Source organism: Eubalaena glacialis, chromosome 3 (assembly GCF_028564815.1).
Source record: "Eubalaena glacialis isolate mEubGla1 chromosome 3, mEubGla1.1.hap2.+ XY, whole genome shotgun sequence".
In the NCBI taxonomy this organism is placed as follows: domain Eukaryota; kingdom Metazoa; phylum Chordata; class Mammalia; order Artiodactyla; family Balaenidae; genus Eubalaena; species Eubalaena glacialis.
In genome coordinates, this window is record NC_083718.1 from 22,695,744 (window position 1) to 22,797,878 (window position 102,135).

Here is a 102,135-nt window from a genome sequence, read left to right on the forward strand (position 1 = left end):
TGCTGCTTCTTTTTAAGGATGTGACCAGAAGCTGCACTCATCACCTGAGTTCATATTACACTAGCCAGAACTTAATCACTCTCCTACTAAAAGGAAGAAGGGATGAATGGATATTATGGGACAATCAGCTATTTTTGCTAACAAATTAGGCAGAAACTAGGCAACAAACTAGGCCAAATTAGGCAATAAGTTCTGAGTTTGTTCACCATTATGTTATCAGTGCTCAGCACAAAGCATTTAATGAAATTGCCTCATCTTTCAGGATGCTAGAACAGAGGATACAACTCCAGATGTTTCTCAACACAGGACTGGACGTTGTTCACAAGAGAAAGAAAAGCTGGACAGCTGTAGACCAGAATTCAGACTCTTCTTATGCATGTATATACACAGGTGACTTTGAACAAGCTCTGAACCTTATTCTTTTTAATAGGGATGCCATCCGATCCCCATTGTATGGGGAATAAGAGTTGGGAGGATTAAAGAGAACATATGACAGTGTCTAGCACACAGATGGTACTTAGAACATGTTACCTTTCCTTCCTTATGGAGAAGGGCTGGCAATATCCACTGTGACATTAGCTGATTAGCTTTCTGCCCAATAACTGCCTGCTGTCCAACCTACATAGCAGCTGATTTGCAAAGCTGATGGACATGCAGCCTATTTGATCTCTGATGCGGTCGACATTTTATGTTTAGGCTAAGCTAAACTACCAGAAAGTTCGGTACGTAGACCTAATTGTCTAGAAATTGTCAAGAAAATTCAATCGTCAAGAAAATCTTTGCTTTCCCTCATAACCTACATATATGATATACCAGGCTGTGTCTCTCTTTTTTGACCATGTGGCTTGCGGGATCTCAGTTCCCTAACCAGGGACTGAACCCGAGCCATGGCAGTGAAAGCCCAGAATCCTAACCACGAGGCCACCAAGGAACTCCCTGTGTTTCTCTTTTGATTTGGCTGATATCAAGCACAATCAAATCTACTACTCAAATTTAATAACTGTTTAAGACCTTCTGGCCCACACTTCTAATTTAACTTTCATTCCTAATCATCTATGCCTAGGACATGATCCTGATTTGCTTTTTCTTTCGGTCTTCCTTCCTCTGGGGTCCTACAAGCACCCTCCTTTCTATGCCCCTTCCTTGGGCATTGTGATATTCTGTTTAGATGTCTGTATCCATCTATGAACTCCTTGAAAAAAAGGACTGTGTCTTACTTACCTGACTTGCTTTGATCTATTAATATTTTCTCCATCTTATCAATTACATTCTTAAAAGTAGCATAAACATTTCTATAGACTGAGGTGGAGTAGAAATTTTGGAAGGAAAAAAAGTAGGTAACCAAAGCCATCTATACAACCTAAGAATACACCGTGAGCAGCACTGTAAATGAGGAATGAGATGAAACACGACACAAATTAAACCCTCCCGAAAGTATCAGCTAGAGACTTGTGAAAGGCGCACAGAGGACAGTGTGAAGGGGCTCCCAACTGGCTGAATCTGGGACAATCTGAACATCATATAATGAGAGTAACGGATAACACACTGCAGAAATAGTAATACCTGAGTTTGACGAGGAATGGGTTATTTACATAGTTTCCAAGTACCTCCACACAACACACGTATGAATTACAAAGGAAAAGAGTAACTTCACAGTGTAAGAAGCTTGGCAGAACCACCTTAATTAAGTGACCAAAGTGAACATCACCAGTATTGGGGCAAAACGAAACTGCACATCACCTGACACGATGCAGTGAGAGGAGCATCGCCTCATGATATTCCTGCCAAAGATGCACAACCTGTGTCTAATCACGAGGAAACATCAGGCAAATCCAGATTGAGGGCATTTTACAAAGTAACTGGGCTGTAACCTTCAAAAGTGTCAAAAGTCAAGACAGGAGCTGTTCCAGACTTTAAGGAAACTAAAGAGAAACGGCAACCGGTTGCAATAGCTAATTCTAAACTAGATCCCTTTGTTATAAAGGACATTATTGGGACAACTGGAGAAACCTGAATGGAGCCTGAGGATTACATGGTAGCAAAGTATCACAGCTGATGTCCTGATGTTGATGGCTGGTTATGTAGGGAAATATCCTGGTGTGTAGGAAGTGTACATTAAAGTATTTGGGGGTGATGGGGCATCAGGTTGGCAAATACTCCCAGACGGTTCGGGGGGCGGGGGAGTTCTTTCTATTGTGACTGCAACTTTCCTGTGGTACAGTCAAGGTTGTTTCAAAATAAACATTCTATTTAAAAAAGGGATCTGTTATTTTATTTTGACAGTTAAAAATTTTTTTCTTTTTCTTAAACAGGAGGTATAGGGTGTTTCCGTACAAGGTTGGCCAGATGGGAAGAATCTTTAGCTCTGACTTGGCCTCATTAATTTGAGGATAAAATGCTTATGTGAGACCACATCTGTGTCAAGTTGAAAGTGGACAGCTCAGAGCACGTGGGTATCTCTGGCAGCTCGATGCACTGGACTCCTTGAAGGCCTGCTGCTGGAGAAGTCACCGGCTGAGGGACCACTGCAGAGCTTCATACATCGCTTGATCCTGAGAGGAGAGGACAGAATATAGAGCTGGTCACTGTTTGACATGGGTTTACCTGTGTTTCCCAAAATTCAGATGTTGAAGTCCTCACCCCCAGTACCTCAGAGTGTGACTGGATTTGGAGACAGGGTCTTAAAAGTGGTGATTAAGTTAAAATGAAGTCATTAGGGTGGGCTCTACTACATCCAATACAACTTGGTGCCCTTATAAGAAGAGATGATTAAGGACTTCCCTGGTGGTGCAGTGGTTAAGAATCCTCCTGCCAATGCAGGGGACATGGGTTCAAGCCCTGGTCCAGGAAGATCCCACATGCCGCGGACCAACTAAGCCCGTGCGCCACAACTACTGAGCCTGAGCTCTAGAGCCCACGAGCCACAACTATGAGCCTGCGTGCCACAACTACTGAAGGCTGCGCGCCTAGAGCCCGTGCTCCACAACAAGAGAAGCCACCGCAATGAGAAGTCGCGTGCGGCAACGAAGAATAGCCCCCGCTCGCCACAACCAGAGAAAGGCCACACGCAGCAACGAAGACCCAACAGAGCCAAAAATAAATAAATAAATAAATTTTTAAAAAAAAAAGAAGAGATGATTAAGACACAGACACGCACAGAGGGAAGACCATGTAAAGACACAGGGAGAAGACTGTCATCTCCAAACAGGGCCCAGAAGAAACCAACCCTGCCAATACCTTGATCTTGGACTTCTAATTTCCAGATCTGTGAGAAAATAAATTTCTGTTGTTTAAGCCACCCAGTTGGTGGTACTTTGTTATAGCAACTGGAGCAAAGAAAGAGAGGTGGCCTTACCTCCCTGATTTAAATTCCATACACACTCCTTTTTACAGGGAATGCCCATGACTCTTATAATTGTTGACTAAAGTTTGCTGTAAAAATCAGATTGAAAGATTCTTATGTCTATATCTATTTAATGAAGAAAGCAAAATTCTAAACTGTACTGGGTCCAGATGAGAATGGGAGGCAGAAGCAGAGGCTTCTTATACTACATTAACATTTGTTAGAAACTGCCAGAGCATTTTCCAATTGGTGGTATCATCTTACATTTTCAGTAACAATGTATGAGAGTGCTAGTTGCTTCACATCCCTGCCACCATTTGGTGCTGTCAGTCTTTTATTTATTTATGTATATATTTTTGGCTGTGTTGGGTCTTCGTTGCTGCGTGCGGGCTTTCTCTAGTTGCGGCGAGCAGGGGCTACTCTTTGTTGCGGTGCGCGGGCTTCTCATTGCGGTGGCTTCTCTTGTTGCGGAGCACGGGCTCTAGGCATGTGGGTTGCCGTAGTTGTGGCACACGGGCTTAGCTGCTCCGCGACATGTGGGATCTTCCTGGACCAGGGCTCGAACCCATGCCCCCTGCATTGGCAGGAGGATTTTTAACCACTGCACCACCAGGGAAGTCCTGTTGTCAGTCTCTTAAATTTTAGTCATTCTGGTAGATGTGTAGCGGATTCTCACTGTGGTCACACTAACTTTTTTTTTTTGGTGAGGCTGTGGAGCAACAAGAATTCTCATCTATTGCTGGTGGGAATGTAAAATGGTACAGCCATTCTGGAAGACAGTTTGGCAATTTCTTACAAAACTAAACATGCTCTTACTAGAAAATCCAGAAATCATGCTCCATGGTATTTAACCAATTGAGTTGAAAATGTATGTCCACACAAAAACGTGCACACAAATGTTTATAGCAGCTTTATTCATAATTGCCAAAACCTGAAAGCAACCAAGATGGCCTTCAGTATGTGAATGGATAAATTCTGGCACATCCAGACAATGGAATATTTAGTGCTAGAAAGAAGTGGACTGTCAAGCCATGAAGGACAGAGAGGAACCTTAAATGCGTATCACCGTGAAAGAAGTCAATCTGAAAACACTAATGTATGATTCCAACTGTATGACATCCTGGAAAAGGCAAAGCTACAGAGACAGTAAAAATATCAGGGGTTGGGGGAGGGAGTGTTGAGCACAGAGCAGTGAAACTATACTGTAAGACACTATGGTGGTAGATTTATGTCATTACATATTTGTCAAATCCCATAGAACAGGGGTCCCCAACCCCTGGTACTGGTCTGTGGCCTGTTAGGAACCGGGCCGCACAGCAAGAGGTGAGCGGCAGGTGAGCGGCAGGTGAGCGAGGGAAGCTTCATCTGTGTTTGCAGCCACTCCCCATCGCTCGCATTACTGCCTGAGCTCCGCCTCCTGTCAGCATTATGGTGAGTTGTATAATGATTTCATTATATATTACAATATAATAATAATAGAAATAAAGTGCACAATAAATGTAATGCACTTGAATCATCCCAAAACCATACCCACCACCCCCCCCACGCCAACCCCAGTCCGTGGAAAAACTGTCTTTTACGAAACCAGTCCCTGGGGCCAAAAAGGTTGGGGACCGCTGCAGTAGAATGTACAACACAAAGAATGAATCCCAATGTAAACTATGGGCTTTGGGTGATAAAGATGTGTCAACATAGGTTCAACAAATGTAAAACTCCTGGTACAGGATGCAGATAGTAGGGGAATTGGGATATGTGTGCCGCGTGCACAGCAATATTTGGGAACTCTGTATTTTCTGCTCAATTTTTCTGAAAGCTTAGAACTGTTAAAAAAAAAAAAAACTTATTAAAACAAAACTGGGCTTCCCTGGTGGCGCAGTGGGCTTCCCTGGTGGCGCAGTGGTTGAGAATCTGCCTGCCAATGCAGGGGACACGGGTTCGGGCCCTGGTCTGGGAGGATCCCACATGCCGTGGAGCAACAGGGCCCGTGAGCCACAACTACTGAGCCTGCACGTCTGGAGCTTGTGCTCCGCAACAAGAGAGGCCGCGATAGTGAGAGGCCAGCGCACCGCGATGAAGAGTGGCCCCCGCTTGCCACAACTAGAGAAAGCCCTTGCACAGAAACGAAGACCCAACACAGCCAAAAATAAATAAATAAAAAATAAAAATAAAGAAATTCCTTTAAAAAAAAAAAAACAAAATTATATTCTATATAGCGAAATACTTGAAGCAGCGGTAGCAGTCACTTTTTGGCAAACCTCAAGTACAGAATCCAGACACTGACATCTGTACTCAAGGCATCAGGCAGCAGTGAGGATGGCTCGAACAAACCAGAGCAGTCATTGGGATGCAAGACAATCTAGCTGTGGACTCTCCACCACTTATTCTTTTTTCTGATTACTAGTAAGAAGGCTATAATGAAAAACCTCCCAAAAATAAAAGTCCAGGACCAGATGGCTTCACTGTTGAATTCTAACGAACATTTTTTTTTTAACTGAGGTAAAACTGGTATATAACATTATATTAGTTGCAGATATACAACATAATACAATATTTGTGTATACTACAAAGTGATTGCCACTCTCTGTGGTCACACTAACATTTTAAGTGTTGGAAGGCAATTCCATTCCTGTACACTTAACCCCAAGAAATGTTTGCAGTATGTTTTTGTTTTTCCAACCCTTTAAAATCTTAAAGAAAACATCTGCTTTTGTTAAATTATTCTTTTGAATAAGTAAAATGTTCATAAGATTCAAAAATATAGAAACAGTTATAAAGTGAAGAATGTCTCTTTCCTACCCTGCCCCGCATCAATGCATCCTCCTGCATATGCAAGCAAACAAGAATAGTCATTATTTTTTCCTTTTTCCTCTTTTTTATATAAACAGCGGCATTTCATCCACATGATTTGTACTCTTTAATATAAACATATTTAACAATATATTTAGGAGATATTCTTCAGTCTTTTTATAATGGTTACATCATAATTTATTATATCATTTAGAGTCAAACTTCAGCTATTACTACACACAATACTCCAACGAGTAACTATATTTCTGAGGAAAGGAGCTGCTGGGTCAAGCTTTGTTGTGATTATAATTCAGGCCATGCAAAAGGGCCATACTGAGCCAACACCTCACCAGCTATGTATAAGCAACTGTTTCCACATATCCTGGACAACAGGGTGTGATCAAGTTTTGAGATTTTTGCCTAATGACAGGTAAAAAGTGGTATCCTAGTTTTCTTTTACTACCAGTAAATGGAGAATTTTTCCATATGTTTAACAAGCTCATTTCCTTTTCTGTGAAGGGCCTGTTCATATTCTTTGCCCATTTTTTAAAAATCTTATCAATTTCTAGTCATCTTCTATGTGTGCAGGAGATTAGCCCTTTGTGATATGAGCTGCAAATATTTTTCCATTTGATCATTTGTCCTCTGAAAACATTTTTTTTAACTAAGAAGTTTTTATTTTTACGTATCAGATTCTTCCACCTTTTCACTTATGGTGGCTGGGTTTTATGTTGAGAGAAAAAAAGGAACTCCTACTTGAGGTTATAGAAAAATCTCCCCGTTTTCTTCTAATATTCTGATGGTTTTAGTTTTTATATTTAAATCGTTGATTTATTTGGAATTTATCCTGGTACAAAGTATGAGTTCAACTTTAATTTTTTGAGATGGCTTCCCCATTGTCCCAATATTAATCACTGAATCGTCTCCTTACTGGTACTGGTGTAAGGAACATTATACATTACATCTTTTTATATAAATTATGTATTATATTAGGATCCGTCCCTGAACTTTATATCCTGCTCCATGTGTCTGTCGATTCATGTGTCACTACTTCAGTGTTTTAATTACTGAGGCTTTTGAAAACACATTAGTGGTTTTTTAGGCCCCACCCCCAGCTTGATCTTTTTGGAGTTTTCCTGGCTCTTCAGTTTTGCTTATTTTTCAATATAAACTTTAGGTTGCCTCTGTCTGGTTTCAAAAACAAAACAAGGAAAATTAAAATAAAAAGACCAAGAGCAGAGCCATTGAAATAATTTTGAATAATACCAAACAGCCGTAGCGCTGATTGTTTCTTCTTTCCCTTCTAGACTGGGGAAAGTCAAATCAACAAGATTGTCTTGTACTGCCAAGGGAACAGCCCACAAGTCTGATCACAGTGTTCTCTCTTCTAGCATGATGCAAGTAAGACTTGAGGGAAGGTATGGAGGAGTGGAGAGTTTAAAAACATTTACAGAAATTGCAAGCTAAATTCACGGAAATTAGCAATAATGTATTCTTTTACATGTATTATGTTTTTGACTTTTTAAAAAATGAGTTTACCACCATTATATTTTATTCTAACGATAATCCCATGACAAAGGCAGAACAGATGTTATCTCTCTCTAACAGATCAGGACACTGAAACAGAGAAAGGGCAAATATACCATTCAAGAAGGAAAACCTTTTCTGGACTGCAGGAAGGTTACCTCTGGTTTGGAAGATGAATTAAAAAAAATAATGTCTATATACTTATTTCAGTGATTTTTCAAGCACCACTCTCTCTCTCTCTTTTTTTTTTGGCTGTACCACATGGCTTCCAGGATCTTAGTTCCCTGACCACCGATCGAACCCAGGCCCTCGGCAGTGAAAGCACCAAGTCCTAACCACTGGACTGACTCCCCTCAAGTACCTCTCAAACCGTGTCAAAGGTGAACAGAAAACAGGTATTAGTGAAATGCTGAATTAACTCTGAAATAGGATAAAAGGGCCTCTGTATTTCAACACCACTGCTAAATAATATATGTATAGTAAAGACATTTTAAGCATGCTTTGCTTATAGCCAGATTAAAGCAATTCCTTTTTTAATAATAAAATAACATTTTAAGTTATAAAACAATATCTTTGTAGAAATATAAAGAAAATACAGATCAGCAAAAAAAAAAAAAATTAATCCTTAATTTCCAGAGATAACTATTATTACTATTTTGGTCTTACAGATCTTTTAAATTATTATTTTTTAAGTATGTAATTTTTAAAGATAGGTAATACATTCACGTGGTTCAAAATTCAAACAGGATGAAAGGTCAACTTTCACACCTCTGTCCTCCAGTTACTCAGTTTATCTTCCCACAAGCAACCACTGTTAGTTTCATAAGTAATAATTTCATAAGGGCCAGTTAATATGCCAAACAAGGAAAGTAGTCTCTTTACCTTAATGTTGTGCCTTATTTTTTTAAAAGATCAAACAAAGTAATAATCAGCTTGGTCATCTGTCTCATTTATCATTTATTCAAAATTCATACCATGTCTACCTCCAAAAGAGAAGTTATACCTTTTATTCACTAGTGTAGTTTCCAGACATCAAATACTTAAAGATTTATGATCACCAAAAATATTAAAGAGAATATACTAGAATCAAGTAGCATCACTAGGACATACATGTAGCCTTCCAAGGGATGTTCCTAAGAGGATAAAAAAAATTCTACCGTGTGTGGAATTACAGGTCCAGTTTTTTAATAAAATCAGTCATATGGCCTTTGTCATACTGTAGTTGATACCTTCGAAGCAAAAGCTGCTTGCAAACAATTTTCTAACATTAACAGAATTGAGTGACCATGTTAATATGTATTCTATGTATACATCTATGGTAGTGCTTACCATACAACTCTTAATTGCTCAAAATGGTTCCTAATCCATGTCTTATGTGATTTTAAATATATCTTGTGAGTCTAGCACAGAGGCTGGCATATGTACAGTAGGTACGTGATGTTTATGGATGGATGGGATCTTAGGCAACTCAATACACAGCTAGAGGCAAGAGGGACTATACTTGGGAAGTTTTTCTCTCATAAATGTCAATGTGACAGACTTTATCACGCAAATGGATGAACCATATAATCCTGAGTGTGAAGAAGAGAATCAATGTGTTCCGGTCAGTGGGTGTGCAAAACACTAAAACAACGAGTTAATAAAACGGGAGAGTTTCTATGGTGTGGCTTTAATAGAGGAGGAAAAAAATAATTATAATTTATGTTTCAGTGAGGTTTCCTTCCTGACATCTGAACAATGCCATAGTAAGCAGAGTGAAAAGGCTATAATTTGAGATAATAGCTGGGAAAATAATCTCAAAGTCTCAACATTTATTAATAGTTAACCTAGCCTCAGGTCTCTGGTGAGCAGTTATTACTGAAAAAACCAAACCAGCAAAATAAGTTATGCTTCATAGGTCTATGAAGTGACACATGTTGGACAAGAGAATTTGACTTCATTGAGGGGAGAGAATTAACAGTGACTGAGAAGCAACTGGCAAAAAGAGTTCAATCTTCTTTGTTGGGATATCTGTCATGACAAATTACCAGTCTATTAAGTCTTCTTAGGACCACAATAGGACATGGCCTCTCACTAGAAACTAGGACAGGGCAGGTATCTTCAGATGGAGCCTAAAAGTTTGGTACCAATGAAGTGGGAATGAATGAGGAATACAGGTAGAGACTCAGAGAAGGAATATTTGCTCATGTGTTCACTTTCCACCCTCAACTGGTTACCAAGGATTTACTGGGTCAGGTGACACGTTTCTGCATTTGGCCTCTAAACTACACCCTACTATCATGTCAGCCAATTGCTGGACACGGAATCCACTTCACATGCCGTTGTTGTCCAACCTCAAATTAACAACCATGTGGCATCAGAGAGCCAACTGCTTCAAGGAAAGAGAAGGCACCAGCTAGTAGGAATGATTTACCTGGCAGGAGAGCATGATGAATATTTCAGAACTGTAAAGACCAGCTCTGTGGACTTTGGGACAGAATGTGCACACCCTTCTTCTTTCAGTTTTCTTTTTCCTTTTTTGACATCTCCTGATCATTTATTTAATGTTAACTCACTTCAAAGCAACTGCTATCTCTGTAAGTATGTCTGAAATGTTAAAATGTAGTTAAGTGTTCCTTTTACATTTAACAAAATCTAGTGATTCTCTTTTAGTGTGAAAAGACTCAAAATCCCAACCCTGCCGCTAACAAGTCAATTAACTTGATGCCAGTGTCTTATCTATAGCTTTTCATTCTAGGGCTTGAAGTCATGACCTTTACAAAACTATGCCCTTTAGAATCTGCCTGGCCAGAGTATCTAATTTCCTAGTGAGTCATAGTGATTGGTTTTGTCATGGGCTCTAACCTGAGTTGGACTAATCACAGGCTCCCTGAAACTCTCCTGCCAGAGCTATCAAGGAATTCTCTTGCTATGGGGGTTAATAAACCCCCTGTATGTCTGGGCCTGCAGGCAGCCATCTTCCCCCATGAGATGAAGCAATGAGGTTTCTGGATCTAGCATGCCTGAAGCCAGCAGTACTCTCAACTTCCTTGTTATGTGGACCAATGAGTTCCTCTTTTTTCCCACTTACATTAGTTTGAGTTGGGTTTGTCATTTACAACTAAAAGAGCCCTAATATTAAAAGTAGAAAGAGGTGGCTGATAAATGAGCTGCTCAACCTTACGTTCAGAAAAACATCTCAACAAATGCCACACCTTTCTTTTGGTTTGATATGTTTTTCTTTTGGTCTGATTTTTGAAATGGATTTTATTTGACCATACAACTCCTCTAATTTCAACTGAATTCTCCTAAATCAGAAGGAAGAAGTTCTTCTAAAAATAGAGTTGCCATATAATCCAGCAATCCCACCCCTGGGCATATATCCAGAAAAAAACTCTAGTTTGAAAAGATATATATACCCCAATGTTCACAGCAGCACTATTTACAACAATCAAGACATGGACGCAACCTAAATGTCCGTCAACAGATGAATGGATAAAGAAGATGTAGTATATATATATAATGGAACACTACTCAGCCATAAAAAAGAATGAAATAATGCCATTTGCAGCAACATGGATACACCTAGAGATTATCGTACTAAGTGAAGTAAGTCAGACAAAGACAAATACCATATGATATTACTTATATAAAGAATCTAAAATATGATACAAATGAACTTATTTACAAAACAGAAACAGACTCACAGACATAGAAAACAAACTTATGGCTACCAAAGGGGCTATAAGGGGGAAGGATAAATTAGGAGTTTGGGATTGCAGATACAAACTACTATATATAAAATAAACAACAAGGTCCTACTGTGTAGCACAGGGAACTATATTTAGTATCTTATAATAAACCATAATGGAAAAGAAAATGAAAAAGAATATATATACATACATATATATATCTGAATCACTTTGCTGAACACCAGAAACTAACATAACATTGTAAATCAACTTTAAAAAAAAAAAAATTAAGGAAGGAAGAAGTTCTTTGGTACAGCTTTGAACTGTGAAGGACCAGAACGAGAACCAGAAAGGAATGAGCCCCCAATAAACATAACGAAACACTGGTTTCAAATTTACCTGCAAAGAGGAAGCAAAGGTGGTAAAATAAAGATTTAATCTTTAATTATTATAGCTGCAAGGATGAAAATGTGGCCAAATTTAAGGACAGGCCAAACAATTTTTAAACTTTGCATGACATTTTTGTAGCCATCTGTAATAAAATTACTTGAACATTAAACATAGAAGCTTTTCAAAATTACAGCAAGCAAATACAAACAAGTTTCTAGAAAACTGAAGTGATCTTTTTAGAGGTAAAGAAAGTAAAAGAGTGACAAATGAGGAGCTATCCCAGGTCAATATATAAAAACCAATTGATGCTGTGACCACCTAGAGGGGTGGGATAGGGAGGGTGGGAGGGAGACGCAAGAGGGAGAAGATATGGGGATATATGTATATGTATAGCTGATTCACTTTGTTATAAAGCAGAAACTATTAAACTACTAGAAAAAAAGCAAAGGAGAACATTTTTGCAAACTTAGAATAGTCAGGATTTCTTATGACAGAAGCACACAAATTATAAAAAAAAGAAAAAAGATAAATTGAACTTCATCTAAATCAAAAACTTCTGCTCTTCAAAAGATGCCTTTAGAAAATAAAAAAGTCAACAACAGGTTAGGAGAAAATATCCTCAATATGCATATCTGATAAAAGGCTTCTATCTAAGATAAACTAAGAATTTGTACAACTTAATAATAAGGAAACAACTCAATTTTTTAAGAGTAAAAGATGAGGACACAAAATAAGGTATCCAAATGACCAATAAGCATATGAAAAAATGCTCAACATTTTAGTCATTAGGGAAACACACATTTAGATCACAAAAGGATACTATTCCACATCCAGTAGAATGGCTAAAATTAAAAGACTGAAAATATTCAAGTGTTGGTGAGACTGTGAGCCAACTAGAACTCTCATAAAATACAAAACGGTATTACAGCCACTTTGGAAAGAAGGTTGGCAGTTCTCTATAAAGTTAAACATAAATTCACCATAAGACCCACCAATTCCTCTCCTGGTTAGTTTTTTCTTTAATATGTATTTATTTATTTATTTGGCTGCATCGGGTCTTAGTTGCGGCATGCAGGATTTTTTAGTTGTGGCATGTGAACTCTTAGTTGCAGCATGTGGGATCTAGTTCCCTGACCAGGGATCGAACTGGGGCCCCCTGCATTGGGAGCATGGTCTTAGCCACTGGACCACCAAGGAAGTCCCCTCTCTTGGTTATTTACTCAAAAGAAATAAAAACACACGTTCCCCAACCCCCCCCCCAAAAAAAAACCCACACACACATTCAGAGCACCATTATCCATAAAAGCCAAAAACTGGAAACAACTGAAGTGTCCATCAACAGGGGAAAGGATAAGCAAATTGTGGTATATTCATATAATGGGAAACTACTCAGCAAGAGGATGGATCAAGCTAGTGAAAAACAGAGCAAAGTGGATGAGTCTCTAAAACAATACACTGAGCAAAAGAAGCCAGACAAATGAGTATATGTTGTATGACTGCATGTATGACTGCATTTACATAAAGTTCTAAAACAGGCAAAGTTAGAGCATGATGACAGAAGTCAGATCAGGGGTTACCTAGAGCAGCATTTAGAAAGGGACTGACAACTACAAAAGAACACAAGGGACTTTCTGAAGTGATTAAAATGTCCTCTATATTGATTGTAGTGCTGGTTACATTTGCCAAAACTTACAGAACTGTACTTGTGCATTACATAGGTAAATTAAATTTCAATTAAAAAAAGTAAGGTTACAGGATGAGAGTGCCAAATGTGGAGCTATGTCAGTATGTCCTAATTCTTGAAAAGCCTCAAAACTTGGCTGTAGCTAAGAAACAATTTCAATTAAAAAAGATTTTTTTTAATGACTAAATCTTTGGGAGGACACTTATATCAGTACTCTCTTGTTGATCAGAATGAAAACTTCCAGTAAGATTAACTGTAAAACTGTTTCTGATTTTAATTAATAAGATTATCTTATTCAAAGATATTCAATAAAATAAAAACATTTCCTCTAGTATACAAAAATGCCTGAGAGGTCAAAGCAGACTTTCATTTCTCCAAATATGGTAGAAGACCCAGTCCAAGTTCAGCAGACTTGACTTTACTCTAGCAGAAAAAGAAGTAAGTCATCGGCCTAAAAGATACCACCACCAGCCCAAACCCCTTAACTGATTATTTTAGTTAAAAGTGATAAGATGGTCAACTAACTTAGAGCATTTACACCAAGACTGGAGGCACTGGAACAAAGCAACCCATCGCATATATTGGGTTGGCCAAAAAAGTTCGTTCGGGTTTTTCTGTAAGATGTTATGGAAAAACCTGAATGAACTTTTTTGGCCAACCCAGTAAGTGTTTGAACTTGGACTTAAGTGTTTTCAATGAGTAATCATAAACACTGAGCCTGGGGTAATAAATGGCAAACGATTTAAAGGAATTTTTAGTATAGTCAATAAACAGGATCTCGTGGCTAAGGCACATTCTAGGAGTTCAGAAACACAAGATATCCAAGTGAACAAAACTTATCACAACAGTTTTCAATTTATGCATTTCTCAGGGTTGGATATTTTGTTGCTCTCTTTGTAAGTGTCATAGTAACCTGACTTCACTTAATAGCAAACATTTAACTTATTACAAACAGAATATCTCAACACAGTAAGAAATAAATATGGGAAAATCTGGTATTTTTTGTAAGGACAAGTCACAGTGATTTTTAACCCTTCTCTGACCTTATGGTGAAGGTATTTTTAGTCTCCTGAAACTACGGGTAAGTCCATAGTGCGTAGTCTGGGCAGCTTAGGTTGAAGAAGATAAGAAATTATTTGTTTAAAAGGGTGAAGCAGGTCCAATAATACTTGAATGAGACTGATTAAAAATTCCGAGCTTGTGGAAACAGACACAAGAGGTCATTTTCTCTTTGTGTTTAGTCTCTAAAAACATTCAACATTACAGTCTCTCAAGAACACTCTCACAGAGGCAACTATTTTGCTTGTTTTCATGAGTTCACATACCTACTACTCTCAATTCTAGTCGCTTTTCTCTTATACCTTTAAGAGCATTGCTTACCTCTTTTGATACAGATGACTTTACTTTCTTGAAAGCTTCTTCAAAGTGCTTCTGACTAATCTTGAGTTCACCTGTGGAGCAAATGCATAAATATACATATCTGGGTACAGTATGCTAATTGTGATTTACAACTTAATTTCTCTTGAGAGACTTCTAAGCATTCAAGGGGAACACTGAGGAAATTAATGATGACACTGGTTCTACTCTTTTTCAGAACAATATTCAAGCCAGATATATTCTGCTCAAGTGTTTTTAGACACTTTTTAATTTTAATTTAACTTACATATACCTGACCACATTTAATTTTACATAAACATGTAATGTTTATAATATCCTATATTAAAAAGTGTAATCTTTTTATTTGTAATCTTTTTTCCCCCAGCAATCAAAACAGTTTATTGTGGAACAAATTATACCAAAAAGTACTTTGTCTAGACTTAATTAGAGAAAGATTCTTATCCTTTAAAGAAAACAGTTCATGTGTTTTGTTACTTTGTTTTTCTCCCCAGCTTTATTGAGATATTGTTGGCATATAACACATTTAAGTTTAAGGAGTACAACGTGATGATATTATGGGTGAATATATTGCAAAATAGTTATCACAGTAGGGTTAGTTAACGCCTCTATCCCTTCATGATAGTTTTTTTATTTTTGTGGTGATAATTTTTAAGAACTACTTTCCAAACAACTTTCAAGTACAGATGACCCTTGAACAATGCCAGGGTTAGGAGTGGTGACCCTCAGTCAAAAATCTGCATATGACGTTAAAGTTGGCCCTCCGAATCTGCGGTTCCATTATCTGCAGATTCAACTGAGTGTGGATTGTGTAGTGTTATGCTACATATTTACTGAAAAGAATCCACGTGTAAGTGGATCTGCACAGTTCAAACCCATGTTGTTCAAGGGTTAACTGTATATAACATAGTATTGCTAATTAGTACACTGGATCCTCAGAACTTATTCATCTTGTAGCAGGAAGTTTGTAACCTTTGACCAGTATCTCCCCATTTTCCCTACCTTCTGCTCCTCAGATTTTAATGCAGTACCACCCAAAGAAAACTATCACTCATAAACAGATAACCCTTTGTTATCTTTGTACTGTTTACTTTAACTTAATGGCAATGTTCATGAAGAAGAACTAGAACTGTTCTCTTTCAGGATAATTCAAATAAATTTAACTAAGAATGGAAAGTAGAATTCCATAGTATTCAAGAGTGCATACACGTAATTAGATGTTATGGAATTATATCATAATACATAATATATATAGGTCATATCACAACACTGGAATAGAAGGGTGTTTTAATTCCTTATAAGGTTATGCCATCACATAGTAAAAGAAATTCAATAACTAAATGTTAAATAAGGCTTGGTTTACAATTTTAGTATGACAACTTAAGTGATGACAATTTATACTTAAAATAGTAAACTTTTATACAGATATTAAGGTAGTGTATTTACCTAAAAGTAAAATACAATGTGTTGCTGAACAGGTCAAATGGAAGTTGAATGGCATTACTGATTTCAGATTCTGTTAAGATATCAATGAAAAGTCCCTGAAGGACAGGCAGCTGCAAATGCAAACTGTAGCAAAGCAGGGATGTCAGAATTTGTTACACATGTTTATAAAGTAACATCCAATCAGAATTATTATTATTAAAAAAAAACACATTTATTTATTTATTTGGCTGTGCCGGGTTTCAGTTGCGGCATGCAGGATCTTCGTTGCCATGTGTGGGATCTTCGTTGTGGCATGCGGGATCTTTAGTTGCGGCATGCGGAATCTAGTTCCCTGATCAGGGATCAAACCTGGGCCCCATGCATTGGGAGCATGGAGTCTTAACCACGGGACCACCAGGGAAGTCCCCAATCAGAATTATTAGTAGCAGCCAATACATATACAGAGGCCTGCTAATTTTTAGTGACAAATCCAAAGATAGTCATCAGATTCAGCTCTCAGGTAGCATACTACCACATAATGATTTCTTATAAGACATACTAATTTTGCTAATTATATCCCACCCACTTCCAAAACGAACTTAAAATAGCTTACAATAAAAGAAGTTCAGATAACTGAATCTTAAATTAAACAACCAAAAAAATGAGGGACTTCACAATCAAGATACGTGTGTTGACAAATCTAAGCTAAGCATATGCTGCTGCAACTGCAAAGAAAAGTTAGCTCCAAGATTCCTGGTAGCCAAAGAAAAAAGGGAAAAGAATAAAACAAATAAATATGAATAAAGAAAGACATCTTCTGGGAAATCTACTGAATAAAAGGAGATCAACCTAGACTTGAACTTCAGATGAAAGTACAGGTTTTGAGGACAAGGCAGGTCTTCTGAAGAAGGTATTCGACAGTACTGTAAGGAAGACGGCCACACACTGCAACTGATCAAACAACTGTCCCAGGAACCAAGCAAAGTAGAGGTTATTTCTGTACTTGGCATGGTCAGCTTGCAGGTCACAAATGAATCATTCTGTAACCCAAATAATACAATCAAAGACACTGTCAAATGCGAAGAACAATGCAAAGCTGTTGACATGGCCCCAATGTAAGTATATGGGAAGTTATTTCAATTTTTACTTCTTGTTTGTGTGTTTTCTAAGCTCTTCAATTTAGGCTACATTTTAACAGGAAAGTAGGTATCACCTTAGAAAAAGAATGAGAAAGTTTTCCAGTATTGATAAATAGACCAAACTCATGATGAAGACAGTAAATGGACCTACTTGCCTAACTCTAAACATTTGTATATGATGATAAGGAAAGATAGAAAACATTTTATTAGGCACCAAATAACTTTGCTATTATTGTAGTTGTCGGCCACAGAGGTTATGTAATATTCCAGAACAGCTGCTAAAGGTCTCATCAGAAAAATGTCAGTTTTAATATCACAGATGATAGATGCTAAGAAATGGACATTTTCCAGGTTAACAGTGATTTTAGGTATCCAGAGTCATAATTAACTAGGACTGAGAGATTCTGTACAGAACTGTACCTTTTTCACTTCCACTCTTCTGTCTTGCCATTTCCTGCCTCAAGGCACAGATAGAAGCCTCCCGTACCAAAGCAGAGAGATCTGCACCCCTGTAATAAAAGAACCGTTCTTATTCATTTATTCTTAGACACTGCAAAAGCCCAGAAAAAATTCTGACAGCAATTTCTTTTTAAGTCACATATTAAACAATCAGGAAAGACACTAACCAATAAAGGTGGGATAAACTGATCATGGTCAGTAGGAAAGAGCTTTTAGTTTTCACCTAAAATATTTCTAACTTTCAGAAGACAGGAAATTATGAAGGAAACAATGCAATGAATCATAAATATTCCCATGCTAATCACTATGGATACCAATGATAATATAAAAAGTCTAAAACAACCAGTCAGTAGAAAGCAACTTATACATTATTTATTGTAAAATTTTCATTCACAAGGCCCTTGCTAAAGTGCTAACTGGCCCATTACCAGTATATACCATTAGTATATTACCTAATTTCTAAACTAAGCTTATATAAAAAATCATTTATGACCCCTAGTTCAAAAAAGGAAAATACAAAGGCTAAAAAGTCTTTCATGCACTTGATTCAAGCTCAACCTGAATGGATACATCATAAATTACTTAAAATATGACAAGAACTAACAAGCCTTCACTTAATGGTTCTGTGTAATATGCTGAGTCAGCATGGCTCTTGCGTTCAATGAAAGACATTGCGGCTGACTGGTGTTTCAATACATTACATCTTTAACAGGATTCTTACAGATGCTTTGAGAAAGATTTTGAATTGGGGGATTAAAAACCTCATTTCTAGACAAACATTTAACATATAATGTGACAATCCACATAACTAATAAAATTAAAGACCCACAGAGTTTAAATTATTAACTGAATCCAATCTTTCTGTTGGTCACGTTAGGTTTGTAACATTATTTAATAATCACACACATTAACCAATAATGTAACAAGTAGCTGAAGACTGCAGTATTATACTGCCTTTCAGACTGTGAAGACAGTGGCATTAAAACTCAAAACATACAACATTCAACTTTAACCCTAACCCATATTAACTGACTCCTTACGTGGTATAATCCAGAAGATTTGGCCCAGGGTAAGTTCTGCCATCAAAACTGCCTCTGCTACCAACTGAAAATCTTTTCAGATTTTAGCACTCAAACATGTAAACTACTCACTTAAGTCTTACTTTCTTTAGCAGTAAGTTCATTAATTATAGACTGGCATGCATTTGATTCCCAATGAGGGGAAGAGAGACATTCTCCTTAAAGGTAAGGTAGGGTTTTTACATACGCCCCTCACCACCACGGCCTGGGGGACCATTTCCCTTTCACTGAGACAGTCACTGCTTTCTTAAGTGAGCCAAGAGTCCTGACCAGAGTGCGGCAAATCTCTCAGGCGCGTTGGGGTTGAGGTGGGAGAAGAAAGATCAAGACTCAGATCCCTAGATGTTCATATATGAAAAAACTGGACATTAAACTTTGGATCCCGGCCACATGCCCTAAAAATGACCAGCATGGTTTCAAGTGGAATCATCTTAATAAGAGACGGTTATGTGGGCTTCCCTGGTGGCACAGTGGTTAAGAATCTGCCTGCCAATGCAGGGGACACGGGTTCGAGCCCTGGTCCAGGAAGATCCCACATGCCACGGAGCAACTGAGCCTGCGCTCTACAGCCCGTGCACCACAACTACTGAGCCCGTGCGCCACAATTACTGAGCCCGCGTGCCTACAGCCCGTGCTCCGCAACAAGAGAAGCCACCGCAATGAGAAGCCCGCGCACCGCAAGGAAGAGCAGCCCCTGCTCCCCACAACTAGAGAAAGCCCGCGCGCAGCAACGAAGACCCAACACAGCCAAAAATGAATGAATGAATAAATAAATAAATAAATTTATTTAAAAAAAAAAAAAAGAGAGAGAGAGACGGTTATGTGAAATTCTTCAACCAGAACTGGAAAGAACCGAGTGCCTATATCAGTACCAGTGGCTATGTTCCTTGGATATAAATTTACACTGCTGAATAATAGACTCCTGAAGACCTCAAAGATTAAAACACTGCTTTCCTTGACTGACTTAGCTTCAGAAAGCACATTATTTGACCTTGACCTAGAGGAATATCATGAACACCCTAGTATATTGTGGACAATCAACAGGGTTTTTTAAATAAGCCAGAGGGAGAGATGTCCCCTGTTAGTCCAATGTTAATTTCATTTTCTTCCCTGTGAACCAAAATTAGGAGAGTTAACAAATTTACTTAAAAACACATGTAGGAAACAACAAAAACAACAACCACCACACACATATGAAAGCTGAAGGCAGAAATATTTGACCTCCTGCTTTTACTACAGGCTGTGTGAATATTAACAGGTGTGCTGTGAAAAATGCATTCTGAGGCTTGAAAAACTTGTAGATTATTTTCTTTTAAATGCTGAAGCACCTCGATAATTTGGCAGCTGGTAATGAAATGTCTGCTTTAATATTCTGGAACGACAGAGACAATTTGTGAAAGGCAGTGATGGTGGTCAGGGTAGCTGAGTACCAAGACTGAACATATGAGAGGATTCCCCTTACTCCTGGGAACTCCTCAGAGCCTCAAAATGGGTAGTACCTTCTCTAAGAAGGAAGAAGGAGGAAAAGCCAGACGCTGGGTGCTTTACAGGATTCCTAATTTAATCCTCCCAACATCATTCTCCCTCATTTTGCACATGAGAAAACTGAGCCTCAGAGAGTTAACTGATTGGAGATGGAGATACTCACGTATAGCAATCACAGCGAAGGTCACCAGCAACTGCTTCCAAATTTACATCTGCATCCAGTGGGGGTTTGGTGCCATTCTGAGTAAGAGAGAAAAATCCACTTTCATTGAGGCTTTAAAGATCTATAATTTCCCACATAATAGGTTCTAAATAAATAGTAATGGCTGCTTGACTAAATGAATATAATTGGCTCCCAGACTAGTGTTACAGATTTTTACAAATTTCAATTTTGAGAAATGAGGTTAAGAAGTAGATCCCAAACTTGGGAAAGCTGAAGGCAAACAATTTATGCTGGTGAAGTCTGAAGAATCTGTAAGTACTATAGCAAAAACAAAACACCAAGAACAAAACCCACCACCCTCAATCTTTCCAAAGGTGAAGAATCACACTTCCTTTCCCTGATATGGCAAGTACATAAGCAGTGATTAGTTTTGATGTGCATACGTGCTTAGTTTTGGTGTGAGGCTGGCTAGGAAGGGAGAAATAGCATTGAACATGGCCAGGAGAGAAAAATCAGCAAACTGCTCTACAAAAAAAAGCCAAAAGCCCTCTGTGCTCAATGTGTTCTTTCCTAACCCTTTATCTAAAACTCAACCCTGACTTTGGTGCCAATTCCCCTTCAGCTCATACTAAGAGATGCTAGAAAGGACAAGTATCAGAACAGCCTTAGAATTCCAACACCACTTAACACGGTACCTTGCATGCATACAGTACATATTTAATAACATTTTTAGTGACTTAAACTGCAGAGGCAAACAAAACAGTTCTTAGTGACTTAAAGTACAGGACATTGTTCAGATGGTAGGTTTGTGAGTATTTGCTTTATTATTCTGATTTATTCTGATTCATAACTTAAATCTACACTGCATATTGTCTTTCCTTGGTAGCAAATATTACATGGAAATAAACAGTTTAAGAAGAAACACACAGGAAAAAAGTAAATAAACATATGTCATTAAGCCTCAAGTGTAAATATTAGCTCGGCAGGTGCTCCAAGCAGAGGGTCAGACGACCCAGCACCTTGAGCTATCACCTGCTTCTGGTCCATGCTCAGAGGGTGTCCTCTCATGTCGTCCCAGCTGGGCATGTTTAAGAATTTAATCAACTGTACATCTGCTAGCTGCTATTATTTGATAAAATGCAAATGTTCATCTAACACAGGTTCAAGAAACAGTTATGTTTCCCATTCAATCCACTTTGACCTGCGAAATAAACATGGGAAAATAAACTTTCTGTGTGACCTTAGGAAACAATCTTTGTGCTTTTTTCTTTTCTCCCTCTGGTTGTGTGTAAAACTAGACGGTCAGACTGCGCGATCCCTAAGTTTCCTTCAATCTCGTCAGTTAACCTTATGCGGGTAGAGGTGGGCAGTGCCTGAAGGAAGCAGGAGGCCAGCTTCTGTGGCTCTGGTAATGTTCTCTCTTTTACTGTGGTAAAATTTATGTAACAAAATTTATCATTTTAACCATTTAAAAATATATAGTTTAGTGGCATTAATTACATTCACGTTACTGTGCAACCATCAATCTCTAAAACATAATCAGCCACCTTCCCAAAATGGAACTTTGTTTGTGTTAAGGGACAACCCTCCCCTCCCCTACTCCCCCCCGCCAGCCCCTGGCAGCCACCATTCTACTTTTTGTCTCCATGAAATTAACTGCTAATATTCTTTCTTGAAGGTTTTGTTTATAAAAACGCATGAAGTTGGACATTTAATGATATGTCTACTTTTCTGTACGTGCATTATACTTTAATAAAAAGGTCTGAAAAGTGGAAATAACACTGAACAAGGAATTTAAAAACTTGAGTTCTGAAGTTCAAATCTGCAACTGAATGGACATTTGGTAAGGCCCCAAATCTTTATCGCGTATTTTCGTAATTAAAAAAACCCAGCATCGGGCTTCCTTGGTGGCGCAGTGGTTGAGAATCTGCCTGCCAATGCAGGGGACACGGGTTCAAGCCCTGGTCTGGGAAGATCCCACATGCCGTGGAGCAACTAGGCCCGTGAGCCACAATTGCTGAGCCTGGGCGTCTGGAGCCTGTGCTCCGCAACAAGAGAGGCCGCGATAGTGAGAGGCCCGCGCACCGCGATGAAGAGTGGCCCCCACTTGCCGCAACTAGAGAAAGCCCTCGCACAGAAACGAAGACCCAACACAGCCATAAATAGATAAATAAATACATAAATAAATAAATAAAATTAAAAAAAAAAACCAAAAGCCAGCATCTTTTTTTTTTAATTTAAAAATTTTTTATTTTTGGACACGCATCTTGTGGGATCTTAGTTCCCCGACCAGGGATTGAATCCGGGTTCACAGCACTGAGTCCTAACCACTGGACCACCAGGGAATTCCCCCCAAAACCCAGAGCCTGGCTTCTCCTAGGCGCACGGGCTTCAGTAGCTGTGGTGCACGGGCTTAGCTGCTCCGCAGCATGTGGGATCTTTCTGGACCAGGGCTCGAACCCATGTCCCCTGCACTGGCAGGTGGATTCTTAACCACTGCGCCACCAGGGAAGTCCTCTTACCATAATTTAAAAAAAAGGGAAGTTATGACCCATTTACACTATTATCCTGATGTTTAATCCTATAATTCTGATTAAGCATTACACGTTATGGAAAACTCAGCTTCAAAAAGTAATTCAAGATGTGCTACAACTTTTATGTTATTTCAATAATTACATCTATATTGAGTCACAGAAATCTATTCTTATAGCACATAATAGAGTCTGGAATCAGCAATGATTTTTATTCATATAGTTGAGTGGAAAACAAATAAAGAGGAAAATTAACATAATCGTACCACCATAACATGGTAACTGTTACTTTGCAATTTCTTGCCAGTCTTTGAACATATACATAGAAACACACATCTCTAAATGCAAATCAAAACTACAATGAGGTACCACCTCACAACGGTCAGAATGGCCATCACTAAAAAGGCTACAAATAACAAATACTGGAGAGGGTGTGGAGAAAAGGGAACCCTCCTACACTGTTGGTGGGAATGTTAAATTGGTGCAGCCACTATGGAAAACAGTATGGAGGTTCCTCAAAAAATTAAAAATGGTGTTGCCATATGATCCAGCAATCCCACTCCTGGGCATATATCCGGATAAAACTCTAATTCAAAAAGATACATGCGTCCCTACCATAGCAGCACTATTCACAATAGCCAAGACATGGAAACAACCTACATGTCCATTGACAAACGAATGGATAAAGAAGATGTGGTACATATATACAACAGAATACTACTCAGCCATAAAAAAGAATGAAGTAATGCCATCTGCAGCAACATGGATGGACCCAGAGATTATCATACTACGTGAAGTCAGAAAAAGAAAGATAAATACATATGATATCACTTGTATGTGGAATCTAAAATATGACACAAATGAACTTATCTACGAAACAGAAACAGACTCACAGACATAGAGAACAGACTTGTGGTTGCCAAGGGGGGTGCGGGAGTGATGGATTGGGAGTTTGGGATTAGCAGATGCAAATTATTATATACAGAATGGATAAACAACAAGGTCCTACTGTATAGCACAGGGAATTATATTCAATATCCTGTGATAAACCATAATAGAAAAGAATATGAAAACAAATACATATATTCTTTTATATATATAAAAAACTGAATCACTTTGCTGTAGAGCAGAAATTAACACAACATTGTAAATCAACTATATTTCTTCAATAAAAAAAGAAAAAAACACACATCTTTGTATCCTGTTTTTGTGAGATAAAGTTTGCTCATCAGTAAAACGGAAATAATATTCATTTGAATATTTAAATATTCAATTCAAACAGTTCAAAAGGCAGTTGCAAGGATTAAGCATATTCATATTTGTAAAGTACCTAGAACACAGTAAGTGCTTAATAAATATCACTTTTTATTATATCAGATATTCTTATCTTAGCTCATGAAAATTTAACGGATATGTTTCTTGGTGAGATGTTATATGTTTTAGTCTTACAGCGCACATTTTAAAAAACATATTGAGAATTTTGGGTCTCTTAGTGGAATTTTTATCACTATTTTAAAGGCTGCATATTACCTCAAAGCACTTGGCAGACATCAAATAACCTTTCTGGCTTTCCGAGATAAGGGTAAGTTTTAATGACATTTATAGGAAGAAACAGAAATTAAGAAAAAAAAAGTTCTACTTGTCCAAGGGGTTTTTAGTGATAAACCTCTTATTACCACATCATTACCAGAAACACCAAATAGAATATATAAAAAAAGTAGTATGTCATTGCTCGTTTTTCTCTTAAGAAACTTAGACTCCAAAAGATACTGAGAAGTTGCTCTGACCCACAGATCTTTAGATTTTTAGGACCAAGACTAAAGAATTTTATTCTAATTTCCCCCAAATATTTCAAGTATTAACTGGAAAAAGAGGAAATAGTATATATAAAACAATCTGGGGAATTTAAGTAAAAAGCCAGCAAACTTTGAAATAGAAAGGTTTATTAAACATTAAAAAGGCCAATTTTTCTCACTTTTGTCTGAGTCTTTATAAAGACTACCATGGGCAGGAGGTCTGCCTTGTGGACTCTGCCCTGAAATTAGAGATTCTGCTTCCTCTCCCTCTACCCTGCTTTAGCTTTAGCCATCAACAAAGATCTTTAAGCAAAAACATTCAAGGCCTCTGGAGGGAAAAAGTAAGATAAGGATGTGAAATGCAGTGCAAGCAGCTCTCCTCAGAGGGCAACAGAAAGTGCACCGTCACTCAGGCCAGTGCAGGTCCTTCCTCTGGAGCGGGCCTGAGAACATGACATGCCCATAACCGCTGCAAAAATACAGTCTAAGAATAAACAGCCAAAAGCCCTCCTTTGCCTTTAGCATAGACAGATGCTGAGAACTGACTATATAACAGTCTAAACCACAATCTCACAAAAGTTGCTTTTAAAGTCAAATAGATTTTTATCAAAATGTCTTTTTCTGGTTTCTTTTCTTTCTATAGTCACAACTTTGTGCATGGAGGCTGCCCAAAGGGCCTTTCTATCTAATTCTAGGCCCTTCCTCCTTAACCTCAACATTTATGCTTTTGTTTAAAAAAAAAAAAACCACAAAACATTCTCCGTACCCCTCCCCCCGCTATATGCATATATGCTCATGATAGAAAATTTGGAAATATAAAGCCACTGAGACAGAGACAAGCAGGCCCTGACATCCAGCAAGTGGGCCTTGGTGTTGCTACGAGCTGGCTGGGCCCTCACAGCTAGGCAGTGGTGCTCTCCTGTGGAACATAAACAATTTCACAGAACATCAACATCAGAGAAGGCCACTTCGTGACCAGGATGGACCAAGAGAAAAACAAGATTCCTGCATAATCATGTCTGAACACAGATAAAACGTGAACACTGTCCAAACCACTGAATGGTCAAACACTGCCTGTCCCGACTAATGTAAAAGACAGCTGCTTCTTTACCAATCACAGCCTTAGCCTTGGTCTAGTCTTCCTTCTTGGTAAGATTTATTAAGACCCTCAATCACAGAATGCCTCGTTTTTGAAAGCAATTCAGAGCAAAGCCCCTTAAACTCTTCCCAAACCTAACACAAACACAAATCACTGAAGCCCTTTCTAACATCCTCTTACTGAGACGCCCCACAGTTCTCTGTGGTGCGGGTCCTCCCTCACTTCAAAGAGAAACAAGCCCTGCTTGTTCAACTCCAAGTGTGTTCCTAGTCTCTGACTGGAGGGCACTGAGAAGGCAGAAGAAGTAACCTGTAAGCCTATCCCCAAGAGGCAAGCACTGTTCATATTTTGCTATGTTTTCTTCTTGACTTTTTTCTATTTCTTTATATAGTTGAAATCTCTAGGTTACTCAGTTGTCTTCATTTTTCTCCCTTTCTCAGGAATGAATTAATATGCCTGTTGTTGTTTTATAAACATTCATATTATCTTTTCATTAGAAGAAAAGCTCCTTATATGTAAGGACTATGTCTTATGTGTCTTAGTCTCCCCATAGTATACACACAACAGGGATATATTTAGTTTACAATAAATACTTGTTGACTGACTAGAAGATCATTCATTTAGTTTAATATTCTAGTATCTTATTTTCCTAATAATTTTATCTTTGAAGTGGGGCCTTTACCCCTGAGTCCAAGAGCTAACAATTTTAGCAAATAGCGCTGAAATTCTAGATGAAGGAAGTGTAAAGTTGTTCCACGGTGCTGAGTACCATACAGTGGATGACATACGTCTGGAAGAATGAGCCAGTCATTCTTCTGGGTCCAAATCTGTAAGGCCCTCAACACCAAATACCTCATGAATTATTACTCCAATCTTTGCCTTTAATTAGTGATCTCCCACAGACAAGTGTGAAAGTATCATCATTATATCATTATAACTATAAGAAATTTACAGAAACAAATTAGGATTGTATAAATGTGCTTGTGTGTGTATACATACATACACACATACGTTAACCAAAGCAATCAAAACAATATGGTACTGGCACAAAAACAGAAATACAGATCCATGAAACAGGACAGAAAGCCCAGAGATAAACCCACGTACCTATGGTCACCTAATCTATGACAAAGGAGGCAAGAATATACAATGGAGAAGACAGTCTCTTCAATAAGTGATCCTGGGAAAACTGGACAGCTACATGTAAAAGAATGAAATCAGAACACTCCCTAACACCATACACAAAAATAAACTCAAAATGGATTAAAGACCTAAATGGAAGGCTGGACACTATAAAACTCTTAGAGGAAAACATAGCCAGAACACTCTTTGACATAAATTGCAGCAAGATCTTTTTTGATCCGCCTCCTAGAGTAATGGAAATAAAAACAAAAATAAACAAATCTAACTAAACATAAAAGCTTTTGCACAGCAAAGGAAACCATAAACAAAACAAAGAGACAACCCTCAGAATGGGAGAAAATATTTGCAAATGAAGCAACCGACAAGGGATTAATCTCCAAAATATACAGACAGCTCATGAAGCTCAATATCAAAAAAACAAACAACCCAAACAAAAAATGGGCGGAAGATCTAAATAGACATTAACCAAAGCAAACAAAATCTCACTATCATAGTCTCTAATGACAGAGCCAAGGAAAGGGAGAGAAATGCCTTGATGCATTCATTATCAAAGTTGATTGATACAAAGAAACAAGTACATACAACTAAAGAAGGGGTTCTTAACTTTGGCATTATTGATATTTTGAGTTGCAAAATTCTTTGTTTTGGGGCTGTTTTGTATGCTGTAGGATGTCCAGTAGCACCATCACTCCCCTGCCTTGGTGATAAACAAATGTCCCAAGACATTGCCCTTGGGGTGAGATGGGTTGTTGGTCATGGTAAAACTGCCCTAGGTTGAGAGCCACTGAACTAAAGCAATGTGTTTTCATGGCTTTGACCACCAGCTATGTGCTGATGACAGGCGAAACCATAACCCAGCCAGAGGACTCCTCTGAACTCCCAACCACAGGACTAACATCCTGCTACACGTCTCCCCTTGGATAGTGCCCAAGCACCTGAAACTCAAATAACATCACCTCCTCATTCCTAAATCTCTTATGTTGACAGACACCACCATCTATTCAGCTGTTCAAGCTGAGAAATCATCTTCCTTTTTCTTTACCCCCCTAACTCTATAGTTAATCCAATGTCCTATTAATTAAAACCTTTAAATAGTCCCCACATCTATGTCCTCTTTGCTATTCCCCTGATACTGCCTTAGTTCCGGCATGCCTCATTTTACAACCTTTACTTTCACCTTCCTCCAAGTTGGCTTCCACACTGCTGTCAGTGGGGTCTTGTTAACCCACAGAGCTGGTTATCCTCCTGTACCCCCTCCTGCGGGAGACAGTTATGAACACTGTTCTATGCACTTATAAGTAAGGGTGGCCCAGTGAAGTAGGAACACAGAATCTTCCTTTGCCAACACAGAAAGAAAATACTAAAAAAAAAAAGTTAAGTTTAAAAATTTACCAGTGGCAACCAAATAAAGAAAGGGGGTAAACCTTATGTTGTAAATGTTGAAAAGTGGGTTCCAAGGAAAGAGATCATTCTGGAGTGGCTAGTAATTAGGCCTCCATTCCTGGGAAGCAGCACTGAGGAAAGAAGCTAACAAAATCTTATGAATGTCCATTAAGATTCCAATCTGGAGAGAAGCAGTTTTTGGAGCAGATATCCCTGGGAAAAGCTAAACACAAACCTTCAGATATACTATCAGGGGATTTCAGCAGAATCAGGAAGAACCGCCAAGGTATGCCATTCCCCAGGAGCTGCGCAGCACTGGGGGCACAAGCACATGGGAATGAGACACGCTCTGCAGGAAGAGAGCAGGTCCAGGCATCAGGCATTTCACAGGGTCTCTTTCAGAAGAGAATAAGTTCAGGCTTCCTTATAATGGTCAAATCAGTACCAGCTTAGCTCTCTTTCCCACCCCCAGGCTATAAAAATGTGGACAGAAAGCAATTAACCAGACCTCAAATTGTAATGTGTGAAGTGTAGGAAAACTAGTTCCACGTAGAGTGAGAGGGTGATGAGAGAACTCATTCACTCTACACTGGGACAAAGAGAAGGTATGGATGAAGTAACCATCAAGCTCATTTCATGAACTTGGGAGTTCCAATGAAAGGAAGGAAAAAAGGAAAAAAAGAGAAGACTTCAAGTTTAATCACAGTGAGTGCAGTAGAAAAAGACAAATTAAAGCAAGTAGACAGGGGCTTCCCTGGTGGCGCAGTGGTTAAGAGTCCGCCTGCCAATGTGGGGGACATGGGTTCGAGCCCTGGTCCGAGAAGATCCCATATGCCGCGGAGCAGCTGAGCCCCTGCGCCACAACTACTGAGCCTGAACTCTAGAGCCCGTGAGCCACAACTACTGAGCCCACGTGCCACAACTACTGAAGCCCACGCACCTGGAGCCCGTGCTCCACGGAGGGAGAGGCCACTGCAATGAGAAGCCTGCGCACCACAACGAAGAGTAGCCCCAGCTCGCCGCAACTGGAGAAAGCCTGTGCGCAGCGGCGAAGACCCAACGCAGCCAATAATAAAATTAAATAAATAAATTAATTAAAAAAGTAAATAAATAAAAAATAAAGCAAGTAGACAAAAGATACGGAAGACAAAGGGTATCTAATATAAGAATAATCAGTGACCTTGAAGAAATAAATCCAACAAATGATACAGAAAAAGTATTCATACATACAACACAGAAACATTTCCCTGGAATGAAGGAAGAATTGCACCTACAAAATAAAAAGGCACACCAGACTTTAGTTCTTCACTACTCAAAATAAAACCCCACTATCACCACCGCCAGCAACAGCAACAACAAAAAACTGACAGGTACATGTCTTATTTCAGTTATTAAACTTCAAAGATAAAGAATTTTTCAGGGATCCAAGCAGAAAAAGCAAGTCACCTACCAAAGAGAAAGCAAAGATCAGACTGACCTCAGACTTTTTACAAACACATTCAATGCCCAAAATCATGCTGCAATTTCTACAAAGACCAGAAAGACTGTGCGACCAGGGAAAAATTATATCATTTAATATATCATTTAAGTATAAAGCTAATATATCATTTAATTATAAAGACAACAGGCAGACGTTCTTAATCGTGAAAAGAACTTGAGGAATACAGTTGAATAAACTATTAATAAATGGAATAAACCTGAGGATGAAATACAGTCAACCAAATGACAAAATGAAATAAACTAGAAAACATAAAAGCTGTGGCAGAAGTGCTGGTTGTGAGTACTGTATCTATTTAAATGTGAAACTAAGAATATGACTCTAGAATCGAACGTAAACTTGATGACACTGGGCAAATAAAAAATATACAGGGAACAAAAACTGGTATGTGGAAAAAGGGAAATACAACAATGCTAATTATCTAACTTTCAGAGCAGAAATTAAACTGATGCCATCTAAAATGAAACGTGTACTTGCAAGTTTAATAATTCCTTTAGTTTTGCTTTCTGTTAAATTTCAAATAAATTTAACTTTATTTAAATAATGTGTTAAATTTATTCCCCTTCCTCCTTCTCATTCACTCAACCATCCACCCATCCAACAACCCATTCTGCATAAAGATGTTTGGAATGATGTCTGCACTAAATGTTAATGCAGATTATTTTGCAGTAGTTCAATTTAGGGTGATCTGCTTTCTTCTTTGTATTCTGTATGCACTGCTTATGATTTTTATAAAAAGAGCAAAGTCAATACTGTACAGGCATCTTAAAAGTTGGCACATACCAACATGGAGGACAGAATTCAACGTTGTGGCTTCAAAACTCAATTTTTCTCTGGATATTTAAAATGGGCCTATATCTATTTACTTTTCATCTCCAAAAGCTTCTATTCCATTTCAAATACGCTCTGAGAACAATTCCTTTAAAGTAACAAAGATCTTACAGGCTGGGCAAATATTTAAAGCTACAGAAAAGACAGTGATTAGGCACCCTAAATGATTAGTTATCTGTATTTAAAATGCAAGAAACATACACAAAAATATACCATTTCCTTTACTCACTTTTGTGATAGTTTTTAAGATGGCGAGACGATCTGCTGGGGGTGGCAAACCCACAAAGAGTGTTTTGTCCAGGCGGCCTGGGCGCAGGATTGCAGGGTCAATGATATCTAGAGACGAAGGGAGGAAAAAGGCTTAAATAAATGAATCAGAATCTTTTACAAAATATAATTAACATGAGAGATAGGAAGAGTACATTTTTAAGAGAAAAAGTTGATAATTTAGACTTTTTTACAGTTAAAAGATTCTGCTCATCCTTAAGAAAGTGAAGTCCACCCGCCTCCTTCCTGCCCCAAACCTGCTTTTCCTTCAGGATTCTCAATCTCAGATGATGACCCCCACCTGCCCCCCCAAATACAAGGCAGGTTTCTCCCTTCCCTCTAACTGGAGATACATTCTATCAATTCTATTGAGTCCGCCTCCCATTACCTAGACCCTAAGTCAAGGCCAAATGTAATGCCCCCCTAACTGGTCCTATTTCTAAACTTCCCCTCTCTGGGACCTCTTAGAATGCTGCCAAGGTTATCTTCCTAAAATACATATTCAATTCTCTCAACTTCTGCTTCCCACTGCAGATTGAAGCCTAACACTTGCACCCTCATGTGTCTGACAAGCCTAAGGGTCACCTGACTCTACAGGGCAAAGGTTCTCAAAATTCTGGTCTCAGGAAACCTTTGCACTTTATCATACAGCATATACTATCGGCTTTCTTTTACTCAACATACTTATTTTGAGATTCACCTAGGTTATTTGTATTAGTACTTAATTCTTTTTTATTGCTGAGCAGCATTCCATTGTATGGGTATGCCACATTTGTTTTTTAGTTCTTCTGTTGACAAACATTTGGTTTGTTTCTAGTTTTGAACTACTACAAATAGAGTTGCTATGAACGCTCAAGTACAAGTCTTTGTATATGCTTTCATCTCTCTTTAGTAAATACCTAAGTGTGGGATGCAAAGCAGTATGGCTACAACACCCTGTAGGTGCACATTTAACTTTTAAAAATCAACAAACTGTTTTCCAAATGAGTTGTACCATTTTACATTCCCAACAGCAGTAGTATATGAGAGTTCAAGATCCTCCATATCCTTGTCAATACTTAGTATAGTCTTTTGTTGTTGTTACTGCATTATGATTTAATCTAATGGCACAAAAATCTGAAATTACACCTCCTCTAGATTTCTAAGAGCAAGGTTATGCATGCCTCCATATTCAATTCTGCACTGTTACATTTGAACCATATAGTGAATTTTACATCATGATGGATCAACTTAGGATTCCCATGAAACACCTCAAATTATATAAAATGGAAGCAATTTTTAAAGTTTTGTGTAAAGCTTTCATGCTAACGATAAAAGCCTTTTTTTTTATGGGAAACTTTGGATTATAATGTATCAGGTGGCTCTACCTTAAAATGTTGATCACTGAATATCATGGACTTTGAACTGGCTTCTACTCCTAAAAATGTATCATCACTTAGGTGGACAACCAAAAACTCCCTTCACTTCAAAAGCCACAACTGTGTTTCTTACAAAATAAGATTTGTGTAACCAACTGCCTTCTATGGGACAAGAACTTTGGTAATGGTGGGTTCAACTATTACACAATTATGCTAATATTTTATTTTCAGAAGTACTTTACAAGAAAATATAAGTATGGCTTCCAATAGGAATGTCATACCTGGACTTGGTACCAAGCTCAAATTTTAGTTTTGCAAGGAAAAACAGGCTTTCAGGTTAAACAACAATTTGTAACCAAAACTTTAATCCCAAGGATTCTCACAAAACATATAACAAATGACAGCATGATAAAAAATCTTGCACAGCAACTCAAAGTTCAGCTCTACAATGTACCCTTAAACTGGCAGGACACTGGTATTTTAATCTCAAATTTCCAAATAAATAATGTTACAAAGAGCTATGTATTCATATACAGCAATCACAGAAGGAACTTCTGACCTAAAGCAAAGGTAAACTAATTTCTTGAAACTTCTTCGATTCTACACCAACTGGACAACCTCTTGTCCAGTGTGAACACTAAGTGGAATTTTTAAACCTCTAATCTAGTTTAAGGGTGCAGCTTTAATTTTTACCTGCTGGCTTGTGCTCACAGCAGGTTATAAAGACTGCTTGCTTAACTACAGCTGCATACCATATCCCAGCTATGGAAAAAGTCTTTTCAATTTTTGCCAGTTTTGTTTCCATAATATTAAACATCATACTTTAGCTGGGCAGGAGTTGGAGATTTATTATCAGTCTATGCAAGACTAAAATTCAAAGCAAATTCAATTTTGCTTAAGGGAACATTGTAAAGTAACAATTCTTGATATTATATGCCTCATATAGTCCATTTCAAACCATAGAGAATTACACCTTTATGCGTCACTGTGCCAACAGACAGACAAATGTGAACAGCTAAAACATCTTAAAAATGCACCAAGCTTGGACTTCCCTGGTGGCGCAGTGTTAAGAATCCACCTGCCAATGCAGGGGACACGGGTTCGAGCCCTGGTCTGGGAAGATCCCACATGCCGCGGAGCAACTAAGCCCGTGTGCCACAACTACTGAGCCTGCGCTCTAGAGCCCGCGAGCCACAACTACTGAGCCTGCGTGCCACAACTACTGAAGCCTGCGCGCCTAGAGCCCGTGCTCTGCAAAACAGAAGCCACCGCAATAAGTCCGCACACCACAACGAAGAGTAGCCCCCACTTGCCGCAGCTAGAGAAAGCCTGTGCGCAGCAACAAAGACCCAATGAAGCCGAAAATAAATAAATAAATTTATTAAAAAAGAAATGCACCAAGTTTATGAATTCTCAAACAAAACTTGAATTTTCTGTACATACTCCTGTCAAATGAAGTTATTTCCTGTACACCACTCCTCCTCTTGCAAACTGGTCTTCTATTTCCTTTCATTTGACCTAGATCGGCTATGAGACCTAGAGAAAGTTCGGGACGGCTTGTGATTTCTCTCCCAGGACGGCAATTTCTCTCTCTTCTCCTATCTCTAGAAAGGGACCTGCTCCAGCTGTAGGAGAAGGTTCTCTGTCTTGGAGATCTGTGGCTCTGCGGCGAGGGAGGCCTCCTCCTTCAATAATCATCTTGAGGGACTTCCCTGGTGGCGCAGTGGTTAAGAATCCACCTGCCAATGCAGGGGACACAGGTTCGATCCTTGGTCCAGGAGGATCCCACATGCCACAGAGCAACTAAGCCCATGCAGCACAACTATTGAGCCTGCACTCTAGAGCCCATGAGCCACAAATACTGAGCCCACGTGCCACAACTACTGAAGCCCTCACGCCTAGAGCCTGTGCTCCACAGCAAGAGACGCTGCCGCAATGAGAAGCCTGCGCACCGCAACAAAGAGTAGTCCCCACTCACCCCAACTAGAGAAAGCCCGCCCGCAGCAACGAAGACCCAATGCAGCCAAAAATAAATAAAATAAATAAATAAATAAATAAATAAAAAAAAATAATAATCATCTTGAGGGTGACGACCCCAAGAAGGAGGTGGGCCAAGATTTCGACTTCTCTTTTCACCATTCAATGGTTCCACTCTTACTCGGCAGCCACATAGTGTTCTCCCATCTAGCTCTGCCTCTCTGGGATCTTCAAATTCAACAAAAGCAAAGCCAGGAGGGTTTCTAGCAACCCACACACTTTGGATGGGTCCACAATAGCCAAAAGCTTGTTCCAGTTCGGTCACTACCATTGTTTCTAAGATTACCTACATAAAGTTTACAGTCTAATGGACAGGAATCACGATGCATTTCGAGATCCTGGGCTAGAAACGCGGAGGCTCAAATCCACACACTCTCAGTTGGGTCTTTCTGGTCCCCTCCCGCCGGGCACCCGCAGATGCTCTTGCAAACCCAGCGTCCATGAAATGGCCTACAGTTAGTCTTTTTCATTTTAGTCAGTCATTCTAAGGTTTGCAGTGATATCTCACTGAGGCTTTAATTTGTATTTCCTTGATGACTAATGATGTTGAGCACCTTTTCGTGTGTTTATTTGCCACCTGTATACTTTCTATGGTGAGGTGTCTGTACAAATCTTTTGCCTATTTTTAATGTCTTTTTTGTTGTTGTTGAGTTTTGAGTTGTGTTGTTGAGTTCATTATATATTCTTTATCAAATAATATACTTTGCAAGTATTTTCTCTCAGTCTGTGGTTTGTCTCTGTATTCTCTTAGTGGCATCTTTTGAAGAGCAGTTCAATTTATCCATCTAAGAAATCTTTGCTTAATCCAAGACAGAAAAAATTTTCTCCTGTGTTTTCTTCCAGCAGTTTTATAGCTTTGGGTTTTCACTGGTCTTTGATTCATTTGGGTTAATTTTTGCATATGGTAAAAGACAGGGATTAAAGTTCATTTTTCTTGCATATGGATATCCAACTGTTCTAGCACTATTGAAAAGGCTATCCTTTTTCCACTGTATTGCCTTTGTGCTCTATAAAAAAAAAAATCAATTGTCCAGATATTTGTGGGAACATTTTTTAATTCTACTATCCAATGATCTATATGTCTATGTCTATGCCAATACCATGCTGTGAAAACATCTTTTATCTTAAATATACAGAGATCTTAAAGCCAGATCTGCTGCCCCAAAATAAAGCTTGATATAAAGAATCCCAATTGTACTTAGAAAGCATTCTTAGTTTAGGACTTTTATAATCATTTTAATTCTCTGACAACATCACATTTAGTATTTTATTGTTTATTATTTTAAGAAATTATTTACTTATTTTATTTACAGTAAAAAGCATCCTGAGTAATCTATACACCATAAAGTATGTGTGTGTATATATGTGTTAGATGATTTAAACTATGCGCCACCAAAAGCTCTTACAAAATTCTATGTATTACATCTTTTCTCAAAGAAAAGCTGGCTCAGACTCGACAATTCTGTTTCACTAACAGGCATCTTAAACATGGCATATTTAAGACTGAGATACAGATCTTTTCCATCACCTCCCCAACCCTACCATTGGGCCCTACCATTGTTCTTCCCATCTTGTTTAATGGCAACTCATCTTTCCAGTTTTTCAGGCCTAAAACTTGGAGTCATGCTTGATTCCATTCTCCCACGTCTATATCCAATCCATTCGCAAATCCTGTCAACCGTACGACACAGTATATTCAGATTCTTTCTACACTCCCAGGAGTCACCTGGTTCGAAGCATCTCGCAGCACTTAGATTATTTTTACAGCTTCCTAAGTGGTTCCCTACCTAATTGTGTCAGAATTTTAGGTGGAAGACTCAAGATATCAATTCTTATCTTTGCAATGAAGAAGTCACCAACAATTCCAAAGATTTAAGGACAAAATCCATTCACTTACAAATGAGACAGATGCCTGAAGAGGAGGAACTCTCCCTCAGATCTGTTGATTAAAAAGCAACTACTATTCTACTAAGTACCAAAAAAACGCTAAAATTTAAGAGCTAATGGTAGCAACTTTCAACTTTAGGAAAACAGTATTTTGTTACAAATGGACCCTCAATTTTCAACAATGGTGCCAAGACAATTCTATGGGGAAAAGATCAGTCTTTGCAACAAAGGACGCTGAGACACGTGACTATCCACACACAAAAGGATGAATGGACACCTTCTTCACAACATATAAAAAATTAACTCAAAGTGGATCAAAGACCTAAATGTGAGCACTAAAAGTTTAAAACTCTTGTAAGAAAACATCAGAGTTAATCTTTGTGACCCTGGGTTACACAGTGATTTCTCAGGTATGACATCAAAAGTACATGTGATTAAAAAAATAAATAAATAAATTGAACTTTATCAATTTAAAACTTTTGTTCTTCAAATGATACCATCAAGAAAGTAAATAGACAACTCACAGATTGGGAGAAAATATATGTGCTAATCACATATCTGATTATGGACTTGTATCTAGAATAAATAAAGAATTCTTACTACTCAATGACAAGAGGGCATTAACCCAATTAAAAACTGGGGGAAGGATTCAAACAGACATTTCTCCAAAGAAGATATATAAACGGCCAACAAGCAAAAGAAAAGATGATCAGCATCATTAATTATCAGGGGAATGCAAATCAAACTACAATGAAATACCTCCTCACATCTACTACATGGCTATAATAAAAAAGACAAACGATAACAGGTGTTGGTGAGGATGTGGAGAAATTGGAAGCCTCATACACTGCCTTGTCACAATTACTAGTGCGAATATAAAACGATTCAGACATTTTGGAAAGAATTTGGCAGTTTCTCAAAATGGTAAACATAGAGTTACCATATGACCCAGCAATTCCACTCTTGGGTATCTGCCTAAGAAAAATTATAACATATATCCAAACAAAAACTTGTACATGAATGTTCATAGCAGCATTATCATAATAGCTAAAAAGTACAAACAACCTAAATGTCCATCAACTGGTGAATAAACAGTATGTGGTATATCCATACACTGGAATATTATCCAGCAATAAAAAGGAATGAAGTATTGATACATTCTATAACATGGATGAAACTTGAAGGCATGTTGAGTGAAAGAAGATAGATACAATAGCCCACATACTGTATGATTCCCACATACTGTATGATTCCATTTACATAAAATATCCAGAATAGGGAAATCTACAGAGACAGAAAGTAGACTAGTTGTTGCCTAGGGTTGGCAGTGGGGGAAGAATAGGGAGTGACTGCTAACAGACACAGATTTTCTTCTTAGGGTGATGGAAATGTTCTAAAATTAGATTATTGGTATGGCTGCACACCTCTGTAAATATATGCAAAACCACTGAATTGTATACTTAAAATGGGGAAAATTTATGGTACACCACATATCTAAATAAAGCTGTTTTTTTTTAAAAATTAGATCCTCAGACTAAAGAGATTATCAATATGTCCAGTGAAATAAAAGTTATTAAAAGATCAGACAGCCTTCATGAATCAGAAGTAGATCTCTTCTTATGATTCATAAACAAATATTTACTGAGTTCTAGGATACACCAGGGTACCTGTATATCAGCAGAAGTAATGCCAGGGCCTATGTTAATTTTATAAGGGCAGTACTTACCAAAGGGAAAGATATACTGGCTTGACCATGGCACCAAGTCATTGTTGAATTGCCTTCAAGAAGCATTCAACCATAACCCAAGGCCATTCAGAATAAATAGGTAAGGGAGCATTGCATTTGACTTGGTACTTAAGTGGCTGAATATCTTACTATAATAAAATCAGTATCTTCTTTTAAGTCACCCACTCTTTCATCTGACAAATAACTGTGGGCTTACAATAGGTAGAAACCCTGAACTTGAAGCTCTCTCTCAAATATAAGGCTGCAGACTTACTCCTTGCCTAGAAGAAGCTTACACATCATAATTTACTTATTTATTTTTTGGACTGCACCATATATGGAGAGCAGAAACTCATTCTAGATACTGAATTGCTACTGGTAAGAAACAGACACCTACTCAATAGAAGAAAAAGTAATAAGCTAGTGTGGCCATTTGGGTTACATAACCTATGCGTGCTGCTCAGGAGTGTTTTTAACCAGCTAGACAGGGGTTAAGTGGGAACTGTTCCTCAAATGAGAACATCCTTTACAGGACTTGGTATCTGAAGAATGGAATGCAAAGATGCGTACAGGAGAGTTAAATTTAGGGCGTCTGTGCTCAAGATGTAATTTGCACCAGGAGCTCCATCTCCTTTGGTTGAGCACAGGGAACTGGTTTATTTCCAGAACAGGGTATGGACTTTGGTACACCACACGCTAGAAGAAGGCTGTCACAGTTCCTCAGGACAACCAGAGGTAGAATGGTGGGAGGATAGGATTTTAATTTACTTCCTAAAAATTAGTACCTCAAAAATTAGGGAAAAAGGATAAAGACAGAGATGGAAAATAGGTGAAAAGAAGAACTCTAGTAGATCAATTCAAGAGGTTTAAAACCCACCAAGTGCGAAGCATACAAGTGAAACAAACAAAAAAGTCCCATAAAAAGGATCAGAATGACATAGAACTTTTAAAAGAAAAAAAGCAATGCCTACAAATTACAAAAAACAAAATTTTCAACTCAAAATTCTATATCCAGCCAGGCTACCAATCAATAATGAGACTAGAATAAAGATATTTTCACATATATAAGAATTCAAAAAAATTTACCTCCTACATGACCTTTCTTAAGAAAGCCACTGAAAGATAAGCTCTAGCAAAATGAAAGAGTAAACCAAGAGACAAACATAAGATCAAAAACAGCGCAAAACAAAGGAAAGCAGGAAAAGGAAGTCCTGAAATGACAGCCATTTATATCACAGACCTAGATGGCACCAGTCCAGATTGGAGCAGGAGGACAGAAAGCTCCAGAAGGGAGGTCTCCAAAAACAAATAAAACGTCAAATGGAATTGATACATTATCTAGATAAATAATACTGACTGATGTATAACACAGTTGATGAAGAATGGGAACACAGAAAACAAAGCAAAAGAAAAAAATGAGGGTTACTAAATCTAAGAATAAAAAGGTTTTATGAGAAGGAAACCTAATCATGGTGTGATTCTTGGGTAAGCGGAGAGAAGTTTTTTCAAAGTCATGGTAATGTAAGTGTTGACTAGTGATTTAACCAAAAGTTGTAATAAATCTATATTATAATATTGGGAGGCTGGAGTGGCAAGAACAGATGGTGTGCATGGTGTGGCAGTGATGGTGGGCTGGGCTATGTGTGTGGAGAAAGGGTGAATGTAAGATAATGAATCTTCATTCATTGAAAAGAAGTTAATGGGTAGTGTGTGAAATTGATAAGACATAGCAGTATGAGCATATTATTTGAAAATATGGAGGAAACACAGCAAAAAAATAATGGCTCAAGGATTTTACCAGTAGAAGTCTCTGGGATGGGGGCTGGGGGACGCAGAGGACCAACAGTTTTTGTTATAAGCTTTTCTGTGTCATATGATGTTTAACTGATATCTCCCTGTGTGGGTTTTTCTTTTTCATGCCATTCACCAACTGGATCCACAACCTCGAGGCTTATTATGGCCATTCTCTTATGGAGTTTGTCAATTTACCAGAACCGTGTCACACAAAACAAACACTGTTCAAAATCTGAGACATAACAAAACAAACTTCAGTATGCAGAGGTGACTATGGTACAGAATGCAGAGGAAATGAACTTGTGCTTTAAAGAAAATATAATTCGGTGGGTGCCTGAGGGTCAAATCTTGGTTTTGCCACTGCTAACTTATCTGGTGGCAAACGAACTAGAATCTACTAATTACTGTGAGCTTTACTGTGAGGATTACCCGACAGAACATGGGAAGCACTCACTGCAGTGGTTGGAATACAAGTGCTCATACGATAATTATGATTATTTGGACTCAGGCAGACTGAGATTCAAATCTCTGCTCCACCCTTGTCAGTTCTACTTGGGCAAATAATTTAACCTAATTTAATTAAATTAAAATAATTTAACTTTTGCAACAGTAAGTATATACATCATAGTACTTTCCTCACAGGGTTGTTGTGAGGTTTAACAAGGTGAACACTTAACACATTACTGACTGGGGGATTTCTGCAGAAACTAATGCCTATGGCCATAATACATCCCTGGTCAAAAATGTGTTAGCAGAGTGCTTAGCATTTATTTAGCAAGGCTCCATGAACTCCAGTTGTTATCACTGATGAGTTTTCTTTTTAATTAAAAATTTTTTTTACTGGAGTATAGTTGATTTGATGAGTTTTAAGCAAAGAAAATGGGACAGATTTATTTTCACCCCCTTTTAGAGATACTTTAGAACTGAAAAGACACCTGTGTACTTCTCTCCAAGTGCTCTCCATCTCAGGAAGTAAAAACTTTTACCTAGTTTTTTAGGCAAAAAAAAAATGTTTATTCTCTTTCTCACATCCACATCTAATTCCAGCACTTTCTATAGGTTTTACCTTCAAAATATATCCCAAAGCGGGGTCAGCTCCCCACTGATCACTTCTTACTTCTCCCACCAAGCCCACATCAATTCTCCCTTGGACCGTGGATCTTCTAACTCCTTTGTGTCAAGTACTCCTTTGGGAATATAGCAAAGTTTATGGACTCCTTGTCAAAAAAAGTGTTTTTAAATGCATAAGGCAAAATGCATAGGATTACAAAGAAATCAATGGTACTAAAAGTTATCAAACTGCTAGAAAAACAAAATTTTGATATTAATAATATATGTACTTCCTTATTTATTTATTTTTTAAAATATTTTTAAAGAAATACTGTAATCTTTTGTTGCCAAAGTCTTGTCTAATGAAGGAAGAACAAATGCTTCTTTGTTTAAACACTCTTTTATTTATTTATTTATTTATTTTTGGCTGTGGTGGGTCTTCGTTTCTGTGCGAGGGCTTTCTCTAGCTGCGGCAAGCGGGGGCTACCCTTCATCACGGTGCGCGGGCCTCTCACTATCGCGGCCTCTCTTGTTGTGGAGCACAGGCTCCAGACGCGCAGGCTCAGTAACTGTGGCTCACGGGCCCATTTGCTCCGCGGCATGTGGGATCTTCCCAGACCAGGGCTCGAACCCGTGTCCCCTGCATTGGCAGGCAGATTCTCAACCACTGCGCCACCAGGGAAGCCCGTACTTCCTTATTAATAACCTTAAGCAGCAGGTCTGATAGAACTGTAATTTTGGAGTAGTATGGGTATAAACAGTATTTTGTGATATCTGCAAAGACTGTAAGGTGATAGAGAAACAGCTATGATTTTACTGGTTAACAGCTGCAGATACTACTTTGGCTCGTTGCCAACATTCATAATTCAAGGAGATGCTAAATTTCAGTTAGGGGTTGGTGAAACTGAGATGAAAGTTTTTCACATTCAGGTTCACAGACCCCCCTAAATTCTAACCACAGATCCCCAAGGTTAAGAACACCATTTTTGGTTAATTTTTGTAAAAGGTGTAAGGTCTGTGTCCAGATTTTTTTTTTTTTTTTTTGCATGTGAGTGTGCAGTTGTTGCAGCACCATTTGTTGAAAAGACTGCCCTTTCTCCATTGTGTTGCCTTTGCTCCTTTGTCAAAGATCAGTCGACTGTATTTGTGTGGGTCTATTTCTGGCCTCTGTTTTGTTCCATTGATTTATTTACCTTATTCTTTCATCAATATTACACTTTTTTTGTTTTTTTAAATAAATCACTCTTTTTCTTTTTTTTTGCCTGCGCCACATGGCTTGTGGGATCTCAGTTCCCCGACCAGGGATTGAACCCAGGCCACAGCAGTGAAAGCCTGGAATGCTAACCACTAGGCCATCAGGGAAGTCCTCTACACTCTCTTGACTACTGTAGCTTTAAGGTAAGTCTTGAAGTTGGGTAGTGTCAGTCCTCCAACTCTATTCTCTCCTTCAATACTGTGGTGGCTCTTCTGGGTCTTTTGCCTTTCCATATAAACTTTAGAATATTTGTCAATATTCACAAAAAAAACCTCACTCGGATTTTGACTAGGATTGTTTTGAATCTATAGAACAAATTGGGAAGACTGACATCTTGACAGTACTGCATTTTCCTATCATATACAAGGAATATCTTTCCATTTATTCAGATCTTTTTTGATTTCTTCCATCAGAGTGTCATGGTTTGCCTCATATAGATCTTGTACATATTTTGTTAGATTTATACCTAAGTCTGTCTGTCTCTGTTTCTTTCTTTCTTTTTGGTGCAGATATAAATGGTATTGTGTTTTTAATTTCAAACTCCAATTGTTCATTGCTAGTATTTACCAATTGATTTTTGAAAGAGGTGCAAAAGTGATTCAATGGAGGAAGGATAGTCTTTTCAGTGAATGATGGTGGAGCAATTGGATACCCATAGGAAAAAAAAAACCCCTCGACCTAAACTGTGCGCCTCACATAAATGTTACCTAAAAATAGATCAGGGGCTTCCCTGGTGGCGCAGTGGTTGAGAATCTGCCTGCCAATGCAGGGGACACGGGTTCGAGCCCTGGTCTGGGAAGATCCCACGTGCCGTGGAGCAACTAGGCCCGTGAGCCACAACTACTGAGCCTGCGCGTCTGGAGCCTGTGCTCCGCAACAAGAGAGGCCGCGATAATGAGAGGCCCGCGCACCGTGATGAAGAGTGGCCCCCACTTGCCGCAACTAGAGAAAGCCCTCGCACAGAAACGAAGACCCAACACAGCCATAAATAAATAAAATAAATAAATAAAGATACATGAAATTGCTAAAATTATTAAAAAAAAAAAATAGATCATAGGTTTAAATGTAAAACATAAAACCATAAAATTTTTAGAAGAAAACAGTGGAGAAAATCTTTGGGACATAGTTTTGAAAACCAGATTTTAGACATGGTCCGCAGAGTGTAATATATAAAAGGAAATATTAATAATTTGGATCTCTGTGATTAAGAAGATGAAAAGACAAGATACAGACTGGGACAAAAAGTTGCAAATTACATATCTGACAAAGGACTCACATCTAGAATATATACAGAACTCTCAAAACTCAACAATAAAAAAAAATACACTTTCCAATTTTAGAAAATGGGCAAAGGACACAAAGAGACAACTCACTGAAGAAGATATAAGGATGGCAAAGAAACACATGAAAAGAAGTTCTTATCAGCCATCAGAGAAATACAAATAAAACCATGATGAGATATCACTACACATCTCTTGGAAAAGATAAAATAAAAAGTGACAATAAAAAATACCAGCAAAGATGCAAAGAAACTGAATCTCCCTTAGCATTACTGATAGAAATTATAGCCACTCAGGAAGACTTTGACAACCTCTTTAAAAAACTGAACATATACTTAACATATGACCCAGCAATCATGCTCCTGGGCATCTATCCCAAAGAAATGAAACCTTATGTCCACATAAGAACCTACATGTAGACGTTCAGAGTAGCTTTATACGAAAAAGTCAAAAACTGGAAACGATCATAATGCCCCCAGAAGAGAATGGTTAAACAAACTAGAACCTCTACACCACAGAATACTACCCAGTACTGAAAAGGAACAATCTATTGATACACACAAGAATTTGAATAGATTTCAAGGGTGTTAGAATAGGTGAATAAAGCCAACCTAAAAGGTCACATTTTGTATGATTACTTTCATATAAAATTCTTAAAGTGACACAATTATAGAGATGGAGAACAGATTAGCGGTTGCCCTGAGTTAGACATGGTGGGAGAGAGGTGGTTGTTACTATAAAGGGAGAGCATGAGGGAGATCTTTGTGGTGATGGAATAGTTCTTGTATTGACTGCAGTGGCGATCACATGAATCTACACATGTGCTAAAATGGCAAAAAAATAGACAAATTACACAAATGTCTATTTCCTGGTTTTGATTTTGTACCATAGTTATGTAAAATGTAACAACTGAGTTAAACTGGGTACATGGAACTTCTGTGCATTATTTTTCTATTTCTTGTGAATTTGTAATTGTTTCAAAAAACAAAGTAAAAAAAAAAGTCACATATTTTATAAAAAGAAAATCAGATCACTTCACTCTCCCACTCAAAAAACGTTCATGGGACTTCCCTGGTGGTACAGTGGTTAAGAATCTGCCTGCCAATGCAGGGGACACAGGTGGTCCGGGAAGATCCCACATGCCGTGGAGCAACTAAGCCCGTGCGCTACAACTTCTGAGCCTGAGCTCTAGAGCCCGCTAGCCACAACTACTGAGCCCACGAGCCACAGCTACTGCAGCCGTGTTATGCCTAGAGCCCGTGCTCCGCAACAAAGAGAAGCCACCACAATGAGAAGCCCGCGCACCACAACAAAGAGTAGCCCCTGCCTGCCGCAACTAGAGAAAGCCCGTGCACAGCAATGAAGACCCAATGCAGCCAATAAATAAATAAATAAATAAATAAATAAATTAAAAAAACCCTTCATGGCAGAATAAAATCCACACCCCTTACTGTGGCCTAAAAGGTCCCTTGCACTTCTCCATCACTGCCCCCCAACTCTTTTCGCTCTAGATGCACTGGCCTTCTTGCTGGTTCTCCAAACTTGTTCTCACTTCAGGGCCTTTATACTTATTGTTTGTTCTCTACCTGGAATGCCTTCTCCCAGATTTTTGCATGGCTTGATACCTCACATTATTTGGGTGCGTGCTGACATTACTTCTGAAGAAGAAGCTCTCCCGGACCATGATATCTAAATTAGCATTCCTCTCCCCAAACACCAGTCATTCTCCATCCTCTTACCCTGTTTTATTTTATTTATTTGATTGTCTATTATTTACCCCCTGTTCCCCAGCCCCAAATCAGAATACAGGCAGGCAAAGAATTTTTCCGAATTGTTAACTTTTGAATTCCCAAAGCTCAGCAGGACCAGGCATATAATAAAAATTCAATAAATATCTGATGAGTGAAGGAGTAAATCTGAGAGACTAAAGAAAATTATACTGATATGACTGACCTACAACACCAAACTGTAAGGCGGAATGTATAACTTGCACCATAAAACAAAGAATGTGATGAAAGAAAAATATACGTAAGAAGGATTAAAGATAACGCCCCTTTTTTTACATTTCTACTTCTCTCCTTTTGAATCTGGCCCTTCCTGTCACTGCCCTGACCAAGAGAATTTGTCTATTCTGGGCCTTGCCTTCAAAGGAATGGCAGCTTCCACCTTTATCTCTTGGAATCCAGCTGTCAAGTAAGAAATGTGAGTACTCAGAGAACCATTCTAATGGAAGCCAAGCCACATGGAGAGGCCTTGGAAGATGACAACTGGTGGTGGGGAGGGGCTGGGGGGAGGGGGTGTGCAGAATGCCGAGGCGCACCAAGCACCAGACATGTGAGTAAAGAAGTGACCTTGAAAGGGGATCCTCTGGCCCAGCCATGCCTGCTGGTGGCATGTGGATCAGAGATGAACCACCTGGACAAGCCCTCCCTGAATTCCTGACCTACAAAATTATGAACAATGCAAAAATGGTGATTTTAAGCCACTAAGTATCGCAGTAGTTCATCACGCAGCAACAGCTGACCAGGACATCGGGCAAGAAGGGGTTTCTTAAAGCTGAGCAGAATCCAAGTTATAAACAATCAAACAAAATGTCACAGGATAGAATACAGTGGAACAGAACTGCCAAACAGGCATCAATACAAGTGAAAAGATCTGAAACATCTATTTTTAAATTTATGTGGATCCTCAATGTAATGGGGTTTGTTATGGGGAGAAAGGGATGGGTGAGGTACAGTGGAGAGGAAGACAATACTCAAGAACCCTGGAAAGAACAAAACAGAGGTACCACATTCATCCTGTCATTCACTGGCTAAACTCAAGAGACTACTGTACTCAGTTCTGGGTTTTACAACTAAGGAGAATCTGGAGAATCCTTAGGAATTCAAAGATGAATAAAGAGATCAGAGGAAAAAAAAAAAACCCATGAGGAAAGGTAATGTACCTGAACCCTTCTGAAGGAAGGGATTTAAGTAAAACCTAGTAGTAACATTGAAGGACCTATTATTTGAGTAACACTGAAGGACCTGTTATTTTCTAATCTACAGAGATTAAACTAAAAGATAAGAGTGTTTACAATAAACAAATATGAAAAATGGTGAGTACAGTTAAAGACAGAATAGGTTATTAGAGCACACCAAAGACTGTCTTCTTAAAATCTGCTAGAAAAGTCTGTAGCTGCTCAGGAAAGGTAGGATGTGATTCTGTCCAAGTTTGACAGACCTTCAAGGTTTCTTCTGGGATGACTCTCTGATTTTACGACCTAATGACTGCCCCTACTGCTAATACCAAAAGTGTTCATGATAATGATAATACTACTAAACAGCTACTTGCCACGCACTATGATAGATACATTACCAATATCACTTAAGCTTTGCGACAATACTGCTTATTAGGTATTATTATCCTCATTTTATAGATGAAGAAGTACTGGTTAGCAAGATGAAGTAATACATGCCCAGGATTAATGTGGTATAATAAAGAATAAATACATTTGGTCTTTGCCCCTGGTTCCTGGCTAGAGCTTTCAGAGTAACAGGAGTGTCTTTGTTGTGCTAATGAGATGACTCAAGGTTGGCCCCGCAGATAACTTCAGGATGGGGCTGGTTACCAGTACGACTCACCATCTGATTAGAGGGTTGGAACTTGGAGCCAGACATCTGGGGAGGTAGGGCGGGGCTGGAGACTGAGTTCAGTCACATGGCCAATGAGTCAATCAATCATGGATACATAACAAAATCCCAATAAAAACTCTGGACATCAAACTTGAGGGAGACTCCTCGCTGATGAACACAGTGATGTGCCAGGAGGGTGATGTGCCCTGACTCCATGGAGAGAGGGCACGGAAGCGCTGCACTCCCCCTGAGACCTAGCCCTAAGTGGACCCTTTATAATAAACTATAATTTTAAGTATGGTGCTTTTCTTCATTTTGTTAGTCTTTCTAGCAAATTACTGAACCTGAAGGGGGTGATGGGAATCCCCAAGTTTGTAGCAGGCTGGTCAGAAGTGCATGTGTCCTGGAGACACCACTTGCATCTGGCATCTGAAGTAGGGCAGTCTTGTAGACAACTGACCCCTTAACCTGCAGGTTCTGACATTAACTCCAGGTGGTTAGTGTCAGACCTGAATTATAATCTACTCAGTTGGTATACACTAGTTAGGGTTGAAAGAGAACAGTTAGTAAGATATGAAGTGCTAGAGCCAGGACTCAAACCCAGTTCTGCCTAACTCAAAGAGAGTATTTCTAATTCAAAGATAAGAGTCTAATTCAAACTTTCGATTTTTCATTTTAAAATGAAATGGTATATAATTCATGAAGGTTTTAGTATCTGTACTAACTTACAAGAAAAATTACATCAGCTTGAAAACTGAAAAATCCATTTAAGCAATTAAAGTCCCAAGTCATTGCCGGTAGACATAGTTAACACAAATATCAATGCAGGAGCAGCTATGATACAGTGGCTTATATGGATGGCAAAGTATTAAACAATATGAAGAGAACTGAGGACCCAAAGTAAAAGCCACCTTCGGTACTTTTGAAGTTTTGAGACTTTTTCTAAATCCCTCACTAGTACTTAGGCTTTTTAACAATTTTAAAAAATTGTTAAGTGCAGGTATATGGACATGCTTCCAGTATGAAACCTTAAAAACCTATCTTTAACCTTCAGAGACAGTGAAAAAGAGACTGGTTCTTGTCTCCTATAAGCTTGAGAGAAACCATAGGACATAAATTCTGATAATACTTTGTGGTCAAAAGTGTATGTTACAAGGGTTCTCTGCTAACAAGACAATTTTCTACGCACCAACACAGAAAAAAATCTTATAGAATCCAAGCAATAATGTTATACTGTTTTTTTGTTTTTTTACTATAGCTTACATAAAAGCTTTCTAATGTTTTATTCCAACTTATGAACCAAAAAGGGATTTCCCAAACTTACTCTTCCTTTACTAGGACGTATATAAATTATATTGTTTGTAAATGCTGTAAGTTTTTAGACTCATCTGTTTTATATTCTTCTTTCTTACCTGGTCTGTTAGTGGCTGCCATAATAAAAACCTGCTGACGTGTTTCCAGACCATCCATCTCTGTAAGTAGTTGATTTACCACCCGGACACTTGCCCCTGTCTAAAAACAAATAAATACAGCTACATCAGCTCCCAATAAAAGAAAAATACATCACCGTTTTTTTTTTCATGCAAAATAATACATTTGCTAACTTGAATGAAAGCTTTTGTCAAAAGATATAACAATTATTTCCTGAGAAGTCACTATATCTAAGCACTGTGCAAAACATGTTCTCATCAATGTGCTTCCCCAGCAATCCTGCTATTATCCACAATTCAGATGAGGAAACTGAGGCTTAGAGAGGCTATTTGTCCAAGGTCTCAAAGCTACATAAGGGTAGAGATGAAATTCAATCTCAGGCTTAGCTGATCCCACAGTCTTATGCCTCTGAGCTATTCAAAGATCTAAGAGCTGAGAATTATATTCAATATCCTGTGATAAACCGTAATGGAAATGAATATGAAAAAGAATATATATGTGTCTAACTGAATCAATTTGCTGTACAGCAGAAATTAACACAACATTGTAAATCAATTATACTTCAATAAAATAAATTTTAAAAAAAAGGTCTAATAGCCACAATGAATTTCCCTTTGGGCAAATCTAGACTCAGCTTTTGAATGCCAGATCAGACTCCCCAGGATACTGGATATTCCAGAGTTTTCAGCTGGGACACTGAGGCCTTTTCTCTTTTCCTTGAAGCATGCAGTACAAAGTTGAACTACCCCAGGGCAATATCTAAGATGTTCAGGGAGTTGGTGAATAGAGGGATGTTTATCCCTTAAATACAGAAATTTTTAAAATGTACAATGTAGGAAATGAGAAAAGTGGTGCTGTGTTTCTTTTTGTCCTTAATTGCCTTTCTTCAACATAAATTTTATGTACAGAAGTGGTAATGAGTTTAACATACTGATTTCTCCAGAAAAAAAATTTGGTGCACCTTATTATCACTCCTTGGAGACACAGTATTAACCGTTAGGAGATTAAAAGAATTATAATCAGGACTCAAAAAAATAAAGAAATACTGGTTTTAAAAAAACAAAAAGACAAAAAAACCCCAAAACACTCTCCTACCTAAGCAAGACAAAAACCTCACAATCAATTCAGGAAAAGGCTGATAGACTTTACTATATATAAAATTTTATATAATAAAAAAAGATAAGTGATAAAACTGGGAAAAATAGTACCAACACACATAATCGGACAATAGACTAATTTCCATGACATATAAAAAGCTCTTATAAATTAACAACAAAAAAAGGGGAAGACAGGACTTCCCTGGCGGTCCAGTGGTTAAGACTTTGCCTTCCAATGCAGGGGGTGTGCGTTCAATCCCTGGTGCGGGAGCTAAGATCCCACATGCCTTGGGGCCAAAAAACCAAAACATGAAACAGAAGCAATACTGTAACAAATTCAATAAATCGAGACTTTAAAAATGGTCATAAAAAAAAAAAAAACTTAAAAAAAGGGGGGGAACATTTCATTTTCAGTGTATGTGCTGCCAAAGTGAGCACAGAAAAACATTTCAACAGCAAAAGGGTCAGAGACATGAATACTAAAATTTAACATCATGTTTTGCCAATAAAATTGAGAAAAGTAAAAAGATGGGTATTACCCATTGTTGACAAAGGTGTAGAAAATGGTTATTTTTAGTTGGTAGGTGTATGTAACTGGTAGTTTTAGCGAAGAATGAGTGTGTTAGCTTTCAAAATATTTGTATACATCTTCTACTCAGAAATTCTACTTCCAAAACTGTCACATATTCCCACATATGCACAAAAATATGTGATAAGAATGTTTAATACAGTTGTGTTTATAAGGGAAACAACTGGAAACAATGTAAATGTCCACAACAGGGGAATTGTTGAATTAATTCTTCCCTATCCAGACTGTGGAATATTTATTCAATAGTTACAAAATAAGTTATTAAGTACATGGGTAAAGTGTCAGATAGAATGACCACATTTATATAAAAAAATAAGTTTAAATCATACATGTTTTTAAGCTTATAGAAAAAGTTCTAGACCACAAATGCAAAACACTAAAAACTGTCAGCAGAAGTAACCTCCAAGAAGAGTAACAGGGAGGAGAATTGGAAGAAAGACTTGACTCTCCTTATACTTGTATTTATTTGCATTTTTCACAAGCACGTATTCATGAATAACTTGCATCATTAAAAAAAGAATACATTTAATTTAAAAATATTTTCAGAATCCTCTTCAGGTGAAAATGTTAAAGCAAAACACATATATCTGATTACAGAGATGTGTGGTAGCAGACAGCCGAGAGAGATAACCTAGAAGTTAGAAATGTGGTTCATAAGAATGCAGACTTCTCTGAGGGCAAGGAGTTGACTGGATATACCTCAATGAACTCCTCCTAATTTAAATTACCACTTGATAACAGAGAGCTGCAAACCAATGAAATGGGCTGTCAATGAACAAAGGGTTTAATTCACAGCAAAAGGGAATAAAAAGGAGTAAAATCCAGAGCATACCATGCCCCCACCAGCTGGATATAGTGTGTAGGATTTTGCTCTGGATCCCACATTAGATTTTGGAACGTGCCGGCCGGCAGGAGAACCCGGGAAGGATCTCTGCCCTGGCCACTGACATCACTATCAGAGATAAGACTGTAATAAGGATTTTCTGTGATATTGCTGACTGCTGGGTGAGAAAACGAAATTGCTATGATATGAAGTACACTTATCCTAGTCAAGGTTTCTTTTGCAACTTCTGAATGCTGGGTATTTTAAGCAAAACGAGGCACCTAATAAATGTTTCATAGCCCAAGAACACACACAGAGTAACTATGTGAAAACAAATCACATAAGAAATATAATCATTTCCTCAATCATCTTGTAATAAATGTACTTACTACACAGTCTTTGCTATCCTCTTCAAAAGGTTATATATATATATTTTAAATATATTCTTTATATTATGCTTCACTATGAGTCAAACAGTATTCCTAATAACTGTTTTCCAGGCAATCAATGTACCAAAATTTCTAAGAATGGTGACTCAGTGTAGTAATGCAAGTGGTCTTTAATGCACACCAATTTATATCTTCCCCAGATAGAAATGGTGCTGCGTCTTAAAGCATATCATCTGACCCTACTTTGAATGCATGATGTCTTAAATTATATTTTCTCCAAGAACTCTGAAGAGAATCATACGATTACAAGGCAGGCTATCCAAAACTAATAATCATTTCCATTCCCCAAAACTCATTTGTGTGAATCAGATATGTGCAACCAAAATAATACACAGAAAGAAAAATGGATACAGAGGCTAATAAAAATACAATTGTTATCCCTAGGCCCTGTTTTCAAATTACTAGGTTTCTTCACTTAAAGAGTCTCAGTGTTCTCAACGAATGACTTTATAAGAACTATTTGAAGTTTACGTAACTTTGGAAGAACTTACAAAAGGTTTATGGTGCTTAAAAAAAAATCTGTAATCACTAAACTATGATACCTACCTCTCGGACTGATCTTCGAGGACATAAGGCATCCACTTCATCAAAGAATATCACGCAGGGTGATGAATTCTTGGCTCGCTGAAAAACCTGTCGCACAGCGCGCTCGCTTTCACCAACATACTAGCCATATACAGAAAAGAAATAAAATGTAGAGATGTTTCAACTTTGGAGTTTGGGCCAAATTATAGTAGTACTAGTTTTAAATGACATTTATATGTCTGAGTCCAAAAAGTATTAGGTCAAAAATAGCCAGTTATATGTGGGTCAACTTAATAAGATTAGCTATTATTTAAGCTTATTATAAATTTCCTCATTTATAAAATGAAGACTAAATAGAATGAAAGGTCTCCTCTAGCTCAAAAAAATTCCACAATTTTATGGTATTTTAGAACGGATCAAAGCTTTATGCATATAAAATACCCAGCAGTAATTTTCATTAATTCAACAGTGTTTTAAATGTGAACAAGACAATTTACTGTTCTACTGTCGTTTCTACACAAGTCATCTTGCTAAAGGAAGAGCTAACAGTCATACAGCATCAGAGGAGGCAAACTGAGCCAGTTAGACATCTACCAGGTTTCATAATGCATAATGTATGGTAAAATAAAAATACAAAGCAATTCACAAGCAGCTGTAACATTAGGACTAATTAATATAAAAAGTTATATGTAAAAATACAGCTTTACTTTCAGCTAAGCACAAGAAATTGTTCTTGTAAAATTTCAAATTAGTTAACTAAGAAAAGCTTTGTTTCTCATAATAATACTGCTACATAAGGCAATCTGAAAATGTCTTTACGGTGCCAATTATATCATAAGGTTATCTTTTATGTTATTTTATGACTATATGGTCATAATAAAGTAATTAAGGCACAGAATACATCACAGATGACAATGATTAAAGTATTTTTATTTTCTATTTGAGTAGAACTTCTTTTCCTCAGATCTGTCCTGTAACTTTTCTTTCTACTTTTGCTTATTCTGCATCTCTCACTTGAACTGCTTCTCCAACTTACCTCTAAAACAGCTCTTGCATTCTAGATCAAGATCACTAAAGATCACTAATCTTTCTTCCCTCCACCCTCTCTTCTTTGCTCTTATAGCACTTCCTACTATTATAACTTCTGAGCTATTCTACCTTCACTGTATTACATCATAAAGTCCTTGGAAAGCAGAAGTCATGACAGTTTCAAATTTTTGTCTGCTCATAACATCCTGCTCAGTGTACAAATACAGCAAACCTATTTAGTTTCCTGAAAAATCTAAATCAGCAAAAATTATATTTGGAATGCTGAAAAGACATTCAGTAGATATTTTTAAAGAAAAGATATCAGTGGGTTGGGACAGAGAGTTTCAAACAGGGATGAAAGAGAAGAATCAATACAGCCGGCAAAGGGACTTTGGATATAGCTAACCAAAATGGCTAAGTAAAAGGAAATTTAATTTAGGGGAAGGTAAACCTAAAGTTTCAAAAGGACAGATTAAAATCAATTCATCTTAAGAAAGGTAACAATGATTAAAATTCCCACTACCTTGGCCTTTAAGAACTATTTCAAGTAAGGATCCTATACTTATTATTTCTAATTCCTTATTTGCCATCAGTTTTCAACCATTATAATCTGGCTTTTGCAAACATAATTGTTGAAAATATTTTCCCTAAAGTCACTAGTGACATTCTAATTGCTAAATCCAGAGTCCTACTTTCAACTTCTTTTCTATTGTTTGGTTATATTGACAGGTGGAAAAAATTATCTTCCCTAGGTTTTCAGGCTTAGAAAGTCTTGGGCGTCCTCCACCTTCGGAACAGTCTCCTTTGCCAGCTTTTCCTTCCCTGGCCTGTAAATGTTGGTGTCTTCCAAGGTTCTGTCAGAGACCACCTTACAATACTACTCACCTTACCCATTCCCTAGGTTTTAGGTGCCATTTAGATGATACTTACTCCCAAATCTCTTCAGAGCTCCAGATTCACATTTCCTATAGTTTGCTGAATCCCTCCAAATGGCTCTTTAAATCTAAAATGTCCTAGAGCAAACTCATTTTCTAACCCCAAGATATCTATCTTCCTCATTAGATCACCTAACCTCTCAGAGTCATTCTGGACTCTTCCACAGACCTCTTCCCACATTTACCTCTAAAAAACAAAGCAGATGACAATGAGATAAAATTTCATACTCATCAGACTGGCAAAAATGTAAGTAACTTTCATTCACTGCTGGTGAAAGTAAAACTCAGTAACAACCACTTTGGGAAAAAAGTGGGCAATACTTAATATTTTTGAAAATGTATATACTGTATAAGATACAGCAATTCTACTGCTGAGTACATACCCTAGGGCGAAAATATCTCACAAATATGCATAAGGATATATGTATATAATGTTCAACCTAAACATGAATCAAGAAAAAAACTTATGTTTTTAAGGGACTTCCCTGGTGGCACAGTGGTTAAGACTCCACGCTCCCAGTGCAGGGGGCCTGGGTTTGATCTCTGGTCAGGGAACTAGATCCCACATGCACGCTGCAACTAAGGATTCACGTAACACAACTAAGGAGCCGGTGAGCAGCAACTAAGGAGCCCGCCTGCCGCAACTAACACCTGGTGCAACCAAATAAATATTTTTTTTTAAAAAAAAGAAAAAAACTGATTTTTTTAAAAGTGTGGTTATACTCATTCAATGGTAATAGTTTAATAAACCCCAGATATACCCATCACCCTGCTTCATTATTATCAGCTCAATTCATGATCAACCTTGCTTCATCTATACTCTTGTCCACTTTTCTTTCTACTTGATATTTTGATGGAAAGCCCAGACATCATAACTTTATTTGTAAATATTTCACTGTCTCTATAATGTCTCTATAAAAGATAATGGTTTTTTAAAAAAATATATTTTAAAAATCCCATCATTTATAAATTTATTTATTTATGGCTGCGTTGGGTCTTCGTTGCTGTGTGCAGGGTTTCTCTAGTTGCGGCGAGTGGGGGCTACTCTTTGTTGTGGTGCGCGGGCTTCTCATTGTGGTGGCTTCTCTTGTTGCGGAGCACGGGCTCTAGGCGCATGGGCTGCAGTAGTTGTGGCACGCGGGCTCAGTAGTTGTGGCTCGCAGGCTCTAGAGCGTAGGCTCAGTAGTTGTGGCACACGGGGCTTAGTTGCTCCGTGGCATGTGGGATCTTCCCAGACCAGGGCTCGCATCTGTGTCCCCTGCACTGGCAGGCGGATTCTTAACCACTGAGCCACCAGGGAAGTCCAAAGATGATGGTTTTAACATAACTACATCATTATCACACTTAAAAGTTATTTTCTTAATATAAAATGTCCAGTAGGTGTTCACATTTCCAATTCTCATAAACTTATTTTTTGAAACATGTAAAATAATACTACATGTTATTTAGGGAAAAATATATAACATACAGTAAATGTAGAAAGAAGTGTACAGAAAGAAGTGTACAGAAAGTGTACAGAAAGAAGTGTACAGAATTAATAAACAAATTCAGGATTATAGTAAATTCTATGGAAAAGAGAATGGAGGACATGATTCGGGAAGGTTTGCAGGGGGCTTCAAATATATATTGGTTTTCTTTTTTAAGGCTGGATGTTAGATACATGGAGGGGTCATTATATTACTCTTTACAACTTCTTATATGCTTGAAATATTTCATAGTAAAATTTAAAAAATATTGGGCTTCCCTGGTGGCGCAGTGGTTGAGAATCTGCCTGCCAATGCAGGGGACACGGGTTCGAGCCCTGGTCTGGGAAGATCCCACATGCCGCGGAGCAGCTGGGCCCGTGAGCCACAATTACTGAGCCTGCGCGTCTGGAGCCTGTGCTCCGCAACAAGAGAGGCCGCGACAGTGAGAGGCCCGCGCACCGCGATGAAGAGTGGCCCCCACTCGCCACAACTAAAGAAAGCCCTCGCACAAAAACGAAGACCCAACACAGCCAAAAATAAATAAATAAATTTAAGAACAGTTTAAAAAAAAAAAAATTAACACTCTTAAAAAAAAAGTTACACTCTGTTAGCTCTCTAATATTCTAAAGGTAACATTTTGACTCTAGCTTGGTATGAAGGCCTTGCACTGCCTGGCTATTACTGTTTTTCCAGCCTCACCCTTCACCCCCCTCATCAATCCCTTCCCCTCAGCGCTTATTTTGAGTACCTCCTCCATGAGAAAGCCAAAATGAAGTGTAAGAAGAGTAAAGATAAAAGTATAAATCCTTATTTTAGGAGCAAAGTAACATATTTAATAGAAAACATAAAAAATTAGAGGGGGGATAAATTGAAATAGCCTTTTAAAACAAATGATACCACTTTCATTTCTTCTTTGTTTGAATATTATGGAATGGCACTTTACTCTTCATAGGCATGAACAAGAAATAAGAAATTCAAAATCTCTTAAATTTAAGACATAAGCTGCTTAAATGCAGAAAGAAGTTATTATATAGTAGTTTAGTGATTTCTTCCCCCCTAAGTACTTTTATTTATTAATCCTTAACTCATTTGAGCTATACAACAACAGGACAAGGAAAGCAGATCAAATGTTAGCTCCACTATCCCCAAGCTGTTGGACATTGGTCAAGTTATACGACCCCTCCAAACTTAAGTTTCCTCATCTGTGAATCAGAGAAAACAACAATTTGTATCTCACAGGGTTGTTGAAGAATAATATATATAAAGGGCTTGACAAATTCAGAGTTAGCACTTTAAATGTTGACTATTTTGATTATTTCCATTTTGCTGGTGAGAAAACTTAGGCTCAGAGGTTAACAGAACTAATTAAGAAAGCATTTATACACAGTAAATAGTACAGCAGAGCAAAGCTCCATCTCTTCACTCCTATTGCAGTGATTTTACCAAAAAACCCCACTGTTTCAATGATCTGAGCACCCTGTAATTTGAATGACCATTACTTTTCCTAATCAAAAATACTGGCAAATGCCACAACAACTTACCATATTTAGTAACTCAGGCCCCTTGACAGATATAAAATTTAACCCAGACTCATTTGCAACAGCCTAGTAAGAGAAAAAAGACACAAGACAAACATATAATAAAATAATAACAATAATTTGTGATAATGCAAGGACTTTTTGTGGTTTATACTCTAGTTCCCCCTTTTTATAGCTGCCTCTTTCTCATTAGAAGGAGAGGAGACAAATGGGAATAAAAAGAAAATCAAAGGAAGTAAATGTGAACCTAAAACTTTCCACAGACTAGAAATCAGATGGAAATGACTTGAAACATTTATGTAATGTTTTGTTTACATAAACATGGTATATGTAAGTATATTTGTAGCCCTAGCTTAGAATCCTAGTGAAATCATAATCTCTGTATAAACAAATGCCATGCCCAATGAAAGCAATCATTCATTCATTCATTTATAAACCAGAAGTCAAAAGCATCGGTATCAGTCTTTACAGTATTTACAGGTTATTTTGTTTAATAAATAAAGATTAAACTGCATGGCTGAAAGCCAAAGAGAATAACAAAGGAGAAATATATGGTTATATGTGTAGAAGAATACAAAAATTACACTGAGAATGTAGAGATGAAACCCGAATAAAATCACTCACAACTTCAAAATGATCAGGAAATAAAGTTCTTTCCTATTCTTAGAACCTGATATCTGAGCTCAAGATTTATGTTCAACACATTCCTCAGCATCTCCCCTTGGATTTTTTTTTTTTCTTTTTTTCTTTTCCCATTTGGATCTCATAGGAATTTCAAATCTATCGTTTCCAAAGCAGGACTCCTGAATTTCTCCCAACTCTCCCCAAATCCCACACCCCAAACTCTTTTTCTCCCTATCCCAGTAAATATATTTTCTAAGCCAAAACCACGGTGTCTCCCCTTGATCTCCTGTCTTGTCAGGTCAGCCAATCCATCTGTAAGTTCTATTAGCTCTAATGCTAAAATGTAGGTGAGTCTGATACTTCCTATTTCTCCACTATACCACAATCCTCATCCAGACCAGCATCACTTATTGTCTGGACATGCAAAAAAACCAAACCAAACCAAACCAAAAAAACCTAACTGGCTTCCTCTCTCTCTTGCTTTCCTCCAATCCATTCTCCACTTAACTCAAAAAATGTAAATGAGCGGGGGAGGGATAAATTGGGAGATTGGGGCTGACATATACACACTACTATATATAAAATAACTAATAAGAACCTGCTGTATAGCACAGGGAACTCTACTCAATACTCTGTAATGGCCTATATGGGAAAAGAATCTAAAAAAAAAAGAGTGGAGATATATATATGTATAACTGATTCACTTTGCTGTACACCTGAAACTAACACAACATTGTAAATCAACTATAATCCAATAAAAGATTTTTTAAAAAATGTAAATGAGATCATATAGTTTTACTATGTTTCTCATTTATTTTCAAGTACAAATTGAAATATTCACCATGGCTTGTAAGCCTATATTTTGCTACATGACAGTTTCTTCTTAGTCCAGCCACTAGATCTTTCTCTGATTCTCGAATTCACCAAGGCCTTGCCCACTTCAGGGATTTTGTAACTGCTGTTCCCTCTATCTGGAACACTCTTCCCCTTCTCTCCCTGCCTCTTCATGTGGCTATCTAGTCCTTCAGGACTCTGTTAAATATCACCATCCCCTGAATACCAAACCTAAAATAGCCACAACAGTTTATTTCCATCATAACTTAGCTGAATCTGCAATTTTATTGTTTTGTTTACTGCCTGCCTCTTCCAGACAGACAATAAATTCCATTAGAGTAGGTGTCACGTTCACTAGTTTATCCCTAGCACCTTGCACAAGTTCTGGCAAAGTGTATGTAGCTCGGCAAATACTGGCTGAACAAATGAATGCATGCAGGCTCTGCCATGCAAAAACTGCTCAATATGTAGCTTATCCACATCTCGAAATCTCTGTCTTTCCGGCTGCCAATTTCTTAGCTTTCCTACCTCTCATGCTCTAAGTAGAGTCAGGATACACATCTAATAAAGCATGACTCATCTACATTAGGTTTTCAACATCCATATGCGAGATAACTAAGATTTCACCCACTAAAACACCCAACAGAGTTCCTGAAATTATCAGAAATCTTCTTTGTCTTCTATTGATAAATGAAATACAGTGAATATAATTTAATTTTTTCATGGATATCATCATGAATCTTGTACTCAGTGTTAGGAGCTGTTTGCTTCCATACTATATATATAGTTGCAGATGACTAAATGATTTTTACTGTTCTCTTTCCAGTTTCCTTCTTATTAGTCACCAATTTTCAGTGTGCTGACCCCCAGCAATCACATGCCTTTACTTGATGCTATTTATATAGTATGTGCTAGCGTTTAGAAAATTTTCATTATGTTATTGTTATCATGAGTAAACAAAACAACCAAGGTCATCCAAAATCTTAATTTTATAACTGATTCTAGGTTGCCAGGTTCTGACTGATAAGTGGTTCCATAACTTTACTCCAGTAACACTTTGCTTCTGCCATTCCAGGACATTTTCTATTACTTCTAGATTCTAGGGCATGTAGTCATGAATCTCTTGAAGAATCTAATGAAAGTAGTGAACTCTCTCCCTGGAAAAAATACATATACTCATAATATATTGCCTGGGCTCATGGATCCAGTGAGCTGCTGAAGTCCATCCATGGAGTCCTAGGTAAGATTCCCTGCTCTAAATGGTCAGATACCAGAAATCTGACTGAACAGAGAGGGACCAAAACGTTGGCAATCTGGGGAGGCGGCAGGTGGGAAGAAGAGGAAAAATTTGATCTATGATGTCTTAACATTATTTAGGGATTTCAAATGATCTAAGCTATCTCCTTTCTGCTGTGAGCAGAACTAGTCAAAGGCAGATATAACTAAAAAACAAACAAACATTACAAGGCACTCAGGCAAGGGAACTGCATCCACCCAGTGAATTCACACATTAGCTTGCAGGACCTTCTTTCTGGCTACGGTTTTCTAAAACTGTTGTGAAAAAAACATAGACCAGCAACTGTGGTGTTCTCCTTTCCCTCCTTTGTTCCCAAACTCCTTTACAGCAATGCCCTGTAAGAGTACTGAAAGCATTAAGCAAGAAAATTTAGTAATATAAGTAAAAATAAGTTTTAAAAAATCTACATGTATATTATATACGTATATATATACATGGGCAAATGGCACTGTGGACATTTGGTATTTACTGAGGAGCCGCAGATTATTCGGCTGCTGTGAAACTTATTAAAAATGCCATTAATTTTGATTTCTTATTTATAAGTAATCCAAATATTTTTAAAAGTTGATAAGGGTTAAGTAAATTATAGATGGACTATTATACAGACATTAAAAATGATGACTAATATAAGATACAGACAAGAAAAATGGTTCTAATAAGCATGATTCCAAAGGAAAAAAATCACAAAAGACTGAGAAATTTGCCCACATAAATATGAAAAAAAAACCCCAAAACAAAAGTGTCAAAACTATGATCAATAAAGTAAGAATGCCAAAAACACTGACAAACTACAAATATAACAGATCTTACTATATGAAGAGTGATTATAAATAAGAAAATCACATGCATGTTAGGAAAACAAAGGATACAGACAATTCGTAAAGAAAAAAGCCAATAAACACATTATTTTTAAAAGCCCACTAGTAGCTTTTAAAACATAACTTAAAAACTGTAAGATAACCATTTTAACCTATTAGATTGTCAAATATTAAAAACAATGTTAATGGCTATTGCTAATTTGGAATGTTGGGGAAATGGATACTCATACCCTATAGGGATGAAACTGGTACAAACTTTTTGGAAGACACTTTGGTAACGGATCAAGTGTAACTGGGTAATGGATCATTTTGATCGAGTGGTAATGGATCAAAAGCTTTAAATACATGCATTCTTTTTATTAAAAAATTATTTAGGAATGCATTCTATTAAAATTACCCATTGAGGTACAAAAATGTAAGCACAGGACTGTTTCATGCAGTGTTGTTTTAATAGGAGAATCATTTCCATAAATTATAGAGCATCTTTATGGTAGAATACTATGCAGGCATTAAAAATACCGATGTGGGGACTTCCCTGGTGGCGCAGTGGTTAAGAATCTGCCTGCCAATGCAGGGGTACACGGGTTCGAGCCCTGCTCCGGGAAGATCCCACATGCCATGGAGCAACTAAGCTTGTGCACCACAACTACTGAGCCTGCGCTCTAGAGCCCGCGAGTGACAACTACTTAAGCCCATGTGCCTAGAGCCTGTGCTCCGCAGCAAGAGAAGCCACCTCAATAAGAAGCCCACGCACCAAAATGAAGAGTAGCCCCCGCTCGCTGCAGCTAGAGAAAACCCACGCACAGCAACGAAGACCCAACACAGCCAAAAATAAATAAATAAAATAAATAAATTAAAAAAAAAAAATACCGATGTGTATCTGTATATACTGACATGGGAAGATGTTCAACAAATATTGATAAGTGAGAAACGCATGTTTAAAAACCTTATAGTTATAAATATATATATAAAAGTTATTCATATTATCTTGATATATATGTACAAAAGAACATCTGGAAGGACTAACAACAAAATGAAACAGTGGTTACTAGTAGGCAATGGTGAGAGGATTATAAGTAATGCTTTTCCCTTTTGCTTATCTATATTTTCTATTGTAAAAAACTAATTTTTCAAAATAATATTTGTAATAAGGAACATAGAGGAAAATACTTATAAATAATAACTCTACCAAAGCAGGAAACAAGGTCAGCTACAAACTACAACTATGCAATAGGAACATAGATGAAAATAAGGAACATAGAGGAAAATACTTAACTTATAAATAATAACTATACCAAAGTAGGAAACTAGGTCAGCTACAAACTACAACTATGCAATAATGTTCACTAAAAACTTAGAATATAATACACAGAAAACATGAAAATTTCTGTATTAAAATCGATGGGGTTATGGTTGATTTAAAATTTTCTTTTCCAAATTTTCAATGATATACCTTGTGTAATTAAAATAAAAGTGGGAAACTTTCCTGAAGAAAACTGTCAGTCTTTCCAAAATGAAATTCTAATAGAAAATATGCAAAAATATCTCACTGTAACATTTAAATTCATGTTATCCTAACTGACAGTAAGAAATAAAATACATGCAGTTGAATTATTCCATACCTTTGCCAGCAGAGTTTTCCCACAGCCAGGGGGACCAGCAAGGAGGACTCCAGCTGGAGTCACCAACCCAAGAGCTTTGAACTGATCTGGGTTACGTACTGGTGCCTGGAAAAAACAATCCCAACAGCAATCTGTTACAAATGTCCACTTTCTACTGCATATTCAAATCATCTCTAGATGCCTATTTTCAACACTGATTGTGAGGCCTGAAGATAAGAACAGTGCCTGGCACAGAGTGCTTACCTCTGTTTCAAGCATGAGGTAAATGGTGATAAATTTAAAATCCCTGCTCTTGAAAAATTCATACTTAAATGTTAAGTTCTGAAAACATTTTAGATACAGTATTTCAACATTTTAAACTCAATTTTTAGAAAATGTATCTAGATTTCTAAGTTATAAAGATTTTAAGCAATGGCCCCCTTTAAGAAATCAGAAGCAGCGGTACTCTATGTAATCAAAAGCAAGAGACACCTGTTCACTATCATCTCCACGTATTTTCTCTTTCACACCTCTAAATGGATCATACATCATTAATGAACCATGAAATGATCAGGGAGGTGGAAAAGTAAGAGTAAATGAAAATCCGAAGTTTCACGGGCATTAGAACTGCTTTGAGGGCTTCCCTGGTGGCGCAGTGGTTGAGAGTCTGCCTGCCAATGCAGGGGACACGGGTTCGAGCCCTGGTCTGGGAAGATCCCACATGCCACGGAGCAGCTGGGCCCGTGAGCCACAATTACTGAGCCTGCGCGTCTGGAGCCTGTGCTCCGCAACAAGAGAGGCCACGATAGTGAAAGGCCCGCGCACCGCGATGAAGAGTGGCCCCCGCTTGCCGCAACTAGAGAAAGCCCTCGCACAGAAACGAAGACCCAACACAAGCCATAAATAAAAAATAAACAAATAAATAAAAATTAAAAAAAAAAAAACTGCTTTGACCCTTATGAGCGTGATCAAGTTCAGAAAGAAGAACCTGCAGTATAAACAAACAAACAAAACAACTAATACTAAACTTTCATTGGGTTATTTGTATGGAAATATGTTAATATAAATGTTTCAGACATTACATGAAATTTCTAAAAATCTTATATGTTCTGGTATAATGTTGTAAGTCATAATCCTAGTTATTACTTTAAAATGTATATCTCAGAAATAACTAATTTTCTTGTCAACTGCATTATTATGAACTTTCATCAAATCTTTAACCATGGTCATTTTTACGTCTTTTTTCATTTACAGACAGTTCTGGGTGTACTCTGATGCTTTTGTAAATATGTTCCTATAAAAGGGTTTCATCTTCAGGAAATTCATGGAAAAGACTGACAAGTACAGGTTTCTGGTACCTGACTGTACTGCTGAACTGAATGAATAAGCATTTTCAGAACTCTAATGAAAAACTGATGAGCTCATAAAAGTGCTAACAAAAGATCAAGATGAAAAAAAAATTAATTACATGGGACTGAGTGAACTGATGAGGATGAGTATAATTTTTGTGACTTTCTGTTTGAATTTAAAAAAAGAAAAAATCCCACAAGGACTCAGAGGCAAAGAATATACAAATCAATTTTCACTGCAAAGTAAAGGAGCTGTTACAGTGGAGGATTACTGGACTCAATGTCAATATTATGACATAGTATGAGTGTGTTTCATGTTTGGTAATTGCAATCATTGTTGCTTTTGTTGTGGTCATCCATGTACAATGCTTGGTGTCAGTCTATTTATCTCTTGTAAAAATAAAATACAGTGAAAAAAAAAAATTAAAAAAAAAAAAAAACTGCTTTGACCCTTATGAGCGTGATCAAGTTCAGAAAGTATTTCTCAAATAATTTATTCTCGGTTAAAACCTAAAATGTTTTCTTTTCTTTTCTTCTTTAAACTCACTGCCATAGAATTCAAGCACAACCAAAAGAAAAAATCTAAAGCAGATCTCAGAAGAATGAAAAACCATCATTGGGGGCTTAATAATAATACAACAGATAAAAGAAAACATATAGTTAAGCCAATTTAGACATACAACCTAGTACACACGCACGGTCATTTACCCATCACACACGCCAACAACAGTTAGCGGCAGAAATACCTACCAATATTGCCATGGTGAGCTCCTCTCTAATGTCTTCCAGGGCACCAATATCTGCCCATGTCACATTAGGGACAGTGACAAAGCCTTCCCTTTTAGCAGAGGGTTGGACAGAGGATAGAGCAACAATGAAATCATTCAACTCAAGGCACAGCCCTTGCAGCTGCTCCTCTGAGAGGGGCTCTCGGTTCCTTAGCAACCCCAAGAGCCTTTGCAATTCATCCTGAAAGGGAACAAATGAGGGGAAAAAATGAAAAACCACAAAGTTTGTTGAAAACGTTATTGTTTGTACTTCAAAAAATTATTACTGCAATATTTCTGTAAACTACACGAACTTCTATGCATTTTAATAATTTTTTCCATTGACATAGGTCATTTATTTTGCTCCAAATGGATCATTTGATTTAGTCAAGCAAAGATACACTGACTATCATCAAATATAGAAGAATGATTTTTATTTACTCTACTAGGGCTAGCTATAGCAAACATAAGCAGTTGGCAAATATTCATTTCAACAATCATGTTATTTCCATTCTTCATTTACAAATATTCATGAAACAGCTGAATTTTGATGAAATTAAAACAAAGTTACTCTGGTGGCAGTTTAATTTCATAATATGGCTCCTTGATAGTTTATCAACTAAATAGAAAGCAGGCAATTTTCCTAGTAGGAATGAACCTTGAACTTCAAAGGCAGATTTCTTGCTTTGCGAGGAATATGAAAGAACAGGTGTAAAAAGTAACTCTGAATAATTCAACTTATAAAAGCCTAATTTATATGCAATATTATAAAAGGAATGAGTTTACTATTATTTTTAACAGATATCATTGTGGTTCCAAATGAGTACGGAACAAACAAATGATTTGAAAACAAAAGACCTGGATCTAAGTTCCTGCTCTGGAAAGTAGAGGCCGTGTGGCCTCGGGCAAGTCACAGTCTCTTAAGCTTAGTTTCTTTGATTATGAAATGGGAAAAGTAATGATATTTACTTAACAAAGTTATATGGAGCAAGTTATATAACATGTAAAAGCGTCCTGTGCCAGCTATAAAATGCTATATAAATGTTATACTGAGTTTTCATGACTCATAAAACTCAAAATTTTAACAGATCTTGGATAATAAATGTCCCTCTCACATTCTCAGCCCTGTCCTCCAGCACCATTTGCAGCTAGGAACAAGGATATGGTTGCATCAGCAGACTATCTTAGTATATCAAACCAAAAGGTAACCTGGAAATATAACAAAATGCCAATGTTCTCATAAGAGCTGGAAAACATTTTCTGTAAAGAATTAGAGAGTAAACACCAAAGGCTTTATGGGCCATGCGGTCTCTGCTGTATGGACGTCTATGCGGATTCTGCTGTAAAGTGTGAAAGTAGAAAAAGACTCCGTGTCAATAAAGGAGCATGGGGACCTCCCTGGTGGCACAGTGGTTAAGACTCTGCGCTCCAATGCAGGGGGCCCGGGTTCGATCCTGGTCAGGGAACTAGATCCCACATGCCTGCCATAACTAAGAGTTCGCATGCCACAACTGAGGAGCCCGCGAGCTGCAACTAAGACCTGGCACAACCAAAAAGAAAAAAAAAAGTATTAAAAAATAAAGGAGCATGGCTGTGCTCCAATATAACTTTCATTTACAAAAACAGGCAGTGAGCAGGTGGGCCATAGTTTGCCAACACCTGCTGTAGATTTCATAATCATTATTGTAAAAGGAATTTATTCAGAATCAACTGAAAAAAATAAAACAACTTGTACTTTTGAAATTATAGACACTCTGGGTATAACTGATAATTACTCTAAAGATACAATGCCAATGAAACAGAAAATCATAAACCTCAACTATATTGACACTTGCCTGCTTGTAAGATAACACATATTAAAAACGTTTAAATGACAGTTTAAGGTACCGGTAGAGAAAGCACCTGTGTTTCAGAAGTGGGTTCAGTTCCAATCCTTTCTTCCTGGCCTCCTTCAGAGGGCAAACCTTCAATCTCAGGATTTTTCTTCTGCTGCTCCTGCAGCTTCATTAAGACCCTGTTGACTGCACACATGGCTGCCTCTCGGCAGAGTGCCATGAGGTCAGCACCAACGAAGCCCGGCGTTAGGTGTGCTAAGTGACGAAAATGAAAAGTTTCGGGAAGTCTTAGTTTTCTGCACAAAGTTTGAAGTATTCTGTAGAAAAGACAAGGAAAAGAAATTCAGATTCCTAACCTACTAGTAAAAACAAGTCACCGAATATATTTATTTGAAGCCCTTCCTCTCTGTCAATGGTATCATAACAGGTAATAAGATCAAATAGCTCACTCATTCAGCAAATGCTAAATCGCTATAATATATCCCACCTTATTCCAATAGGGGTTAATGTATATACATATCTGCTTTTTTAGAAACTATATTAAATTCTGTTTAGAATAAAAAATTGGTTTTAAAAAAATATTCTGCCTTTAAGACTTTTATAATATTACAGAGGAAATAAGACAAATGATTTATGAGGATATAAGGTAAATTCTACTTCTAGAGTAGTTTAAATGGACATCTGCCAGCAAAAAAAGTCTCTAAACTCAAAATCAACCATTAATTTTATTCATCACGAAAAGTTATGCTGATACAAACTTTAATATCCAATTTTATATTAGGACAGTTATTTCTCCAACTTCATCTTTATTTACTGCTCATCCTTTATACTGTGTGAAAAATTTTGCTCAACTGAACTGGCAACATGGTATGTGTCAATGAAATATGGACTCTGGATAATTATTATTATTAAAGGAATACCTTAAACAATTTCTGGTAAGATTTACTGAATAAAACTTAAAAGCAGTAAAGATATTCAGGACAAAAGGTCTGATGCCAGGGACTTCCCTGGTGGTCCAGTGCTTAAGAATCCATCTTGCAATGCAGAGGACGCCAGTTCGATCCCTGGTCAGGGAACTAAGATCCCACATGCCGCGGGGCAACTAAGCCCATGCCCCACAACTACTGAGCCCATGCACCACAACTAGAGAGCCCGCATGCTGCAACTACAGAGCCCACGCGCCACAACCAGAGAGAAGCCTCTGCACCACAACTAAAGAGAAGCCCGCACACTGCAACGAAGAGCCCGCACGTTGCAACGAAAGATCCCACGTGCCACAACTAAGACCCAAGGCAGCCAAAAAAAAAACAGGTCTGACGCCAGACCACCTGAGTCTGAATGCCAGCTCTGCCACTCTCTGTTATTTCATTTTTGTGCTCCAGTTTTTCCATTTGTTAAATATATATTACAGTAGCACTTAATAGTAGGGATGTTAAGTGATTACATGCAAAGCTCCTAGAACAGTGACTGATCCACAATAAGTGCCCAATAAATGTTCGTTATTATTTTTACATATTGTGATATTATAAATTAAATTGGACAAGGAAATATATTTTGAAATTTCCAAATTTGTAGGAGACTAATATTTTCAAATGTCAAGTTACTGGAGAATAAGTTACTATACAAATGTCATTTAGGATCATGTAAATGAATAGAATAGAAGCAGATAAACATTTCTGACAAATGAAAAATAATTCACTTTGATACTGTAAACAATAGTAGCCAAGAAGAAGTCCCATTATAGAACTACTTCCTAAAGATACAGACCTGATTTGCTGCTATGCATAAGAATACTAAGAAATTTAGAATGTTAAGAAAACTAGCTAAGATAAAATAAACATCATCCTTTTTTCAGTTACAGTCTACTCCTGAAAAAATGTAATTTTGCTCATTGTACTATGGAAACTCCACGGGAGGAGAAAATAACCATTAAGAGATTTCCAGTTTCAACATGGTTGAGTAAAAGTGTTTCAGCAATATTTCCTCCCCACCCCACCTCCAAAACAAAAACAAACAAACAAAAAAAGAACAACAAACAGGAACACAAACTCCATGGTCAAAGAACCTAGGAAATTATCTGTACTCTACTCCCTCTCCCCAAACCCTCCCATCCTATCCTGGAAGTACGGCAAAGAATTTGCAACAAGAGGATCAGTCTTTATCTCCATGAGGTCTTTAAAAAGCTATCAACATTTGTCTTAGGCTATAGGCTTCAGTATGGCTCTATAATAAAGACAGGTATCTACACTGATATGAGATATTGAAGGAAACAGATACTTGTGGGGGGGGGGGTGCTGATATATGCATATTTTACTACCAAAGAAGAGAAAGGCCACCCAACATGGGTCTCCCCGTGTCAGCTCTAGCTGGCGCCCTAAGAACTACAAATCCCTATAAAGATTCAAGTATTAGGAATTCCCAGAATAAAAATTCAGGTTTAATAATATATTTGACTGTAAATGGGATGAGTTTTAACTAAGTTTTAAAAAATAAACCTTTTATTTTATAAAGTTTTAGATTTATAGAATTAGTGCAAAGATAGTTCAGAGAACTCTGTACACCTCATACACCTCTCCTGTCGTTAAGGAAAATCTTCAGGATTACTGGCCCAGTATTTTGTAGAATGTCCTTCAGCTGGGATTGGTCTGGTATTTTTGTCACGATTAGACTAGGGTAACGCATTTTTGGGAAGAAGATCACAGAGGTAAAGTGTCATTCTCATCATATCGTTATCAAGGATACATACTGTCAATGCGACTTACTATTGTAGATGTGAACCTTGACTACCAGGTTTGAGACAGTGTTTGAAAGGGTTTTCACTTTGAAGTTACTCTTCCCTCCCTTTCCATACTACACTCTCTGGAAGTAAGTCACTTATGCCTGGCTCACATTTAAGAAATAGGGAGCTATACTCCACCTCCTTAAGGGCAATGCAACCACATAAATTATTTGAAATTCTTTTGCATCAGAGACTTGCCTATTCTCACCCATTTATTTATTCAATCATTTATTTCCATCAGTATAGACTAACAAATACTTGACTATCTGTAATCTTGAACCAAAACTTATGAAGAAACTTGTGGAGAATGGTAAATGACCCTGTAGAGGGCACAAAGTCAAAATTAATGTTTTGCAGAGAGGTGTGCTATTGAGAAGGAAGTATATTTGTCTGGTGGAACCTCAAAAACCGTGAACCAGAGGCACCAAAGTGTTGAACTACAGAAATTAGGGCCACAGCAGGGAGCCAAAACACAGAAATTATCTGAACATCTGCCTAAGAAGTCTGAAGACCCCACATACCCTCCACCCTGTCAACCAGCAGGAGACCAGCAATGTACCCTCTGGTGAAACTGAACCAGGAGAGGGAAGCCCCAGGTTTGTGGACAACAGTAAGATCAACTCCGTCAGAAAAAAAGGTCAAAGTCTGTGTCCAGTCGCTCAACCTCCTGCCCCTGCCCCTGTCAGAAGACCAGCAGCTAGACGGACAGCCCCATGGTGTTGTCTGAAGATCTTCTTCTGAAAAATCGGAATTGGTTCAACAAAAAGAATCTACAGAAATAGACATTTGGAGTTTTCTAGCTCAAAAGTTAGCTGGTCCTATGACTGCCTTACAATGGCACTCACACTTCAACAAAGTAGCCTGTACTGCACACATGCAATTAGCCTCACTCTTAAGCTGCCAGCATGAAATAGTAATAGTAACAGCTCTCAACTGTCAAGACTTACCACATGCCAGGTCCTGTTATTATGACTTTATAAAGATAGCATTTCTCACTGCAGTATAATATACAGACCAAAACAAACACATATACACACATATACATACACAAAGAAAAAAAAAAAAACTTGGAGGAAACAGAGTGCAGAAAAAATTGTAAGAGGGCTAGCAAACGAAAAATATTTGGCAATTACGAATTTCAGAAAAGTTACAAAGGTAAATAAATGAAATGTGATCCTCATATAGGAACAATATTTATAAAGATGAGAAATGAAAATGCTAAATATGGATATAGTCAAACTTCATAATACAACTACATACTACAAATATATGAACACGTTTGGATATCAGATAAATTATTATTTGTTAGGTATATAAAGGCATTGTGTAATGCTAAATAAAAAGTCTTTATTCATTAGATATGGACGTATTTATAGCTGAAATGATATAATGCCAGGGATTTGCATTAAAATACTCCAAGAAAAAAAAAGTGGGGGATAAATAAAATAAGACTGTGAAAATGTTGATAATTATTGAAACTGGGTGATAAAAACATGGGGGTTCATTATTGTGACCGTTCTAAAGCATGTTTGTAAATTCTCAACCCTCCTCTCAGTGGGAGGTGGGGCTATGACTCCTCTTCTCGAATCTGGGCTGACCTGAGTGAGCAATCAACCAATAGAGAAGAGTGGAATTGACGCTATGTGACCTCACTTCCAAGGCTAGAAGATCTGCTGTAGAAAGAGCTTAGACCTCAGTGTCCGAGTCCAGGCCACCCCCTCCGGCATGGCCCCAGGTGGACTGGTGACCAGAGGATGGAGAGCCTTGCTCCCGGGACCTGCCTCTTCCTGGGCCTCCTGGGGGAGAGTCACACACCCAGGTGACAGGGCTGGGGTGTGTTAAGAGTGGATGGTTTTGAATGCTGTTTTTTCCTCCTTTTGATGTAATGTTTTACAAATCCTGAGGTCAAGAACAGCAGTGCTGCCCAAGCTCCCAATGCAGGGGGCCCGGGTTCCATCCCTGGTCAGGGAACTAGATCCCACATGCGTCCTGCAACTAAGAGTCTGCATGCCATGACTAAGGAACCGGTGCGCCGCAACTAAGACCCAGCACAACTATAACATAACGAAACATAACAAAACATAACATAACATAACATAAAATGAACAGCAGTGTCACTTCAGCCTGTTTCCTGCAATCCTCATGCTGCAGCCCTAACCCGCCATGGAAGAACCCTTCCATCCTGAGGCTGCCCGACTCTGAGGAAGCCCACACTATTCTGTAAAGGGTGCCACATGAGAGGCCTTCAGCGGACAAGACGAGAAAGGGGTTGGGGGGGCAGGAGGCAAGGAACAGACAAGATCAAATGATAGGTATACAGATAGCTAAGTAGGCAGACAAGCACAGCCCCGCTGCCCTAATCCCGCACATGTTCTAGCTCCAGCTAGTCTCTGTAGCCACAGGAGACCCTAAGACATAACCAGCTGGCTGAGCCTCTCTTAATTCTTCATCCACAGAAATGGTGAGAAACAATAAAAATAAACTTGGGGGTGCTTTGTTTTGCAAGAATAGAAACTGAGTTCTGGCACCTACTGAAGGCCTCTGCGCCCCCGTCTCACCTGCCTCTGCCCTCTTCTCCACTTCATGGACCGTCATGCCCTGGACCTTATCAGCATCTGGGTCTGTCCCACCTCTGAAATCACTAGCTCAAGCATCTCCTCTTTGCTCAGTCTCCCACACACTTGTTTTCAAACCTCAGTAGGTTCTTGGATTCACCACCACCTCATCAAATAGTCCTGTTTTTACAATTTAAGAGTCCATAGTCTCTTTTTTTCTTTCTTAATCTAAATTCTAAATCTCGTCTTTCTCTGTGCCTGAACCTAGACTGTTGAGCATTGCTATGGGAAAAAAAATCATTAAACCAGCCCTACTGGTACCATTCCATGCCCCAATCCTAAACACTGCCTGAAAATCCTGTTATCCTAGCCAGTTCATCTCAAATTAGCCAAGAAAGTAATTTCAGACCTTCATCCTCCTCAAACCTCTAACCTATCCATCATGAGCCTCACTTTCATCAGAAGATCTCGCTTTTTAATTCATAGAGACAACGCCCTCAATTTTCCAGTACCAAAATGATAATCCTTCTTGCCTGCATATCCGTTCTTTCTCCCTTTACTATCACATCAACAAATTAGCCCTCATTCTAAGGCCAGCATCTATGCATAAGCTCTGACTCCCTGCTCCTCCCATTTCTCCTTCCCATCAACCCTTAAAGACACTACTCAAGTTTCTCCCACCTTAGAAAAGTCCTCTCTTGACACCCCATTACCCACCTCACGAAGCCACCACCTTCTGCCTTCTCCCTCACTGCAGACTCTCCTGACCGAACTGTGGAAGTCTGCTGCTCTCGCTTTTTCAGTTTCCCTTTACTCCTCAACCATTCCAACCTGGAGTTTACCTCTACCATTCTACTCAAACAGCTTTTTGTTAAGGTCACTGGTGACCTCTAGGCTGCTCAATTCAAAGACAATTTTTCAGCCCTCCATGGACCTCTCATTCCTCCCTCTGGAAACACAGACTTCTCTTGGCTTCCATTACGCAACTTTCTGTTCATTTTCCCAATGCTTCTGGCTGCTCCTCCTACATTCTGAGCCTGTTAGCCTCTTCGGGCCTGTCCCAGAACCTCTGACACTTTCTCTTCACACTCTCTCTGGACAATCTCATCTACTTTCTTAACTTCAACTGCCATCAATACATTGATGATTCCTAAATGTTGGCTTCTGTGGAGATCCAGACTCATTTGTCCAATTGCCAACTTGACATCTCTACTTGGACATCCTGCAATTGCCTCTAAACTCCATCTATCCCCAAATCCTCTTCTAAAATCTGCTTATCCTCCAGTATTTCCCACCCCTTAAGCACCTGAAAACCATCAGGTGCTTAAGCGAGAAATTTGGGAATATTTCCCTCTTGTTCATAGCCCCCACCTCTCCACACATATATTCTATTGATAAACATAACTTATTGATTCTACTTCCTAAATGTCTCCAGTTATCTCTCTTTGCACTCCCACCTCTTCAAGCCCACCCACCATTGCCTCTGGATATCACAGCAGCTTCCTCACTGGGCTACCACAACCCATCTTGCTCTCCTGTCATTCCTTATTCACACTGCAGCTACAGTGACCTTCTCAAAACAAAAATCTGTTTCCATCACTGTCCTGCTTAATTTAATTGCTTCCTACCACTTACAGAATAAGTCCAAAACCCTTACCAAGGTATCTGTGAGCTGGATTCTGTACACCTCTGCAGCCTTTCCACATCCTGTCTCTATTTCTATAGCCATATTCTTCTTCCAGTTCCCTGGACACACTGAGCTCTCGGTCACCTTAGGGCCTTTACACATGTTATTCCTACCAATACTCTCATCACTCTCACCATGTGATCAGTTAATTGCTATTTATTCTTTGAGTCTCAGCTTCCTCAGAGAAACCTTTAAGAACCGCCAGACCGGGACTTCCCTGGTGGTCCAGTGGCTAAGACTCTGCCCTCCCAATGCAGGGGACCCGGGTTCAATCCCTGGTCAGGGAACTAGATCCCGCATGCCACAACTAAGACCAGGTGCAGCCAAATAAACAACAAGCAAATTTTAAAAACATTAAATTAAATTAAAAAAAAAAAAGAGAACCTCCAGACCATATTAGCTTTGCCTGATATATCCTCCCTAAGATCCTGTCTTTGTCTTTTTGTACTCATCACACTTCTGATTATTTAAAGTGGTGACTGAAGTGTCAACCATTGTGTCTCCTTGGTAAACAACAGGTGCTTAAATAAATATTTCTTCAATTAATGACTTCCTAAGAATTATTATTTCTAAGAATTATTGATAAAATAAACACTGATGGGGCTTCCCTGGTGGCGCAGTGGTTGAGAGTCTGCCTGCTAATGCAGGGGACGCGGGTTCGAGCCCTGGTCTGGGAAGATCCCACATGCTGCAGAGCAACTAGGCCCGTGAGCCACAACTACTGAGACTGCGCGTCTGGAGCCTGTGCTCCGCAACAAGAGAGGCCGCAACAGTGAGAGGCCTGTGCACCGCGATGAAGAGTGGCCCCCGCTCGCCGCAACTAGAGAAAGCCCTCGCAGAGAAACGAAGACCCAACACAGCCAAAAATAAATATAAAAATAAATAAATTAAAAAGTATTCGTTATCTGAAATTAAAATTTAAGACAAAAAATAAATAAACACTGATGTAATTCTATTAATATATTAATTCTATTTATATAATTTCCCCATCTTAGAATTTAACTCATTAACATCTGCATATAATAATATAACTAGTTTGCTTCTGCCTTCAGAGCTAGATAAAAGTATAAAAATAAGAAAACTGTATTCTGCCTTTGTCAAAGACTTAGTCAGAAATACTCTTCCAGGACTTTCCTGGTGGTCCAGTGGTTCAGACTCTGCGCTCCCAATGCAGCGGGCCCGGGTTCGATTCTTGGTCAGGGAACTAAGATCCCACATACGGCAACTAAGCCCACACACCACAACTACTGAGCCCGCGCACCGCAACTAGAGAAGCCTGTGCGCTACAACAAAGAGCCCGAGAGCCACAACAAAGACCCAGCGCAGCCAAAATAAATTAACTAATTAATTTTTAAAAACTATTAAAAAAAAGAAAAAAAAAGAGAGATACACTTCCTTAGGAGGGGAAATTAGTGTTCAATGGGTATGGAGTTTCAGTTTTGTAAGACAGAAAAAGTTCTAGAGATTCACTACAATGTGAATATACATAACACTACCGAACTGTACTCTTAAAAATGGTTAAGATAGCAAAGTTTGTATGTGTTTTTTTACCACAAAAAATTAAAAAAAAAAAAAAAAAAACTCCTTCCTTAAAAAATTCTACCTCATAATTATATTCAAGAGCTATCTTCTTTCAGGCTTGACCTTGCTCTTCCCAATTGGCCTTAAACATAGTAAACATTTAATACCCCTCTTTAGAAAAATTCTTCCCCTAGCCGTCTAAGACTTAGCTAGACCATTACAGCCTACATAAAACACCAATGTATGCCTATAGAATTTACTTCCTGAATCTAAAATGGAGTTTGAACAAACCAACAAAAGGCAATCATAAATAACTGTAGATACCAGAAATAGGTGGATTTTATTTATTAAGTACAAAAGAAAAGGTTAACCTTTAGAGGAGAGAACTCTGACAAATTTTTCAAGTGATCAAACTTAACATCACCAACAATGATACAAACTGACACTACGAACTTCCTGAAATGTTCTGAGACACCTCACCATGAATGTAGTATTCTTGCTCAAAATATTTAACCCGAATCTAACAGTGAAAAAGCAATCAGATAAATTTAAGTTGTAGAGTGATCTACAAAAGACTTATCTAGACAATTCAAAAATGTCGATGTCACGAAAGTACTCTCTCCCCCAAAAAGGCAGGTTAAAGGAGATTAAAGGGACATGCCAACTACATAGCAGGTTTGCTCTTTATTGAATCTAGGGTAAAAAAAAAAAAAAGCTAAACAAAATGAAAGATTAAAGGTACAATGGACAGTTTTGGGGCAACTAGGAAAATTAGAATAGACTGTGTATTAAATAATATTATTGTCAGTGTTAAATTTCTTTAGTATGGAAAATGGTATGATAGTCACACAGGAGAATTATTTACAGCTAAAGTGTCATGATGTCTTCAACTATCCTTCAAATGGGCTGGCAAAAAAAATAAAGATATATACACACACACACAAATACATGATGTTTTTATATACAGAGTGAAAGTAAATATGGTAAAATGTTAACAAGTGGTAAATTCAGCTAAAGGACATACAGATATTTATTGTATTATTTTTTCAACTTTTCTGTAGGCTTGAAAATTTTCAAAATATGGCTATCTAGGAAAGCCCTTTAAAAACTTTGTTGATGATGGAATAGTGATCAATGGACAAAGGATTTTATCTAGCAGGGATGATGGGCTCTACTGTGTCTATGTCTCTACCATTAAGTTTGGCACTTAATCAAAAAAAGGCTTGATAAAGGATACAGGCCTTATTTCTCTTTCTGTACTGTAAGCATCCTGACAGCAAGGACTTACAATTTTTTATATTCCTCATATTACCTACCCCAGTGGTATATACATATAATATACGCTCAATACATGTTTGCTGAACAAATACAAACAACTTAAATACTAAATAATATTATTTTGCTGTGGGTATAAACATGTTAGTAAAGAAACCTGAATGGTTGAGTAACGATTTAAAGATTATATATGTGAGAATGCAATGAGCATACCTATAGATGACACTGAATACAATAGCTGAAGAAAATGCCAATGAATCAAAAGCTGAAGTCACATTAAGTACTGGGAAGAAGGTAAGGATGACGTGTTCCTTCCTAATGCTTTCTCCTGTCCAAAGTGTCTTCTGATCACTTTTATGTCCTGCATTCGTGAAGTCTCCTGTCCTTCATCTCTTCCCTTCTCCACTGTCCCCATAACTATACTTTCACTACATACCACTTTCTCTAAAAGCCACTGGCGATAGTGTACAGCAATTTAGTGTCATTAACTTAAGCCAAAAGTCATTATAAATACGGTATTTCAGGGCTTCCCTGGTGGTGCAGTGATTAAAAATCCGCCTGCCAATGCAGGGGACACGGGTTCGAGCCCTGGTCCGGGAAGATCCCACATGCCGCGGAGCAACTAAGCCCGTGCGCCACAACTACTGAGCCTGCGCTCCAGACCCCGCGAGCCACAACTCCTGAAGCCCGGGTGCCTAGAGCCCATGCTCTGCAATGAGAAGCCACCACAATGAGAAGCCCGCGCACCGCAATGGAGAGTAGCCCACGCTTACCGCAACTAGAAAAGTCCACACGCAGCAACGAAGACCCAACTCAGCCAAAAAAAAAAAAAAAAAAAAATACGGTATTTCAGCACATTACTAGATTTTCTTTACTCCACTGCCTGAACAGTGCCTCCCGAGATATTTTTGTTACTGAGATATTGGTGCATGTTTCTTTGCTCTACGGACATTCAACCCCAATTACTAGGAAAGGTTGGTCCTAGAGCAAACAGACAGCTTTCAACTCTCTGGCTATCATTTAATTATTTGTCAGGGAACCTATGACCTTAGGCAGATTAGTGCAACAAGTTAAAATACTTGTTAAACTCAGATTTAGCCTACATGTGGACCAGTGAGCACTATTCCATAGCTCTAGACACTCTCCCTAGGCTGATCGGCCACCTAAAAAACACAAGACACTGTTAATAAGACCAGATAAATGAGTATGGACACATAAGTCCAATATCACTACTGAAAAAAGCAGCCTGAAACAACTGCCGTATTAATGAGTAAATTGTTTTCTTAAGCATTAATTTAATGTGGGCTTTCTCCTTTCCAAATCAATTTCACTGACACATAAAGAGAGAGAGCAAGAAAAGGCTACATGATATTTCTCACCCCTCATTTTCAAAGCATTCAGTTCAGATGATGTAGTGGCATATAAACTTCATTCTCTAAGAGTATACCTTTCCCTGGATGCTTCATCTGGGATACCTAGGCATATCTCTCGGTCGAACCTTCCTGCACGTCTCAAAGCAGGGTCCAAGGAGTCTGGTCGGTTAGTAGCTCCGATGACTAGGACCCGAGCTGTAGCGGCCATGTTATTCAGATCTAGTAAGAACCAGACACAGAATGAGTGGTGAACAAGACACTTGACATTAAGTATAATAATGCTTACACAAGTCATTTAAGTGGTTAGAGAGAGAGTATTACACACTGACAGCAACATATATATATATATGTATATAAAACTAACATTCACTAAATGTCTAATATGGGAAAGATGTGAGGAAAATACAAACTTTGTCCTCAAGCAGCTCAATCTACTTGAAGCACAGTAAGCATAAACAAAGCACCACAGTGATACGATGGAAGATACTATGAATTCAGACTGAGGAATCCGGGAGAACTTAGGGCGGAGGTAACATTCCAGAAAAGGCTGGAAGGGTAAATAGGATATTGATAAGCTGAAACATAGGTTAATGAAATTTTACATGGAAGAAATGGAATGAGCAAAAAGCACAGAGGTACAAACAGGTGTGGCATGTTAAGACAAGGTGAGTGGTCCACCAATAGGGAGTCTTGGCAAGACAGAGTAGTATGTATCTCAAAACAGACTCATGGCATTGAGATGGGGGAATACAATATAGTCTCCAGTTGCTCTGGCCTAATCCAGATACAGATTTTTATTAATGGACAGAATGCAGTGCCTAAAGTGTATTTTCCACAAGTATTATTTCTCTCAACTGAACCAGGGGTGACTGGCAGAGAGTCTGAGGTTACACCCCCTCACAGGTAACTAAAGCCTCTATCAGCCAAGTCGTGAGGAATTTAGAGTATATTCTTTTGCCAACAGGAAGCCATGAAAGGTTCCTCTGGTAAGATTTGTGTTTTAGAAAGATAACTCTAATAATAATTTTGAATGGAGTAAAGAGGAATAAATGCAAAAAGAGTTTGTTGTGATTTGAATACAATAATCAGGTGAGAGATGAGTGAAGGCAGGAACACAGGAGATGAAAACGAAAAGCCCAATTTAAGGTCCAAGTTGTAGATAGAATCAAAAGCACTAAACAAATGATTCAATGTGAAGGAGGAAGAGAAGGAAGAGACAAAGACGACTCAGTTTGGATGCTGTTAACTTAAATATGGAATACAGGAGGGAGGTCAGACGTGCAGAAAGGGCCACAGGGGAAGCCAGTGGAGCTCTGGACACACCGAGTGTGAGGGGACGTGGGACAGTCACCTGCAAGTATCTGACAGGCAGCTGCGAAGATGGGTTGCAAGCCTATCAGAAATGAAGGTTAGAGATGTAATTTGACAGTTTTTCAATGCGTTGAACAGGAGATAGTTGGGAAGTGGGGAGGGCAAGAAGAAAAGAAGATCAAGTGTAAAAGCTTATGGGATATCCTTCTCTAAGGGATGGAGAAAAGGAGGCAAGTAAGTAAAGGAAAGCAGTAGGGAGTTGTCAGAGAACAGAAGGACAGAGAGAGTGTTACTCAAGCCAAGTGTGATAACAACGACAAGGACAAGGCGATCACAGTATCAAATGCTCTCAACCACCACCACTAACACTCACTGGGTGCTCGCCCCGTGCCAGGAACTACTCTAGGTACAATCCCTACCCCCAGATAACATCTGTAAGAGGTGGGTTCAGAGGGGTGAGGGCTGAGAGCAAACCAAAAGACGTGGCCAACGGTGATCATCAACGAGCTTTCTATGATTGTTTCAGTGGAATGGTAGAGGCAGAGAGACAATTGTAGGGGTGGGGTTACAGAATAGAACTGAAATAGAAACATATTTAATTGGCAGTGACTATTCTTTGGATAAATTTGGACTGAAAAGAAAAGAGGCATAAGGTATACGTTTGAGTGAGACAAGAAAGCTCTTTAATACTTTTTGAAAACTGAATAAAAGGAATCAGCTAAAAAAGAGACTCACGCTACAAGAGGAGATCCCTGAACAAGCAGAACTACTTTACAGAAAACGAGTTGACACCTCAGAATTGATGTAGCACCACGAGCTACAAACTTGCAGTCACAGGAAGACGTTCCTATGCTGAACCCTCCCTGCACTAATGCTGGTACAGAGCCAAAGCTGTTCCACTGCTGACTCAGGGATGCTTTCAGTCTCACAGCTAAAACAATGACCAAGGGTAGGAGTCTGCTTCCTTTTTCTAGTTCACGTTGCTCAGACACTACAGTCTTGGTGATATGGTCTGAACATAGCAAGGGTTAATAACAGAATTCAACAAGAACAATCATGGAAATCTGTTAAATCTTCAGTAATGAAAATATCCTTCCACAGGAAGTCAATACTTAGTAACCCAAGTGCTGTTTCAAAAGCCAGAAAGATAAAAATCAGACCTTAGCTAGGATTGGCCACCTACTACAAGATAAATCCCACTCTTTTTCTCACTTTTAGAGGATTGATCATTTTAAATTGAAGTTACATTCGCCAAAAGTATGAATTTCTGATTATTAAAAAAATGAAGTTTTACTTGTTTTTACACAGAGTGAAAAAAACAAAAACAAAAACTAGTTAACGTGTTTCTGGGATAATAGCTCTCACAAATAAAGCATTTGTGGTAGCTCATTAATTGCATATGTATAAATAAACATCTGGATTTCGGCCTATGCTTTGCTAATGACTCACTGTATGCACCTGGCCCTTAGCTCTCTGTGCATCAGTTTCCTCATAAACAAATGATGATATTTTAAAATCCTTCACAGCTCTTAATAATTAGAATTATGTCTGAGTTCAAGTTTTTAAAATTAGGTGAAATTAGTTTTTTTAAGTGGTCTCCTTAATTATCTTGTTCATATTAATTTACCTAAAAGTGTTAACTTCTTACAATTTCAGATTTATAAACTCTGATTTAATAAGGTTTTACAAAATTCTCAAACTGTAGGGGAAAAAATGACCACATGGTACAGGCTATCTGGGGAGAGAGAAACAAGTCCCCCTAAAACCGAGTTCCTCCACCGAGTTTATGATTAACATCTCTATCCAAAACTTTATTCCCTTTCTTGTCCCACCCCTGTTCCCCTCAGGATTAAGGAGTATCAAAGAAAAGGGAGAACTGAGACCGAGCAGGACTCTGCAGGGCCCTCCTGCGTACAAGCCCCTCTGTGTCCTCCGCTTCTTGTTTGGCCTTCCCAGAGTTCTAAAAAGTGAACTCAAGCAGCTAACAGTTACAACAACAGAGTCACAGGACTCCTAGTTCCTCCAGAAGGGATATATAGATAACAATCTGATGCACACCTTTCAGTGGTTCTACAGAAACTAAGACCCTCCACCCAGTGGAGGATGGTGACTACATTCTGACCACAAGCACAGAGCCCCCAGACTGGCTGGTGATTAAAATTCCCAAAACATCACCCTGTTACCTCTCCACCAACCAATCATAAAAATGCCCAGGAGGTGATCATGTACCCTGCGACCTTCACCCCTAATATCGCCTTTAAAAAACCTTGCCTGAAAGCATCAGGAGTTCGGGTCTTTTAAGCATTAGGTGCCTACTCTCCTTGCTTGGTGCCCTGCAATAAACACTGTTCTTTCCTTCACCACAACCCAGTGTCAGTAAATTGGCTTTGCTGGGCATTGGGCAACTGGATCTAAGTTCAGTTCAGTAAAAGGATGACTATGTAAGCTGAATTATTTACTGTTTTCCCTATTTTGGTTTATAAACGGGAAACTTAAAACACACACAAAGACACACCAAAAATCCCAACTAACAGGGCTTTCAGTAATGTTCTAGTAGTATTAGTCTGCTTAATTCCTGTACTTGTTCATTTTTCCACATTTTAATATCTCTGAAATCAGAATGCTTATACTATCAATGTGATAAGCATTATGTCATACTTTGATTGGTGTTTTGCCATTTTCCTTCTGAGGTACATAAAATAATGGTGTATCTTATAACTGATAACAAATTAGCTTCAATAAAATGATAATAAAATGATAATAAAATGATAATTCAGAACACAGTCCTGGGACTTCCCTGGTGGCGCAGTGGTTAAGAATCCGCCTGTCAGTGCAGGGGACACAGGTTCAAGCCCTGGTCCGGGAAGATCCCACATGCCGCGGAGCAACTAAGCCCGTGCGCCACAACTACTGAGCTTGTTCTCTAGAGCCTGCAAGCCACAACTACTAAGCCCGCGTGCCACAACTACCGAAGCCCACGCGCCTAGAGCCCATGCTCCACAACAAGAGAAGCCACTGCAATGAGAAGCCTGCACATCACAACAAAGAGTAGCCCCCGCTCGCCACAACTAGAGAAAGCCTGCACTCAGCAATGAAGATCCAACGCAGCCAAAAATAAATTAATAAATTAATTAAAAAAAAAAGAATTGATGCAGATATTAAAAAAAAGAACACAGTCCTTAAAACATGGCAAGAAAATTTTACATAAAAATAAAACAGAATAAGCAATCTACAACCTAGCATCACAAGGAATGCAAAATATGTATTACTTCAAATTTTCTTATGTACATAAAACATGCTATTTCACAGTAGGTAAGATTTAGTTCCAAAAGTTCTACTCGTGCTGAGTCCTTTCCTCCAAATTTATATCCAAAACCCACTAAACAAAATTGAAACACAAATTACAGATAGGAAGTAATCGCAGTATATTTAACAAAAGATTTGTTTCCATAATATATTAAAATATAATATTCACTCATATTTTCTTTTAAATTCAATAGAACAATGGGAAAAGGATGAGAAAAGGGATTTTGGAAATAATATGAATAGCCAAAAAAGTATGGAAAGATGATCTACATCAATGGTAATCAGGGAAATGCAAATTACAACAAAGATACCAATTTTCATCCCTCAGACTGGCAAAAATTAAAACAATTCAATGTTGTGAAGGATTTGGAGAAAGAGTGACTCTCGTACAGCGCTGGTAAAGATGTAAATGGCAAAGTCTTTTTGGAAGGCAATTTGCCATTTCCTATAAAAATTTTAAATGTACACTCTTTAACCATTGCTTCGTCTTAGAAAAATACATGTGTATCAAAAAGGCCCATTTAAGGATATTCCCTACAACTTGTTGTAAAGCAAAAACCAAAACAACTTGAATATCCATCAAAATGGAAATATTTAAGTATAATATGATAAATTTATCCTAAAGGATACCAAGCAGCAATTAAAAAGAGGTAGATACAAATGCATTAAAATGGCAACATTTCCAAGAAATATTAAGATACAAACAGCAAGTTACAGAATAGTGTGTATGGTACAATCAGGGTATTGTAAAAAGCAAAACAACGTTACTGTATTTATACATGTGTGTAAATGCACTAAAAATAACTGTAAGATATACTCCAAAAATTGATGCAATCTTTTATGAAAAGAAAAAGATTTCTGTTTTTACTCTGTGTTTTATGCTACTTGAATGTTTCATATATTCACATCTTACACTAAAAAAAAAAATTCATTCTCTTAAAGTGAATTCATTATTTCAAACTGACCGTCCATGCAGGTTAGGAGCTGGGCTACAATTCTTCGTTCCATATCTTTTGAAGCAACTTCTCTTTTGGGGGTAATAGCATCAATTTCATCAATAAAAAAGATACATGGTGCACTTGACTAGAAATAAGAATATCACAAAAAGACAATCATAAATGTATTCCCTATACTGCAGCATGGTTAAGTATATACATTTTTTTCAATCTTAAAGTTCAAGGATCATTCACCAAAAGAATAACCCTAAAGAAGGCAGTTCACCGTGATTTACTTCTGATTTTTATCTGACTTAGGAGAAGTGAGAGGATTAAAAGAGAACAGTAAGAGACTACATCATATAGGATAACACATTTATAGTCTTCTCATCAATCCATGTTCTGTGATGATAAAACCACTGAAATTCTTTTGTAAATTAGGCACATTTGCTATGTTCTGAAATTTAAAAATAGTAAGTTTATAAATTTTAAACTAGAAAAACTAAGTTCACTACAAACGTTTCATGAATGTTCCTACCAACATAAAAATATCCAAGCTTTTCCCTAGAATCTGCTATAAGAGGAATTTAAGAAGCACCAGAGGCTTTGTTTTTATTTTTTTTATTGTGGTACCATCTTAACCATTTTAAGTGTATGGTTTAGTGGCATTAAATACGTTTACGTTGTTTTCATCATCCCAAATTGAAACTACCAGAGGCTTATTCTGAAGACTACATTGAGTAGGAAAGGAGGGTAAAGTTCCAATACATCAGTGCGGACAACGATCACCTTCAGTCTTTCTTTGAACATAAACGAGATAGAGTCCGGAGAGAGTAAGTTAAGATACAGTATAAGCACAACGACCTGGAATAGTCAAATTCACAGAGGCAGAAAGTAGCACAGCACTTGCCAGGGGCTGGGGCAGAGGAAAATGAAAGGTTAGTGATTACTGGGTACAGAGTTTCAGCTTGGGAAGATGAAAAGTTCTGGAGATGGATGGGGGTGATGGTTACATAACAATGAGTGTGCTTAATGCCACCAAACTGTAAAAATGTTTAAAATGGCACATTTTATGTTAAATATATTTTACCACAATAAAAAACAAACAGATTAAGAATCAGTTAAAATGAGAAATTTAAATAAAAAGATGTAGATTTACAATAAAGCACAGATCATCCTTAGTTATTTAGGAGTGACACTGATTATGCTAAGAGTCAGACTGTCAGCCTGGCTAAGATATCTAAAAAGTGTGTGACCCACTGCATTTTAAAGGGAAAGAAATTTGGCCTGCCACTAGCTGGCTCCCTTTCCAATTCTCTTCATGATAATGTTTGCAAAGGAGAACCTCTGACTGCTCGACACATTACCCAGTTACAAAAGAGTAAAGTTACACACAGCAAAGGTCTCAGAAAGCAAGGGCAACAGTATTTGTCAATGTTCTGGAAAACTGAATGAGATAAAAAGGAAAATAGAATAAATGATGGTCATCAGAATTTAGCCTAAAGCAAGCATATAGTTTTCAACAAAGAACTATTTGATCTGATTTTACCTTTTTGTTCTCTGATCCACACATACCTTATTGTACTGACTTTCATTAGGAAACAGTGGGTCCAGGAAAGAGGGGAGCTGGACCATACATTTACTGAGCATCTGCTGTTAGGCATAGTACCAGCTCAGTACTGGTTCCGAGAGAGATATAAACACACAACTAACAACCTAATTTTGCCCTTTGCCTCTTTTATCCTCATTCATCATTGTGTTTACCATAAACACGAAAGTTATTACTTGTCTTCCAGCTGTATGCCAATTAACAATCAAATCAAGCTCATTTTGGAAAACAGGTAATACCTGAAAGAATTTAGCTTTGCTCTGCACAGTACCCTTCCCACCCTTCCTCTGCGTCTTCCTTATGCATCCACAGCTTTTCCAATGCCAGTCTATGTTTAGCTCACAGGAAACATCCTGACCAGGCTCACCTGTGTGAATAACTGCAGGAAGGAAAAAATCAACACATCCCTTCTGGAGTCTGACCAGAACCAGGACTTTACCTCTTCCCTGTTTTAGAATAAAAGAAGCCTTCTTCTCTGTTGGCTGGCTTTCCAAATAAAGTCTCTATTCCTTGCTCCAACAACTTGTCTCTCCATTTACTGGCCTATGGCAGCAAACAATAACTAGCTTGGACTAGGTAATGAATTTTGCTACATTCTTGCTATTTAAAAAAACATTTTCAAGTACTGGTAAAATACACTTTCTCTTCTAATTTCACATCAGCTTTGCATTTCAGATGCACTGGCCATGTTCACCAGCCCCTATATAATTGGAGTGCAAATGATGACAACATAAAATTAAACTTTTTGCTATTTTTTAGTTTTCAACCAGTGATGACTAGTGACTGCTCAAGTGAGCATGTCATAGCTAACATTTTTGGCTTTTGCTGTGTGCTAAACACTACATTAAAGATTTTATATGAACCCTCTCTTTTAATACAATCAACAACCCCATGAGATTTGAGTAGTATTATTAACAGTTTACTAGTAAGGAAACTAAGGGTTAGAGTGGTTAAATCTCTTGCCCAAGATTCCACAATTAGTTATGTGGTGGCATAAGGATCTGAACCCATGTTCCTGACTTGAAAGTACATTTAACCATAACACTATACTGAAGATAGAACTTTAATGGGATACAAATGTCATCTTCCTCAGAAGTTCTTAAGCATCTAAATTTTAATAACATGAATTATAATCAGAATAAAATCCAATCTGTAATTTCTCTGGTAACAGAATTTTCTTTTCACAGCTTCAATTATACAAATAGAGAAGAGTTTATCCTGGCATGTCCATGGGTGCTTTTATAATGTGATAATCCTTAAATGTTAAAAATGTTCACACTGCTTACAGGTTGTTCGGTCAAACCTAAGTTAAGGAAAGTAAAAGTGAAAAAAATATCACAAAGATAATCTCCTTTCAGCATATCGCTATTGGGTATGACAGCCCAGAACTTCTCACCAATTACGTTATTTTCAGATTAAACAGATTATTTTATCCAACAGTCTATGTTAGTTAATCTACTTTAAACATTTGGCCACCATGAGTAGCAAATAACCGTGTTTAGAAAAGAATGGCCAGTGAACAGGTTAACAGATACCAGCGTTAGAGAAAACAGGATCTTCCACGTAGCCTTATATGATTTGAAAACCTAAAATTAGAGCCATTAGCTGACTCACCACAGCTTGTTCAAATAGTTCTCTCAGCTTCTGTTCCGATTCTCCAGATACTCCAGATACAATCTCTGTAGCAGCTACTTTCAATATTGGAAGGTCAAGTTCCTATGCGCAAATATATAAAAGAATGACCAAATTGTCAAATTTTCACTTCCCTACTTTTTCCTCACTCAGTCCCTCTCTCAAAATTACATTTTTTAAATGACCAATTTTCTGAGGAACCTCATCTCATCTTGTGTTGGTCCAATGAAAAACATTACTTAAAAATCTAAAATTTTATCCAAACACTTTGACTGGATACCTTCTACTTGTTTTTACTCTGTAGATATCACTATAAAACTGTTATTATCTCTTCTGAATAAAGGGTCTTGAATCTTAAGAAATATGTTTGCCCCCACTTAGAGCTGAGCCAAAACAACTTCATCTGTTATTTATCTGCTGGAAAGGAAATAGCAGGGGGGTGTGACACAGTGGTCTCCCACACACCCCACCGGCGTTTCTCCCGCCCTGAACCCACAGAAATAGCCAGTTCCTAGTCAGAGGAGGCAGGTTCTTAAAGTAAAGGAAGAGAAACTACCACTGTCCCACCAATACAAATGGCAGCAACCCTGCCTAAACCCTACTATTCTTCTGGCTATCTTAAAATTTCACTTCCTCAATGATATTCTCTTTGACCCTAACTCTTAACTTGGCTTAAGACAACATACCAACAACATACCACATAGCATTCTGCACTTCCGTCTCCCACTCACTCACTGTTAGTTGTAACCATGAGCAACATTTATTTGTGTGAAAGACTGTTTAATGTCTGTCTCTCATGTTTGATCGAAAAACTCCTTAAAGATACAAACCGAGTTTGTTTTACTTATCACTATATTTCAATGTCTGGCATGCAGCAGTCACATAAAAGATTTATTCAACAAATGAATAAATGAGGCAAATCAATCAAGTTCTCCTATAAAAATAATTTGCTTTCATAGAGCACTATCTGTTAATGATTGGCATAGTATGCTATTGTTCAAACTGAAGTTACTTGGACATTTTGCATTTTACCATCCAACACAGTTTCCAAGAAATCTGATGGGACTAAAATTAAGATTGCTTTTTATTTTGCCAAGTGAGTATCTATTATCACCATTTTAGAAAAGACATTTTAACACTAAAAAGGATAAAAACATGACTCTGAATGGAAATTCTGAATATTTAGTTCTATGGAAAATACAATCTTCAGTTTTCTTATTTTACTGCTCTTGAGAACCGCTGGCTTAAAGAGAAAGAGAAGTGACTAAAATGTAAATTATGTGTTAATAAAAGAGTTGTTTACAGCTGTATTATTTTGCTTCCCACCCAACCCCTGCCATATAAATAATTGGATACATTAAAAGAAAACAGCATCTCACAAATAGCAGCATGAAAAGAGGTAAAAAAATGAAGAAAGGATCAGTCCTCCTGCGAATATGCCAAGTCTGGTTCAAGTTGACCAAAGAGAAAAAATAAAAACGAGTAACAACAAAAATAACAAAAGCAAACAAGTGTCAGCAAACCTCACCCCAGCAATTGCATGTGCAAGCAACGTCTTCCCACAGCCAGGTGGTCCATGAAGAAGAACTCCGCGTGGGGGTATGACGCCCAGGTGGTGGTACACCTCTGGGTGACGCATGTGTATGAGCATCTTGCAGACCTCCTGTTAGGGAATAAATAGGAACGATGTCCTTCATAGCCCCAAAGAGAAAGAAATCAATGTGGAATGAAAGGACCTATTCTTTGGAGCAGCAAAGTACAGTAGACAGAGAACAGGCTTTAGGCTTACACCTGAGACTGAATCCCGGCTCTAGTACCTGTCCTGTGACTTTAGCAATACCCTCTCTGAGCTTCCATTTCCTAAGCTGTAATAATATCTACCTTGCAAATACAATGAATAGTAACTAGATTGTAACTGAAACAAACACCAAAAAATAGTAACCATTACAACTGTTAAAGTAATACTCCTTATAAAGCATGTATCTTATGTACACTATAATTAAAGTGGTGAAAAAAGTTGAAGATATGTTTCTTTTATCCCTCACTACCCTGAAGGGTACAGCCAGGCTTGCCCTTCTCACCTTCCTGGCTTCCTTTTCTATACTCAGTTCCTATTAGATAAAAAGAGAAAGGCTCTGTTTGAATAACTGATTGGCCATATCCATCTAAGGTAGAAATTCTGAATTTGAACTAACTTTTAATGTCGTATCATTGCCTCCAACATCTTCAAACTTCACCTTGGAGATCTGCAATTCTAGCCCCCTGGCTTTAGCTGGTAAACAAAAAAGGAGGTGAAAGGATTAGTGATTCAGTAGCAAATCAGAACTATATTGAATAATCTTTAAGTAAACAATTCTAGTAAATGTCTCTGCACACAGAAGGTCCCCCATGCAAAAAAGCTTGGAATCGTGATGCCTCTCTCAGAGCAAATACAGCTGCCGCCACCCACAAGACTGGCGTCTCACCTTTCTTTTGCAGGACAGCCTCTATTTCTCCATCTACTTCCTGAAGATCTTCTTTCTTCCTTTTGCCTCTTTTGCTGTTTAGCCTGCCTTTTCTTTTTTTATTACTCTCCAGAAGAGAAGAATCTTTTGAATTCTGGGGGTGGGGTGGGGGGGGGGGAGAAGGAAATTTAAATGTGCCATGTTTCAAATTATAATGCCAATATTTTTTTTAAAAGATGGGCATTATTAAAAAAATCATTCCTGCCCTAGCACTTTCACCTGTTAGCTATTCCCAGCCTATTTGCTTAAGGCTGATCTCTGCTGGGGATGTCCTTTTCCATAGCCTTAATGCTCAGTTTATATCCTAACATTTGAAAACCTCCTTTCCAGATTCTTCTAATTAGAATTAATCTCTTCTTCGCACTCAGAACACTGAATTTGCAACCGTAGTACAGCCTGCCACAGTCTGCCTTGTATTTGAGTGGCTCACCTGTCTATGTCTCCGTCACTGAATTGTGTACTTCTGGAGTTAAGACACTAACATTCATCTTTTATTTCTCACTGAGCCTTTTACATAGTTGGTGTTCATCTGATGTCTGATCAATCACTAAATTAAATATGATGACAGAGCTGTTCAGACAGCCATAAAACAGTATAATTCAACATAAGGGTCAAGCTTTTTCCTTGACCTTACCAACGATAATAATGTTCTTTAGACACAAATGATTAAAGTAAATAGATTTGGAAAAGGCCCACTAATAATTCAAAAGGGGAGGGGAGAGGTTTTGCCAAATCAAAGGGCTTGGTGCTTGAAAACCACTTAGAGCAGCATCATCCAACAGAAATATAATACCATCCACATATGTAATTTTAAATATTCTAGTAGCCACATTTAAAAAAGGAAAAAAGAAACAAGGGAAAATAATTTTTTGGGGAAAACAATAATCTATTTTATTTAACCAAATATATTCAAAACATTATTATTTCAACATATAGTATTAAAATTATTGAGATGTTTTACATTGTTTTTGTAGTAAGTTGTCAAAGTCCAATGGATACTTCATGCTTACTGCACATCTCAAGTCAGACACTAAATTTTCATGGGAAATACTTGATTTGTATTTAGATTTTATAAAATTTACAGCTGAAAAAGTAGAAGTTATTCTAAGTATACTTAGAAGTTTTCTAATAACTGAACTATTAGTTTTTAAATCTAAATTAAAAACTCAGCTCCTCATTTGCACTAACCGCATTTCAAAGGCTCAACAGCCACATGTAGCTAACATCTCCCACATTGGACAGCAAGCCCCAGAGCACAGACAGCCACTCTACTGGATGACAGGTTACCTTAAACCCCCTCTCTGCCATGCATTAAAAGAATCAGGTAGGAATGATGTCCAGGGGACTTCCCTGGTGGTCCAGTGGGTAAGACTCCACGCTCCCAGTGCAGGGGGCCCGGGTTCAATCCCTGGTCGGGGAACTAGATCCCGTATGCATGCCGCAACTAAGAGTCTGCATGCTGCAACTAAGAAGTCCGCATGCCACAACTAAAGATCCCACATGCTGTAACTAAGACCCGGTGCAGCCAAAATAAATAAATTAAAAAAAAAAAAAAAAAAGCATGATGTCCAATTGTGCTCGCTTTGTGATAATCCATCAAGCTTTACTTTTCTTTATATATGGTATATTTCAATTTAAAAAGATAAAAAAAGGGTCTACTTATTTTGTCCATTTTCATAGTGTATCCATTTATGTCAGATCCCTCAAGGGATTAATAAGTAATTTTTTAAGTACTTAAAAAAAAAAAAGAAATAAAGCAGGGTTAGGAAACAGAGTATCCAATGACGTGCTAGTTTACATGTCAGGGAAGGCCTTTCTGTGAAGATTACATGTGAGAAGAGATGTGAAGAAATGATGGAGTAAGCCACAGGAATCTCAGGAAAGATGTTCTAAACAGAAAGTACAAGTATGAATGCCCCAAGTGAGAGAAGGTTTGGTATATTCTTTCTTTTTTTTTTAAAAATAAATTTATTTATTTATTTATTTATGGCTGCATTGGGTCTTTGTCGCCGTGCGCGGGCTTTCTCTAGCTGTGGCGAGCGGGGGCTACTCTTTGTTGCGGGCTTCTCATTGTGGTGGCTTCTCTTGTTGCAGAGCACGGGCTCTAGGCATACGGGCTTCAGTAGTTGTGGCTTGTGGGCTCTAGAGCACAAGCTCAGTAGTTGTGGCGCACGGGCTTAGCTGCTCCGTGGCATGTGGGATCTTCCCGGAGCAGGACTCGAACCCGTGTCCCCTGCATTGGCAGGCGGATTCTTAACCACTGCACCACCAGGGAAGTTCCCTGGTTGGTATATTCTAGAAACAGCCCAGCTGTGGCTGAAGCAAAGCTGGGAGGTGAGGGAGGAGGGCAGCAGGGCAGCCAAATCATATAGGGCTTTCCTGGCAACTGCAAGATCTCTGACTGTAGAATGAATGAAGCCACTGGAGAGTTTTTAATAAAAGAATGACAATGATCAGACTTAACTTGTAAAAAAGTTATCTCTGTGTGAAGAATAAAGTAGGGGAACAAGAACGGAAGCAGGCTCCAGTTGGAAGGTTATTTCAATAGTTAAGGAAAGAAAGAGTAGAGGCTTGGACTAGGATGAAAATGATGACGGTAGTGGGAAGTGATCAAATTCTACATGTATCTCAAAGTTCCTAAGTCTTTTACAAAACACAAGAATCTGCCTGATATTACGTTCAATGAAAAGGGTGTAATGTACTCCAACTACGTGGGGCTAAAATTCCACTATAAAAATACCTCTATCTCAGAGATCGGCTTCTTATCATTACTTTTCTCATCTGATAGGTCTGAGAAAAAACTGTCTTTCTTCCCACCCGGGGTTTTGTCAATAAACCATCCTCCTTCAGAACCTCTGGCAGGGGTCTTCAAAGGAATGGAGCCTGTTTTGGAAGTTATCCGTGGTGTTGAAATGGTGGTTTCTCTTTGCTCCATCTCAGGAGTACTTGAAACAGAATCAGGATTTCCTTTCCGATATAAGGAGAGCAAGGAACTGTTCATCTGATTTGCTGACTGTAGAAACACGATTTTAGCATAAATTACTCAATAGGTACTCATGGAAGTTTGATTACCTATATTAAGAAGCTTTCTACATTTTCCTCTCAACACCTCTTCTCAAAACAACTACAGTCAGAAAATACAGGTGTTTACAATAGGATAATTCACAAACATTTACTATTCAAAAAGATGTACCCCCTCCACTCCAAGTTAATGTACAAATTCATAATTAGCAGTTAAATAAAACCAAATAAGAATGGTTTTTTTAAAAAATATAATAGAAGTATGAAAATGAGTTGGATCAAATATCAATTCAAAACTGGATCAAATATAACAGTATCATCATGACTTTGTTAATAAATTCAAAAGCTGAATTATCAATGGAAAAAAAAAGAAAATTATAAATAATTTCACATATTATTCCCATACTTCCCTTTAATCCAAGCCTATTTATTGGCAATGCCAGCTCTTTGGCAGAAAAGGTATTCTTTTCTCCATTTTTACTATTAATTGCCCTTTCTTTTCTTGTCTGCCCATATTTCTGGCCACTCTCTTCCCTTCTTTCCACTATATAATAGGCTATACACACAAATACTGGAAGGATGGCCAATCCAAGGGTTCATCAAGGCTGTACACAGAAATATTCAATTATTTACTGATGAAGATGTTCAAAGTCTCTTATTTTATTCCTTATTGATCTTTTCTAAGAAGGATTCATAATGATTTTTTAAAAATCAAAGTTGGTCTATTAAATATCTGACTTACCTGTGGATCTGGGTAATCGTCCATATTTGAACCATCATCAGAATAGCTTTCAGTATACCTCAGTAAAAAGAAGAAAAGAAACGTTGTAAAGGCTTTTCTCCCACATCCTAAAAAAATTACTTCCCAAAACAAGAAAATATACTGAGGCAAAATACTGTGGTAGTGAGAGTCCAGGCTTTGGAATTAGAGAAATCTGGATTCAAAATCCAGCTTTACCAGTTACTAGCTTCTACTTAACCTCTCTGAGCCTCAGCTTCCTTATCTATAAAATGGAGATAATAAATAATGTCTATCTCACTGGCTTAACAGAGGATTAAATGAAAGCTTACAAAGTCCTTAGCACAAAGTAAATGCTTAATAAATTGTGGTTATCTTTATTCTAGCAAAGTGACATACAAATTCCCATCAGATCCAAGGGTCTCATTTAGGAATGTGAGATGCCAGTAGAAGAAATATTCCAGCAAGCCATGATAAAGCAGTTTGAGTAACAAATTCAACAGGACCAAGCCATGTAACCAAATGCAACTTTTCCAAGTCCATTCATGAGAAATGAAGGTACAAAGAGTTTTTCATATAATATGGTGAAAAACAAGTATAAATCCTAGTAACTACAAACTGAAGTTGCAATCTCAGTTCATTATAACTGACAGCTGATATCTAATAGCTTCAAGTAACTACAGGACTCTGTTACTATTTAATATAGTTTCTTCAGAAAATAAACAAGAAATGGACTTTTCCTAAGTAGAAAGATTTATATAAATTCTACGCTCACCTTTATAATTAAGACATGAATTCTTTTGTTATTCATTAAATTCAATTAGTATAATCTGGGGCATTTCTAATCAAGTTAAAAATGGTGGATTATTCAAATACTTGGAAAAAAACTGTTTTGCCCTACAATTCATGCCCTACAAACAAAATTAATTATAAGTTAACAAAATTAATTATAAAGAGTTAAATGAAATACCATAAAGACACAAGAAAAATGTATAGGTAATTATTCTATACACTCTTGTGATAGAGGTCTTTCTAAGTACATCAGCATAAACCATAAAGAAATAGGTAGAAAGACTTGACTAGGTAAAGATGCAAAACTCCTCTAATTAAAAGATGCCATAAACAAAAATAAAAGGCAAATGGCAAACTGTGACAAGCATTTGTAATACATATAAAAAGAGGTGCTATTTTATACAAAGAGCTCTGACAACTAATAAGGAAAATTCAAATAGCTCTCAAATGAGAGATAAAACCCATAAACAAGAAATTCACAAAGGAAACATGAAACAATCCAAAAACTTAACCTCACTAGTTTTCAAAAAATTACAAATAAAAATAATACAATCAATTTTTTTGCCTATAAAACTGGCAAAAATCAGGACTTCCCTGGTGGTGCAGTGGATAAGACTTCGCGCTCCCAATGCAGGGGGCCTGGGTTTGATCCCTGGTCTGGGAAGATCCCACATGCCATGGAGCAACTAAGCCCCTGCGCCACAACTACTGAGCCCGCATACCACAACTAATGAAGCCCAAGCGCCTAGAGCCCATGCTCCGCAATAAGAGAAGCCACTGCAATGAGAAGTACGCGCACCACGACAAAGAGTAGGCCCTGCCTGCCGCAACTAGAGAAAGCCCACGTACAGCAATGAAGATCCAATACAGCCAAAAAATAAATAAATAAATAAATAAATAAATTTATTTTTAAAAAATTTAAATATATAAAAAGAATACTATATTAGAACCAAGTAGGGTTTATCCCAAGAATGCAAGACTGGCTTAACACTCAAAGATCAATGTAATTTACCAAATTAATAAGGGGAGAAAGCCAATAATAAAATCTTTCAATACCTGCATAAAAAGCATTAGACAAATGTTATACTCATTCATGATAAAAACTCTCAGCAAACTAGGAATATTAGGAAACTTTCTCAATCTGATAAAGGGCACCTATTAAAAAAACCTATAGCTAACATCATACTTAGACTATCTAAAGTTAAAAACTGACCATACCAAATGTTGGTAATATGTGGAACTCGTGGAACTCTCACATACTGCTGATATAAAGGTAAAATGGCACAAACACTTTGGAAAACAGTCTGGCAGCTTCTTATAAAGTTAAATATGCAGTTACCAGGTGACTCAGCTATTCCACTCTCAGGTATTTACCAAGGGAAATGAAAACACTTTCCACACAAATTCCTGGACATAAGTTATCACAGTAGCTTTATTTGTAATAACCAAAAAGTGGAAACAACCCAACTGTGCAACAGCAAGTAGATGGATAAAAAAATAGTGGGATATACATAAATACAGAGCAATAAAAAGCAAGGAAATATTGATACACACAACATTGATAAACCTCAAAATCATTATCCTGAAAGAATCCAAATTTTTAAAGTACATACTCTATGATTCCATTTATATAAAATTCTAGAAAATGTAAACATATAGTGACAGAAAGCAAATCAATGGCTGTCTCGGAACAGGGATGTAAGGAGAAACAAATTGCAAGTGGGCAAAAAAAACCTGTGAGGTTGGATATGTTCCGTAACTTGCTTATGGTGATGGTTTAATGAGTATATACATATGTCAAAAGCCAACAAATTGTACACTTTAAAAATGTACAGCTTAGGACTTCCCTGGTGGCCCAGTGGTTAAGAATCCTCCTGCCAATGCAGGGGACACGGGTTCGAGGCCTGGTCTGGGAAGATCCCACATGCCTCGGAGCAACTAAGCCCGTGCGCCACAACTACTGAGCCTGCACTCTAGAGCCCACGAGCCACAACTACTGAGCTCGCGCGCCTAGAGCCTGTGCTCCGCAACAAGAGAAGCCACCGCGATGAGAAGCCCGCGCACCACAACCAAGAGTAGCCCCTGCTCGCCTCAACTAGAGAAAGCCTGCGCACAGCAACCAAGACCTAGCGCAGCCAAAAATAAATAAATTAGTTAATTAAAAAAAAAAGAGTAAAGGAACTTAAAAAAAAAGTACAGCTTACTGTATGTCAATTTTACTGCAATATAGTCATAAAAAACTCAACAATATTACTTCTTAAACACAAAATTAATTGGCGCCTTTTTATGTACGTGGCACTGTATTAGGGCAGAGAAAAACAAGAGCTAATGAGACAGTTCTATTAGTAACGCAAACACGTAAACAAATACTCTCAATATCATATGATAGAAGCGCTACACTAAATATCTATAACTAGGAGTTAAGGAAATGCTGAGAAAGGAGGAGCCCAAAAAGGCATGAAAAGGCAATAACATAGCCTTTTGAAAGCTGACTCTTGCAGAAACTAACACACCATTGTAAAGCAATTATACTCCAATAAAGATGTTATAACCCCCTCAAAAAAAGAAAGCTAACTCTTGAAGGCTGAATGAAAGTTCATAAAGGGGTAATGAACACTCCAGCTACAGAAAACCACCCAAAGGCACAAAGAATGCAGCTGACCTCTCTGGGGAACAGTGAGTATTCAGTAGTCTGAGGTAAAATTCTGGAGAGGTGAGGTAAGCATTATGCCGGGCCTCACTGGCAATGAAGAGCCACTGAAGTTTTACAAGTAGGAAGGTAACGTGATCAGGTTCATGTTTTAGGAAAAAACCCTCCGTTCTATAATCCTTACTCATTATCCTCTTCACCGTGTCTTGCTCTTTTAGCCAGATGTCCATCTTCTAATTCCGGTAGATCCTTAAGTTCCTTCTCACTACTAATTATGCTAAATACTGAAACGAAAAGAAAAATGCCATGAGCTAAAACAATTCTTTCTATGACTTTACTAATAATGCAGTTCTAACACTAAAAGACTCACCTTTTTCTACCTGAATCCTAAAAGCATTTCTTTTTCTTCGACCATAGTCTATACTGAAAAACATAACCAGAAGTTTAGTACAGTGGTCTCCACCAATATTTTCCCATTAAGCTCAATCTAAATTGAGAACATAAATTTGCATAAATATATAATTATGTCACTGTATTCACACTGACCATAAACCTATTTTCAAACAACTTCTGAGTTTATATTTTTACAATTGTAATTTTTCCTGATTAGAAATAGGGTTAGAGCAGCAGCAACATTGCCAGCTTGTACCGAAGAAGACAGAGAAGGGATGCAATGAAGGAAGGCCATTGGACTTCTTGGATTCCACAGGGCAGGCCAAAAGAGGAATGCAGCTGCGAACACATTTATCCTTCAAGAAAAGGAAAGAATGACTACAAAGGAGGCTCCGAAGGTGGCAGGGCTGCCACTGATACCATGCGCCCAGGGGACACAGGTCCAGGGAGAGGCACTGTCTTCCACTCGGTTCCAAATGGCAGGGCAGTCATCCCAGTGAGCCCACAGGACAGAGCACTGAGTAAAAGAGGATTATTCTTAAAGTCTAGTGGAATTTCCCCTGCTAGGTTTCGGACTTCCTTGAGACCATGACCTCTTTCTTCTTCCCAATTTCCCCGCTCTGGAATGAGAATGTCTATCGTATGCCTGTCCCATCATCATATTTTGGGAACAGAGAACTTGTTGTCTGACTTCACAAGTTCACAGCTGGAGAGGAATTTCGCCTCAGGAGGAATCATACTTCCAGTCACACTCATACCTGAGTTAGATGATATTCAGACGAGACTGTGGATTTAGAGTTGATGTTGAAATTGGTTAAGACTTCCAGGGCCGCTGGGATGGAGGGAGTATATTTGCAAACAATAAAGACATGAATTTGGGGGGCAAGAGGGCAGAGTGTTATGGGCTGAACTGTGTCCCTCCAAAATTCATATGTTTAAGTCCTAACCCCCAGTACTTCAGGATGTGACTGCATTTGGAGACATGGCCTTTTAAGAGGTAAATAAGGTAAAATGAAGTCATATGGGTGGGCCCTAATCCAACATGACCGATGTCTTTATAAGAATAAGAGATTAGGATACAGACACACACAGAGGAAAGACCATGTAAAGACACAGGGAGAAGACAGCCTTCTGTAAGCCAGGGAGAGAGCTCAAAAGAAACCAACCCTGACAATGCCTAGATCATGGACTTGGAGCCTCCACAACATTAGGGAATAAAATTTCTGTTGTTCAAGCCACCTACTCTGTGATACTTTCTTATAGCAGCCTTAGCAAACTAATATACAGATTAAGGAAGTCAAGAAAATAGAAACAGTGATACACAAAGCAGAGACAATTAGAGAGGCAACACAGCAGAAGAAGTAGGATTAGAGGCACAAAAGGAGGATTTAATCTTCAGTGGAAAGACTACGAGCGACACATTTTTAGATAGTCAGGAGACTGAGGGAGATCATGCCTAATGGTTTTAATTTTTTAATGAAGCAAGAAAAGCAGTAATACTCCTGACCAGAGAGTCGGGTGCTAAAACATAAGAAGCAGCCATTTTCCTTAGCAACAAGGACGGCTCCTTACATATCACAAGTGCTTGATAAATGTTTGTATAGATAAACTGAATTCTAAACGTATGGACTGGTGAACTAATGCCAGCGGCTATTAATATCGGTTGGAAATTTAGACAGGATGTAAACTTTAAAAACAGTAGGAAAGAAAAGCAAGAATCTGGAGACTACATTTCTTTACCTGTACATTCTTTGTAAATCGGATGCTAAGACTCCAGTGTCCACATATTTGCCACATCTGTCACTGGTGAGGTACTAAAACAGAAAACATGATAAATACAAGACAATATTTCAAACTCAGTGATTTTAATCGACAAGTAAGTGACTGAGCTACTCAAACATGTCATACGTTAAATTCTCCATTAATAAAGTATACTGGAAATATAAATAAAAATCACCAAATAATTATCAAATCTGAATCAAAGAATTTAATTAACATTATTAATCACTATGACAACACAACAACAATAACTAGGATAGCTATAAGGCAGTAAGTAGGTGAGGGCTTCTTATACCCTAGGTTCCCAAATATACCAGAACAAAGCACTCAACTTGTGAGAGCACCGAGGGATATTTTAAATTTGAGGGAACACAGTAATATTCGGTATCTGTCCAACAGTGCAGGAACTACAGTTGCCCCTTGAACAGCACGGGTTTGAACTGCACCAGCCCACTTACAGCAGATTTTTTTCAATAAATACGTATTACAGTACTGGGTGACCCAGGGCTGGTTGAATATGCCAACGCAGAACCACACATGGAGGGCCAACTGTACAGTTATACACAGATTTTCAAGTGAGTAGGGGTGGGGGTGGGGGGGAGGTGGTCAGCACCACACCCCCGGATTGTTCCAGGGTCCACTGTACCAGCCTGAGACAATTCACAGCTGCAATATTAAACCACCTTTTTATGATGTCATATCTTTGCAAAACTGGCTTTTTAAGCATTTGCTGTAAAAAAAATCGAGGTGGCCGCGCTCCGCAACAAGAGAAGCCACCGCAATGAGAAGCCCGCGCACCGCAACGAAGAGTGGCCCCCGCTCGCCGCAACTAGAGAAAGCCCGCGCGCAGCAACGAAGACCCAACCCGGCCAAAAGTAAATTAATTAATTAATTAATTAATTAATTTAAAAAAAGAAAAGAAAAAATCAAGGTGGAACACGAAATGAGAGGAGCAGTGTCAATCTGATCGCAAGGTATGATAAGTTGTGCTGTGCCCAATGGACTCACAAATCCCACTAGTAAATAACTGTGGTTATTTTAAGAATGAAATACAAATGCATTAACTTTCCTTGCACTTTTTGTATTATTTGTTCAAAAAGCTAATAAGTTATTTGGACTAAATAGTTATTAAGTTGCTTGAACCTAACTACTTAATAAACAAACCCATTAGGTATTACTTTGGGCCTAGGAGCATCGTGAAAAAAATTACTAAGAAACTAAGGGCCTGGTAAACCTGTTCTAGGGGCCTTTTACACATTATCTCTTTTAGTACTCACAATGCTATGAGGTAGATGTCAATCTCCCCCCATTTTATAGGAGGCTTTAAAAGGTTAGTTACTTGCTCACCAGCACATAAGTTAACATGGCCAGATTTCAAACCTGGAATGTCTACCCATCAACTCCCAAGTTTCACTACTTGCTAGTTATCCAGTCTAGGTTCCCCATTTCATACAGCAATTTCTTCTCAAGGATCCCTAACACATAAGAACAGTCTCTGCATAAATGCCTCCAATAACAAGAGACTAGGTATCCAAAGCTGGACCGTTCTAGTTAATCTTCCCCTTCTCTGAACTCCTATAACATGCTGTCATTTACCACAATTAATCTTGAATTATACATATACATGTATATCTCATACCCACTGCAAATCAAAACGCAACAGAACTAAAACCACTTTAATCTGCTAAGTCTTAGAGTCATTTGTTATACAGCAATAGATAACTAATATGCTAGTTAAAAGGAGACAAGTGTACTACTTGTGGGAAGATGTCTAAAACATACTGCTAAGTGAAACAAGCAAGCAGCAGAATAGATGCAGATGAGCCCATGTGTGTGATTAAAAAAAGTTAATACATCTATAAGTGCATATATGCATACAAAATTTTAAGAACGATACAATAGAAACTCTCCCTGATTACCTGTGGAGAAATGGAGTGGAGATGAAAGGAATTCTTTCTTTTCATTTTATACCCTCCAGTTCCTTTTATTTTAAACCATAAGAACCTATTACTTTTATAATGAACCAAAGTAAAAACAAGAGAGGAAAACTGCTAATGTCAAATGCTGAAGAGCAGTCAAGTGTGGCAAGGACTGAGAAGAGGCCACTGGATTTAGCCATTAGGAGTCACTGCTCAGAGACCTGAATAAAGTGAGGGAGCAAGTTGTGCAAACATCCAGAGGAAGAGTCATTGAGACTGAGTGAACTGCAACAGCAAAAGTCCTGTGCTTGGCATGTCTGAGAAGGTTCGTGTATATAGGACAGTGTAATCAAGGGAGAGAGCAAAAGGGACAAAAAGGTAGACAGGGCCAAAGTACATAGGGCTATTTAGGATGGATTTTACTCCAAATGTCCGAAAGTCTACCGAAGGGTTTTGAGCAGGGCCCTGGCAAACTCCAATTTTCCCTCTAAAATGATCTCCCTGGCTGCTCTATGGGGAACAGACTTTAGGTAAAACCAGAATCAGAGAGATCAATTAGGAGGCTACTGCAATACTCTAATAGGGAGTGTGGTTTGGACTAGGATGTTGGAGGAGATGGTAAAAAGTGGTTAGGTTTGAAGTATATTTTGAAGGTAAAGCCAAATAGGTTGCTGATTAATTGGTTACAGGAAGCAAAAGTCAGAATGAGTCTTAAGGTTTTTGGCCTTAACAAATGGATGTTATATACTGAAATAAAGACACTAAGAAAGGACAGGTTTGGAGGAGAATATCAAAAGTTTAGTTTGGATACGTTAAGTTGAAATATCTATCAGACACTCAAGAGGAGACGTTGAGTAGGCAGCTGGATATATGAATCTGGAATTCAAGATAAAATCTGCATTGGATTATAATATAAATTTGGAAGTCATGAATGTGTAAATAGTATTTAAAGGTACTAGACTGCATGAGATCACCTAGAAGTGTGGATGGATAAGAGAGAAGTACGAGGATAATGAAAGAGAAGGTAAGAGCACAGGAGCTCAAAGGCACTTCCAACAGATGGTAGGAAGAGACAGATCCAAAAAGGAGACTGTACAGTGGCCAGAAAAGTAAAAGAGACACAAGGAGAGTATATAGCTCTTAAAGTATCTGTGTCTCTTTCTCACTAAGATTGCGTGCTGACTGTACCATTCCAAGACATTTACCACATAATGCATTCCACTGGTGACTATGAAAATGAAAAAACCGTAGGTAAAGTGCCCATTATAAAGTCAGATCCAGAGTACCTGTTTTTACTGTGTCCCAACCTGACCCCAAGTTTCCTGAGAATGGAAATTAACGTATTCTTTATGGCCCCCAAAGCGCTTCGTCCACATGGGCTTTCGAAGAATGTTTCCGTCCCCACTTCACAAGACAGGAAGATTTAAACTCAAAGGCCATCTGCACTCTCCTTGCTGATCTGCACTGAGGTCAAGCAGATCCGGGCAGGACCCCATCAAGCCGCAGCCTCCCACGGTCTCGGGCTGCTCCGTGAAACCCCGCCCCACAGTGAGAAGGGAAGGCCTGGAACCGCTCGCGAAGAAGTGGAGTTGTCAACAGCCCCATGCCCGCACCCAAACTGGAGCAGGCGGCTAGTCGGGTTCGAGCTGGGAGCCCCGCGAGAAGGGGCCTGCGGTGACCCTGGGCACCGAACGCGCACCACTGTGAGGCCTGGCCATTCGGGATACACACCTGGGCGACGCGCTGTTTCAACTTATTATCCACAAACCTCGCGGGCCTGGGCTTCATCGCTTCTGCTTCCGTCGCCGCTGTCTGGGCTTCACGTGAACCGAGGGCCTCCCCGAGGCTGCCCGCGGCGATCGCCGGGCCAGCTTCCCCCAGAAATGCTCCCCAAGCCGGCCTAGCCCGTGCCGTTCCCCTCAGGACTTTTGTATGGCGAGTGAGGAAAAAAAAACTACCGAAAACACAAGGAGAAGACTTGAAAGCAGTAGGGAGTTTCTAGGAGTCTTATTTTACAGGCTTGTCCGAGAGGCCCTGGATGACAAGGACCCGTTTGAACACGCTCAACTTTATTGTTCCCAACTGTGCGGTGACGCGCATAGGCGGCTGCGGGGAGGTTCGTGCGGGCGGCTGGTCCTCCGCATCTGTTTGTAGCGGGTTTCGCTTGTCAGATTCTAGGCGTTCCAGGCGCACCGTTTGCGAATGTAAAGTTAATCTTGACTTAGAATCTTAACAAAACAAAAACTAGATAC

At 38.2% G+C, this 102,135-nt stretch overlaps 1 protein-coding gene and 1 pseudogene across 3 annotated transcripts; both read right to left on the bottom strand.

Annotated features, from left to right (window-relative positions):
* Nucleotides 1–2,263: 2,263 nt before the first annotated feature.
* Nucleotides 2,264–101,700, bottom strand: NVL (nuclear VCP like). Of its 3 annotated transcripts, XM_061187332.1 has the most exons (23): nt 101,615–101,700; nt 97,926–97,999; nt 96,163–96,215; nt 95,977–96,076; nt 92,354–92,411; nt 91,331–91,603; nt 88,552–88,684; nt 88,282–88,358; nt 87,615–87,749; nt 86,069–86,170; nt 82,876–82,993; nt 77,368–77,512; nt 66,171–66,420; nt 64,252–64,470; nt 62,174–62,278; nt 56,982–57,044; nt 52,032–52,151; nt 48,509–48,608; nt 31,058–31,164; nt 20,548–20,624; nt 17,782–17,870; nt 14,783–14,853; nt 2,264–2,552 (listed from the first exon to the last, which is right to left on the bottom strand). In XM_061187332.1, the coding sequence occupies exons 1-23, from the start codon at nt 101,669–101,671 to the stop codon at nt 2,508–2,510; spliced, it is 2,571 nt and encodes an 856-aa protein (XP_061043315.1). In that variant the 5' UTR covers nt 101,672–101,700; the 3' UTR covers nt 2,264–2,507. The 3 variants fall into 3 exon arrangements, with proteins under 3 accessions (XP_061043315.1, XP_061043316.1, XP_061043317.1); XM_061187333.1 differs by lacking the exon at nt 56,982–57,044; XM_061187334.1 differs by lacking the exons at nt 95,977–96,076; nt 96,163–96,215; nt 97,926–97,999; nt 101,615–101,700 and adding an exon at nt 94,717–94,721.
* LOC133087744 (serine/arginine-rich splicing factor 3-like) lies at nt 33,941–34,819 on the bottom strand (annotated as a pseudogene).
* Nucleotides 101,701–102,135: the final 435 nt, after the last annotated feature.

What these genes read in the sequence shown, in the direction of transcription:
- NVL (XM_061187332.1), bottom strand. Translation starts at nt 101,671, where the DNA reads ATGAAGCCCAGGCCCGCGAGGTTTGTGGATAATAAGTTGAAACAGCGC. An exon ending in GATTTACAAAGAATGTACAG is followed by an intron (nt 96,216 to 97,925) that starts GTAAAGAAATGT and finishes TATGTTTTTCAG; the next exon opens with TATAGACTATGGTCGAAGAA. An exon ending in GGAAAACTCTGCTGGCAAAG is followed by an intron (nt 57,045 to 62,173) that starts GTATGGAATAAT and finishes TTCTCTTACTAG; the next exon opens with GCTGTTGCAAATGAGTCTGG.